At 46.5% G+C, this 105905-nt stretch overlaps 4 protein-coding genes, 1 long non-coding RNA gene and 1 other non-coding gene across 10 annotated transcripts; 3 read left to right on the top strand and 3 right to left on the bottom strand.

Annotated features, from left to right (window-relative positions):
- Nucleotides 16657–61844, top strand: RTF1 (RTF1 homolog, Paf1/RNA polymerase II complex component). Its single transcript, XM_018054426.1, has 18 exons — nt 16657–16881; nt 28859–28969; nt 38566–38713; nt 39111–39315; nt 46986–47100; nt 47775–47886; nt 52196–52331; nt 52827–53004; nt 53916–53998; nt 55145–55232; nt 55334–55441; nt 56028–56105; nt 56635–56756; nt 56931–56988; nt 57428–57505; nt 57973–58068; nt 58806–58917; nt 59152–61844. The coding sequence occupies exons 1-18, from the start codon at nt 16672–16674 to the stop codon at nt 59256–59258; spliced, it is 2145 nt and encodes a 714-aa protein (XP_017909915.1). The 5' UTR covers nt 16657–16671; the 3' UTR covers nt 59259–61844.
- TRNAW-CCA lies at nt 20372–20443 on the top strand. Its single transcript has one exon. It is a non-coding gene; the product is annotated as a tRNA-Trp (tRNA).
- On the bottom strand, nt 68213–70485 carry LOC108636994. Of its 2 annotated transcripts, none has more exons than XR_001918696.1 (3): nt 70397–70485; nt 68914–69028; nt 68213–68663 (listed from the first exon to the last, which is right to left on the bottom strand). It is a non-coding gene; the product is annotated as an uncharacterized LOC108636994 (long non-coding RNA). The 2 variants fall into 2 exon arrangements; XR_001918697.1 differs by lacking the exon at nt 70397–70485 and adding an exon at nt 69142–69293.
- ITPKA (inositol-trisphosphate 3-kinase A) lies at nt 69994–78343 on the top strand. Its single transcript, XM_018054425.1, has 7 exons — nt 69994–70546; nt 76208–76304; nt 76388–76604; nt 76728–76932; nt 77170–77271; nt 77565–77636; nt 77727–78343. The coding sequence occupies exons 1-7, from the start codon at nt 70058–70060 to the stop codon at nt 77928–77930; spliced, it is 1386 nt and encodes a 461-aa protein (XP_017909914.1). The 5' UTR covers nt 69994–70057; the 3' UTR covers nt 77931–78343.
- LTK (leukocyte receptor tyrosine kinase) lies at nt 79007–87377 on the bottom strand. The gene is given in 21 exon segments (XM_018053765.1): nt 79007–79180; nt 79183–79214; nt 79286–79394; nt 79688–79764; nt 79891–79980; nt 80072–80215; nt 80391–80456; nt 80789–81066; nt 81400–81781; nt 81784–82005; nt 82292–82556; nt 82953–83061; nt 83716–83722; nt 83895–84193; nt 84196–84338; nt 84559–84847; nt 84849–84875; nt 84877–85029; nt 85549–85601; nt 85708–85851; nt 87350–87377. Coding segments are annotated over 21 exon segments (3045 nt in total). The 3' UTR covers nt 79007–79052.
- Nucleotides 89021–105675, bottom strand: RPAP1 (RNA polymerase II associated protein 1). 4 transcript variants are annotated; one of them, XM_018054422.1, is made up of 25 exons: nt 105599–105675; nt 104582–104838; nt 104129–104292; nt 103772–103861; nt 103217–103337; nt 102174–102395; nt 101128–101307; nt 100019–100134; nt 99303–99401; nt 98019–98120; nt 97631–97798; nt 97316–97498; nt 97057–97191; nt 96791–96961; nt 96206–96363; nt 95583–95741; nt 95228–95429; nt 94696–94805; nt 94271–94466; nt 93947–94099; nt 93603–93748; nt 92277–93033; nt 89844–90020; nt 89643–89702; nt 89021–89539 (listed from the first exon to the last, which is right to left on the bottom strand). In XM_018054422.1, the coding sequence occupies exons 2-25, from the start codon at nt 104760–104762 to the stop codon at nt 89387–89389; spliced, it is 4203 nt and encodes a 1400-aa protein (XP_017909911.1). In that variant the 5' UTR covers nt 104763–104838; nt 105599–105675; the 3' UTR covers nt 89021–89386. The 4 variants fall into 4 exon arrangements, with proteins under 4 accessions (XP_017909911.1, XP_017909913.1, XP_013822442.2 ...); XM_018054424.1 differs by having other exon boundaries at nt 101152–101307; XM_013966988.2 differs by having other exon boundaries at nt 104144–104292.

Raw genomic sequence — 105905 nt, 5'->3', positions numbered from 1 at the left:
CCTTTTAAGGTTGAATAGTCCATTGTTTACGTAAAAGAATCAATTCACTGTATACCTGAATCATTACAAATCAACTATACTTTAATAAAAATTTTTTTTAAAATAGTCCATTGTATGTATCACATTTTGTTTATCCACTCATTATTTATGGATACTTGGGGTTATTTTCACCTTTTGACTACAATTCATAAATGCTGCTATTGACATGGATATTCAAATATCTGTTCAAGTCTCTGTTTTCACTTATTTGGATTAAAACCCCAAAGTAGACTGGCTAGGTCATATGGTACTTCCATGTTAATAGTTTGAGGAATCACCATTGTATCATCTATAGCGGCTGCACCATTTTACATTCCCACAAGCAATTCACAAGAGTTCCAATTTCTCCACATCTTTATTAACATTTGTTATTTTCGTGTTATTTTTTAAAAACACCCATCCTAATGCATGTTATTTTTTAAAAACACCCATCCTAGTGCATATAACACTGACATCTTGTGTTATATTTTGTTTTCTTTGAAGTATAATTGATTTACGTTGTTAGTTTCTGACATACAGCAAAAACACATATATATTTTTCTTGTACTCTTTTTCTGTTATGGTTTATTATAGGGCATTGAATATAGTTTCTTGTGTTAGGCTTCCCTGGTGGCTCAGAGGTTAAAGTGTCTGCCTCCAATGTGGGAGACTTGAGTTTGATCCCTGGGTCGGGAAGATCCCCTGGAGGAAAGAAATGGTAACCCACTCCAGTATTCTTGCCTGGGGAATCCCATGGACAGAGAAGCCTGGTAGGCTACAGTCCACAGGGTCGCAAAGAGTCGGACACGACCGAACGACTTCACTTTCACTTTTCTTATAGGGCACCGAGTATAGTTTCCTGTGTTATGCAGTAGGATATTGTTGTTTATCTACTTTATACATAGCAGCTTGTATCTGCTAATCCCAAACTCATAGTTTATCCCTCCCTTTCCATTTTGGTAACCATAAATTTGTTTTCTATATCTGTGAGTATATTTCTACTTGTAAATAAGTTCATTTTTGTCATATTGTTGGGGGGGGGGGTTGGCCACCCTGTACAGCATGCAGGATCTTAGTTCACTCTCCAGGGACTGAACCCACACCCCCTGCATTGGAAGCACAAAGTATTCACCACTGGGCCACCAGGAAAATCTGTGTAATAGTTTAGATTCCACATATAAATAATATCATATGGTATTTATCTTTCTATTTCTGTCTTAGTTCACTTAGTATGGTAATCTCTAGGTCCATCCATGTTACTGCAGATCTCATTATGGTTTTGATTTGTGTTTTCTTATATATTAGTTGTTTAATTTTTTTTAAGTATGAGAAACCCCAGGAGTTTCCTGATGGCCTAGTGGTTAGAATTTGGTGCTCTCACTGCTGTGGCTTGGGAACTGAGATCTTACAGGCTGCGTGATGCAGCAAAAATTAAAAAAAAAAGGAAAACCTATGTGTATTTATTAGCAGTGGAGAAAGGGAAGCTGAAAGGAGGGAAATAGTTTAAATCAAGAAGGAAGGGCATGAGGGACTTCCCTGGCCATCCAGTATTTAAAGACTCTGAGCCTTCAATGCAGGGAGCACAGGTTCCATCCCTGGTCAGGGAACTAAGATCTCATATGCTGTGTGGCATGGCTGAAAAGATATTTTTTTGAAAAGAAGGAAGGGCATGGAAAAGCAGGCAGAGGAGGGTGGGAGCAGTATTTGAGGGAAATAAAGACAAAGGGTCGGGGAAAAGGTTATTTAGGTTGATCCAGTTAGTTTTGTATCTTCTTCTCCCTTGGCCTCCCAGGAGTTCCCAGGTAATGGGCTTCACCACAGCTTAACTGTATCTTCCTTCATAACAAAACTGAAACCCATCCAAATTAGAAATGGAGACAGTATGTCCATTTGTGGATACTGGACAGCCAAATGTCCTGAAATGATAAAACATGAAAGGAACAAAATGAGATAGATCAAGAGCAGGCCACTGTAAAGAAATGCCCTGTTGCTCAAAATGAAATAAATACTAGAAGCATTATTTGGAAGCCTGAGACCAGAGGACATTAAAGCCACTGAGCATGGGACCTGAACCGGGCGATCCCTGCAGTCCCCTGTGATGAAGAGGGAAAAGAGGAAGAAGCATTGTCAAGTGCTGGCGAACCTTAGCAGGTAGCATGGCCTTTATGCAGTTTCCAATTAAGTGGATAATATATGCAAAGTGTTAGCATAATTTTTGGAATTTTTTGTGTTCACAAAAAGGTAGCTAGCTATTATTGTTGAACTCTGGGACAGTGCTCAACAAGTCCGCAGTCCAGTGCAGGACATGGCACCAAATAAAAAAAAATGCCAGCACAGGGTGAGAGGAATGAATAGAGGGCCACACAAGGTGCAGGGTGGCCCAAAGGTGTGATGGGCCAGGCCTTGAACGTAACACTTTTGCGGCATTTTCTCTTTTAATCTTTGCAACCTATGAAGTACTTATGCAGTAGGTACTAATATTATGCCTATGTCACAGGTAAGGAAACTGGATCTTCCAGATTTAAGTAACTTGCTAGTCACAGGCTTGTCACAGCTGGTAAAGCAGCGGATCTGGGATTCAAACTATGTCTGTTGCCTTTCTCCAGGCTACAAGCTCATAATCGACTACTCTGTATCTTATCTGCTCTCCTTCTTCAGGGAGTAGATGAGTACTAAAGGATAAAGCATTTAACACATGGGAGGGGAAGAGGCAATCCAGTGAGGCAGCATGCATGCCCCAAAGCGAAGAATTATGAAAGAGATCATGTATCTGAAGAAAAAGAGTTCTGCTTGGCCGAATGATGACGATTTCCATGGATTAAGTTCACAGCATTAAGCCTAGGGCCAACGTGTGTTGAGTTTTCTGTCACTGGCAGCCAAAGCATCCTAACTGATGAGGTTGTGAGGAAGAAATTAGAACACAACTATAGCAAGAGGAGACACAAGGTCAAAGACTTTTTACTTTTCAGACAAAAAGATGTGTTAAAAGGAAGGATCCAGCAGAAAAAGAGAGCTTGAAGACACAGAAAAGGTCAATAATCAATAGAATAATGGTTCAGAGAAACAGAAGTAGCAGCATGTATGGCATCGGAGGAGGGTTTTCGTTTGTTTTTTTTGGTGGTGGTGGTGGTTTTGGTTTTTTGCATTTTTTGTTTTTTACTTTTTGGCTATACCCCATGGCATGTGGGGTCTTGGTTCCCTGAGCAGGGTTCAAACCTGTGTCTCCTGCATTGGAAGGTGGAGTCTTAGCCATGGGATCGCTAGGGTAGTCCCCTTAAGAGGAGCTTTAGACAGAAGGGAATGCCCACCAGTCCCTGGAACAGAGTAGGCACTCAGTATTTATCAAGTGAGGGAGTTGATGATTTGGAATCTTCTGAAAACTCCTACATATTGACAGACAACTTGTTTAAAGAAGTCTGCATTCTTCTCCATTTCAGTCTTTCTGAGTCACTGTCTGAGGGTCAGTCTTAACTTTAGTACATGATAATATGCATGTGCTACTTATTTTAGGAAATATCAGGGATAGAAAAGAGTCCCTGATCTTGAACCTCTGATGTAATTTTGGGGCTTCTCTGTGTCAAGACCAGTGTTTTTCAAAATGAGACCATCCCATACTCGAGGAAATCACCCATGGGTGTGTTAAAAATGCAGATTCCTTGGTCTCACCTACTGAATCAGACTCTGCATTTTAATAAGCTCCTAGTTGGTTCTCAGTTAACTCAAGAACTGCTGTTCTAGATTGGAGCAGGGATGGTGTCTTGTTCACCTTTGTTTCCTCAGTACCTCGTTCATGTGCTCAGTTGAATATTTTTGTTGTTGATGTTGTTTTTGGAGGCTTGTGGGGTCTTAGTTCCCTGACCAGGGATTGAACCCCAGCCTTTGGCAGTGAAATCTCAGAGTCCTAATTACTGAAATGCCAGGGAATTCCCTCAATTGAAAGTTTGACATGTGAATGTGTAAATCTTGGAATCCTGTGCTACTAAATAAGCCACAGGTTTGACTTTAGATAAATATTTTAAGTTATAGGATTTACTTATATTAGTGGTTCCATTGTGTGTTATATCTATTGTCATAGGGGTCTCAAGTAACAAGTAGTTAATCATACTAAAAGTCAAAGTTGACAAATAAATCAAGTTATAAAAATAAATTATTTTCTGGCTGTGCCGCATGGGATTGAACCCACACCCCCTGTAGTGGAAGCTTGGAGTCCCAACCACTGAACCACCAAGGAAGCCCCTTCTAAAAATAATTTTAAAGACAAAAGTTATCCCAATGGTCACATTCTTTTCACTGCCTGGCATTTTGACATGTTTTTCATGAGTGCTTTTTTGAGTACAGAGGACACTTCAGGGTATGTATTTATCAAGTATAGATAGCATCTGTTATGTGTGTTGAGGTAGGAAAAAGTTATGAACCATGCAGCTATACCGAGCAAGGCCAGAGAGAGGGTTGATTTTCAGCATCCTAAGACCATTTCTCACTCACCAGAAAGGAACAATTAAATACAAGGAAGCCCAGGTTTCCCATTTAATAAGCATTCAAAATGTACAGCACGTACAGCTTAGTTACACCTATAGTCATTTAATCTCTGACAAAGGAGGCAAGAATCAACAATGAAGAAAAGAGTTTCTTCAGCAAGTGGTGTTGGGGAAGCTGGACAGCCACATGCAAATCAGTGAAGTTATAACACTCCCTCATACCATAAGCAAAAATTAACTCAAAATGGCTTAAAGACTTAAATATAAGACATGACACCATAACACTCCCAGAAGAGAACATAGGCAAAACATTCTCTGAAATAAATCTAACCAAAGTCTTCTTAGATCAGCCACCCAAGGCAACAGAAACAAAATAAAAAATAAACAGGACCCAAATTTACAATCTTTTGCAGAGCAAAGGAAACACACACAAAGTGAAAAACAACCTACAGACTGGGAGAAAATATTGGCAAATTATGCAACTGACAAGGACTTAATTTCCAAAATATATAAATAGCACATATAAACTTGATAACAAAACCCAAATGACCCAATCAAAAAATGGGCAGAAGACCTAAACAGACATTTTTCCAAAGAAGACATATAGATGGCCAATAGGCACATGAAAAGATGCTCACCACTGCTAATCATTACAGAAACGCAAATCAAGCTATCACCTCACACCAGTTAGAATCCTGTGTGCATACATGCTCACTCGCTCAGTCATGTCTGACTCTTTTGTGACTCCATGGACTGTAGCCTGCCAGGTTTCTCTGTCCATGGGATTCTCCAGGCAGGAATACTGGAATGCGTTGTCATTTCCTCCTCCAGGGGATCTTCCCAACGTAGAGATTGAACCCGTCTCCCCAGTATTAGCAGGCAGATTATCAATGAGACACCCAGAAAGCCCCACCATTTTAAATGGCCATCATTAAAAAGTCTACAAATGCCAGGGAATTCCCTGGCGATCCAGTGGTTGGGACTTGGCGCTCTCACTGCCAGGCCCCAGGTTTGATCCCTGGTCAGGGAACTAAGATCCCACAAGCCTCGTGATGCAACCAAAATAATAAAATAAAATAACAAATAACAAATGCTAGAGAGGGTGTGGAGAAAAGGGTACCCTTCTATACTGTTAGTGAGAATGTAAGTTGGTGCAATCACTATAGAGAACAGTACGGAGGTTTTTCACAAAATAAAAATATTGCCACATACTCTAGCAATCCTACTCCTAAGCACACTGCTGCTGCTGCTAAGTCGTTTCAGTTGTGTCTGACTCTGTGCGACCCCATAGATGGCAGCCCACCAGGCTCCCCCATCCCTGGGATTCTCCAGGCAAGAACACTGGAGTGGGTTGCCATTTCCTTCTCCAATGTATGAAAGTGAAAAGTGAAAGTGAAGTCACTCAGTCATGTCCAACTCTTCTCAACCCCATGGACTGCAGCCTACCAGGCTCTTCCATCCATGGGATTTTCCAGGCTAGAGTACTGGAGTGGGGTGCCATCGCCTTCTCGAACTCCTAAGCATACCTCCAGACAAAATTCTAATTTGAAAAGATACATGTACCCTTCTGTCACAGCAGCACTGTTCACAGTATCCAAGACATGGAAACAACCTAAATGTCCAACAAGAGATGAATGGATAATGAAAATGTGGTATATATATACAATGGAATATTACTCAGCCATAAAAAAGAAAGAAAGAACGTCATTTGCAGCAACATGGACGGATCCAGAGATTATCATACTAAGCAAAGTAAGTCAGGAAGAGAAAGACACATACCATATGATATTGCTTATATGTAGAATAAAAAAAATGACATAAATGAACTTACTTACAAAGTAGAAATAGACTCAGAGATATAGAAAACAAACAGGGTTACCAAAGAAGAAAGGAGACGAGTAAATTAGGAATTTGGGATTAAAACATACACAGTACTATATATAAAATAGATAACCAACAAGGACCTACTGCATAGCATAGGAAACTATACTCAATATCTTGTAACAACCTATAATGGAAGAGAATATGAAAAAAGAATATATATGTATAGATGAATCACTTTGCTATACATCTGAAAGTAATACAACATTGTAAACCAACTATATTTCAGTAAAAATTTTTAAAAAGATAAGACTTCCCTGGTGGTCCAGTGGTTAAGACTCTGTGCTCCCAGATCTGGGAACTAAGATCCTACATGCCTCATGGTACAACCAAAAATAAAATAAACATTTAAAAAAAGAAAAAAGATACATGCACCCCCAATGTTCATAGCAGCACTGTTTACAATAGCCAAGACATAGAAGCAACATCCACTGACAGATAAATAGATAAAGAACATGTATGTGTGTGTATATATATATATATACACACACACATATACACACAATGCAATACTACTCGGCCATGAAAAAAGAATGAAATAATGCCACAGCAACATGGATGGACCTCGAGATTATCACACTAAGTGAAGTAAGTCAGAAAGAGAAAGGCAAATACCATATGATATCACTTACATGTGCAATCTAAAATATGATACAATTGAGCTTATTCACAAAACAGAAAAAAACTCACAGGCATAGGAAACAAATTTATGGTTATCAAAGAGAAAAGGGGATGGGAGAAGGATAAATTAGGAGTTTACATTCTGTAGACAAATGTATAGTAGAGGGAACTATATTCAACGTCCTGTAATAAATAAATCATAATGGAAAGAATACCTCAATAACTTTGCTGTATATCAAAAACAGAACATTGTAAATCAATGATATTTCAAAAAATATATACTGGAGGCATAGTAACTACAAGGATAGTGAAATTGGGTTCTGTTACTGAAAGCTAAATGTGAAATCCAGTTGTTGCTTAGTCACTAAGTGCTGCCTGATTCTTTTGTGACCCCATGGACTATAGGCCACCAGGCTTTTCTGTCCATGGAATTTCCCAGGCAAGAATACTGGAGTGGGTTGCCACTTCCTTCTGCAGGGGCTCTTCCCAGCCCAGGAACTGAACCTGCATCTCCTCATTGCAGGTGTATTCTTAACCTGAGCCACCAGGGAAGCCTATGAAATCCAGGAGGCTTCCTTAACAGCACACAACAAGGGCTTAAACACCTGCAGTGAGTCAGCAGGGAAAGGTGAGGCCCAGGATTATCATCCGGAGAAGGCAATGGCACCCCACTCCAGTACTCTAGCCTGGAAAATCCCATGGACAGAGGAGCCTGGTAGGCTGCAGTCCATGGGGTCTCGAACAGTCGGACACAACTGAGCGACTTCACTTTCACTTTTCACTTTCATGCATTGGAGAAAGAAATGGCAACCCACTCCTGTACTCTTGCCTGGAAAATCCCAGGGATGGGGGAGCCTGGTTGGCTTCCATCTATGGGATCGTACAGAGTCAGACACGACTGAAACGACTTAGCAGCAGCAGGAGGATTATCACCAGGATAGTTTAAGCTTCAATAAAAGTTAAACTTCCAAGCAATGCAGGTGAGCTAAGGGTCCTGGTTAGGAAATAATGGGATCACAACACATGGAATGAGGATATCTGATTGATGCTCCTAAACATCTTGAATTTCCAGATTCTTCTGACACCCCTGAACCTACAGAAATGGCCCTCCATCCCTCACCTCTCGCTTGTAGACAGTGCAGAAGCCAGTACCCTGCAACACTGCATGTATCCTCCTCAAAATATGCCTGTATCTCCCTCCTGGATACTAGGCTGATAAATACAGTTGAAACACTATATATAATCCAGTACAGGACATATTGGGTCTGATAAAGAAGGGACTATACTCCAAAGGAGCTGCAAGAACTAGCCCAGTATGTAATGGCAGGAACTGGGAGAGAAGCAGCAGACTGGAGTCAAGGATGCTTGATCAGGGCACCAGATTTTAAAATTGGATCCAGTTCAGTTCAGTCGCTCAGTCGTGTCAGACTTTTTGCGACCCCATGGACTGCAGCACACCAGGCTTCCCTGTCCATTACCAACTCCTGGAGCTTGCTCAAACTCATGTCCATCGAGTCGGTGATGCCATCCAACTATCTCATCCTCTGTCGACCCCTTCTCCTCCTGCCTTCAATTCTTCCCAGCATCAGGGTCTTTTCCAATGAGTCAGTTCTTTGCATTAGGTGGCCAAAGTATCGGAGTTTCAGCATCAGTCCTTCCAATGAGTATTCAGGTCTGATTTCCTTTAGGATTGACTGGTTTGATCTCTTTGCAGTCCAAGGGACTCTCAAGAGTCTTCTCCAACACCACAGTTCAAAAAGTGTCAGTTCTTCGGCCCTTGGCTTTCTTTATAGTCCAACTCTCACATCCATACATGATGACTGGAAAAACCATAGTTTTGACTAGACAGACCTTTGTCAGCAAAGTAATGTCTAAGTTTGTCACAGCTTCTCTTCCAAGGAGCAAGTGTCCTTTTAATTTCATGGCTGCAGTCACCATCTTCAATGATTTTGGAGCCCAAGAAAATAAAGTCTGTCACTGTTTCCATTGTTTCCTCATCTATTTGCCATGAAGTGATGGACTGGATGCCACAATCTTGGTTTTTTTGAATGTTGAGTTTTAAGCCAGATATTGCACTCTCCTCTTTCACTTTCATCAAGAGACTCTTTAGTTTCTCTTCACTTTCTGCCATAAGGGTGGTGTCATCTGCATATCTGAGATTATTGATATTTCTCCCAGCAATCTTGATTCCAGCTTGTGTTTCATCCAGCCTGATTTTCTCATGATGTACTCTACATATAAGCTAAATAAGCACAGGGACAGTATACAGCCTTGATGTACTCCTTTCCCAATTTGGAACTAGTCTGCTGTTCCATTTCCAGTTCTAACTATTGCTTCTTGACCTATATACAGATTTCTCAGGTGGCAGGTAAGGTGGTCTGGTATTCCTATATCTTTAAGAATTTTCCACTGTTTGTTGTGATTCACACAGTTAAAGGCTTTGGCATAGTCAATAAAGCAGAAATAGGTGTTTTTCTGGAACTCTCTTGCTTTTTGATGATCCAAAGGATGTTGGTGATTTGATCTCTTGTTCCTCTGCCTTTTATAAATCCAGCTTGAACATGGAAGTTCATGGTTCACGTATTGTTGAAGCCTGACTTGGAGAATTTTGAGCATTATTTTGCTAGCATGTGAGATGAGTGCAATTGTGCAGTAATTTGAACATTCTTTGGCATTGCCTTTCTTTGGGATCGGAATGAAAACTGACCCTTCCCAGTCCTATGGCTGCTGCTGAGTTTTCTAAATTAGCTGGCATATTGACTGCAGCACTTTCACAGCATCATCTTTTAGGATTTGAAATAGCTCCACTGGAATTCCATCACCTCCACTATCTGTGCTTGCAGTGATACTTCATAAGGCCCACTTGACTTCACATTCCAGAATGTCTGACTCTAGGTGAATGATCACATCATTGTGCTTATCTGGGTCATGAAGATCCTTTTTGTATAGTTCTTCTGTGTATTCTTGCCACTTCTTCTTAATATCTTCTGCTTCTGTCAGGTCCATACTGTTTCTGTCCTTTGTTGTGCCCATCTTTACATGAAATGTTCCCTTGGTATCTCTAATTTTCTTGAAGAGATCTCTAGTCTTTCCTATTCGGTTGTTTTCCTCTATTTCTTTGTATTGATCACTGAGGAAGGCTTTCTTATCTCTCAGTGCTATTCTTTGGAACTCTGCACTCAGATGGGTATATCTTTCCCTTTCTCTTTTGACTTCTGCTTCTCTTCTTTTCTCAGCTATTTGTAAGTCATCCTCAGACAACCAATTTGCCTTTCTGCATTTCTTTTTCTTAGGGATGGTCTTGATCACCACCTCCTGTACAATGTCATGAACCTCCTTCCATAGTTCTTCAGGGACTCTCTTAGAAATAATCCCTTGAATCTATTTGTCACTTCCAGTATATAATCCCGAGGGATTTGATTTAGGTCATACCTGAATGGTCAGTGGTTTTCTCTACTTTTTTCAATTTAAGTCTGAATTTTTCAATAAGCAGACCTGGGACACATGGCATGTGGCATAAGCCCTCTTGGAGGAGGTTGCCATTAGCGCCATCATAGAGGTGCAGAGCAGAGGACCCACAAACTGCAGAACAATTATACCAAAGAAATTCTCACACTTTTAAGAAAGTTCTAGGGCAATGGCACCCCACTCCAGTACTCCTGCATGGAAAATCCCATGGATGGAGGAGCCTGGTAGGCTGCAGTCCATGGGGTCGCTGAGGGTCGGACACGACTGAGCAACTTCACTTTCACTTTTCACTTTCATGCATTGGAGAAGAAAATGGCAACCCACTCCACTGTCTTGCCTGGAGAATTCCAGGGATGGAGGAGCCTGGTGGGCTGCCGTCTATGGGATCACACAGAGTCGGACACGACTGAAGTGACTTAGCAGCAGCAGCAGGGCCCAAAACAGATTTCCCAACCTGAGAATCCAGCAAAGGGACTGAGAACCCCCAGGAAATTTGACTTTGAAAACCAGTGGGATTTCATTATAAAACTTCCACAGGACTGGGAAAAGAGACTCTTGGAGGACACAAACAAAACCTTGTGCACACTAGGACCCAGGAGAAAGGAGCAGTGACCACACAACAAACTGAGTCAGACTTGCCTGTGAGCAACCCGGGGTCTCCAGTGGAGGCGTGGGTCAACAGTGGACTGCCGTGGGGTCAGGGGCACTGAATACAACAGTACTGGCATAAGTACTTCAGAAAGAGGTCACTATTACAGCCATTACCCCTACCATAGTTTGGCTTCAGGCCAAACTACAGGGAGGAAACACAGCCCCACCTATCAAAAGAAAATTGGATTAAACATTTACTGAGCATGGCCCTGCCCAACAGAGTAAAACTCAGATTCCCCCACAGCCAGTCCCTCCCATCAGGAAGCTTCCACCAGTTCTTATCCTTCTCCATCAGAGGGCAGATAGAATGAAAACCACAATCACAGAAAACTAACCAATCTGATCACATAAATCACAGCCTTGTCTAACTCAATGAAACTATGAGCCAGGCCATGTATGGCCACCCAAGACAGACAGGTCATGGTGGAGAGTTCTGACAAAACCTGGAGAAGGGAATGGCAAACCACTTCAGTATTCTTGCCTTGAGAACCCCATGAACAGTATGAAAAGGCAAAAAGATACGACACTGAAAGATGAACTCCCCAGATCAGTAGGTGCCCAATATGCTACTGGAGAAGAGTGGAGAAATAACACCAGAAAGAATGAAGAGATGGAGCCAAAGTGAAAACACCACCCAGCTGTGGATGTGACTGGTGACAGAAGTAAAGTCCGATGCTGTAAAGAGCACTATTGCATAGGAACCTGGAATGTTAGGACCACGAATCAAGGAAAATTGGAAGTGGTCAAACAGGAGATGGCAAGAGTGAACATCAACATTTTGGGAATCAGCGAACTATAATGGACCGGAATAGGTGAATTTAATTCAGATGACCATTATATCTACTCCTGTGGGCAACAATCCCTTAGAAGAAATGGAGTAGCCCTCACAGTCAACAAAAGAGTCAGAAATGCAGAACTTAGGTGCAATCTCAAAAATGACAGAATGATCTGTTCGTTTCCAAGACAAACCATTCAATATCACAGTAATCCAAATCTATGTCCCAATGAGTAATGCTGAGGAAGCTGAAACTGAATGGTTCTATGATGACATACAAGACCTTCTAGAACTAACACCAGAAAAAAGATGTCCTTTTCATCATAGGGGACTGGAATGCAACAGTAGGAAGTCAAAAGATACCTGGAGTAACAGGAAGTTTGGCCTTGGGAGAACAAAATGAAGCAGGGAAAAGGCTAACAGATTTTTTGCCAAGAGAACACACTGGTCATAGCAAACACCCTCTTCCAACAACACAGCAAACGACTCTACACATGGACATCACCAGATGGTCAATACTGAAATCAGACTGATTATATTCTTTGCAGCAGAAAATGGAAAAGCTCTATACAGTCAGCCAAAACAAGACTGGGAGCTGACTGTGGCTCAGATCATGAACTCCTTAGTGCAAAATTGGATTAGGGAGAGTTTATTGATTTGGGAGTACTCTAAGTCACACAATTTATCACTCTGCCAAGGACCCAGGATATGGTACAAATTTGTTATAAAGATGGCTCTTAGAGGCATGGAAAACTTTATATACCACATGAGGTAAAAAATGCCAGAGTTGCCAAGACATATAGTGTAGGAAGAGATTAAAAAATTTAGAAAAGTCAGCAGGAGATGGATGTACTTAAGGTCAGAAATCCCACAGAATGATCATGTTCTGTGGGAAGACCAAGAGGAGACGTGTGAATTCATCAAGACTTTAAGGAATGTGATGGTAAAGGGGTGCACCAGCATCACCAAAAGTTCAGTTGTGGTTTTCCTTTATAGGCGAGGACTGAGGTTTTCCTTTATAGTAGGAGCAGCTGTTGGAAAACTGGGTTCTGAAAGGGGAGCAATAGGGTCTTGAAATAAGAAGTCAGGTAATATCACTTAATTGTGAGAAGCCAGGCAGATGCAATTATTATGAAGAGTGGAAAAGTCAGAATGACAGCTGCAGAATCCTGACCCTCAGAGAATCATGGAAATGGTTAACAGAATATAGCATCCCCAAAGACAAAATAGATAGCCAAACAAGTGTACTCAGTTTTTAATCAGAAGAAATTAAGGTTGGGTGACCAGGGGCTGAGGGCAGTTGCCCCAATGGATAGTGACCATCCTTTGCCCACTTTTAGATCTGGGTTAGTTTTCAGACCCTGAACTCATTAAGAGATGGTTAGGTCACCAAAAGGAGGACTCTACAACAGCATGGCAAATTACATAGTAATGATTTCCTAGTCCTTTTCTCAAAGTTCACATACCTACTTGTATGACTCTCAATATATTTTAGATACAGTTGTAAGGAACAGGATACAGATTAGTTTAAAATGTTTAATGGATTCATAGTATTTTTTCTTGCATTTAAACAGCAGGAATCTATTTTCCACAGTTCTGGAAGCTACGAGTCTAAGGCTGCCAGCGTGGTTGGGTTCTGGTGAGGACCCTCTGCAGGTACAGACTGCTATCTTTCTGCCGTGTCCTCACCTGGCAGAAGTGATGAGAAAGCTCTCTGGCGTCTCTTTGATAGGGCACTTAATCTTATTCATGAGAGTCCCACCCTTATAACCTAAAGAAAGAAAGTCGCTCAGTCCTGTCTGACTCTTTGCGACCCCATGGACTGTAGCCTACCAGGCTCTTCAGTCCATGGGATTTCCCAGGCAAGAATACTGGAGTGGGTTGCCATTTCCTTCTCCAGGAGATCTTCCTAGACCACATGCCAAGAGGCAGCTAAGCCCATGTGCCACAACTAGTGAAGCCTGCGCACCCTAGACCCCGTGCTCTGCAACAAGAGAAGCTACTGCAATGAAAAGCCTGCCCACCACAACTAGAGTTGCCCCTACTAGGGCAGCTAGAAAAACCCTGTGTGCAGCAATGAAGACCCAGCACAGTCAAAAATAAAAAATTAAAATTAAAAATAAATAATGATGAAAAATCCATATTCAGTGTAATAAGTTCACACAATACCATAGTATACAAAAAGCAAAAATTTCCCATTTCCAACACTATTCCTCCAGCCCCTACTCACTCTACTGTAATTCACCTCCCCAATTATACAATTATAGACATTTATTGAGTACTTACTCTTTACCAGGAAGTATTTAAAGCATTTTTTATATGTTAAGTAATTTATACCTTGTGTGTGCTATGCACTCAGTAGCTTCAGTCATGTCTGACTCTTTGTGACCCCATGAACTGTAGCCCACCAGGCTCCTCCATTCATGGGCTTCTCCAGACAAGAACTCTGGACTGAGTTGCCGTGCCCGCCTCCAGGGGATCTTCCTGATCCAAGGATTGAACCTGTGGTTTCCTGGGTCTTCTGCATTGCGGGCGGATTCTTTACCCACTAAGCCACCTGAAAAGCCCAGTTTATACCTCGCTGCTGCTGCTGCTGCTGCTGAGTCGCTTCAGTTGTATCCGACTCTGTGCAACCCCATAGACGGCAGCCTACCAGGCTCCTCTGTCCCTGGGATTCTCCAGGCAAGAATACTGGAGTGGGTTGCCATTTCCGTCTCCAATGCATTAAAGTGAAAAGTGAAAGTGAAGTCGCTCAGTCATGCCCGACTCTTACCAACCCCATGGACTGCAGCCTACCAGGCTTCTCTGTCCATGGGATTTTCCAGGCAAGAATACTGGAGTGGGTTGCCATTGCCTTCTCCGAATTTATACCTTAGCAAAACCCAAAGAAGCAGATATTATCATTATCTTCATTTTACAAAGGGGAAACTTTCACAGGTTGGGTTCCCTGAGAAGCCAACTCAAGAGGAAATTCAGAGTACAGAATGTTCACTCATTCATTTCAGACACAGTTTGGTCTCAACATGGACTAAGTCCAGTCCACAATGCTTTAGAAGGCCCCTTGCTGAAAAATCAATAGATTTCACTCAAATAAAGAACCCATCTTTCTTAATTGCAGTCAAGGGTCACTGACTATATTATAGCTTTCTTTTATTCACAGATTTAAAGACAGTCCTCAGAGAAGGGCACCAGCCTTTGAGGTAGCTAGAAACAAGGGAGGTGAGCTGGTCATTTTGGGTCGTCTTGGCCATGGGCTCAGTTCCAAGGATACGCTGGGGGAGAGAAGTCTAGGGGACTTCTCTTAGGACAAGGTTTTTCGAGTAGAGATAGTTGGGCCTTATTTGGGTTGTTTTCTCTACCTTAATTCTGAACACTTTTCAATAACACTTAGGGAAGCCTCAAGCCTAACTCTCAACTTCACAACCAGAATAAAAAATTAATGGCCTCCAAAAACTTTTGAGAACAGTTTCAAATTATTGTTTCTGATGCTCCCTACCTTATATTCCAAATCCCACAAAGAAATCACTGTGAAGTTGTTCTTATCAGCTGCCCTCAACAGGCATAAAACTGATCTCCTACACACCCAGTCTCCCAAACATCCTCTCCACTTGTACTCCTTATCTCCATGAAGGACCCACCAGCTTCCTAAACCAGAACCTGAGTATCATTTGTATTTGGGACGTCACCTTTTCCCTTTCCCAACTAGTTTTTAAGTCCTAGTCATTCTACCTTCCAAATTATCCAGAAGCTATCCATTGCTCCCCAATTTCACTGCTTCTTCCTTAGTTCTGGCTTCCCTGGTGGCTCAGGAGGTGAAGAATCTGCCTGCAATGCGGGAGACCTGCATTCAATCCCTGGGTTGGGAAGATCCCGCTGGAAAAGGAACCACTACCCACTACAGTACTCTGGTCCGGAGAATTTCGTATATGTACAGTCTACGGGGTCGCAAAGAGTAGGACACGATTCAGCGACTTTCACTTTCCTTAGTTCAGGGCATTATCTTTTGCCAAAACGCCTTCAACAGCCTACGTGGTTTTCCTTAGTCTCCTTCCTTCTTTATTCATTCGCTACACTGCAGCCAGAGTAATTTTTAAAAAACACAAATCTGATAATGTCGTTCTACAGTTTAGAATCTTTCAATACGAAAGATTTTAAAACTTCCTAATATAGTTTATTAGGATCTGAATGATTTGGCCGCTGCGTGCCTCCAACAGTCTCATCCCCACACACCATGCCCTCTGTTCGGCCATAATGAACTTTCAGTTCCCTGAATTCAACTTTTTCTATTATCGCTATGTCTTTGACCAAACAGTTCTCTGCTTGGAATACCCTTCCCTCTACTTTTTTTGGGGGTAAATCAGATGCATCCTTCAGGTCCCAGATCAGTTGTCACTCGCACAGCCCAGGTAGGCAGGCTTCGTTCCACAACAGGTGTCCTCAGCGTGGTCCAGACGATCTGTCTTTCAGGCGGACGGCCCTAACGGTGCCCTAGAGACTCCATCAGTGTCAGACAGTCGAAAGGCTCCTTAGAGCAGACCCAGATGCTTGCGGCTGCAGTCCAAAACAAGTAGGCAGTACATGAAGCTTCGGCCCCACAGCAGAGACACACCCAGAGCTTCCAGTTGCGGGCGCTGGGTACAGGACGGTCGTTCACCGCCCGGAACTCAGCCGGCTGTCCCCGCCTCCCACGCTGCGTCGGGGGGGAGGGGCGGGGCTTTGGGCGCCGGCGAACGGCGTGCGACGAGCGGGGGGCGGGGCCAGGGGCGGAGCGGAGCGCGCATGCGCGGTCGCCTTTGTGTGGGTCGAACAGCAGCAGCGGCGGCGGCGGCGACGGCGGCAGTGGCGGTCCCACTGGCAGGCGGGCAAGAGGGGAGTCCGGGCGGCGTCCGGCGTGGGAGCCGGGGGACCACGATGGTAAAGAAGCGGAAAGGCCGCGTCGTGATTGACTCAGACACGGAGGACAGCGGCAGCGACGAGAACCTGGATCAGGTTAGGACAGGCCGCGGAGGCGCGGGCCAGCGGAGCGGGAGGGCTGAGTCCCGGCCACGGGAGTCGGGAGCCTGTCGGGCCCCGGGCCTCCTGCCTGGAGCGCCCGGCCTGCCTCGTGTCCTGAACGCCGCTGCCGCCCCCTCAGTCCTCCCCGCAGTGCCCGCGGCCCTTGGAGTCTGGCCGGGGCCTGGAGACGGAGCCCGAAGGACTTGGCGCCTTGGGCGGGGAGGCGGGGCAGGGGCCAGGCTGGTGGGCCTCGGACTGGGGGAACTGGAGGAATCCTTGGTCTGCCACGGCCAGATCGGGGCGGCAGGCAGCAGGCCAGGCGATCCGGCCACGGAGAGATAGAAAGTATCGCTCGCCAACCCGGGCGTTTGGGAGGTTTTGGGGGCGGTGCGGGGGGTGGGGGTCGGGAGAGGGAGGCCGAGAAGGTGCAGGCTGTGGAAGATGAAGTTTTTCAGACGAGGGTGTGAACAGAGTGAAGGGCAACCTCTCCGTGCTTGGCGAAGAATACTTAGCTGTGGACACGAATCTACTTGGCAGCTAGGGTGTTTTGTGTGTGTTAAGGGTCCCCATTGAGATGTCAGACCCAGGAAAGCTCTTGGGAGGAGGAAAGTGGGCATAAGTGGAGAAATATCTAGGGCGGCATGGAGGCCCTTTTCATGCAGCATCCCAGAATTCTTTCTACTTGAAAGATGTTCAGGAGCCATTGAAACTAACTTTACGTCTCACTGTCTTGGGGTTGCTTGAACTGTTTATATACTCTGGGAGATACTATAGGGAGGAAGCTGTCCTTTGTAGCAGTGCTCCAGTGATAACAGAAGATTCAAAGAGAGTTTTCCCCCATGTTTAGTGAACAAATTATATACAGAAAGGATGTGCAAGAGCTAGTAGTTCTGTAAGTTGAGTAGAGGACTGAACTTAGAATCTGAAATTTTTGAGTTCTAGGCTGTGCTGTTTTCTAGCTATGTATCTTTGGCCATAACTGTAAAGTCTAGATAAAACATCAGCCTTGTGTATCTGATTGGGTTATTACAAAGGATTGAGTATTTGTAAGAATTAATTGATACAAGCACCTGAAAACTAAAGCTTTTCTACAAATGGCTTCTTGGGAGTCTTCTGTATTAGGTCAGAGGTCTCAGGACTTAAATATTAGGGCATGAAAGGGGAGGACTTTGAGAAAGAGGGACTGGAGAGGTGTTGAAGAAAAGAGGGCTCTTTTGAAAATGGTAGTATGGAGGTAGGAGATGAGGAAGTAGTGGGGCCTGTGGAAAAGTATCAGAGGGATAGAAACCTTGTTATGGGATAAAAAGTGAAAGGTAAGGTGAAAATGTTCACAGGAGAGACTCCTGAAATATGTAAAAATATATTCTTGACTGTAAAAGTTTGGCTGATAAGTTTAGACTGGCACTTAGGATTAGAACTTAAAAAACAACTATTTTCTAATTTTAAAATGTAGGTTTTTCTGATGATAACATCAGTTATCATTTACATAGGGCCTGGGGTGAACGTCCCTAGATCAGGAAGATCCCCTGGAAAAGAAAATGGCCACCCACTCCAATATTCTTGCTTGGAAAACCCCATGGACAGAGTCTGGAGGGTTCCAGTCCATAGGGTCGCGAAGAGTCAGACAAGGCTGAGTGACTAACGCTGGGGTGAACTAGTCACCTATGTGTTGTATGTGCTTAGTCGCTCAGTGATGTCCGGCTCTTTGAGACCTGCAGAAGGGTACTGTAGCCCTGGAGAAGGAAATGGCAACCCTCTCCAGTATTCTTGCCTGGAGAATCCCATGGACAGAGGAATTCAGCAGGCTGCAGTCCTTGGGGTCACAAAGAGTCGAACACAACTAAGCGACTGAGCACATACTGTAGTCCATTAACCTCCTCTGTTGGTGGAATTTTTCAGGCAAGAATCCTGGAATGGGTTTCCTCTTACTTCTCGGGGAGATCTTCCTGACCCAGGCATCAAACCCTCATGACTGTGTCTCCCGCATCGCAGGTGGTTTCTTTACCCGCTGAGCTGTCCAGTCACTTCAATTAAGTGCTTTATTTACATTGTCAGGTTTTCAAATTCTGATGAAGTAGGTACCATTTTCCCCATTTTAGATATAAGAAAAATGAAGCTTGAAGATATAACTTACCTAGATTCACACAACTTGGTAGTAGAATTTGAACCCAAATCTGTATGACTGCAAGGCCTATGCTCTTTCCATATACCAACTATTCCGTGTTTCATATTGCAAAATGATGTTTCATAGTCATTTTCTATGTTACTCGAATGCATGTTTGTAAAGTATATTGAATAGAGGAAATTGATACATCAATTTAAAAGATGATTTGGGGGGCTTCCTTGGTAAAGCACTCTTAAGACATCTGTTCTTTTTTTTTTTTTTTAAGACATCTGTTCTGATGATAAATGCACTAAGCTGTAAATTATTCTTTGATTTTTTTCCACAGAAGTCTGACAAATAAAATGAGTAGAGAGCTTCCTTTTGTAGCAGAAAGATTTTTCCTTATCCACAAAAAAGTTTTTTCAAAGTGGAAACTGAAGGGATTACAACTTTAAACCCAACTTTATCTATTTGTAAAAAGAAATTAGCATAAAATTTGTAAGTAATACCTAATACATTTTAATAGCAATTTCAGCTTTCTCCTTTTCAACTCATTGGCATTCTTTTTATCAGATGGAAACCAGATCAAAATCCCCATTTCCTGTGCATCCTAACAGGCATCAGTGCCTTCTTTCTATTCAGCCCTGTGCCAGGCTTTCAGAGGAATCAAAAAGTTCTATGCTCTCTAGAAGTTTTCCCAGAGATCTTGAGCAGAAGTTCAAAGTCAGCCTGGTTTTGCGGTCTTTAGGAATCCTCAGAACAAAGTTAATGCCTTCTGGGCCTTATCTCACCAAGATGCCTCGGTCTATTCCATCTATTTCTTGGTCTTCGTTGGTGGGGTATAGCATCGTATTTGCTGTGTAATGAGCAGGCCTTGTGGAAAGGAACAAACCATGACAAATCCCTGAGTGTCAAGTGTGAGAATGGAGCACAGTTAGTAAGGAGATCTTTTGTCTATGAGTTTTCCAAGTGGGAATCTAAGCCATTATATCAGAAATATTACCTCCAAATTAGTCTTTTCAGAAGGTGAGGCAGGTCAGCCTTCTACACTGGTTTTTCCTGGTGGTGAGAGAAAGAACATGTATGTATGAAACTGCTTGGGTTGCTTGTTTAAGATGTACTTTGCAGGGGCTCCCATCCCAGACCTACTGAATCAGAAGACTCTCAGGGGACTCTATCCTCTGAGGTAAAACACGGCATTTTACCAGTTATAGTCCAGGTACTTATTTGTGTTAAACACTGAGACCACTGTCTGTATGCAAGTTAATCATTTTCATAAGACACTGTAAGTAGTTTGGGAGAGAAATAGCTTCCTGTCTCAGCCATAGTGTGTGTGCACACATAACCAAAGGAATTTTAACAGAGATGTTTAAGGTGGCTTCCCTGGTGGCTCAGAGGTTAAAGCGTCTGCCTCCAATGCGGGAGACCCAGGTTCGATCCCTGGGTCGGGAAGATCCCCTGGAGAAGGAAATGGCAATCCACTCCAGTATTCTTGCCTGGAGAATCCGATGGACGGAGAAGCCTAGTAGGTTACAGTCCACGGGGTCGCAAAGAGTCAGACACGACTGAACGACTTCACCTCAAACCTTAAGGTGGCAAAGCAGCTGGTTTTTCTAATCCCTGAAGCCGTTTGAATTGTTGGGATGCTTTTTTTGAGGCCTGTTTGTTTTTTCCCTTTCTTCTTGGTGGAAAGAGGTATGTAGTAACTGAATTGGAGTTCTTTGAAATTTGTTTTAACTTTCAAAGGTTTTAAAAACTCAGACCTTTGAGGGATTCATTTTAACATCTGACCTGATAGTGACCTTATTTTTTATGTTGGCCACACCTTTTTTTCAACATCTTAGAATTGCAAATCATGGAGTTACTGCTTTTGGTGCTTCTTGGGAAAAAATAACACAATTTGAGCCAAATCTAGGCTTTTTTACCCCACCATGTACCTATATGAAGATAATATGCCACTCTTTTGGAATAATATTTATGTAGTGGGTCCTGTAATATGAAAAGCATCCAAGACAAGAAAGGAATCAGAAGTTGTCTATTCAAGTCAGTACAACTCAGTGTTTATAACAAGAACTTTACTCTGCCTTTTTCAAGGAAAAAAGAAAAGCTACCTGCAGTTATTTTGTAGTTTTCATCTTCATTTAAAATGATGGTAATTGTGTTATCCTGTCCTCTTTGCTCATGCTACTTGAAGTAGCCATAAATTAAAATTTTTTTTAAATAGGCCCCTAAGTATTTTGTAGGAATTATTTTTAGACATTATGTGTTTAAAATATCATTCTTATAAAGTATCCTTCCATAAATCTTTCACATAAAAGTTGAGAAATTTAGAAGTGCTTCTTATTAATATAGTCTTTTTTTTTTTTTTTTTTGGTCAGTGCCAGGTCTTAGTTGTAGCACATGGGATCTTCAGTCTTCATTAAGGCATGCAAACTCTTAGTTGCTGCATGTGAACTCTTAGTTACAGCATGTGGGATCCAGTTCTCTGACCAGGAATCCAACCTAGGCCCCCTGCATTGTGATCACGGAGTCTTAGCCACTGGACCACTAGGGAAGTCCCTAAGGTCTTTTTTCATGAGTCAGAGCAGTTTGAAGTCTAGGATGAAGTTGTGAGAAGTGTCAGTGTTAACTTCTGTAGTTTTTAAATTTGTGCCATGATGTTGTATCTTGCCTGATGTAACTCATCTGCCAGTTTCAGTTGACTTTCCTTCAGAAATAGTGCAGGGAAAGTTGAGTCCAGTGGGAGCCATAACAGGCTTTTAGGAAAAATTGAAAACCTGTCTTTCAACACCCCTTCTCTTGGTTTGTACTTATTTGCTCCCTTCCTAAGTTCCCCAAAAGGAAAGATTTTTTTTTTTTTTTTTTTTTTTTAATCTTTCAACAAATGTGTTAGGCAGTGCTAGACAATAAGGCTATTGGATGAACAAAATGGAAGCAATTCCCACCTTCCAGGAGCTGGGAGTAGGGGAGCACAGAGGGAGGGACAGGTGCTGAAATTGCTCAGAGAGTCATTTCCTTAGATTTTTGTTACATCTTAGGAAGGAAGAACAAAGATGCTGTGACAGTTTGACCTGGGACCCAGTGCTAGCCTGATGGGAGTGACATTTAAGCTGAGACATGGAATATGGATTAGGGACAAGGAGATAGGTGACTGAAGAGTACAGGGACATGTGAGTGTTCATGGTTGAGGGACCAAAATGTACAAAACTGTTGAGGCAGGAAGGGCCTAGCACCCTCATGAAACTGAAAGAAGCAGTGACTACGACATCACTAGTTGGAGAGAGAGTGGTCCAAGCGAAGCTGCAGAAGCAGTCTCTTTGGATTCTTTGAAAATGGAAAAACCAGTTTAGTGGATCACAACCAGTATTAAAAATAAAAACAAAATTGAATCAAATATAAAAAATAATTGTATGTCAGACTTAATAAAGATAAGTATGTTTCATAAAGATATTGTTTCATAGGTCTAATTTATCTCTCTGTGGGCTGAGGTTGAAAAGAAGTTTTAAGCCACTGGCAGGATCAGGTCAGCAATATTCAGGACTGTGAACTCTATTCTGAGGGTAATGAGAAACCAGTGGAGGATTTTAAGCTGGAAGAGGTGTTCCCCTTTGTCTTTTGAAAAGTTTTCCCAGACTGACATGTGAAGAGTAATCTAGAGAAGGGACACCAGTTAGGTGGCAGATAGAGGAGTCCAGGTGAGAGATGGTGGAGAGGGTAAGTTCCACTAGGATGGAAGCTCCGAGAGGGCAGTGGAGTGTCCCTGCATCTAGAATAGTGTCTGGCCTGCTGCATGTGCCTTGTCAATATTTGTTGAATGAATGCCTAACTTGGACCAGTGTAGTTATAGACACAGCAGAAAGTGGATTCAATAGGACATAATATTCATGCTATGAAACTGTGAGTTTGATGATTGATTGGATGCTGAGGGTAATGAAGAGGATGTTCTGGCATGAGATAGGGAACCCTGGAGGAAGATCAGGTTTAGAGGTGAAGAGTATATGTTCAGTCTTAGATGTGTAGAGATTAAAATTATCTTATGAGACTCAAGTGGAAGCATTGTAGGTAGTTGAAAATAATGCCTGCCTGACACAGAGGAGACAATTAATAAATCTTTGCTGAATAAGCAAATGCTACTTGTGGCATATCCATGGTAGAAAGTTAGATTCTAACTTTTCTGTATAGTAGGGTTGCTTAGAGATAAAAAGGACACTGTCAGATTGGGAGTTCTTACTCTAGCCTCTGCTGTAATACTGATATCTCTTCTATAAGGCCCAGTGTGCATTAGTTAGAAAGTATTCAAAGAGGGAACCAATTATAAATAAATAACAGTAATAGAATTTTTTAAAGATTTTTATGTACTTTTTATTTTGATTGTGTTGAAAGCTGACTTTATTTTATCAGTTCTGTGGCAGTGTGGGCATTTATAGAGCACAGTATTTTATCTGTAACTATAATCACTTTGCTGGTAATTGGCAGAAGTTGCCACAGTTAGCTCCAGTCATGCAATATGTAAAAGAATGTTATACTGTCACTTTGGAATTACTTATTCTGAAGGGTTTTTGTGTTTGTTCATTGGTTTGGTTTGTTTTCTTTTGTTTTTTAATTACAAAAATAGTGCATGCTTGTTGAAACAGTTCTAGCAAAACAGAATGGGACATACATGTATGTACAGATACATGTATGGCATACCTGTATCCCACAGACATGTGTGTACACAGTGGCTGTGTTCCTTATTCTTTAAAAATAACCAGTGTCCACTGTTGGAAGGATGTTCTTCTATCAACAATTTTGATATGAAAGAAAAAATAGGAATTAATCTCAGATTTACACTTCTGTGAATTATTACTCTTTACTCAGCATCTCTCAGGTCCTCCCACTTCCCTGTGTCCCTGTGGCTACTTAGGCTGTCCAGGCCACATCCACTCTGATTGCCCTGCTGTGGACCCCTCGGTACTTCTTCCCTGGCCTTCTAGTCTATTCCTGTTGGTCAGAGTGCTCTTCTAAAAGCCCTCTCAGGGGATGGTTACTTCCCTAGCTTAAAATCATTTGATGAAGGCTCCCCACTGCCTTCCAATAAAATTTGTTCTCCTGATCCTGCTTTATAAACCTGGGAATGATGTGGTTTTTTCTCGCCTCTAACCTGCCTCATTCCGTCATCCCCTACCCCTTGCCTAAGAAGCTCTCGTCACACTGGTTCCCTTTCAGTTCTTTGGTTAAGCCAAGCTGTTGCCAGTCTCAGGACCTTATCTATTCTCTCTGTAGACTTCTGTCCAGAAGACTGCTGCACCCCTGTCTCCTCTCGCCAGGTTTCTAGTCTCAGCCTAAATACCATTGCCTCAAAGAAGCAATCACCCTATTGCAGATAGGTGTTCCAGCCACTTGACAACCACCTTCTCAGCACTTATTACTAGATACAATTGTTTCTTTATCTATTTGTCTCTCTCCCTCACTTGATTTTATTTATTTATTTTAAAAATTTTACTGGAGTATAGTTGATTTATAATGTTTTATTAGTTTCAAGTGAACAGCAAAGTGGATCAGTTATTCATATACCCCCTCACTTGGTTTTCAGTTCTGTGAGATCAAAGGATTATGTATCTTCATGACTGTCTACTCAGGACTTGGTATATAGTAGGTGCTGATAGCAGGGGAACTATTAATATCTGTCCCAGCTTGCCAGGAACTGAGTTTCCCAGAATTCAGGACTTTCAGTGCTAAAACCAGGACAGTCCTGAGCAAACCAAGATGTCTGGTCACCCTAATTGGCAGTAATCACTTATATCAGTTGTATTTGTGGAATGAATAAGTGAAAAATAATGCTAATTAACTATTAGAAAAAAAAAAAACCTCTGAGGTTTATCCATATGGGCTTTTATTCTCCTTATCTGGGTACAGAATGTGTATCCCACTTTCATATGATTATGGGAGGTTTGATTAAAGAGATGAGACTTAATTTCCTTTGAGTAAGGGGAAGCTAAATTGCTTTATTACAAGTTGATCCCAACATGGCATCACAAAAAGCTCATTGTGAATGATGGGGTAGGGGAATTCAACCCTCAGGTTTATGAATCTTGACATATTGATGGATTAAAATTATAATTTTAACCAAAATAATACTATTTTAATAAATATTACCTTAGTGTAGTTAGGCTTGCTTTGTTAGGGTCTGAGTTTTGGCCACCTAGTTTAATGTTGAATATCAAGCAGTGTTAATGACACTCCTCTGGAAGCCAGATGTGGCATCCTACACAGCCTTACCTGCGGTGTGTTGGGCGTTGGCATTACTCTCAGCACATCTTTAGTTCAGCTTCAATTTGATAAACCATGCTGGCACCCTACACTGCCATGGCATCCTAGAGGAATCCCGAGAAAAGAGGTTTTCACTAGCTGTGATGAAATACAGAGAGGATGGTAAGAGAACCAGTGGACACACACCAGCATCATCTCAACCAGTGTGGCACAGTGAAGTGGGCCTGGCAAGAGAGAGCTGCAAGTGGATCTATCCCCATTCATGAATCAGTTTTAATCTGGCTTTTGTGAGTATTGGTGTTAGATAAATCCACCCCTATAGGTAACAAATCTGTCTGTGTGTGCGGTATTGGCAAGACCTTTCTGTTGCACATTAGTGTGTTCAGCTGATTTATGAGCCCTCAGAATATAAAGGACTTAACTGTGAAGAGTAGCCTTTCACACTTTTTAAGGTCTTTGCTGTCTCTCTGCTGTTGATAAGATGGTATTTAATGCTGTAGAAGAAGGACTGTGCCTGTCAGATGCAGTTGTCCACTAATGAAGAGCCATTTGCTAGGTTTTTATCTTTTATTTTATTTGCTTATTTATTGTTAAATTTTTATTGGGGTATATTTGATTTACAGTGTTGTGTTAATATCAGGTGTACGGCAAAGTGAATCAGTAATACATACGTTCACTCTTTTTTAGATTCTTTTCCCATATAGGTCAATTACAGAGTTTTGAGTAGAGTTCTCTGTGCTATACAGATAACTTACAACGGTTCTTATTAGTTGTCTTAGGTTTTTAATATTATGTGGAATCTCTTTAACAGGAAGACAATATTAACATCTTAACACTTTAGTTACAGTAACTGTTAATGCATATCTTCTGCTTGTAGTAGTCTGTGTTTCAGGGAAGAATTTGATTGCCAACATATCCAAATCCATGTTATAATGAGTTGGTATTATTATAAAACAGAATTCTGTTGCATTTGTGAACCTCAAAGGGTCAGAAAAAAATTATAAATAAGAAATCTTTCCTATTTTTATAAATTTGCATGAAGGTAATGTAGAAAAAAGATAATAGTAAAGGCCATACACAAATTACCATATAACTCGGCATTTATCCAGGTGAAATAAAAACTAGTATTTACATGAAAACCTGTACATGAACCAATAATTGCCCCAAGCTGTAAACAATCCAGATGTTTTTCAACTGGCAGCTGGGTAAAGTGTGGTGTATCCATACAATGGAATATTACTTAACAATAAAAAGAAACAAACTGCCTATTCCTGTCCCAGCAACATGGATGAATCTTAAATGCATTATTCTAAAAAAAACCGGATTCAAAAGACTACATGCTACATGATTACATTTATATGATATTTTATGATAGGCAGATGTATAGGGACAGAAAACAGGTCTGTGATTGCCAGGGGATGGAGGGAGGGAGATGAAGAGCACTAACTTCCTGAAAAGGCTGAAGGTCATACACACTCTACTTTTTCATATGAAAGTAATGACTCCTGTTGACCAGTGCAAATTACAGCAAAATTTGGAGGGCGTGATGGGACTGTCCTATATCTGGTTCACAGGAGTAGTTCAGCTATATTTGTCAAACTCATAGAACTGTCCATAAGAAAGGATAAAACACACTATATGTAAATTACATACTTGTTTTTACAAGACTATAAGCACACAAATATTGTTGCAGTTCGTATTTGGTCAGTAGGAGTTACCATTTTGGTATGAAAAAGGAGAGTGTTCTTATGATCTGAAGCCTTTTCAGGAAGTTAGTATGCCAGCTCTGTCTAAGGAAATGAGAAGAGTAACGTTTCATGACTGCTTATGAAGACGAGATCATGTCAGCTGTTAATCTGAGAAGGTCATTTTCTCATTCTGGCCAAGGAGGGTATACTCCTAAAATAGAAAGAGACTGGAAGAGGAAAACAGATATTTTATGGCAGTCTTTAAAAATTTTGTCTTGGCCGTTAATCTTTAGTTGTATAGCACCACCATCATCAAGGAATAATGCTACTAGTATTTATTAGTTGTATTTTTCTCTTTTTTTGGCGTAAGGGGAAAATGTAAACCATGATTGAAATAGGAACTAGGATTTTATCTGTCCTGGTTTGAATCCTGACTCTGTCATACACTGGCTGTATTATCTTGGGTAAATTACTTAACCTTTGCTACTACTTAGTTTTTTTTATCTTTAAATCAGGAGGGGTGATGATATTTACCTTAAGGTGTTGTGAAGATTACATGTTAGATACTTAGAAAAGTATCTGACATCTGGTAAGTGCAATATAATTTTGGTCTGGTATTAATATTATCCAAGAGCAAGAACCAGAGCAAGTATCCTTTTGTTGTGTTTTTGAGTGGACTGAGTTGGGGAGAACTAACAGGAGAGGGGAACCATGTGAAAGAGCAAATCCTGGTTGTAGCCACAACTTACTAAATGGCATATCTCTTCCCCTTTAATCTCTTAAATCACCAGGACAAGGCAGAGATGGTGAATGGAAATATTTGGGTTATCAAATTAGGATTCTGATGTAGTGGTCAGCATACTTCCTGCTTGGCCCTGGGTTAAGCACCAGAAATATACTTTTCCCCACCCTGGTTTAAGCATTCAGAAAACTACCTCAGAAACTTATTGGGCTTCCCTGGTGGCTCAAACGGTAAAGAATCTGCCTGCAATGCAGGCATCCTGGGTTCGGTCCTTGGGTTGGGAAGATCTCCAGCATTCTGGCCTGGAGAATTCCATAGACAGAAGAGCCTGGCAGGCTATAGACCATGGGGTCACAAAGAGTCGGATACGACTGAGCAACTTTCACTTTCAGAAACTTAACAGTTTGTCAGCTTATTCTGAACAGCACCACAGATGCCAGTTTTACCGTGAATTTTATATATATAGTAAGAAGATGCTCAGAGTATTGGCTATACCACTAAGGACAGGGAGCAGATTGCCTTTGTAGTCATGGTTCTGAGAATCAATACTTCTGTAACTTATAGAGGAAATTTGGGGGTAGCCTGGGGCTTCCCTGGTGGCTCAGATAGTAAAGAATCTGCTTGCAATGGCGGAGACCCGGGTTTGATCCCTGGGTTGGGAAGATCCCCTGGAGAAGTAAATGGCAACCCCCTCCAGTATTCTTGCCTGGAGAATCCCATGGACAGAGGAGCCTGGCAGGCTACAGTCCATGGGGTTGCAAAGAACTGGACACGACTAAGCGAGTAACACATATGGGGGTAGGCTACAGTTAAGTTTTCTAATCACTTTTCCATTTCAGACATACACCTCCCATTGAGGGGACAGATTTTTTAATTTTTTTTTTCCTGTGCTTTATGGCTTGTGGGATCTTAGTTCCTCCACCAGTGGTTGAACCCAGGCCCTTGGCAGTAAAAGTACAGTCTTAACCACTGGACCACCCGGGAATTCCCAGGACAGATTTTGAAAACATTTCTTTACCACTTAGAAGTGTGGCAGTCCGACTGTTCATGTGATGAAAGTTCCCATGACGGTATTTTTTGATTGCAACCACAAAGAGGTAGAAGAGATTTAAGGAAAGTGGGCATTGTAGTATTTTTGGATGTATTTTCTCTGTAAACAAAACTCATGCGGCTACTTTGCCCTCTCAGGAACTCTTGTCCCTGGCAAAGCGGAAGCGAAGTGACTCTGAAGAGAAGGAGCCACCTGTGAGTCAGCCTGCTGCCTCCTCAGACTCGGAGACATCTAACAGTGATGACGAGGTGGGTGTGGAGGGGTGGGCCTCTGACGGGCATCTGAGAGTCCCGACAGCCTCTTTTCCTTAACCTGAGACCTTCCTGCCTAAGATCTGTAAGAACTTCTTAGGGAAAGAAAATTGTGTCTGGAAAGCTCTCACATTGTGATGTTCTCTGTACTGCTAGTTACCCAGCAGGCACCTCTGCAGTGCATCCGTGACCATTTTTTAGTTTTTTATTTTTAGCACTCTTACAGAAGGGGCACAACTTGTTAGTCATCATCTCTTTTTTTTTTTTCTTTGTCAACTTTTTAATCCCATTTCTATGTCAGAAAAGAAATTCTATCAAGAATGCCAAATTTTGGTGGAAAATACTTTAGAAAGACAAGAAGCTTTCTTTGAGTAGACATAATCAACATTCCCCAAAGTGGTGTCTAGGTATTACAGAGAAATATCCAGCTGTTCATTGTTTAAGCCAAGGTGACTTTCCCAATCTGCTGCCCACCACCAAACAAGGCCCTAAAAGATCCAGAACTTTAATGGAAGAGAGAGATTAGGGGAAAGGTCTTTGAAACACTCCTACGTGTTCCTCATTTGATTTAAAGTACTTTTCTTCCCCTTAGTAATTTCCTGGAGGTAGACTGGGTATCACCTTTGTGTTTAATCTCTTACCCTGCAGTCTAGGAAAAAATTTTTGTTTAAAAATTTTTTAATTTTTGTATTTATTTATTTTATTGTTTGGCTGTGTTGGGTCTTCATTGCTTTGTGCAGCCTTTCTCTAGTTGCAGTAAGCAGAGGCTGCCCTTCATTGTGCTGTGTGGGGTTCTCATTACGGTGGCTTCTCTTGTTGCTAAGCACAGTGTACAGGCTTCAGTGGTTGTAGCACTCCGGCTTAGTTGCTCTGAGGTGTGTAGGATCCTCCTGGACCAGAGATCAAACCTGTGTCCTCTGCATTGCAAGGCAGATTCTTAACCACTGGACCACCAGGGAAGCTCCTTAGGAAAATATTTTTAACAGTGTACTAACAGTATCTTGTTTTAAAGTTCCACTGAAGTAAAAAAAAAAAAATTTTCTAGTATAATAAAATTTAGTTAACAGCCAGAACAGCATTCACCAGTGCCCTGCATATGCAGATTAGGAAAGATTGCATTCTGATTGACTGTAGTGATATTCTCTTAATCGTAAATAATTTAACAGACCTAAAATTGTTTTGACTATAAGAGGTAGTAAATGTGTGAATTTTATTTTTTGTTTCATTTATTTTTCATGGAGGAACTGTAATTCCTCTAAAATTGATAAAGTAATCTAATCTGATAGAAAAGCAGTAGGCTTTATGAAATAATTTGCTTTGTTTTTTCTATTAAAAAAGAAGCAAGAATAGAACAGAAAAATCTTGAAATAATTCCCTTCCCCACTATTCCTACATTAACTATTTTCATTTTCCATGTTTTAGAAGTCAGCTGCTACAGTGTAATCCCAAATCTGTGTTGTGTTTGGAATACCCTGTAGCATGTTTATGATCTTTGTACTTCCTTAAGGAAAAAATCAGTAGCTATCCTTTGAAGCTCCATAGTACTATCATTAGATCACTCTTGAGTATGCAGTTACTACAAGGATTCCCTTCATCCTTTTGAACTGCTTCTATCAAGCGGTCAGAGTATGTATCAACTCCACAGCATTAGAGGAGCCCAAATATGTGCTAGGGTAGATCGAGCATCATAAACATGTCTCCAGCTTTGTCACTCTCAGCTACTTACCAACTCTTGAGTCTTCATCCTTAGAATGCTACCAGCTACTCCTGTACTTATTAGAGAAAAAGCTGACAGACAGGCTGTACCCTGTCTAGTAGGGAGTTAAAGTTTGATTAAGTTTCCCCCCGCAAAGTTCTTAGCTCTTGTAGCTGCCTCCACGTCCCATCCCCCAGGCTCACTGGCTTCTTGCAGCTCTGCTCCAATCTGCTCACCCTTCACTGGAAATAGCAGTCTCTGTTTCATGGCCATTCTGAAAGGTGCCTCTTTTTTGGTCTGCGTTATCAGTTTCTGGCCCAGGCTACTAGCTTAAGCACAAAGCACTACAAAGTTAGGGTGAATATTTCATTATTTTCGACAATTAAGAAAGTCTTTTTTAAAAAATCCTACCAACCACTAGAGAACTCAGTAGTATGGTAAACTCAGATTTACGGCTGCCATGTACACCTCCCAACACTTTTCCCCTCCCATGTGACTCTTTTATGGTTTATTGTCATTAGCAATGATAAATACAGATAGAAAGAATTATATTGTTCCCCTCAGATTTGCTGGAACAGAAAATTTGTCAGGAACAACTGAGTTAGGTTAATGGGTGGTTTGTCTTAAGGAGAGACACGCACTGACTTTAGAATAAGAAGGTATCTAGCTAACTGGTAGGGGTGGGGAGGGAGATGCAAAGAAGTTATGAAAGTTTCCTATCTAGAAAAAGTGGGTACAGTGGATATTAAGGTTCAATTACGAGGACTTCCCTGGTGGTCCAGAGGTAGGACTCAGTGCTTCTGCTCCCTGGGGCATGGGTTTGATCCCTAGTCAGGGAACTAAGATCCCACAAGCTGTGTGGTATAGTCAAAAAAAAAAAAAAGAAAGAAAACGTTCATTTCAGGAGGGAATAGTAGAGATTTCATTTATATTCTCTGTCGGGGGGAGGGAATACCTAACTTTAATGGAAGAAAATATGCTTTGGTATTATTTTTGGTGAGTGAATTATTCTCAATTATACCTTGGGCACATGAGAAAATAAGAAGTAGAACTCTTCCTGTAACCTTTCATTGGCCGTGCCTGGGACATGGGGAAACACACCGCAATGGTAGTTTATAATGTTGTGTTGTGGCGTTTTGGTACCGTCACTTCTTGTCCCTTCTTGAGCGCATTTGATAAGAGAAGCACCACCAAGGGTGCAGACAGGAGTGGCGGGGAAGAAAAATAACAAGCTTAGAAGGAAGAGAATTAGTGCTCATTCATGAGATGAAGTTTAAAACCAAAAAAGTGGCTGAAACAAAAGTCTACTAGGAGGAAGAGAGTTCTAAATCGGGTAGTTCAGAGTCCCTTTTAGAAACATGGTGGGTCTCGTGGAAACAGATGGCTGCATCTAGGTAAGACATAAGAAGAAAGCCTAGATTTTCACTTGGTACCAGTAAAAATCATGTTAGATACCAAGAAAACCTTTTTTGTTGTTGTTCAAAGCAGAATATAACTACATTAGACAAAGTAAGGGGACATCAGACTTATGTTCTAATACCCTCAGCCTGACTGATTATTTTATAAAGCTTCATGTATAGCCCTGTTTTCTACACTTTTGAGAAATAAAAGCGTCGGGCCCAGCCCTGTTATTCACTGCTTGTCACACCAGGTTTTTCTTCCCTAGAACTTGTGTCAGCCCTCCTGGACGAACTTCATGCTCCAGCTTACCACCTCTTCAAAACTCTGGTCTCTTCTTGCTTTCCCCCATTCCATTGTCTTCTACTTTCTTTCTTTCTGAAGCTTCTTCTCTTTCCCTTTTATCCCATTAATCTTTTGGGCGCTCGCAGGTTGATCTAGTTGCACTCCTATTCCACTACTTTATTTATTGCTTGCTGGCTCCAATATTTTTAATAGGACATTTTGAAAAGGATACTACTTTTACTTAAAATTCATTTAGTAATAACTTTTCCACGAAGTTGGCTGAGATACCCAAGAGCAAAGTTGTGTTACTGCCTTACCATGCAAATAATAATCAGCACGTACTTCCGATAAAGGCCTTCACCGCCAAACTAATGTTTTTCAGTGTGTATATTCATTTAGTAAGGTTTTCATACACACAATACTTGTAGAAAAAGATGTTCCATGGAGATGAATTATCCCAATACTAAAACTAAACTCTTGAAAGTTTATTATATTTGAAACTTTCGGATAAGTTTTGTCAAATATAGTTTTTTAAGCTGATTATGAATGGTTATGAATGGCAGTTCTTGTCCTGTGAAATAATGACTTCCAGAATACCAGTGCAGGTTGGGGTGCCTTTCCTTTTCCCCCCACTATTGTAGGTAAGCAGTGGCCATTGTCTCATCTCCTAGTGATGGCTCTGCTTCCGGCTTCCTGTATCTGATCTGCTCTGAGGTCAGGAAGCCAGGACCCCATAGAGTTTGTGTGAATATTCTGCTTGAATTTAACAGAGTAGCTGTTTGAATTACTCATAAGCTTTTTTTTTTTAACATACTTAAGCTTTTTTTTTTTAACATACTTCTTGGTTCTTGGCTATGTAGATTACCATACTGTAGCACCTCATTTTCTAGAGACCAAAAAAATCTCATCATAAGAAAAATAAAGTGATTTTCATGGACCACTTGCTTAAACTGTGTACAGCAAATTCTGACACCTCTTACCACACAGTGCAATGGAATACTGATTGTATTTTACTTTGTTTTTTGGTATCTTTTCTGTTTCACTTTTTATCTCAACAACCACATTGTAAGTTTTTGTGATTGAGTGTAGGGATTCTTGTGATTGTGATTTTTGTGATTGAGTGTGTTTTCCAGTTAAATATGCATGATTGCTTGATTATAAGGTATAGTAGTGTTCTTTGTACTGTGATTAATTACAAAGTAATTAATTTCTTTTAAGGAAAAAGAAAACTTGCTATTCCTCATGTCCTTCAGGCTGACATTTGCATTTACTCTTTAGCTTGGCTGATCCTTTTCTATCTTCAAGGGGAGAAAGAAAACCACCTAAATCAGGAACCATGCCCTCTCCACACAGCTCTCTATCGGCCACTGTTTAGATCTAGAATAATGACTATTGAACCCTTTTGACAAATGCTTCCATTTAGTATAATACTCAGTTCATATAGAATCCTACTCCAAGGGGTCATAGAGATCATTTGGATTCCCTTATTACAGATTAGAGAACAGAGGCTCACAGAGGATCTGGTTTCCTTTTCCCATCATAAAATAGTGCCCTCCATTTATATAGAGCTTCATGGTTTCTGATGTGCTCTAAACATCTTTCATTCAGTCTCCTTTGGGTCTCACACTACCCTGATATGTGGTCAAGTATTATTCCTTCTTTACAGATAAGAAAACAGTCTCAAGTTGAGGGCTTGGGCCTTATTCCAATTCTTTGAACCTCTATTCCTGTAGTTTATTGCTAGCCCAGCTATTCTTAAACCCTACTTACCTCAAAGTATGTCATTTCACTCTAAATTCATTTCAGGAATAACTGCACTGCAGTGGTTTCTACTCTGGGTCCTGAGACCTAGAATATGATCTTCCTTGCCCATTAGAGATAACCTCTCTGAAATGCTGAAGAAATTGCTTTTCTGTCTCCAGGATACTCAATATGCAGCATGTCAATGCCACCCAAGTCCAAAGCAGCCACGCCCCACCCCATGTTCCTTCCTGTCTTTCAGCTGAGTGCCAGGAAGGTCAGCTGCTTCCCAGAGTAGGGACCTGCCTATAATACACCCTACACACTCAGTCTGGCACAGGGTGATGTAGTAGTTCCCAACCCTCTTTGTATTATTAGATAATTGCCATCTATTAGAGTATCTGTTACAGGAGTGAGAGTCAAAGTGCTAATTTCTTTTAATTTATTACTTAAGAAAACATCTTCCTTCTAGTCGCTGTTTTAGGTTTCCATCGCTGCATATGTACATAATGCTTCCCTGGTGTTTTGTGTGGGCCTGCTTGCATGTGAGTGCAGGGGAGAGCAGGATGTCAGTGTGTATGAGTCCTGACTGATCCACTGATCCTTTCCCTTTTCCAGATTGTTTTTCAGCAGCTATCCTCAGGGGATTCTCTGGCTCTGTGAAAGTGAAAGTGAAGTTGCTCAGTCGTGTTTGACTCTTTGCGACCCTATGGACTGTAGCCTACCAGGCTACTCCATCCGTGGGATTCTCCAGGCAAGCGTACTGGAGTGGGTTGCCCTTTCCTTCTCCAGGAGATCTTCCCAACCCAGGGATCGAACCCCGGTCTCCCACATTGCAGGCACACGCTTTACCATCTGAGCCACCAGGGAAGACTGGTTCTGTAATCGGATGCAAATCGGCAGGCACTCGCTTTCTCATTCTTGTCTTCTTTGTGGTGCATTTTAGAGCACTTTTAAGGTCACCACAGAGCTTGCCATTCATTATAGCCATAGTTCCCAAAGCAAATTAAGAAAAGCCAGGTCATTTCTTCTGCTCTCTCCTGGATGGAGAGAGCCCAAGAGTAGCTCTTTAATCCTATCCTGTACTCTTTAGACTCCCTTTACTACCACCCTCTGGCAATGAAAGAATTAGTTTTCCTTCTTAGAGTCAACAGAATGAGTCAATCTCTGGGCCAATGGCTGCTGTTGCTGATGTTAAGTCGCTTCAGTGTCCGACTCTGTGTGACCCCATAGATGGCAGCCTACCAGGCTCCCCCACCCCTGGGATTCTCCAGGCAAGAACACTGGGAGTAGGTTGCCATTTCCTTCTCCAATGCATGAAAGTGAAAAATGAAAGTGAAGTCGCTCAGTCGTGTCCAACTCTTCACGACCCCATGGACTGCAGCCTACCAGACTCCTCCATCCATGGGATTTCCCAGGCAAGAGTACTGGAGTGGGTTGCCATTGTCTTCACCGGGGCTAATGGCTGGGTTAAGATTATTTCTACATTGATTTTGCCTGCCACAATTCTTGACCATCTCCTTTATGGTTTATTAGGTTCTGTGATCCAGAGAGGAGAGGTTCTGGGCAAATATTTAAAATATGTACTTTAGATGTATTTAGACCAAGAAAACACTCAGAAACCTCTGGATTATAGGAATAAGTGTAAAATATTACAAATATGACCTGTTCTCCAGGGGAAAAAAATCTTTTGGGAGACCAATCAGAACCAATTTGAGTCTCTTTCTCTATATTAAATAGGAATAATGAGACTGGGCCCCATATTTTAAGTGATTATTTACCTTTAGGTGGTAGAAATACAGATTTTTTTTTTCTTAGCTTTAAAAATACTATTTTTTCCCCAAAGCTTCATATAATGAACACATATTATTATTAAAGATGTATTCGTAAGAAGTTTTATTTTTTAAACTAAAGTTACCTGCTGCTGCTGCTAAGTCACTTCAGTCATGTCCAACTCTGTGTGACCCCATAGACGGCAGCCCACCAGGCTCCCCCATCCCTGGGATTCTCCAGGCAAGAACACTGGAGTGGGTTGCCATTTCCTTCTCCAATGCATGAAAGTGAAAAGTCAAAGTGAAGTCACTCAGTCGTGTCCGACTCTTAGCGACCCCATGGACTGCAGCCTACCAGGCTCCTCCATCCATGGGATTTTCCAGGCAAGAGTACTGGAGTGGGGTGCCATTGCCTTCTTCACACATAGCTTTCTAGCACTTCCTGAATTGAGTTCACCTGTGTGGCCTTGTATTTAAGCCCTTTTTGCTCTTACATGCTCCCCCCTTGCCCTCACCCAGGATTTCAGAATTTGACTCTGTTGCAGATGAGTAATACTAATCTGTGGGCAGAAGTAGACCCTAGCCCATCTTGATACATGTGACCTCGGTGAGCTCAGCCTTTATGTTCTGAGCCTTTCCGTATTACCTTCAGGTAGAAATACAAAGGGACCGGACCTCTTTATACAAAGAAGGGATTTCTGTACAGTCTGAAAAGACACCCTGCTTAGAAGAGATGGGTTATGCTCATTTTCATGATCAATATTTATTGACTATCATGTGCATAGTTGGGATATTTCTTGAAACAAGTGTAATATCTCTATTATTAGCATAGGAAGTGAATATATTTTAGCTCAGTTAACTAAGAAACTGATCACTTTGGCCTCTTGGATTCTTTCAAAATGACCTAGAAAGTATCATCCTGGAATGATTAAAATTTGAAATGGTTGAAACATAGCCATTAAAAGCATTGGAATTTGTTTCTAAAATGGTAACTAAGTGTTGAAATATTAAAAGTTTGAGAAGTAAATTCACTTATAGAGTTGCCTTAACTATATATCACTTAATATATAAATGGTGTATTACTTAATATGTCATTTATTCACTTAAGGTATCATCTAGAACATGTAGCTGTTTTCTTTTCACTTGTCCCTTCTTCCTAGCTCCTGAGTACAAAAATAAAGTAGCAGTTAAAATAACTGAGTAAATTAAAATGAAAAATTAGAAGATTAAAGTAGCACTCTTTCACAGTATTTTATCAAGGTAAATTAACAGACTGTGGTTCTTAAAAATAGCTCATCTGGAGCATTTCTAAGATGGAAACCTCATCAGAACTATCCCGCCACCCACACCCCCTAAAAAACTCCAAAATAAATTTAATTCTGATCTTGGCTATTGTTAGATAGGTTCTATAATGATCATATTATAGAAGGAACAAAGACTTGGTGCTTTTAAAAAATATTAGATATAGAAATTTTATGTCAATGCCAGATTTATAATTCAATCTATGATATTGGAAAGATGAATGTTATTTTTTATCCTCCCCCTCCATGGTTGTTCGTTGGTTTATTTAGTATTGTCTGAGTTTGCTTTACTGAGTTTTTAAAATTTTTTATTGAAGTATAGTTGATTCACAGTGTTGCATTACTTTAAGGTGTACAACAAGGTGATTCAGATATATCTATATCTATATACATATATATTCTTTTTTAGATTCTTTTCCAGTATAGATTATTATAAGATATTGAATATAGTTCTCTGTGCTATACAGTAGGTCCATGATGGTTATAAATATTATTTTCAGAGTACATAAGATGAAGTTTTTCCAAGTAAAGTACTTTTCACCTGAAATCATTCTCCTAAACTGATGTTACAGTATCAAAGGAGGTATGGTTTAATGTAACTAAATAGTCTCTGTGAATTTTAATAATGATTTTATGGTCTTTCAGTCTTATAATTAAAGTGCTTGATGAAGGTGATTTTTTTGGCCTTGGAGTGATTATGTATCGCCAGCCTGTTACTTTGATAATACAAATCGCAGGTTCCTTGTATTTAGATGTATGGGATCTCCTATTTATGATCCAATTTAAGCACTGTGTTGTAGTGTAATATTTGCAGATTTTTTTAAAAAGATACACACACGTATATTTTTCATTGATCTATTATATGCTTTCTGCCTTCTTGGAGTTGGTACCAGTGCTACCGTCCATGCCAAACAGTGGCCTTCATCCTTTTCTCCCTGTGTGTTCTGAAGTTCTCTCTTGCTAACATGCTTTATTCCCTTGCCTTCCTGGGACCCACTCCAGAACTAAACTATGCACTGTGTACTGAAACCCAAACATACCAACCTCTAGCAATTACTGACCTCTCTGCCACAGGAAACATTAGAAGCTGTTTTCTGTACTGAGTTTTAGTTAACTCAGTTGACTTGCCATTAAGATGACATACTTGCTTTTCTATTGATAAAAAGTTATTAATTTTTATTCATTGTATAAATTATCTACTGTCTTTAAGAAAGTATAAACCAAAAGTTACGAAGTTTTAAGTAAAATTTCAAAAATCATTATCTTTCTTCCTATAAAAGTGTATTTATGGATCCAAAGCAATAGAGACTCTTGAAATTATTTCAATGAATATCGGAAATTCTTAACTCTCGAATCTTACAACTTTTCTCAATAAAATTCCTGTTTCAATTTTCCTTGTAGTGGACTTTTGGGAGCAATAAAAATAAGAAGAAAGGAAAAGCCAGAAAAATAGAGAAGAAAGGAACCATGAAGAAACAAGCGAATAAAACTGCTTCCTCAGGCAGTTCGGACAAAGACAGTTCAGCGGAGAGCTCAGCTCCTGAGGAAGGTGAGTCAAGTCAGACCTGGGAGTGAACTCTTACGTGGTAAAAGCTGCAGAATCAGAAATCAGGGGGAAAGGTACCTGATTTACAGTATGGTCTCTGCCTTTATTGTAAGGCTCTCTAATCTTTTCAGTATCTGTTTAGAATCTGAATGAAGCAAGAAAAATACATGCAATTCCAAAGCATTAGTTAGGTCCTTGAAACCCACAGGAAACCCACCAGGAGTCCCTGCATTAGAATCTCTGTAACCTGTGTTTGCGTTTGCCAAAGGCAGACCAAGAATTTTCACCAGGGAAGTGAAATGAACATGTTCCACTTCACCTAGGAGAGCTGAGGAGGAATGATTATTAACACGTGTCTTCTGCAGCATCACCTAATCTTGTGTTTGGGCCTGTGCTGCAGGTGAAGTGTCAGATTCTGACAGCAACAGCTCCTCCTCCAGTTCAGATTCAGACTCTTCCTCAGAAGATGAGGAATTCCATGATGGCTACGGAGAAGACCTCATGGGAGATGAGGAAGACAGGGCCCGTCTGGAACAGATGACAGAAAAGGAGAGAGAACAAGAACTGTTCAACCGCATAGAGAAGAGGGAGGTGTTGAAAAAAAGGTAAAGTAGTAGTTCCTTAATGATACATTAATAGAGTAATTTTCCAAAGTTCACATTTGGAGCCCTGTCTTCCTAGGGTTTAAGACTTAAAATTTTGGGAATTTCCCCACAGTTCAGGGATTAGGACTCCACCCTTTCACTGCTAAGGGCACAGGTTCAATATCTGGTTGTGCAAGCAAGCCATGCAGCACAGCACCCCCCATCCAAAAAAAATGACTTGAAATTCTCATTGTTTATGAGTTAGAAATCTGACTATCCTTCTAGCATGGTTTTTGTTTTTTTCCAAACTCTAATGTTAAATTGCTTTTTGGTATACAAAGGTGTTTCAGTATTTAGGATTACATGTGTAAATGACAAAAGTCTTTCCTTACCTCCTAAAAGCATTTCAAGGTGAAAATAAACTTGGCTTTCATCTCAGGAAATAGTCCTCAGAACTAGGATTATTCTGTCCCTACCTGATCATGTGAAAGAAACATAGAAGCATTTTCTTTGGCAGCAAGTAGTCCCATTTCATCTGGGACCCTGGTTGTCCCTTCTGGAGACCATGTTAAGTCTGGTGAGTTATCTGAGACAAGAATGTTTGGCTTTCAGTCAGCAGCAAGTCATAGACATTTGTTTTGAGTGTGGATGCTTCCACAATTACCTATATTGGAACAAACAGGACTTAAGAAGCAGTACCAGAGTTGCCAGATGGTTAAGAATGACTTCGAAAATTTGTATTTCTGAACTGTGGAGAGCATAGCAAAAGGTTCCCGACCAAGGCCAGTAGGGCCCTATGCTAAAATCACCAAGTAGCTCTAGAGAAGTGGGTGGCTTATCTCAAGGTTGGTTTTTATGTTTTTCACCTTGTATGAATGAGGCAATTAAAGAATGTTTGCAGTGAGGAGAATTAAGACAGAAGTTCAGAGCCATTCTCAGAAATTTAGGGGGTTGTAGCTCATTTGTTTAGCTGCAGGGCAGTACATGGTTATTCAGAAACTTTTGTGAAAACATCACTAGCATCCTAATGTGAGATAGTGGCAGCACCAGTAATGAGGCATCCTTTTTGGTGGTGGTTTGTTTTTTTCTGGGGGGGGGGGGGTTGCTTTGTTTGTTTTGGAGTTTTTTGTCTTTGTTTTGACTGCTTTGCGCAGCATGCTATTGCTGCTGCTGCTAAGTCGCTTCAGTCGTGTCTGACTCTGTGTGATCCCATAGATGGAAGCCAGTCAGGCTCCCCCATCCCTGGGATTCTCCAGGCAAGAGTACTGGAGTGGGTTGCCATTTCCTTCTCCAATGCCTGAAAGTGAAGTCGCATGCGGGATCTTAATTCCCTGACCAGGGATCCAAACCCTGCCCACCGCAGTGGAGGCTCAGTCCTAACCACTGGACCGCTGGGGAATGTGTTGGTTTTGGTTGTTAAGTTCTTCCCCTATTCTAGAGCTTTCCCTTTTTTATTATTTATTTACTTACTTATTCAAGCTTACTGCATAAAGGTAACTTGGTTGTGTAAAGAGCGCTGATATTTTCTGTCAGAAAGTCTAGGCTCAAGTCCAACTCACTAGCCAGGTGATCTGACCCTCCTTCCGCCTCAGCCTCCCCTTGAGGGATTGTTGTTAAGTTCAGAGTGAGATGATACATGTAAGAACATAATATAAATATAAACATTTTAAATCAAGGTATAGTTGATATACAGTATTATATAAGTAACATGTATAGTGATTCACAGTTTTTAAAGGTTATATTCCATTTATATTGTTTGTTGTTGTTCAGTTGCCAAGTTGTGTCTGAGTCTTTGTGACACCATGGACTACAGTACACCAGGCTGCTCTGTCCTCCACTATCTCCCAGAGTTTGCTCAAATTCATGTCTATTGAATCAGTGATGCTATCTAACCATCTCATCTTCTGCCACCCTCTTCCCCTTCTGCCTTCAGTTTTTCTCAGCATCAGGGTCTTTTCCAGTGAGTCGGCTATTCATGTTAAATAGACATAGTATTGGAGCTTTAGCTTTAGCATCAGTCCTTCCTATGAATATTCAGGGTTCATTTCTTTTAGGGTTGACTGCTTTGATCTCTTTGAAGTCCCAGGGACTCTCAAGAGTCTCCTTCAGCACCACAATTCAAACGCATTTATTCTTTAGCACTCAGTCTTCTTTATGGTCCAACTCTTAAATCTGTACATGAATACTGGAAAAATCATAGCTTTGACTATATACAGACCTTTGTCAGCAAAGTGATGTATCTGCTTTTTAATATGCTGCCTAGCTTTGTTATAGCTTTCCTTCCCAGGAGCAAGCATCTTTTAATTTCATGGCTGCAGTCACCATCTGCAGTGATTTTGGAGCCCAAGAAAATAAATCTGTCATTGCTTCCACTTTTTCCCTCCTGTTTGGCATGAAGTGATGGGACTGAATGCTATGATCTTAGTTTTTTGAATGTTGCATTTTAAGCCAGCGTTTTCAATCTCTTCTTTCTCCCTCATCAAGAGGCTCTTGAGTTCCTCTTCACTTTCTGCCATTAGAGTGGTATCATCTGCATATCAGAGGTTGCTGATATTTCTCCTTGCAATCTTGATTCCAGCTTGTGATTCATCCAGCATTTCATACAATGCACTGTGTATAGAAGTTAAGTAAGCAGGGTGACAGTGTACAGCCTTGTTATACTCTTCCCAGTTTGTATTGTTAGTTATTGTAAAATATTGGCTATATTCCATGCTGTACAATATATCCTTGTAGCTTATTTTATACACAGCAGTTTGTACCTCTTAATTCCCTACCCCTATAGTGCCCCTCCCCACTTTCCTCTCCCCACTGGTAACCACTAGTTTGTTCTCTGTGTCTTTGGATCTGTTTTTTTGTTTCTGTTGTTATATTCATTAGTTTGTTGTATTTTTTAGATTTCACATATAAGTGATATCATACAGTATTTGTTCTTCTGTGTCTGACTTATTTCACTTAGCATGTGCTATGTTGTCAGTCGTGTCCGACTCTTTGCGACTCAGTGAACTGCAGCCCTCCAGGCTCCTCTGTCCATGGGATTCTCTAGGCAAGAATACTGGAGTGCCATTTCCTTCTCCAAAGGATCTTCCCCACCCTGGGATTGAACCTGCATCTCTTAGGTCTCCTTCATTGGCAGGCAGGTTCTTTACCACTAGTGCTACATGGGAATCCCCTTTCTTAGCATAATCCCCTGCAAATTCATCCATGTTGTTGCAGATGGCAAAGTTTCATTCTTTTTTATGGCTGAATAGTGTTCTGTTGTGTGTGTGTGTGTGTGTGTGTGTGTGTGTGTGTGTGTGTGTGTGTATACACACCACATCTTTATCCATTCATTGCATATCTTGGTAATTGTAAATAATGCTGCTATGAACATGGGAGTGTGTGTATCTTGTTGAATTAGTTTTTTGTTGTTTTTGTTAAATATTTACCCAGGAGTGGAATTGCTGGGTCATATGGTGATTCTGGTTTTAGTTTTTTGAGAAATCTCTATACTGTTTTCCACACTGGCTGTGCCAGTTAATTTTCCTCCATTTGTTCTTTGTGTTCTCTTTGATGATAGCTATTCTGTGAGGTAATAATACCTCATTGTGGTTTTGATTTGCATTTCCATAATGATTAGTAATATTGAGCATCTTTTCATGTGCCTATAGGTCATCTGCATTTCCTCTTTGGAAAAATGTCTTTCCAGGTCTTCAGCCCATTTTTAAATCAGGTTTTGTTTTTGTGATAGTGAGTTGTATGAGCTGTTTATATATTTTTTATATTAACCCCTTATAAGTTTTATCATTTGCAAATATTTTCTCCCATTCAGTAGGTTGTCTTTTTGTTTTGTCAATGGTTTCCTTTACTCTTTAAAAGCTTTTAAGTTTAATTGGGTCCCATTTGTTTATTTTTGCTTTCATTTCCTTTGCTTTAGGAGACAGATCCAAATAAATATTGCTATAATTTATCTCAAAGAGTATTCTGCTTATGTTTTCCTCTAGGAGTTTTATGGTTTCTGGTCTTACATTTATGTCTTTAATCCGTTTTGAGTTTTGTTTGTTTGTTTGTTTGTTTTTTTAAGAAAACGTTCTAATTTTTTTCTTCTGCGTGTAACTGTCCAGTTTTCCAGCACCTCAGATATTAACTTTTAAAAATAACTTTATTCAAAAAAAATAACTTTATTCAGATATATTTTTACACACCATAGAATCCACCCATTGAAAGTGGTTGAAAGTGATTCAGTGATTTTTTTTTTTTAATATATTGATAAAGAAAGCTGAGCACCGAAGAATTGATGCTTTTAAACTGTGGTGTTGGAGAAGACTCTTGAGTCCCTTGGACTGCAAGGAGATCCAACCAGTCCATCCTAAAGGAGATCAGTCCTGAGTGTTCATTGGAAGGACTGATGTTGAAGCTGAAACTCCAATATTTTGGCCACCTGATGCGAAGAGCTGACTCATTTGAAAAGACCCTGATGCTGGGAAAGATTGAGGGCAGGAGGAGAAGGGGATGACAGAGGATGAGATGGTTAGATGGCATCACCAACTCAATGGACATGAGTTTGGGTGGACTCCGGGAGTTGGTGATGCCTGACATGCTGCAGTTCATGGGGTCGCAAAGAGTCGGACATGACTGAGCTACTGAACTGAACTGAACTGAAAGTTGTATAGCCATTGCCACAGTTAATTTCAGAACATTTTCATCACCCCAGGAAAAAACCCTGTACTTACTGATACTCAGTTCTCTCGATTGCCTCCTAGCCTTAGGAAACCACTAACTTATTTAGTGTCTTTGTAGATTTGCCTAATTGTGGGCATTATATATAAATGGAATCATAAACATATAGTCTTCTGTGCCTGACTTCTTTCACTTAGCATATTTTTGAAGTTCATTCATGTATCATGTGTCAATACTTCATTCCTTTTTATGGCTGAATAATATTCCATTAAGTGTATACGTCACATTTTGTTTACCTATTAATCTGTTTTGACATCTGTTTGCTGTTATGAATAATACTACTATGAACATTCATGTACAAATATTTAAGTATCTATTTTCAGTTCTTTTGGATACGTACCTAGGAGTGGAATTGCTGAGTCATATGGTAATTTTATGTTTAACTTTTTGAGAAACAACCAAACTGTTTTCCAGAGCAGCTGCATCGTTTTACTTTCCCCCAAGCAATGTATGAGAGTTCCAGTTTCTCCATATCCTTGCCAACACTTATTATTTTTCCATAATAACTATCCTGGTGGCTGTGAAGTATCTCATTGTGGTTTTGATTAGCATTTTCCTGTTGACTAATAATGTTTAAAATCTTTTCAAATCCTTGCTGGAGAAATTTTTGTTCAAATGCTTTGCCTATTTTCTAAATTGAGTTATTTGTCTTTTTGTTAAGTTTTAAGAGTTCTTTATGTATTCTGGTTACTAGGCCCTTATCGTAGAAGGAAATGGCAACCCACTCCAGTTTTCTTGCCTAGAGAATCCCGTGGACAGAGGAGCCTAGTGGGCTGCTGTCCATAGGGTCCACAGAGTTGGACACGACTGAAGTGACTTAGCATGCATGCATGCGTTGGAGAAGGAAATGGCAACCCACTCCAGTATTCTTGCCTGGAGAATCCCAGGGATAGAGGAGCCTGGTGGGCTGCTGTCTATGGGGGTCGCACAGAGTTGGACATGACTGAAGTGACTTAGCAGCAGCAGCAGCAGCAGCAGCAGTAGCAGCAGCAGCAGGCCCTTATCAGATACATAATTTGCAAGTATCTTTTCCCATTCTGTAGGTTGTATTTTTTCACTGTCAAGTATTGCTTAATGCACAAAATTTAAAAATTTGTGTGTACAATAAATGTTTTTTTTGCTTGCTCAAGCTTTTGGTATCATAGCTAAGAATTTATTGCCAAATCCAGTCGTGAACTTTTACCGCTGTGTTTTCTTATAAGTTTTATAGATTTAGTTCTTATATTTAGATCATTGATTTTTTTAAATTTTACATTGGAGTATAGTTGATTTACAGTGTTGTGTTAGTTTCAGGTATACAGCAGAGCAATTCAATTATACATATATCTATTATTTTTAAGAATCTTCTCCCATATAGACTATTATAGTGTATTGAGTAGAATTCCCTGTGGTCTACAGTAGGTCTTTGTTGGTTATCTATTTTACATGTAGTATTGTGTATATATCAATCCCAACCTCCTGATTTACCCCTCTGCCCCTCATTGATCCATTTTCAGATCTCTCTCTCTTTTTTTTTTATGGTGTGAGGTATGAATTCAGCTTTATCATTTGGTGTAGTTGTTCAGTATCACTTGTTGAAAAGACTGTTCTTTCCTCAGTCTTGGCCCCATTGTTGAAAATCAGTTGTCTGTGGATGTATGGATTTATTTGTTGAATCTCTTCTGTTCTACTGTTCATTGTTTATTGTTAGGCCAATATCATACAGTTTTGATTACTGTAGCTGTATAGTCGGTTTTTAACTTGTGAAGTGTTAAGTTATCCAACTTTGTTCTTTTTCAAAATTGTTTTGACTATCTGAGGCCCTCTGCATTCCCATAGGAATTTTAGTATTGGCTTATCAGTTTTTACAGCAGTGAAAAGAAACAGCTGGGATTTTTTTGTTTGTTTCATTCACTTTATTATTCCCTTTATAAAAAAATATATGGAACGCTTCACGAATTTGCGTGTCATCCTTGCGCAGAGCCATACTAATCTTTTCTGTATCGTTCCAATTTTAGTATATGTGCTGCCGAAGTGAGCACACAGCTGGGATTTTTATAGGAATTGTGTTGAATCTGTTTATCAAATTTGCAAGTGTTGCCATCTTAAGTCTTTCAATCTGTGAATATGGTATCTTTCTACTTACTTAGATATTGTTTAATTTCTTCCAACAGTTCTTTAGTTTTTGGCATAAAAGACTAGCACTTGTTTTGTTAAATTTATTCCTAAATATTGTATTTATTTTTTTGGATGCTACTGTAAGTGGAATTGTTTTCTTTATTTCATTTTTGGATTACACACTGCAAGTATATTGAAATACAATTAATTTTTGTATATTGACCCTATTAAGAGCTAAGTAAAAAAAATTTTATAATTGAAAAAGAGTTTAATATTCTTATATTCTTATTGTTTATCCCTTCCATAAAATTCCTTAAATTCACACAAAACAATAGTTTTGTTTCATAAAAGCCTAATTTTTGTTACAGGGAGAGAGCCTCAATTGCATTTGTTTAAGAGATAGCATATTTATTCACATGTTTGCGGTGGTAGAGCTGAGGGAGTTATTTTTCCTAAAGAAGAAAGATGTCGAGTGGTATTTTTAAAATATAGCCTGTGTCTTGACCACCTTCAAAATGTGACAGTGATTCTCTGTGGCTCCATTATGTTTCTAATGAGACACCATTGGAGTTAATCCAATAATTAACTCTTTTCTTCCGTTTTGTGAAGTTGAGGAAGAGCTGTGTATTACCAACAAGATACAGGAGGATCCTAAATATCTTCTCGTTTTTAAGTCTATTTCAGCTGAATGCTGTCCAGTACTTTTGGTGTGCTTATATTCAGTATTTCTAACATACTTAATATATTGGAGTTTCTTGTAGGAAACTAAAACATTAACTCCTTCCCCCCTACTTATTTTCTTTCTCCTATCTAATAGAAGTCAGTCCTTACAAATATTTCATTGCCACTTAAAAACCAAACAAATATCTTTTAAACAGATTTGAAATCAGGAAAAAACTGAAAACAGCCAAAAAGAAAGAAAAGAAAGAAAAAAAGAAAAAGCAAGAAGAGGAGCAGGAAAAGAAAAAACTGACACAGATTCAAGAATCTCAGGTAGGAGATACAGTAGTCCTTGTTATCCAAAGAGTAATACCTCTCTTTTGAGTGTGTATGTATGTTTATGTAAAAGATGGGTTTATATTATAATCAGCTTAGGTCAGTTAGTGCAAGACTGTTTATGTGGTGTCTTCATCTTGTAGGTTTCATTAATCTCTGGACATATCATTTCACCATTAGCTGTGCTGTTTAACTCCTTGGGAATTCTACTGATGTCTGCATGTAAAAAAGCAGCTCAGTTGGTGTGTGAGCATTCCTTAAGGGAAAGTTGGTAAACTTCCTGTCCCAGGTAGCTAAATTGGTTATGATGTTTACTCAGGTGTATGTCATCCTGGACTTGGTAATAAATGTAGCTTGGAAAGTTAGTCATCTCTGCGTTTATCACAAAAAGCTTTGTTGACAATATTAAAAAAAATTAGCTACGATCTAGGGAGTCCTTCCAGAAAGTGTTTACTCTGATATTTCTTTGGCTTTCTCGTTATTAGCCAGATAAGACAGGACTGACTATACTGCTGAGTCCTCTTTGTCCACAAGAGGATGCTGTCTCCCCTTAAGCAAATTTCAGTTTCTGCAGCCAATATAGATTCACATTGGAGAACTGAATTATTGTTACAGAGAATGTTATCAGCTATTGGTGAAGAGAACCATCCTACATACCTTTCCCTTCGCAGGTAACATCCCACAACAAGGAACGACGTTCCAAACGGGATGAGAAACTAGATAAGAAATCTCAAGCCATGGAGGAACTAAAAGCAGAGCGAGAAAAACGGAAGAACAGAACAGGTAAGTGGAGAAAATGTAATGGCTACTTTGTGTCTTTGATCATATGATTTGACTTCCCGATGCCATTTTTATCTCCCCGCTCACCCTTTTAGCTCTCAAGTGTAGAGAATAGTATAATAAACTCATGAACCCATCCTCCAACTTCAGCAGTCAGCTCATAGCCAATCTTATTAAATCTGTACTGCCTTTTCCTTTGGGTTATTTTAAATATTTACTTTTATTTATTTGGCTGCACCAGGTCTTAGCTGCAGCATGTGAACTCTGGAGTCTCAATATGTGGAATCTAGTTTCCTGACCAGGGATTGAACCCAGGCCACCTGCATTGGGAGTGCAAAGTCTAAGCCACTGAACCACCAGGGACGTTCCTCTTTGGGTTATTTTAAAGTAAATCTCAGCATCATCACATTTCAACCATAAATACTTTAATATGTATTTCTAAAAGATTAGGACTCTTAAATATAACTACAGTACCATTACCACAGCTAAAAAAAGTGACAAATATTTTCTTCCAGTCTGTAGGTTGTCTTTTTGTTTTATTTATGGTTTCCTTTGCTACGCAAAAGCTTGTAAGTTTGAGTTGGTCCATTTGTTTATTTTGCTTTTATTTCTATTGCCTTGGGAGACAGAGAAAACATTGGTGTGATTTATATCAGAAAATGTTTTGCCTGTGTTCTCTTCTAGGAGTTTTATGGTGTCATGTCTCATATTTAAGTCTTTAAGCCACAAAATGGTGATATCATTCTTTCATCTAGTATCTGATATACTTATGTAAAGAGAAGCTTACCAGCTATTCAGTTAACACCAGGGATATTTTGTATTTACTAGTTCTCAAAAGAATGAGATAGTTCCTTAGCAAACTCCAACTGTAACCAGTGAGATTTGTTCGTTTGTTTTGAATATCTTTGGGAACTCATGGATTTTTAACATACTTTATGTTTTTATTCCATTCAGTTATTATTGTTGAGACTCAAATTGTCTTATCTTCAACCAGTTGTAGCCTGAATTCTTTTGACAGGAAACAAAGGCCTTAGTCTTTAATAATCCAGTGGTCTTTCGTAGCTTTCTTGCTTTCTGGATTTAGAGTCAGCCATTTCTCTAAGGAGCCCAATTCATCTTTGCGCTTTGGGGTGGGTTTTTCCCTCCCTCATAAGAAATTGTATTTTAACCATAGTCTAGACACAAGGAACACTGCTGGATTGGTTATTACTTCTAAAGTCTTTTCGATATCCAGAGCTAGGATTTTTTTTTTTTTTTTTTTTAGGATACATTCATTTTGAGCCTCATACTGATGTATCTGTTTTAAAACTAGGATGCCAAGTTTTGTTTTGTTTTGTTTTGTTTATGCTTTATAACAACTTTCTTGAGGTATAATTAAGGTACCATGCTGTTTATTCGTTTAAAGCATACAGGGCCTTTAATATATTCACAGCTGTGTAATAAAACTCAATGAGTTTTCAAATGTTTCATTACTCTAAAAAGAAACCTCATATCCCTTAGCTGTCACCCCCTCAGTCCTGTTATTTCCCAGCCCTAGCCTAGTCCTCTTATTTCCCAACCACTGGCCTACTTTCTGTCACTATGGACTTGCCTGTTCTGGGCATTTCATATAAATGGAATCATACACTATATGGTCTCTTGTGTCTGACTTCTTTTACTTAGCATGCTTTTAGATTCACCCATGTTGTAGCATGTATCATACTTCTTCCTTTTATGTCTGAATAATGTTCCATTATATGTCTGTACACGTTTTATTTGTCCCTTCACCTCTTGAGCGACACTGGATTGTTTTCACTTTTTGACTGTGGCAAATAATGCTGCTCTGAGTATTTATGTGTAAGTTATTGGGTAGACAGATTTTCACTTCTCTTGCCTATACACTTAGGAGTGGAATTGTTGAAGCATATGGTAACTTTGGTGTTGGAGAAGATTCTTGAGAGTCCCTTGGACTGCAAGGAGATCTAACCAGTCCATTCTGAAGGAGATCAGCCCTAGGATTTCTTTGGAGGGAATGATGCTGAAGCTGAAACTCCAGTACTTTGGCCACCTCATGCAAAGAGTTGACTCATTGGAAAAGACTCTGATGCCGGGAGGGACTGGGGGCAGGAGGAGAAGGGGACGACAGAGGATGAGATGGCTGGATGGCATCACCGACTCGATGGAGATGAGTTTGACTAAACTCCGGGGGTTGGTGATGCACAGGGGGCCTGGCGTGCTGAGATTCATGGGGTCGCAAAGAGTCGGACACGACTGAGCGACTGAACTGACTGACTGATGGTAACTTTGTGTTTGACCTTCTGAGAAACTGCCAGGCAGTTTTCCAAGAGACTTAACCATTTTGCGTTTTCACCAGCAATGTATGAGCGTTCGCCTCTGTTTTCACATCCTCACTAACACTTGTCATCGTCTTTTTTATTATAACCATTTTAGTGGGTATGAAGTGGTATCTTATTGTGGTTTTGATTTGCCTTTTTCTAATGACTAGTGATACTGAGCATTTTTTTTTGTATGCTTATTGGCCATTTGGGTATCTTCTTTGATGAAATGTCTAGTCAAGTCCTTCGCCCGTTTTTTAATCAAGTTCTCTGTTTTTCGTTGTTATTGAGTAGAAGGACTTCTTTAATTATTTTCAATTTTAGTCCATTATCTGATATATGATTTACAACGGGTTTCTCCTGATCTATAGGTTGTCTGTTTCCTCTTGATAGTGTTGTTTGATGCATAAAAGTTAATTTTGATGAAGTACTATTTATCTTCTGCTGTTTATCTACTTTTTCTTTAGTTGCCTGTGCTTTGGATATCATATCCAAGAAATCATTGCCAAATGCAGTGTCATAAACTTTTCCCCCTACTTCCTTTGAAAATTTTGATAATTTTAACTGTTACATGTAGATCTTTGATTCATTTTCATCTTTTTGTATGGTGGGAAGTAAGAGTCCACTTTTTTTTGTCATGTGGGATATCCAGTTTTCCCAGGACAAGGTTTTGAGATGACTGTCATTTCGCTATTGATTGGTCTTGACATCCTTGTCAGAAATCATCTAACCGTAGATACAAGGGTTTATTTCTAGACTCTCCATTTCATTGGTCTGTATATCTTTCAGATGACTTTTTCAAAGTCACTTGTTGGGAGTTCCTTGGTGGTCTAGTGGTTAGAATTTGATGCTTTCACTGCCTTGGCCTATGTTCAATCCCTGGTCAGGGTCCTGAGATCTCACAAGCCAGGTGGCGTGGCCCAAAAAAAGTCACTTATTAAGAGTTCTTTTTGTGTGGTTGTGCCATCAAGTGAATACTTTGTTTCATTTTATTTCTGATCTGTAGAGATGATATTATTTTTTTTCTTTTATGATTATATAAAATACAAGGTTCCAAAGTCAAACTTTCTAAATAAGGTATGTTCAAAGAAATATAGAACCTATACCCTGCTGTTTCACTCCTTGCCTCCCTCCCATTGTAGGCAGCCTTCCTTTTTAGTTTTTTAAACAAAAGGAGCAGATTCACCTTCCGTCTTGAATTAATGGCAGCACATTATACACACTTTTCTCTACCTTGCTTTTTTCACTTACTCATACATTCTAGAGATAACTCCTTAGGTCGAGCAGTGGTTGGTAGACTACCTGTTTTGTAATGATTTGATTGGAATACAGCGATGCCCATTTTTCATAATTGTCTGTGGCTGCTTCCTGTCTACAGTAGCGAAGTAGTGTAGTTGATACAGTAACCATATGAAGCCCATCCTAAGATATTTACTATCTGTTCATTTAAAAAGATTTTCTGACTCAGGATGCAATGTAATGGCTCAACTTGGCTCATTCCTTGTTTCCCAGCTGCAGGGTGGCTCACTGGGTCAGTGTGCTAGAGGTGATTCAGCCACTCCCCTTTGCAGACATTTGGGTTGTTTTCAGTCTTGTGCTATTACATGTAGTGCTGTAAATTCAAAATAAGGTTTCCCTGAAAGACTCTGAAGACATCTTTAGTTTTTCCTCATTTTTCCTGCCCATCTCCAGGTGTCTTGAGAACAATAAAAGACTAGTGTCAGCAGAGTTGGTATCCCTTTTTGCCCACTTAGTGACTATCTTCCAACACCCTCCCTCACCCCCTTTATTTTTGTCTGCTGGGGCTTGACATTTGGTATGATTTTAAACTTTCTGGGTAACTCACTTGTATAGATAGCCCAAGTAATCGCAATCCAGGCCAGAGATGGTGGAGCTATCTAGTAAATCTTTTTCTACATTCCAGTCCTTTTTTTCAGAGTTGAAAGATGTTTCTTATTGAGAAAACCTTAGTAAACATTTCCTTTTTTTTTTTTAAGCTGAGCTCCTTGCCAAGAAACAGCCATTAAAAACTAGTGAGGTGTACTCTGACGACGAAGAGGAGGAGGAGGATGACAAGTCCAGTGAAAAGTCAGACCGCTCATCCCGAACAACGTCATCCGATGAGGAAGAGGAGTAAGCTGTGCACGTTTTGGTCTAGTAGTCAGGATGGGTGGGTTCTACGGGGAAAGGTTTAGTGTAGTTTCCAAATATCTCCTCCTGTTTGGCGACAAACTGTGGTTTGGTCCAGTACCCTGAATTGCCGAGCTGAGTTTGTGAGCACATCTGTCAAACAGGCTTCTGCCTTTGGCTCATAGGCTGCGCCCCTGAACATTTCATCAGGATTTGGCAGGTAGGAATTGCCTTCATGTCACCCTCAGATTGGCCAAGAGCTTCCATTAGTTTTCTTTCTCTGATAATGGGTTATCTGGGATAGCAACCTCATTCAAGACAGTTCACAGTCCTGGTCAGAAACAGGATTGTAGTCCCACTTTCCTGTTGCTTCGTGTATTTCTCCTGCTGTGTGAAATCACATATACTTTGGTTAAGTTTTAAGAAGTTGGTATTTTTTATTTACCTTGATCTGTTAGTACAATGAACAGTTTTCCCAGCGTCCTTTGTTCCTCACAGGAAAGAAGAGATCCCTCCAAAATCACAACCGGTCTCCTTACCAGAGGAATTGAATCGGGTTCGATTATCACGGCATAAGCTGGAACGTTGGTGTCATATGCCCTTCTTCGCTAAAACAGTCACAGGATGTTTTGTACGGATTGGCATTGGAAACCACAACAGCAAACCAGTTTACCGGGTTAGTATTTCTTTGCTTGGACAGTTGTAGGATGTTTTAAATATAATGATTCTTGGCTAAGAGTATGAACTGCTGAACAGACCTGTCACTTTTCTGCCACCATTTGATGGGAAAATAGATTCCAGTAGAGATGTCATTAGATTAGCCACAATCTGAGGCAACCAGGGATCAAGCTGACCTACTGCCAGAAGAGTGCTTGGAGCCCAAAAGTTTAGATTTAGAATAATTTTTTCTATCCTTCCATATAAAAGCAAGATGGGAGACATTTATGAAGTCTTTGTCAGGAGTTATGTAATCTGGAAGATTTATTCATTTGAAAAATGATGAAAAATTTCCACATTACATACTAAGTGGCTTCTGGAACAGGGAGTTATATTGAGGTTTAAAAAATAAACAGAACCTTCCAACCTATTGAGATTATTTTGTGAGTTCCAGCTCTGCTTCTGTGGTCTGGATGACTAGAGCATAGCTGGTTGGTTTGTTTTTTCTTTTCTTTTCTTGTTTGTTTTATTCTGAGTTGTTTGATTTTAACCTGTGTTTACCCCCTTGTGTGAGGACCAGTGGCCATGCCATGTCCCAGAAACCTTGGGAGCAGAAACAGACATCATGGTCTTCACATTTGATTGATAAAACTGACCTCTGAAAGCCAAGTGCACCCCCAATAAGGCAGAATTAAGTTAGAGGGGAATTTGCCAACGGGTCCCACCAGGCTAACTGCGTCATCACTTACTCTGGGCACAGGTGCTTGGCTGTCTACTCCTAAGCCTGAGAACGGTGCCCAGAACACCTTGAAGCTATGGGGCTCCTCTCAGTTGAGGGTCACTCGTTTGCACTCAGGCACATGAAGCCAGAGGGTGGGGTGGAGGACTTCGAACGAGTGTGTTGTAACTGGTGTCTCTGTCCTCACTTAGGTTGCTGAGATCACGGGTGTTGTGGAAACCGCCAAAGTTTACCAGCTTGGTGGCACCAGAACAAACAAAGGGCTACAGCTACGGTAGGAGAGGTGCTTCCGTGGCCGATTCTGTTCCCACTGCAAACAGGCATGGCCTGTTGGGGCTGTTGCTTGCTCCCAGTGTTCTTTCTTATAATACTGTTTGTGTTGTCCCCACCAGGGGCTTGGAGGGAAACTTGTGTTCTGCCCTTGCCCATAGGGAAGGTAGGGTGTAGCTGTCTCATAGGGGACATTGAATGGTGGAACACACAGAAGGAAGACAATTGCAAGATCCGCTCCTCCCAGAGTCTTGCAGGCATTCCTCAGCGAGTGTGGGCAGGAGGCTTGCTTCTGGTCCTGGCTCCATCACCAACTAACCTGATCTCTCACAAGCCAGGTCACCTTTTTGGATTTAGTTTGTGCCTCAATAACTTGATGTTGACTGAGTGCTGGCTACATGCCACAGTTGTAGGCATCAGGATAGAGGTGAGAACAAAATACACAAGTCCCTACCTTCTTGGAGCCTGAAAATTCTAAAGGCCCCGTGTGGGAAGGAATAGAAGTAACTTGCCAGGTCACTGTAGATAGTGGGTCACAGACACACCTCTGCCATGGCCTTATTTGGCCTCCGTGGTCTTTCTGTTCTCTTCTCCCATTCCCATCATTTCTCCTGGACTGTTGAAAAGAGCCAGTTGGGTTAGGCGGTAGCCATCACATGCTAAGAGTGACTGTCCCTGTGAGGCAGGCACTGACTCACGTGGCCGGCACAGGGATCAGCAGAAAGGCAGTGTTCTTTCTCTCTAGGGATAGAGCCTCCTTGTCATTCATACCTCCGTAACATTTCACATTCTTGATGCCAGTTGACTGCGACCGATTTCACTATAGACGGACTTTAGAAGCACTGGCTAAGTCTACTCGCTTCCAGTGCTCACGCTGATGCTTAATCATGGCTGCTCTTTAGAACAACCTGGAAGGTTTTTTGTTGTTCGTGTTATTTCAGTGGTTGGTTCCTACTCCCAGAGATTGTAATTCAGTTGATCTAGAGTTGTGCCTTGCCACTGGAAGTTTTGTGAATCTTCGTAGATGATTCTAAAGGGTGGCCAAGATGGAGGCCCTCACAAATAGGTAGTGTGGAGTCTGGTGGGATTGATTTGCTGGCGCTGCAGTCAACATGGCCATTCCTGAAGCTGCTGTCTCTTTCTCATGTAGGCACGGCAGTGACCAGCGAGTGTTCCGCCTAGAGTTTGTCTCAAACCAAGAGTTCACTGAGAGCGAATTCATGAAGTGGAAAGAAGCGGTGAGTGAGTAGACAGCACCTCCCTAGCAGTTGTTCATGAAAATACTGACAGAGCCTCTTTCCAAAATTCTTAACAACCCTTTTATTGCATTTTGGTCCAGATGTTCTCTGCTGGCATGCAGTTGCCCACTCTAGATGAAATCAATAAGAAGGAATTATCTATTAAAGAAGCTCTTAATTATAAATTCAATGACCAGGACATTGAAGAGGTAAGAAACCTGGTATCCCAGAGTCTGGAGACTCATCCAGAGCCAAGTGTTAGAGAAGATCATGCCTGTCTTTTCTTTGCTGGATTTTGACATTTTTGGCTCTACCACTATTGCATGAGGAAGAAGGAATTCTGTTATTACTACCTTAGAATTTATAGTTCATCAGGATTTTCTTGTACACTGTCACCTGAAGTCATAGCCTAACAAAGTAGATTCAGGGCTCAGGGATCTCTGTTCTTCTGCTAGGCTTGGTCCTTCAGGAGTTTCCTTTCTCCGAGACATTTTGGTAAAGTTGTGTGATCTCTGTTCTCTTGGACAGTGGCTAGCCTTACAGTACAAGGTCCTTGGGCTGCTGCTGTCTATTGGTGCATGTTCCTTCACGCTAGCCTGGAAGAATCTCTGTGACCCCGGAAGCAGCATAGTACCCCTTGGAATGAACTCGCTCTGTATGTGGGGCATGGCACTGCCATAGGAAGAGCAGCCCTCTTTTAACTATCTGCTTACCTCCACAATGGGCTCACCTGTCCTGCCTAGAAAAGTAGTTTAGGATTACCTCACTGCTGGTGTCTTCTCCTCTCTGGTACAGATTGTAAAAGAGAAAGAAAGATTCAGGAAAGCTCCACCCAACTATGCTATGAAGAAAACGCAGCTTCTGAAGGAAAAGGTGAGGCCTTGTGTTGGAACTTCTTTCCCTGTCCTGCAAGGAGATACGGAAACCAGACTTGTTCATCCTCTGCCAAGTCAGTAGTGGCAGGATTGGGAGAAAATGCAGGGCTTGACTGTAAGCAGCATAGATTTTCTTAGCATCTGGGCAGCATCCCTTGGCTGTTTTCCTTTCTCTAAATGGAAGCTGATCTTGCCTGTTCCATTTTCCTCCCCTTCTAATCGCTTTAGTTTCACGTGTAATAAGATAGACCCCAGGGTAGTATCAGCACTGGGTCCGAACAGACGATTGATATTGCCCAGCCCCACTGTGGCAGGTGGCTTTCTGTTCTTCATGTCAGGGTGGGGTGAGCCTTGTTAGGGTGAGTTAGCCAGGCGGGGCCTGGGTTCTGAGGTGTTTGGTTTTGCTATTCCTTCACACCTCCTGTCATTTGTTCATCATGTGAGATATCTTGCCTGTGTTGGAAGGAAGGGGACACTTGATACAGAGCCGGTCATGGCCAAAATCTCATGCACCTCTCTGTGTACAGGCCATGGCTGAGGACCTGGGAGATCAGGACAAGGCCAAACAAATCCAAGACCAGCTGAACGAGCTAGAGGAGCGAGCAGAGGCCTTGGACCGCCAGCGGACCAAGAACATATCTGCTATCAGGTGTGCTTCAGGGCCTGTTTGGATTGGGCTCCTATCCTTGGTCCACAGTCTATCAGGCGAGCTGTGGCCTTGGATGTGCTATGCTCCAGTGGCTCCACATATCTGGAATCAGGCACCATGGTTCCCACCCTCCTTTCACAGCCCACTGACTCATCCCTCTTCCTCACCCCACAGTTACATCAACCAGCGGAACCGGGAGTGGAACATTGTGGAGTCTGAGAAGGCCCTTGTGGTGAGTGAGACAGCTTGATCTGGATCACTAAGTATAGTTTTAATTAATAAAACAACATGTAATATTTTCTGTATCTCACCTGAGTATGTTTTCTTTTAATTATTAAAGTAGCATGTACACTTAACACACACATAGTCTCTCTGTCTGTACACATACAACTGTATAAGGTATCACAATAGAAAGCAGCAGTCTTCTGTGCTAACCCCTCCCCATCTTTAGATTCTATTCCACGCATATTTATTTTTATCAGTTTCCAGTTTTTTTCTTTTTGTTATTGTTCCCATAATCTGTTCTGGTGTTCTTGAAGGGAAAAGGCTAATAGACAGCCTTTGACTTTTTCAGGCCCTTGCAAAGACTGTTACTTATACATATGCTTATGATAAATGAGAGGCGTGGCGGGCAGGAGATAGAGCTCTGTAATACATGCTCTCTGTTTCAGGCTGAAAGTCACAACATGAAAAACCAACAGATGGATCCCTTTACCAGGCGACAGTGTAAACCTACCATCGTTTCTAATGTGAGTGCCTAAAGAGGACATATTTAGTCAGGACCTAGATTCTAGGACATAAATGAATTCCATTAGGAGATTAATAAGCAAGTTAAAAATAATGTTGTCTTAGTGGGATTTGCTTGCCTCAAACACTCGGGTCTGGATACTTCCTTTTTTATCTTACTGTAGGACATACAGGTAGTAAAAACCTGGCATGGATTTTAGAAACCTATGGACTAACGTGCGATGCCAGGGCAGGTTTACCAGTGCAGCAGACATGAGGAATGTGTAGGCTAGGTCACCTAGCAAGGGCCTGGATGGGCTGGACTTTAAAGCTTTTAACTGTCCCTTTTTGTAGCCTGGAGGAAAACCCCACTGAACTGCTGATGGGCCTACTGTGGTGCTTGTGTTAGTGGTGGTAGGTGGGACAGAAACTGGTGGTGGGACTGTGTGAGTGTTGAAGAGTCTCTAAAATAACTTCCTTTTTCTCTCAGTCCAGAGACCCAGCTGTTCAAGCTGCCATATTGGCCCAGCTGAACGCAAAATACGGTTCTGGAGTGTTACCAGATGCTCCAAAGGAAATGAGCAAGGCAAGTATAACACTGAAGCTCGGCCACTGGCCTGGACACCAGAGCAGGCGCTTCCTGGTTTGGGCTTGATTGTCCCCACCTGGAGGAACTTGGCGTCCCACTTGTAGTCCTTTCTTCATCCTCATTATTTACAAATGTAATAAACAGCTACTGAATTTTGGTCAGATGACGTAAGTTGTGAACCCAACACCACTACGTCTAATGAAGGTCTAATGAAACCCCTGACTGTGGCTTTAGGCGGCTGACCTCTAGCCTTCTAATCCACATTTTCTTCTGTGTAAAGTGGGGTAATATTATATGCCCTGCCTAACTCATAGGACAATCAGGAGTAGATGATATGTAAGGATGAGACAGTTGTAAAAGTGAAAGCTCCTTGTAAACTGAAATGTTAAACCGAGAGAAACTGCCCGTTTAGAAGCCATTTTCTGTCTTTTCCTAAGGAGCCCAAACTCCCAGAAATTCCAGAGATCTTGAGTCAGGGGTGATTTGTTGTCTTAAACCTACCCTTTCTACCCTCACCCACAGACATGAACCTTCCCTTCCCTCTCCTCCTAGGCTCAGAAATGAAACCTCTTTGTGGACTCTTCCTGTCCTCCCTCTGAGAGAAGAAATCAGAAAAGTCTTTAACAGGAAGAGCTAATGAACTTGAGCAGCAGTTTTCACCGTTAGTGGTTGCTGCTGCTGGAAGTCCAGTCGCATTTACCCCTTTGTAATTAGTTTTTCTCTTCCCGTTGCAGGGTCAGGGAAAGGATAAAGATTTGAATTCTAAATCAGCCAGTGATCTCTCAGAAGATTTGTTCAAAGTACATGACTTCGACGTGAAGATTGATTTACAAGTCCCCAGCTCAGGTAGGTGAAGGTAGAGATTGGCCATGGCCAAGGACCAGGGTGGCTCCATGACTCTCAGCCAGCAAGGAGGCCTGCTTTTGGGGAAGAAATGGGGATGTCTAGTCACCTGTATTTATGGAGGCCAGAGTAATAGAGGCTGCAGGTCCGTCTTGAGAGGGAACAGGGACACTACCTGGAGGAGTGAAGCCCAAGACCGGGGGACCTCAGATGCCGGTTTGCTCTTCTTTCCTGTAGAATCAAAGGCCTTGGCCATCACGTCCAAGGCTCCGCCGGCCAAGGATGGAGCTCCGAGGAGATCTCTGAACTTGGAGGACTACAAAAAACGACGAGGGCTTATCTGAGCGCGCCCAGCCTGCTGCGTCTGACCCCGCATGCCCATCACAGTGTCCCACTTTTCCTCCTTTCCTCTGATTTGCCCTCACTGGGCTGGAGCAGCAGGAGAACTGGGAAGAGACTCTAAACTGCCAGTCGTCTGTAATATAAACCATTTGCTGTATAGACTTCCCTGGTCTGCAACATCTCCACCGACCCCCAGGACCCCCCCAATGTGAACCTGGGCTCTCTTGGGCTTTATCCATGTCTTTAGATTTGTGTTTGCCTTTTTCTTTTTTTTTTTAAACCACAGTTCATTGGCCACTCTGCACGCATTCAGTATTACCGTGGAGCTGGGGTTCTTGCTGGAGCCCCCAGCAGCAGCACTGGGCAGCATCCTGTGCTGGATGGCCCTGGACCCAACCATTGAACATTTGGCCCCCGGCCCTGGTGGGAGTGGGGGCTGGGCACCTGCAGACCCCTCTCCTCTCTCTCATCTTTCTCTTCTTCCCATCTTGCGGAAGAAGGGTTTTCAAAACCCAATTTAATTTCCAAAAAGTGTACATTTGTGGGGAGGGAGGGGGTTCTATTTGAGAGAGAGTGTGTATGTGTGTATGTGTCTGTAAGTGTGTGGATTTTTTTATCATTTTTTTAAAATGCAGTACTCTTTGTATCTGTCTGTCATGGGGCTATAGCTGTTTCAGATTTTTTTCAGCTGTACTTGAGCATCTGAAACTGCAAGAAAGAAACTCATTAAATGTGATTCTTCTTACTAAACGGGCCTGACTGCTGTAGCTGTGTAACTTCTCCCCCACCTCCTTTTTCCCATCACCCTCCCACCCCGGAGAAATCTCCCCAGTTTGGCCCCTGCCCTGTCAGCTGTTGTCCTGGCAGGTGGGAGGGAAGCCCATGGCTAGGTACTAGGGAGGTACAGGTGTCTTGCTCAGCCCATGTGTTCAGCCCACAGCTTCTTGGCTGAATGTAGTGTGTCTTTTCCCCGCTCCATGTACTTGTCTCTTCCTAGTGATTCTGTTTTGCCGTTTCAGCAAGAATAATATTGTGTTCTGTTTTTTAAGAGAAAGTATTCAACATGAATGTGGAGAGAACGAACACAAAGATATAGGTTGCAGATGTTACAAGCATGTGCAGTTCTGTGTGTGTGTATACATATATATGGTAAGCATATATATTGTTGTGCAGCTAGGGTGAAGCCAGCAAAGAAGTATGTATGTCTTTATAAAATGTTTGCAAAGAGATAAGCTGACTGCTTGATAATCATTCTCAGGTGTAAAGCTCCAAGTGTAAATAAAAGTGGCATTTAACAAATCTTTTCAGAACAAAGTACAGCTGACTATATAAAACAAGAACTAAGCTAAAGGAACAGCTGAGAGCTGCTGATTCCCACAAGAGGGAGAGGAATCTCAAAGCCCTGCTTTGTATCTCTTCACCCCACTTTCTATAAGAAAGTAGGATGATGGGAAATCACGGATTAAGTTGTATTTAAACAAAAAGGAACTTGGTAACTCTTCTGGGTTTAGTAGAGCCTCAGTGTTGCTTTAACTTAGTTTACACTTTTTTTATTTAAAAAAAAAAGCAGCAATCAATGTTTTTTTAAAAAGAATTGTGACTGTAAAATTGATAAATATGACTGTAACACAGCTTATATGGTGGCTGTGACAGTTCAGTTGGGCAAAGGAGTGGTGGTGGACTCATTAAAATCATATATACTTGAATAGTCCATTGACCAAAACTCTTTATAGACTGTTGTGTAAATGTGGAATCACAGACTGTTAAACATTGCCTGGACTCCAGAAGAGTCCTGGAGGCTGCTGGGACCTCTCGTATCATGACAAACTTGGACTTTTTCTTTCTTGTTTTAAAAGACACGAAATGATAGAATCCATATAATTTGCTGGAGACATTCTGATCCACCATGTAGATCTGTATTTAGTATCATTTGGATTTGGAGAAGTGTCGGTTACATTATGGCTGTGTAATAAAGTTTTTATTAAAACTGCATCACACTGTAGCCACTGTGCCACTACCTACCCACACGCAGCTGCTGAAACTTTCGTTCTGAGACGCCAGAAACAGCAGGGAGCAGAGCCAACCAAAGAAGACCGCCAGTTAACTTCTCACCTGAGTAGCCTATTTTGGTGATTGGAATCAAGACTGAGGACTTGTCTGCAGTCTCAACTGAGGCAGGGCCTCTGAACTGAGATCTTGACCAGGCATGATACATTGGCTTTATCCCACCAGCGGAGCTTCTTGGAGGTTCGAGGTACCTCTTGTGCTGGGGAATGGCAGCAGTGGCCCACTGCTGCACCCCCACCCCACCCCCCAGGTGGTTTCAGTGTTGAAGGGTGTGGCACCTAAAGCTGCTTTATACATTTTTCACTTCCTTCCAAGAAGCAAAAAGGCCAATGTCCGTATGCCGAGCTCATGATGTATAGAGGTCTGTTTGTCTGTCTTGCTTCTGACAGGTGCAGGGAAAGTCTTCCTGCCTACAGCTTTCCTTCAAAGAAAATGCTTTTGTTTTCTTTGTTTCTGTGAAGTCCTGACCTGTCACTCAAACTGTACAGATATTTGTAAATAAACTTTATGCCCTGTTTTAACAAGGGAGTCAGATTTAGTCCAAAGACTGCATCCTGAGTGGCAACTCTCAAAGTTACATTTTAAAAGTCCAGGAGAGCCTCTCGCTTGGCTTCCCTCCCTCCCCCTACTCTTAGCCCTGAACCACCACCACCCTCAAGTGAAAGTGGCTGTTGTTAACTCTTTAGCTACCCAGTTCCCCAGAAGCCTCTCTGAGACAATGGTTGCCTAGAGCCAAGGCAACCTCCAACTGGCCTAGTTTACTTCCTACGTTGGAAGATACCAACAAGCTCTAACAGAACTAGGTAGGCCCCTGATACACTGCCTAACCCTAGTGAGAGTGTCGTCCTTCTATAGCTTTCAGCTGGCTGAGGTATAATTTTTTTGTTAACCTGTTTTCTGCCTGTCGTGAGTATGAAGGGGGACCCAGGGCTTGTGAGTATGGCTCTGGGGGTAATACTGATATACTTCCCTTAGGGCCCCAGCTGGGGACATCTGTAAGGCTCCCTGCCCTCACATGAGGCTGTGTCTCAAACCTTTCTAGACCTGGGAAGGTAGGGGGTGGCAACGCAATGATACAAGCCTCGTCCAGGCCTGCCTTTGATGGGAGAGGTGGGTCCCTGGGGCTTACCTAGCAACTGCATCTAATGAGGTTTTCTTAAACTCCCTATCACACCAGCCACCTGATTGTTGGAAGCAGTGGGCTCCTGGGCCCTAGAGAGCAGAGATTATAGTCCAGCCTAGAGGACAGCCTTGTCTCGTTATTTCCCAGGGTTCTCTGCTGTGAGGCAGCCACTGGCTGTGGGTGGAGGAATGCAAAGGGGAGAGGGGTGCAGGGTCTATTGGCTATCTCATGGCAGTGACGTTCTGGAATGGGGAAGTCACAGGCCTCCAGCTCAGATACTTTCATGTGACTTTCCTGACTAAAGTGGGCAGCTGAACTGCTTTGGGGAGGAGAGGTTTGGAGGGAGCAGCAGCACTAGGGGGTGAGGACAGGGGGGCAGTCTGCCTTCTCTGGAGGGTTCCCCAGGCTGGCCCCCCAGGGCCAGTTTCTTGGCCCAGAATAGGGGCTTAGCCAGTGCAGCACAGGCGTATTGAGGGCTTCCAGATTGTGCTCTGGACCTGAGGGAGAGCCTAAAAGCCACAAGGTAAGCGGGCTCAGTGCAGCATCATGCCCCAGCTCCACCACTTAACTACCTAGGGCTGAAGCTGGTTAACTCTTCTGAGCCCATTCCCCATCTTTAACATAAAATCTATCTGGAGCCTGTTCAAGATGAAGTGTTCCTTTTCCCAGTAAAGGTTTGGTAGGTGCTGTTGTCAGACTAGAGGCCATTAGGCCTCACAGGAGAGACGGAGCAGAGTGGAGGGGTGAGGGTGGAAGGGGCAGTGTGATGGAATGGGTCAGAAACCACAGAATAGCCCCAGTGCCAGCAGAGGGCATGAAGCTCCAGAAGCTGGGCCTCAGCTGGCTCCCACCTAGGAGTGTGTGTGTGTGTGTGTCCCAGAGACTCAGCTGGCGCGCGTGTGTGTGTGTGTGTGTGTGTGTCCCAGAGACTCAGCTGGCTCCCACCTAGGAGTGTGTGTGTGTGTGTCCCAGAGACTCAGCTGGCGTGTGTGTGTGTCCCAGAGACTCAGCTGGCGTGTGTGTGTGTCCCAGAGACTCAGCTGGCGTGTGTGTGTGTCCCAGAGACTCAGCTGGCGTGTGTGTGTGTCCCAGAGACTCAGCTGGCGTGTATATGTGTCCCAGAGACTTAGCTGGCGTGTGTGTGTGTGTGTGTGTGTGTGGCCCAGAGACTCAGCTGGCTCCCACCTAGGAGTGTGTGTGTTGAAGGGTGGGAGGAAGGTCAAGAAACTCTGTCTCCCTATGGAGGTTCTGATGATCACTGGGGCTGGCCAGGAGAACTGTCCAGAGAACTGTCCAGAGAAGGACAGCTGCCTTTTGGTCCCACTTGCTGCTGCTATTTATCCTCTGCAGCCCCAACACACACCCTCTTTACTGATGGTGGTTCTGAAAGCATCCTCCTGCTCTCAGCCCTCACTGGCTCTGGAGGCCTCCACCTCACCACTGCCCCAGGGGACTCAGAAAGACTGTGAGGCCTCAACTCCCCAACACCACAGGGAGTAATTAAAACATAAAAACCGTGTCAAACTGGAAAATGAGTGTAAAGAAGTTCAACCAAGTTCTGATCTCTTTCATGATGACTTAATAGTATCTTCAGAATATCACTTTTCGTCTCTTTTAGCTGTCCATGACCCTGCATTTTCCCCAGTGGTTCAACGGTCTGCCTGCAATGCAGTACATGCGGGTTCAGTTTCTGGGACGGGAAGGTCCCCTGGAGGAAATGGCAACCCACTCCAGTATTCTTGCCTGGAGAATCTCATGAACAGAGAAGCCTGGTGGGTTACAGTCCATGAGGTCACAAAGAGTCAGAAACGACTGAATGGACTTAGCAGGCGCAAACGTACGACACTGTGTCGATAAATTCATGCGGAGAACACATCTTGCTCAGCCATAAACACATCCACCTCTCCTGAAACGCACAGGTCTATCCCCATCGATTTTTCCCTGGAGAACTACTCTTCACCCTTCAGCGCTCAAAGGTCACCTCCTCCAGGAAACCTCTGATTGCCCCTTCCCGCTCCGGTTTGGGAGCGCCTAGGCTTCTCTAGGGCGGCAGACACCACGCTGTAGTACTGTTACCTGTGAGTCTCCACCTCCACCCTGGGAGCTAGTTAACGCCCAATAAACGCAGTGGAGGAAAGGGGGGGCGAGACCAGCTGACTGCGTTCTAGGATTTCTGACCCCACCACTCCCCTCTATCGTGTCCCCAGACCGCAGCGCACGCGGGAATGAGATGGCGGTGCTACGCCGCCTGCAGTAGAAGCCCAGGCTGTCCGCGTCGTATGGGTTCAACCTGAGTCCGCGAGTAAAAGGGCTGTGGCAGATGGGAGCTATCCCCTCACGCCCCGACGAGTCAACAGCCTCGGCCTCTGTTCGCCCACTCGCGACCTCACAGACCTTGGAGTCCAGGTCCGAGTGCCCCACGGGGCGGTGACCACACCGCCTGCACGTGCATGCCCTCGCCATGCACGTCTCCAACCGTGGACCCCGGCCGGGCGCGCCCCGGCGGCCTCCCCACACCCGCCCCCCACCCGCCGTTGAGAGCTGGGGCCTGATTACTCGGTGCTTCTGGCGGGTTGAGTGAGGCGCCCGGCGACAGCATCAGCTCCATCAGCTCCACGGACCTAGGGCCTGCGCGCCGCTTCCCAGCTTCCCAGTGGCTCCTGTTTCCACCTGGCCACTGGAGGCTCTCTGCGCACCCCGGGTGGAGGTCACGCTGGCAGGCAGAGATCACAAATATAATTAGGGGATGTGCCCACCTGGGGCGGGGAGACATCTGGAGGTACCCTGGTAGGGATGTGGGGGACAGAGAAAGACTTCATCGCTGACCTCAGACACTACCAGTCCCCTCTGGCTCCCCTTGGCCACTGGCAGAGATTCTGAGGGTTCCGAGTTTTAGAGAGAGGGAGGAGGGGAAATACAGGCTCCTGGGAGGGATGGGAAACCTTGTTTCTGAAGTGTGTCAGGAGAGAAAATGTTCTTACTGAGCATACACAGGTGTGGTGACACATTTTGACTGTTTTGGAGGAGGGTGATTCAGAGGGTGGCGGGTCAGTGAATGCTGCTAGGTCCCAAGTTTTATCAGAAGATATTCCCAGGATATTTCCACAAATTGTATCAATTATGGGGTCAGAGATTGCATGGGGAGGAGGAGAAACCCAAAGGCAAGGAAAAGGGTCTGGGGTTGTCAAGTGAAGATGGCTGTTCACTCCTCTTTCCAGGAGGAAGGAGAACACCAATTCTTCCCCATTTGCAATAACCCTGGCTCTGGCAAACACTTTAGCACTGTCTCTACCATGCTCTGGGCAGAAAAGGGCTTCAGACTGACCAGGGTTGGAGAATGAATGGTTTGCAGCAAGCAGCTGAAAACCAAGGTCTCACTGAAAGTTCCTTGGAAACAGTAAATATAGCTTTTTAGCAACCTAGGGCCTGTTTTCTTTCTTTTCTTTTTTAAAACTGCACCGTGTGGCATGTGGGGATCGTAGTTCCCCAACCACAGATGGAATCCATGCCCCCTGCATTGGAAGCACAGAATCTCCTGGGGCTGTTTTCTGTTGTGTCCTTTCTCATTCCCTTCCTTCAAAAGACAATGTAAAATGATGCGCCACCACCCCTAGTAAGGGATCATTCTTGCATCCCTTTCACCTACCACAATGCCTTGTTCATAGCAGCTGCTTGCTGCTGCTGCTGCTAAGTCACTTCAGTGGTGTCCGACTCTGTGTGACCCCGTAGACGGCAGCCGACCAGCCTCCGCCATCTCTGGGATTCTCCAGGCAAGAACACTGGAGTGGGTTGCCAATGCATGAAAGTGAAAAGTGAAAGAGAAGTCGCTCAGTCGTGTCCAACTCTTGGCAACCCCATGAACTGCAGCCTACCAGTCTCCTCCATCCATGGGATTTTCCAGGCAAGAGTACTGGGGTGGGGTGCCATTGCAATGAAAGTTAATTTGCTCTATAAATGACAAATGAGTCATAGGTCACAGAATATTGGAATCTTGGGGTCAGAAACTCCCTTGGAGGACACTAAGCCTCACAGAGCATGTCTGGGAGTTGTTGACTTGAATGAGAACCTATACCACCTGGCCTAAAGGAAACTATGCCACCACCACCTTCCCAACATATACACACACGCTCTCACACACTCACACACATCTCATGGAAGCTCAGCTCTCACTGGAAAGGCTTTCAGAACAACAGGTGGGGGCTTCCCTGATGGCTCAGTCCTGAAGAATCTGCCTGCCAGTGCAGGGGACATGAGTTCAATCCCTGGTCTGGGATGACCCCACATGCCAAGTGGCAATTGAGCCTGTGTGCCACCACTACTGAACCTGTGCTCTGGAGCCCAGGGGCTGTAACTACTGAGCCCAAGTGCTACAAGCACTGAAGCCCTGTGCCCTAGAACCCATGTTCCACAAGAGAAGTCACTGCAATGAGAAGCCTGCACACCACAACAAAGAGTAGCCCCTGCTTGTTGCAAATAGAAAAAGCCTGTGTGCAGCAAATACAAATAAAGTTACTAAAAAAAAACCAAACAGATGGCCCACTCATCCTCTCTCTCCAAGGTGAGAGGCCCTGCCCAGGGGTCTTGGGAACCAGAAACTGGCATAGAAATGGTGAGTAGTGACCTTGCTCCTGCCACTGGGGCCAATGGTCCTGTACTGTGAGTTGCATAAGAGGCACAGAGCTAAGTGAGGCAGGCTAAGGAATAAACTAGTAACCTCTCACTCAATCTCACGCACCCCTTCCACAGCTTTTGTGCCCCAGGGTAGTTAACCCCAGGAGGGATGTAGCCCCCATGCCTGAAAAGTCCTGAAGGACACAGAGAGGGATGAAGACTCAGATACCCCAGGATGCAGGCATCTAGGGTATAGGAGGATCCCTGAACAAAGAAGCCACAAGAAGAAGGATCAGTTCTCTTCTCAGACATATAGCTGACCTTGTGGATAAAGCAGAGGGATTCTCATGGCCAATCTCAGATCAGCCACCTAATGACCATCAAAACCTTGAAACAATCTTCTTGGCCCCCACACATCTATTTTTTGCATCATACAAGAGGCCATTCCTATGCCTATATTGTAGTCAGACTGACCTTCTCCACACCCCTCTAACTCACATCCATCTACTCAACTTCAAGGACTGGGAAAACTGAGGCAAAAAACAGAATTCCAGCATTTGAAAGGTCATTCCTGGCTCAACTAGGAGGACATGCGGCCCCTTTGACCTTGTCCCACAGCTTTATTGGGACCCCTCCGCCCTGCCCCAGGATTGTGCCTATGTTTTCTGCCTATGATAGGTGGAGGCAGACTCTGCCTTCACTGGATAAGGATCTAGAGACTGAACTGCAAGATGTTAAGAAACTGAGCATAGCACAAGAATAGAAGTTAGGGCACACTCCCCCACCTAACCGTGTGGCCTTGCACAAGCGCCTTAACCTCCTTGGTTGAGTCATTTAACCTCTTTGTTACTTCTGCTGTATTGTGAGGATGGTAGAGGCATATAAATGTACTTCCCACTTGAAAATCTATGAAATTAACTCATTTCAATACCCATTCCAAGGTTTGTCCTTACCTTTCCAGGGAGGAAGGCCTGAGCAGGTATAGCAAAGAGCTCTTTTTTGGTTGCCTGCCTTGGGCAAGTTCCTGATATAAGAAAAAGAAATTGCCCTGAGTTTCCTCATGGCAGTCAGGATGACACCAGCTCCCAGCCTGCTTGTGCCTCCAACATTGCCCATCCATTGACTGCCACACAGCTGTGAGCTGCATATTCCCTCTTCTCACTTCCCTTCCCGCCTTTCCAGTTCTAACAGGTCCTTGTTGCCTCTCTCCACTCTGGTTTTGCCCCTAGGCCCCTCTCTGAGGATACTACCTTCCCAGCTCCCCCGCTAACCAGGGGAGCTCTGAAGGAGGGATAGAAATGAGTGCAGGTGTCTCTGGTCCTTCAAGCCCTCAAGTACACCCCTTACACAAACACTGAGGCTCCTCCAAACCTCTGTGCCCCAGAGAAGGTAGCCATGTGTCTTCCCAGGTTCTCCAGAGGACTTGAGTATTCAGACTCCTCTATTTCCTTCTTTCTCTTACTCCTTCATGTCTTCCGTTTTTCTTCCCTCCTCCCACTCTTTCTTCCACTCAATCTTTCTTCCCTAGGGGTTTTCCCTTTTCTTCTTTGCTGAAGGCGCCCACTGTCTCTCCTCCTTTTCTCTCCTCCTAGGCCATTCTCAAATTCTGGATGAAGGGAGATAAGGAAAGGAGATGAGAGTTCCTTTCTGTCTTCATCAGCTCAGAGGCCATCCTTCTGAGGGCTGTATCCCCACAGGTCCCCCAGTAATCTCTAGGCATCAGAATCCCCAGTGAGGGATTCTCTCTCATGGCATTTGGAGAAAAAACAGGAAATGTTGTGAAATGCTGAGTTCTACACAAAGCAGCCTTTGCAGCTCAGTTGACCACTAACACGCAAAGTGGCCAAAAGACCTACCACAACGATGCTACCGATGAGCACGCTGTGGTGTATGAGGTCCTTCTCCAACATCAGCGCTGTCTTCCCAGTTTCACAGCCACAACTCTGTGGGTCAGGTGAGGTTTACCTACATCTACAAGTAAGAAAATGGACTTAGAACAGTGACTAGACTGCCTAAAATCACATCTGGAGTGTGGTGAATCTGAGGCTGGCTCTTTCTCCCACCCACACTAAAATCATTCTTACCATTTCGAGATATCACATCTTTCATTTTATTCTCACAGCAATCCTGTGAGGCGGACAACAACCCTGTCAAGAAAAATCACTTCAAGGAAGAGGAATGACTTACTTCCAGCCCCACAGTAACTCTAAGCCCTGAACTCCAAAAGGAAAGGAGGAAGAAGGGCTCGCCGCCCCCACCCCAGCCTCCGCCAGCCAGCAGCCTGGGATGCTGCCCGGTTCTCCGCCAGGAAAACGTGGAGAGATCCAGGCTCCGCCCCCTGACCTTGTACTCTGCCAGCCTCGAGGAAAGGGAGTGGGGAAAGCCTCAGCTGGTTCCCAAGACACAGTCCCCACTTGGGCACACGCCCTGGGGTGAGGCTTCCTAGGGAAGCCGAAGGCCTCGAACTCCGCGCCGAAGAAGGGGGAAAAGCCCCCAAGACCAGGACGCCTTAGCCCAGAATGGGTGGAACGAGGAAAGGAGCCCGAGGGGACCGGGTGCGAGAGCCAAAGCTGGACCAGCTCCACCCCCGCGGGGTCAGGGCCCTTGGAATTGCCCTGGAGGAATTCCTGGAGGAATCCCTGTGGAGTTGGGGTGCCGAGCGCGGCGTGGGGCTGAGCAATCCTTCCGGCCTTCCCCAGCGAAGGTGGGCACTGAGAGGCCGCGAGGGCCAGTCCCGGGTTTTCTGTATATCCAGGAGGCCTGGGCTTCCCGGCCACCCCCGGAGCCACAGGGAGCCTTCCCGGCTGGGCAGGAGCCCAGGAAGGCCCGCGCTTTCTCTGAAAGTGAAAGGAGTGGGCGGGGGGCGCGGCCGAGGCGGGGCCCAGGCGGGCTGCGACGCAGGCTCCGCCTCGGGGCAGTCTCGAGCCGGGGGCGCCGAGCGTCTCCAGTGCCCGCCGCGCCGCGGGCTGGTGGGCTCCGCCGCGGCTCTGTTACCGGGAAATGACCCTGCCCGGGGGCCCGACGGGCATGGCGCGGCCGGCAGGCGCGGGGTCCTGCAGCCCTGGGCTGGAGCGGGCTCCGCGCCGGAGCGTCGGGGAGCTGCGCCTGCTTTTCGAGGCGCGCTGCGCTGCGGTCGCTGCCGCCGCCGCCGCCGGGCAGCCCCGGGCTCGCGGGGCCAAGCGGCGCGGGGGACAGGTCCCCAACGGGCTTCCGCGGGCTCCCCCTGCCCCAGTGATCCCGCAGCTGACTGTGACGGCCGAGGAGCCGGACGTGCCCCCGGCCAGCCCCGGGCCGCCCGAGCCGGAGGGTAGCTGGCTCCCGGCTGTGGGTTCGTCGCACCTGCAGCAGCCGCGCCGCCTCTCCACCTCGTCGCTTTCCTCCACTGGCTCCTCGTCGCTGCCCGAGGATTCGGAGGACGATCTTCTGAGCGACAGCGAGAGCCGGAGCCGCGGCAACGTGCAGCTGGAAGCGGGCGAGGACATGGGTCAGGTACGGGCCGCGGGGCGGGGCCGGAGCGAGGACCTGCTTGGAGCTCGCTGCGGACCAACTCCCGCCCTAAGCTCCCTCCCCCGAGAGTCCCCTTCTCCCTCTTTAGGCAGTGGGGTCGGTGGGAGGCGCCGGGACAGTTTTTACTCCAGTTCTACAGGCGAGTAGGGGCCCTGGGGGCGTCTAAGAGAGTGAGAAATCCCCGAGACCGGCCATGGGGACCGGTGGGGCGGTAGGGCAGCGTGACTTGCCGGCCGTGAGATGGCTGGAGGGATCGGAGGGGCTTAGCGTTGCCCGGCGAACTCTCGCTGAGACGGGAGGACGAGCCTCCCTCTCTGCCGCCCCCTCTCCCTCGCCGCCGCCCCACCCCCGCCGTTGCCACGGTTTCCCTCTCCTGAGTGGGAGTGGAGCCGAGCTCCAGGCTCCGCTCGCGAACTGCCGCCGTCTGCTCCGGCACCAGGCTTGGACGCGGGCAAGGGAGGGGCGCGGGACAGCGAGCTTAGGCAGGGGGCGGAACGCTGCCCCCCTCCGCTTTGCTGCTCCTAATTCTGGCCGGGGAGGGTGGGGGAGGTAAACTGAGGCTGAGAGGGTGGGACCAGTCTGCCAATCTCCGCCCCCGGTAGCCTGGCTGTTCTGGGGCCAGGTTTGACCCTTTGATAACCCAGGCTAGGGTGCGGTGCAGTCATTCCCCGTGCCTGCCCCTCCGGGTCGTGCCGCGCCCAGGATAGCCGTCCTGTCCCCCTTGTTTTAATCAAGGCCAAATACTTTAAATAACTATCCGCGGTCAACGAGAAGGAGTTGCTCTAGATCCACGTTATGCAAGTGTCCCTGGAGTGGAGGGAGAGGCGAAGGGCGCCCTCCGGCTCTGGTGGCTCGGGGCTTGCCCAGAAGGGCGGTGAGAGCCGCGGACGTGCGCCGGGGCGGCCGGGCCTGCGGGACCTAGGCTCCCCCCCGCGCTCGGATTGGACGAGGCGCGAGAGTCACTGTAATGGCTTGCAGTGGCTCCGTGATTCAGTTACCCCTGAGACTTGCATTATCCTCAGGGGGACGTGGTTTGTGACACAGAAGGGAAAAGGAAAAAGTCTCATAGAGCAGGAACCCATCCCGACACCAGGCAGAGGGCGCGGGGAGTCCCTCTCTCCTCCCTAGGGGCAAGGGTACCCCTGACCCCTGACATTTCTGGTGTAACCCTGTTCCCTGAAAGGAGGCGGTTCCGCCCGAGGGTTTCATGAGGCGGTGATGAGGGGCAGTGAGAGGACTCCTCCCTCCCCACCCCCGAAAATCCGGAGCAGTAACTGTGGGCCCAACGCTCCCCCCGTTCAAATCTTTGAGAGCTGAGAGGCGGGCGCTGGAGGCAGGGAGCCACGAGGGCAGCCCCCGGCTTCGCTCGTCCCTAAAGGCGGAGGAGGACCTGCGGCTCAGGACTGCTTACACGTAGGCAGGCCAGCTGGGGTCAAGATTGCGGGGACCAGTCGCAGCTGTGCCCTGGGCGTCTTCGGCCGGCCTCTCCCACTCTGGGCCTCCCCGTCACCCGGCGCGGCAGGAGCTGGAGCAGATGGCCGTGGAGGGCCCTTCCAGCTCCAAGGCTGCGAGTACCAGGCCTTCCCAACCCCCAGCCCGCCGGGACCTCCCCGAAGGCAAACAGCCACGGCGGTGGCAGATAAGCCAGGGGCTGTTGACAGAGGCCGCCTGCGTCCGCGTGGAAGGGCCCGGCTCGGACTTTGCCTCGCGAAGCGGCACAGCGCGCCCGCCTAGGCTGGCTTTAGGGCTTCCCCAGGCAGGAAGCAGAGCCCATGGGCTGGCTGGCCGTGAAGGATGCACCTGGGAGAAGGGTACTGCGGCAGCACTCCTCAACTCTCAGCTCTCCAGCCCCTTACAACTCCCGCCTGGGTGGATAATGTGAATAGCGGGAAGCCTTTGCGAGGCTTGCATACATCCTTCATCTTTTCTTTCTAGAAGCCGCACACTGTGCGCCCAGAGTCTGGAGCTGGGCTCCCCCTCAAGGTAGTTGGGACTGGGCAGCCTGCCTCCTTCCTGCCTCCTTTCCTACGGTAGAGGGAAGAGTCATGGGGAAGAAAAACCATTCAGGCCAAGAGAGGAGTTGGGGGGCCTGTCCCCAAGGGCAGCTGGCATGACATTCTTAGGCCTTGTCTGCCTCTTAAAACAATTTTGGGGGTGTTGCTCTAGCAGAAGAGAGGTTGTTTGACTCTTGTTCATTTGGTTCTCTTCTCTCAGTGCTCCAGGATGGGTAAGGAGACCTGGATGCCATCCTGTCCTGGGCCCAGAACTCCCACACTTCACTTTTCACTAATTATAGAGCAGAATTTAGGTTAACAGACTTCCTTTTTAAAAAGCAAATGCCCCTGGGAGGGTGAAGTCATGGGTCACTTATACCTTGGTGCAAATCATTTTATAAATTTAAACTGATTGTTCTCACCACCATCACCAGGAGTGCTTATTTGATAAAGTATTGGGAACATGGAAAGGAGGTTGGGCTGGTAGAGAGCTTTAGCCAGAGTCTGGATGGCTGTAGGTAGGGCATGGAAGTCAGGAAGAGGGGAGATGAATACCAAAGACAAAGAAAGTAAAGGGCTTCTGGCAGAAGATACACAGAGTGTCTGGTGTGATACAAGAAGCCGGAGTCCTCAGGGCTTCTAAATAGAGCTCAGACAAAGGAGGGTCTCAGGCTAGTATTCAGCTAAGCTCTGCCCAGAGAGAGATGCTTCCTGTCCAGCCTCATGGGTGAAGAATTATCAGAGGGTCCTCTTGTGACTTCATCAAAGACTCTCACATGGTCAGCTCTCCTGAGCTTTTTGTCCCAAGGTGTCTGGGTAGCCTCTTGCTGTGAGATGCTTTCTCAGTCTTCTATTTGCCTGGGCCAGGCAATGGGGTTTTAACCCTTTTTTCAGCCAGGTTTCACTCTGTAACATAATAAATCTGCTTTCTGATATTCACACAATAAAAGCTTTACCTGCTCAAAAATATCTTCCCTGCTGTTGTTCATGTGCCAAAATCCCCACCCACTCGCCAAAGAATGATTCCCCAAGAACCATTCTGGATATATGCATCTTTTATGCATTATGTTCCCTGGGGGAGGTAGCTCCCTCGATGAAGATGGCAGAATTCCATGATGCTTGCATCAACTCCTTCCATATCCGACCCTATCCATTACTGGCAGAGGAACTAAATCCTGTCATTACCAACGAACCTCAAAAGGTAGCTGGGAGGGCTCAAATGGCATAACAGGTTTGAAAGCCTTCTGTAACCCACATGGCTGGAAACAACCTTAGTCTTTGCTGCTCTTTGCTGATATGATCTCACAAAACTGGGGTGGGGAGAGTGGAGAGATAACCAGATGTTATCTCAGTCTGGGAGCAAGTCAATGCTATATTATCACACATCACTCAAGAGATAGTAGCTCAGGCCTGCAGGTACTAAATCCTCTTCTACCAGGTCCACCTTTCACCTTCCAGCCTCACTCACTGCTCCTACATGATTGCAGAAGCAAGGATGATGCAGTTCTCCCATCTCACCTAACCCAAGGCTGATTCCATCTTCTACTGGGGTGGCTATGGAACTAGATGAACCCTATAATGAAGTCCTTCCTGGCCCGACTGTCCCCCCAAATTCTGCCAGTAAGTCCCTAAAGCTTCCTGAAGCCCCACCGCTAAACCCATCCCTTTGGATAAACTAAAGGTGTCCAGCCAACAAAGAGGGGTCCCTAGGCAGATCTCAGTGTTTCCCCAGAGATCAAAACACACCACCTTGTGGCTGCAAATTGCTTCATCTTATACAAAACTCTTTTTCATGCAGGGTCCATTTGACCTCTGGAACCTGCTGGGACAATTGGACCATGGGGGTGGGTTTTGAACTTGAGCTTAGGGCAGAGACTGGGAGGCCAGCTGGAAGCAGGGATAGCAGGAATGTTACTCTTTGAACTTTGATTGCCTTCTGTAAAATGGCAATAGTTACCATCTCAGGCAGCATCATGAATTTCAAACTGAGTGTGGGGGAAGAGGGTATAGGATGTGCCACTCAATGTACCTGGCACATACATCCTCCTGGAATTTTATTTGAGGATTTGGAGGTGGGAGAGTTTTATAATAAAACTTGGATTTATTATGCAGCATAATGCAAACCTTGTATGTATTTAAAGAGTGAAAAAGGGAGTTTCGAAAGAGATGTCATGCTTCTAGTGGGCTGCTTCTGGCTACACCCCCAGATCCCTGGGGATTGGACACGTGATCACACCCTACTGTGCTATGTAAGGACTTCGGGAAGAAAGCAGGAGCAATGCTGTCTGTTGGAGATGAGAAGCCTGGCGTGCAGTGGGCGGTCAGTAAATGGTGGCTCGTGTTATGGCAACAGCTAGGTCCAGAGGAAACAGGCTCACACAGATGAAATTCTCACTTGAGTTCACTCAGCTAAAAAGTGACAGAGCCAAGACTGGAAGCAACTTCGGACTCCTCCCTCCAGTACTCTGTCACTGACTCTCATCTCCTCCCCATGAAAAGTGGTTTTATAGTCAGCAGCCTCCTCTGCTTAAGCCTCCACCCTAGTTCTCCCTCTCACTCTGGTGGATTGAGTGAGAACTGGATTCTTGGGTTCCAGCCCTGTGGAGGCACACATGTCATTCCTCTAAAAGACAGGCACCCTGGGAGGAGGCAGCAGACACACTCTTTAGATGAGCAAACCTGTGCGCTCCAGTGGGTAGACACAGGAGTGATGAGCTTGGCGTGGGAAGAGGAAAGGTTCAGAGTATCAGATGATCTCAGACTAGACGCAACGGTCAAAAGGCAAAAGGTACACCAAAATCTCAATTTCCCTCTCAGTTTCATCTAAGATGACAGACCCTCCTCTCTGTACTCCATTTTCAAAACCCAGGTTTCTGGGTCCAGGTTGGGGCACCCTGGCCTTGTCAACTGGTAGGGAGTGAGATGGCATCCAAGGATAGGAAGAGGGCCTTCGGGAGCACCAGGCCATTCTTTCTTCAGGCTCTACGAGGTTGGCCTCCCTGCCCTGGGCCTGTGTAATGATTTGTTTCCATGTTTGTCTTTCTCCCTAAATGAGAGGAACCAATGGTCCCAAGTATTAAATGATAATCCAGATTTGTGCAGGTAGTGGTCCATGCCAAGGGGTGGTGGGGGGTGTCACACTCAAGTCTCATTTACTACTACTCACAACAACCTGGTGGGAGTGGTTATTTCCCCATTTACAGATTAAGAAACTGAACTCAGAGGCTTCTCAGGCCCCAGAATATCCCGAGGCACTGATAAAAGTGCAATGCTCAGAGTTTCCCTGTGGTAGACCTGAAAATCTGCATTTTTTTTTTAACATCACGAGACTGTCTTCCTTACAAAAGTCCTAAAACCTCTACAGAGCAGTTCAGTAACCTGTCCATGCAGCTGTGGAGCAGCAGAACTGAGCTTTCTGACGCTAAGGCTGAGGCTCTTTTCAGCACACTGGATATCTGTCATCTCCAGGCGCTTGTCTCAGGGTCCGCCACACAGGCTCACGATAAACTTCCCCTGAGTGAATCAGCCGTTGAAGCTCCACGCATGAGCTGCTTAGGGTAGGGTGGGACGGGGCGAGACCATGTTCCAGAGGAAGGATGGCTTTACTGCTGAGACACTGACTGGCAGACCCGGGTCGTGTCGCTTTCAGAAAAGCCACTGGCAGAAGATCCGGACCATGGTGAACCTGCCGGTCATGAGCCCTTTCAAGAAGCGCTACGCCTGGGTGCAGCTGGCGGGGCACACGGGTGAGCACAGGGCAGTGGCGGGTGCCGGGGGAGGAGGCCGGGAGGAAGGGACTTAGGCGGCGCTAACCAGGGTCTGCTCTCAGGGAGTTTCAAGGCAGCGGGCACCAGCGGACTGATCCTCAAGCGCAGCTCGGAGCCGGAGCGCTACTGCCTGGCGCGGCTCATGGCGGATGCGCTACGAGGCTGCGTGCCCGCCTTCCACGGCGTGGTGGAGCGCGACGGCGAGAGCTACCTGCAGTTGCAGGACTTGCTCGACGGCTTCGATGGGCCTTGCGTACTGGACTGCAAGATGGGCGTCAGGTATGCGTGCCCTGCGGGGCGGCTGGAAACCAGTAAAGGGCCCAGGGCGGGAACCCAAGGCAGTGCTCGACTAGGTCCGGGTGTGCGCCCGCTCACGCCGCGCGGCTGCCTGCGCCTCTGTAGGACTTACCTGGAAGAGGAGCTGACCAAAGCCCGCGAGCGGCCCAAGCTGCGGAAGGACATGTACAAGAAGATGCTGGCGGTAGACCCTGAGGCACCTACCGAGGAAGAGCACGCGCAGCGCGCGGTCACCAAGCCGCGCTACATGCAGTGGCGAGAAGGCATCAGCTCCAGCACCACTCTCGGCTTCCGCATCGAGGGCATCAAGGTGGGCCAGGACCGCGTCGCTTTGTACTTCCCGGGCCCTTCCTCCGCCCCAGCCCCACTGTGCGGTGTCTGTCCTCCGTGTTGACCTCCCACCCCGACTGCCCCCGGAAGAGGCACCTTCTGGCGGCCGTCTCGCTGTCCCTGGCATTCAACGTCCCGGGAGGTATCCCTGCGCTAGCCAGATCCTCTCCCTTTGGGCGCACACGTGGCCCCTGACGATTTCTGCCACCTTCTACAGAAAGCCGACGGCTCCTGCAGTACCGACTTCAAGACCACACGAAGCCGGGAGCAGGTGATCCGCGTCTTTGAGGAATTTGTGCAAGGGGATGCGGAAGTGCTGGTGAGCGTGCGATCCCAAAACCCTGAGATGCTGGGGAGCCTGATACCGAGGGGTGCCCCCAGGTCAGGTCATCTGACGCAACAGCCTTCCCTACGTGACCCCCATCCCAGTGTTTATCGCACTGCGCTGTTATTGCTTACAACAATTCTGGGCTGCGTGCCACGTGGGGGCCTGCGCCTTCCTCACCATGGTGTTTGCCAAGCCAAGCATGCATCGCAGAGTTCTTCATAATCTCACAATCGCAGAGGTTCAGTTGGTATTTAATTTGTCCTCCTCTTCTCCACCCTCTCCAGAGGAGGTATCTGAACCGCCTGCAGCAGATCCGGGACACTCTGGAGGTCTCTGAGTTCTTTAGGAGGCACGAGGTAAGAGGGGCAGGCTCACATGTCTGTGGTCTGTGAGGGACGAGGGTGGAGGGCTCCTCCACCGTGGCCTGACGGTGGGGGACTCGACAGGTGATCGGCAGCTCGCTCCTCTTCGTGCATGATCACTGCCATCGCGCCGGTGTGTGGCTCATCGATTTTGGCAAGACCACGCCCCTCCCTGACGGCCAGACCCTGGACCACCGGCGGCCCTGGGAAGAGGGCAACCGAGAGGACGGCTACTTGCTGGGGCTGGACAATCTCATTGGCATCCTGGCCAGCCTAGCCGAGAGATGAGGCTGGGCCCCTGTCCCTGCTGACCTGAGGGTCTAACAGATGGAGCTGCGCCTGCGTCCCCACCATGCATGCAGGCAAGAGAGACTGAAACCTCACGATGCAGAGCAGTGTATACCGCCATGTAGGGACAAGTGCCAACCACTGTGGGACACACTGCACGCGCAGGGCCTGGCCCCCTACAAGCCCCAGTGTTCCTAGAGCTGGCGACAGGAATTAAGCAGGGGAGGGAGGAGGAGAGCTGGGTAAGTGGCTTCTTCATCCCAGCTCTTCTGAGGGGGCTCCATACCTCTCCAGAGAATCCAGATAAAGAACTTTGTTTCACAGGCACTAGATCTACTGGTCTGAATTCCCACACTACAATGGACTCCCCTTCCCAATAAAACTCAAAGACACCAGCTTTGCCTCTGGTCTTATCCCCTCCTTCCCTCTGGTCCCTTCTTTCTTGGTTCCCTAGCATCTCTCAGATCACTGTGGTCTATGAGAAGAGCTCTTTTTTAGAGGCATGTGTAGCGTTGGGGGCTGCCCAGGTGGAGTATGCTAATGGGGTAAGGGCAATCCAGGGAAGGCTTCCTGCAAGAGGCAATTTCAATTCCCCACCTACACCTGTGGGTGGGGGTGGCCTCTAGCCCCACATATCAAAGGCTGGGAGTGGCCAGGCTCTTGCCCAGGAGGCCTGAGACTGGTTTCCAGGATGGAGAGTTCAGTGGTGCCAGGCCAGCCCTGAGACAGGCCCAGACATGCAGCACAGACTGCGGGAGACAGAGGCTACGTGGGACACAAGCCGCCTGGAAGCCTGGGGAGGAGTGCAGGGAGGAACTGTCACCATCAGTGCCAGAGTCCTCACCGTTAGGACCCTGTGGCACCCAGGAGCCACAGGTGAGATTCCAAGGTTGGTTACTCCTGGATTCGGGGGGCTTGAGGCCAAAAGGCATCTGGGGACCAAGGAGGCTCCCTCCCCAGTTCTTCAAGCTCCCTAGACTCAGTTCCTGGGCCTGTGGAGATCTTAGGCCCACCAAAGACAGGCTCCCCAGCCCCTTCCTGCTCCATGATGGGTTAATTCAATTGAAAGGGGTGAATTCAGCACAACAGGGTTCTTTAATAGGAAGGTCGGGGAGTAGGAGCTCACAGTGTTGTTTTATGGTTTCCCTCCTGGTCCCCAAGTCCAGGATGGTTGGGACAGGTCAGATGGCACACCTGAGTGCTGTACTGAAGATGCTCCAAGATGCTGGCAAAACGAGGGCAAAGTTCAGCTGATGCTGTCAACACTGAGTCATGATACAGTACCTGGGGAGAGGAGTTCATTGCCAACCCTGGCAGTGAAAAACCTCCCCCTCAAGACAACACTCCACACTCACACTGAGTCATTCACCCCCACTCCCCTGCCCCATGACACAGTCGGCACCTCCTGACTGGTGCACCCAGGGCAGGGCATATAGCCCAGTGAGATCTCCCAGAGCAGCATTTAAAGACCTGCATCACACATGGTGGGAACTGAGTGCAGGGGAACCCATCAGGAACAGTTTCCTTTTCCCTTACATGAGGTGACCCAAGGTAGTGGAGTGCATGTTATCACCAGGAGTCTGTCTTGGATGTAAAGATGCCCTCCAGGGAGGCTTCTGGGGGCCCCCTGCAGAGCCTGGGCCCCTCTTGTGGTAATAACTGGCCCTACAGGAGGGAGGAAGGGAGCGATGAGCTGTTCAAATGGTCCAAAGGCGCTGGTAAACTCCCTTGGAGGACCACATGCCCAGGTCCTACACCTGTAAATATTGCTTGCATCCAGAAGTCTCCAATCTTGGCCACTTGGCTGGATCCAGTGCAGCTCAGCAGGCAGTTCCTGGTGGCCCAGCAGAGTCAAGCGAAAATCACTGCCAGAACTCCAGCCTTGATCTTTTCTTTAAAAGTTATGTAAAAGGGCTGTTCCTTGGGGAGGGAGCAGGATGGGAGGTCCCCAGGGCTAGATCACTCCGACCTGTGGATGAAGTGATTTTCTTCCAGGTAGTAGCAAACCTCAGCTATGTCCTGAGCCAGCTGGAGGAGGTCCTGCATGGGCCTGGGTCAGGCAGAACACACATCAGACCATACAGGTTTGGGGACCCGTGAACAGGTCTTTAGGTGAGCCTAGAGGGCTGGAAAACGGTCACACCAGCTGCAGCTGGCTCTGACTCAGGAAACCCTTCATGTCCCCTCCAGACACCAACTCCAGCAGAATTAGGCCAGAGGTAGCCCTGATGCACTCACAGTATTCTGATGTTCTGATGGCCGAACTCACTGAGCCAGTGGTGCATATACCCCATCACCAGCAGGAAGAGAAACCATGCTCTAGGCTCCACAAGGCTGGAGAGGAGCTCTAGGTCCCTAGAGCTGCTACCTCTCAGCCCCAGGGTGAAGAAAAGCTATTTCTGCAGGTGGGTCAGGGTGCCTCCCTCCCACTTGCACCTCTGCCCCTGGCCCTAGGTGCACCCCATGATGAGCGCCTCAGTGAGGAAATCCAGCCCATCCTGTGGACAGCAGAATTCTGGCAGAGTCCAGGGAGGGAGAAGGGCTTCCCTGGTAGCTCAGCTGGTAAAGAATCTGTCCGCAATGCGGTAGACCTGGGTTCGATCCCTGGGTTGGGAAGATCCCCTGGAGAAGGAAAAGGCTACCCACTCCAGTATTCTGGCCTGAAGAATTCCACAGACTATCCATGGGGTCACAAAAAGTCAGACGTGACTGAACAACTTTCACTAGGGAGGAAGACAACAGAGCTCCTGAGAACCCCGGACACTTCTAGAGGGCGAGTTGACCCTATCTCCAGCCATGACTCCTTTCTCAGAGAACCTTCTCTTCCGCTCTCAGTCAGAAGCCCCACCCCTCTCACCTTGACAGTCACCTGCAGAAGGCTGCGGTCCCCAGGAAGGCCAATTACCAGTCCCTCATAGGTTTCTCCAAAGACACCACGGGCCAGGGCTCTGCAGAAAGGCAGATTGGAAGGGAGTGGGTGGTTGGGTCTGGGGAAGCGTCCTTGAGGATCTAGAGCCTCCTTAACCTCCCCTGTCCCCTGCTCACTCTCCATATGCTCAACTGGCCCTCTCTGAAGGTCTGAGCTCTCTGCATCATGGCATGTCCCCAAGGACAAGCTCTGCAGGGGTGATGGTGACTAGGGCACAGTCAGGGCAGAAGAAAGGGCAGGTGTGGGGTAAGGTGGTGGGGTGGGATTCTGTGCTAAGTCTTCCCTTGGGTCCCTTCAGACGCTCTGGGGTAAAGACAATCCTTATGCCAAAGGAATCATATTTAGGGTCCCTACCATCCCAGAACTGGGGATGACAGCTGACTTTGCCAGGTTACTTCCCCTTTCAGGGCTTCTCTGACTTCCATCTCCTCTATACAAGGGGTTTGGATGAGATGCTCACTGGGATCCATAATTCACCACAGCAGGGAGCAGGATGGAGGCTGGGGATTCAGAGTGCATAGGCTCTCAGAAGGAGGGAGAGGATTCAGCTGAGCAGAATTGGCTGAGGAAACCTCCATAAGCCCTGGGGGGCAGCATACAGGACTGGCCTGGGCCAAGCCTCACCTGGAAGTAGTAGGGGTTGGGGATTGTCCTCATGGTGGAGATGTGAAGCTTGATGATCTGGAGCTCAAGGCCTGGCAGCTTCATCCACCAAGGGTCCTGCCACTTCTTATGGTTCACCAAGGATGGGAGGAACACTGGCATATTCTCTACCTGCCCATCAGGCCCACCCTGACCTGCCCCCCTGCCCAGGACATCTCTCCAGATGCCCATTAAGATAAATGTTGTACTCAGGCCTCCCCAGGTGCTTCTACTCTTTAGAACCCTAGGGGAGTTTTCCACTTCTCTCCTGGGAGTAGAGGTTTGAAATCAACTATGTCTGCCCCTGGAACCCCACAGAAGCCTGTTGGCTCAGTGAAGAAATCAGCCTTGCCTGCTGGGTGCTCTGCACACAGAATCAGGACCCCACACACTGTAGGAAGGCTCAGTGTCAAGAGCACCACCACAGCCATCATCAGAATCAAAAGGCCTGAGGGGGTGGGCAGGTCCTCCAGTGGGAAACTCCTCTCTGTCCCTCTATGCCAACTTTTAGTGATGCCTCAAGACTCAGCTTGAGTGTTCACTTTTCCATGATGCTTTCCTCACTTATTAAATGAATGCAACTACTCCCTCCTCATCACCCCTAAGACACTTTACACCTCCCATGGCAACCGTCACTACAAGATATATGTAGATATCTAGATATAAATGTAGACATATATAGAGACAGTGATCAGTATCTCCCCTACCACACTAGACCACTAGACTACATGCTCCCTGAAGGTAGCGCATGCACTGATACACCTCTAATCCCCTGCCCAATACTCAGCACAGTGCCTGGCGCACAGCAGATATCCTTCCCAGTGCCCTACTGCTCACCCCCTCCCATAGTCCCACAAGTCCAGACCTCAGACACAGGCAGGACATACCCATGCAGGTGACGTCATCCGCAGCCAGCTCCATGCCCTCTGGGCACATGCAGTTGGCCAACTGGAGCTCGGCCTGGCATTGGCAGATCTTCAAAAGGCAAAGGCAGCAATTGAGGTCTAGTCGAATCTCCACCTCTCCGTGACTCTCCATGACAATGAGTAAAAGAACTGATATTGCTGGGTGAGGGTGGGGGCGTATGTACTTTTTCCAGTCTCATGGTTAATTTTAGCCCTGAACTTTGGAATGAGGAGCAATGCCAGGCATTTAGGGAGGGTGGGAGAGTTTGGGGGACTTCTGTCAATCTTGTATGCTTCCTTTTCTGGGATCCTTGAGCTTGCAGGTTGTTGAAGAGAATTCAGAGCAAGAGATATTTTGACAAGCAGACCAAAATGCCCCATTCTGGCATCACAAGTGACAGCCCAGCTCCCAAGTATTCCTGAGTTGTGCAAGACCAGGTAGTTCACAGGGCAGAACTGGTGGTCAGATGGGAGGGACTGAGGAAAAGGGCTAGACTAGGCTAAAAGGTGGGGGATAGGGGCCAATATCTGCCAGAAGCTGCAGGCAGAGCTCACTGTTGGGGTGTATGACAAATACTGCACCCTTCTCATCAGTCCAGGGGATGTCAGTCTTTGAGGCATCACTCCCTGCCAGAAACTGAGATAGAGGGTTTGGCTATGAAATGGGAGAAGGAAGAGGAGCACACAGCTCCTCACAGACAGGAAGCTGGCTTATACAGCAGGGAAGCCGGAGTCTCCCTGTGGAAACCCCAGTATAGCCTTGTCTACACTCACATCACACTAGTGCTGCCGGATGGCAGGTGGGAGCTGAGGGGCCAGAGAGGTGGGAAGAAATAATAGCTGGAATCTGCAAGCCTGGCTCAGGTTGGCTGTTCCTTGTCTGACTGAACCTCTCTAATCCCATGTTCTCAACTATAAAATGGAAGAGGCCCAACCCACACACTCCACTTCTACAACAATGGAGATAATGTGTATAAAGTACTTAGGAACAGTACTGCCCAGACAGGAAGGCTCCGTTTCTTTATAGCAGTGGTTTCCAAACTCTGGAGTACATGAGAATCACCTAGAGACTTGACTAAAACACAGATAATGGGGCCCTCCCCTAAACTTCTGATTCAGGAGGTTGGAGGGAGGCTGAGAATTTGTGTATCTGGCAACTTAGGTGGTGCTAATGGCTCAGCCACCACACTCTGAGAACTGCTGACTTAAACTACCCCTGCCTTTCTGCCTCCCAGCTCAGCTTGCTAATGCAGCCAGCTCTAAGTTCCTGGGACTACTACAGATGAAGGATGCGACATGTTGTGCTGACAAAGATCCTGGATGTAAAAGAAAATCGAGGGAGTCCAGTCTGCACGTGTGCTTTGCAACTTACCCGACCTCTTTTACTGATATTTATTACTCTACCTGCTCTGGCCTGGAAGACGGGCTCAACACATTTCCCAACTGTCTTCCAAGGGACTAGGTCTGTCCTTAAGGGTGTAACCTCACTTCACTCTCGGGTCTGCCTCGCTGCCCTCCCCAAGGGTGCACCTAACTGCTGCCGCCGTCCCCCTCGCAGTCCTGGCCCCGCGGCCTCCGGCGAAGCCGCCGGCTGCCACCCAGCCAAGCTTAGCCCAGACCTCCGCGTTGCCCTGGCTGCCCCGACCCCTTCGCTGACTCGCCGGTGGGGAGTGTAGGGAGCCTGCGAGGTCCAGCCGCTCCCTGCACCTGCAGAGAGACAAGGGGTGGCTGGCCGCGGGGACGGGAAGCACGCCCTCCAGCCCTCGCAGCCCGCTCCCTCACCTGCCGCCCCGCCTCTTCAGCTGCTCCTGGGCGCCACCGAGCGGCTCTCTAGTTTCCGGGCGGTGATCTGGGTACCCCCTCGGTCCTGCCGCTTCAAGTACGCCCGACCGCCTCCTGCGGCCGCCACCAGCAGCGGCTTCGGCTCACCCGTGTGTAGTTACACAGCAGCGACATACAGGGGCTCGCCCTCCAGCCGTCGAATGAGAAGCCGGGCGCTGGGCAAGGGCTCGCGCCCCAGGGACTAAAGATGGGGGCTTGCAGTCAGGTCCCCAGCTTTGGGGACGCCAAAGAGATCCTGTGAGTGCGCGCTTGGTGGGAAGGACCCCAACACCTAGCTCTGGAGGACCGGGGCAGCCTGCGCGGAGGGAAGCACGAACCCGAAAGACGTAGGTGGCGCTCCCACCACCTCCGCCGCCTCCTGCCCAGCGCCACGAGCCTGGGACTCCTTAGATCCCATTCTTCGCCGCCCTCTCCTCAGCGGCACGGAAACTCCCGCGGGGAGTCCGGTGCCGGTGCTGCAATCGGTGGAAGCCCGGGCCCTCCCCTCCCAGTGCTGAGGTCTGAACCCCGAGAAACGCCCCTCCTTCCACCCAGCCCCTGCTCTGGGGCGCTTGAGCCGCTCCGCTTCCTTCCAGACAGGCGTCCTCTCCCAGCTGCCCCCACGAGGATGTAAGGCGGCTCTCCTACAACCAAGGGAGCAGATGGCAGAGACGAAGATTCCACGTGCCAGTGATAGGTGTCTATTGGCACCTTTGCTGCCCGAGGCGCTATGGGCTGAGATCCTGCGGAAAAGCGGGCTCTGAGTCCCTGGCCCTTGACCATTGGTCCTCAGCCTGCCCGCCTAAGGTAGAGATTAGTGATGGAGGAGGTTCCAGAAGTTCTTATCTGAGGGACCTAGGGGATGTAGTGTATTTTGAAGGAATGGGGAGATTAGGTATGCACACCATAAAATTAGATTTTGCACTTATTTCAAGAGGCTTAAAGGAGATGGTGAGGGAGGCTCAAGCCACCTCTTGCAGCAGCCACTGGTTATGAACACACCAATTGGCAGGAACAGGTGCCTGGGTATAGCTAACTTGGTGGCAACTATTGCCACCCCTTCCAGGGTTTGGCTGGAAGAAGGGACAAAGCTGCTTGTCACTGAGGGATACACCAAGACTCAAAATGGAGCACAGGTACCCTTAGTTCCCCAGACCACAGAACCTCAGATTTGCAGCTGCTGCCCACATCTACTCCTGTTTCTGCCAGTATCTGTTCTTTATAGATACTGGCTAGCACCCCATGCCTACCACAACTGCTCAGAGTCCCAGGGGCCCCCACTGTTAGCACCACACTGCTGCTAGTGTGGTCCCCGGCCCACTGTGTGTGCGGGCCCAAGCCAGCTCCTGGCCCTGCAGATGGAGAAGAGCCAACCTGGAAGCAGGGAGGGAGGAAAGCGTCAGGAGCATCTGCCCTAGCCTGAGGGACCCCGCACAGAGTGGAGAGCGGAGGAGAAGGGAGGAAGGAGCTCAGAGCTCACCTGAGGGAATTAGGGGAGAGGCTGGCTCAAAGCTGTTAGGCAGGGTGGTGATGTCCGTGTCCCAGGAGCTTGGAGCCGGTGGCAGCAAGGACGAGGATGGGGGAAATGGTGCCTGGGACCCCAAGCTGGAGCAGAGAATTGCACCTGAAAGGTGACGAGGCAACGGCAGGGTTGGGAGAGGGCACATGTGTTAACAGGATGGCAGATGGAGAGCCTCTCACAGCCACACCTCTACCCCCACCTAACTGGAACATACTAGCACCTGGAAGCTGCCCAAACCAACTCTGGTTGTCAAAGGCCCACTGGGGTGGGGTAGGGGTGATGTGTGCTCACTTTTCCCCAGAGAGCTTTTCCCAGTGGATGACTTGGGCACAGCACCGAGGTCCATCCTGCAGGGCCCCCATTTTTCTCTCCACTTCGTTTGGTGGTTCTGCCCCCATGCCATGCTGAGACCCAGGGCCTGTCCCTCCTTCCCCAGCAGAGATCTGGATCCTGGGATCAGGCACCCACCAATTTCTTTACCTGCACTCCCCCTGCTTTGGCTGCAAGGGTTCAAGCGCTCAAGACCTCTGCAGGAGCCCCTTGGAACCCCGCTTGTCTCAACAGCCACCCCCAAGTCTAGGAAGTTGCCTGTAACATTACAGTCCTCTGACTGCCAGAAGGCACTTACTTAAGACACAGCAGCAGCCGAAGGAAGAGGACTGGCCCACCCACCACAGCCAGAGTTGCAGGCTCAGACTGATGCTTTTAGGAATGTCCTGCCTCTTACTGGAGACCGCTGGGTCCTAAAGCCGACCTGACTGCCCCCCAGCTCAGACCCTGGGATATCAAGCGATCACTTGTACAGTTTTGTTGCCTATGTCAACTCTGTGCACAACTTCCATGATTTGGTGAAAAGCCTGGGCCTGATATCAAAAGACCAGAGTGCCAGAAATTCCCTGGTGACCCGGTGGTTAGGACTTCGTGCTTCCACTGCAGGGGCACGGGCTCAATCCCTGGTCGGGACATTAAGACCTTACATGCTGTGCTGCAGGGGAAAAAAGGCTAGCATCTGTAGTGAACTGGGTTTGGTGAAGAGATCATAACTCAAGGAGTTTCTCTACCACCTGCAAAATATAGGAAGGGAAGTTGTTTTGTAACCACAGGGCACACAATAAGTGAGAGGGCCACGCACCATCAGGTGGTTTTGTGTCTTCTTCATTTTTTTTTTTTGCTCAAAACACCAAGTTTGAAGGCTGAGACCTAATTAAAACATACTGAAAAAAAGAAGTTATAGTAGTTAGCTACTTGGTAATCTCTGAGTGTATAGTGCTGGTTGTAGACACTACAGTGATTAAAAAAAAAAAAATGCCTGGCACCCATGTCTTTTTTTAACTCTTACTATGAGGTCATAGAATTTACTTTACAAGGTCCCTGTAAGCCGATGGTTCTCAAAGTGTGGTTGGTTCTGGACAGCAGCAGCAGATGGGAGTTTGTTAGAAATGCAAATTCTTGGGTTTCACCCTAGACCTACTTTATCAGAAACACTGGCAGTAGGGCCCAGTGATCTGTTTCAACACCACGTCCAAGTGATTTTTTTTTTCACATAAGTTTGAGAACTACTGATGTTTCATAAATATGGGAGTTGCTCAGTAAAACATACCGTTTAATTCTGTGTTCAGCAGGTCCATTTATAGGGGATGGGTTCTTTACCTACTGATGGGACATAGCTCTCACTCTGACCTGTAAACACAATGATTATAATTTCACACAGCAAATGACACTAAGAAAGCTTAGTGTTAGAATTCAGACAAAAGAACCTAGAGGTGCCAAAAGGAAGAGATAAACTGATGAACCAGAGTTTACTTTTTGATCCAATCCTCCCCAGTCTTTGCCTACCACCACTGAAGTCCACAGCAGAAGGGGTGTTGTAGAACCTCACTATATAGAACTCCCCTACCCATATCCTGCCCCAGATCCACCATCAATCAAATTCATATGTTGAAACTGAATCTCCATATTCAGCATATTTGAAGGTGGGGCCACTGGGAAGTGATTAAGTCATGAGGTTTTTACCTTCATGAGTGGAATGGGATTAGTACCCTTATAAAAAGATGCCCCAGGGGAGTTCCCTGGTGGCCTAGTGGTTAGGACACAGCATTTTTCACTGCCATTGCCTGGGTTCAATCCCTGGTCAGGGAACTGAGATCCCACAAGCTGTGTGGCCAAAAATAAGAGGCTGCTGAGAGTTTCCTTGTCTCTTCTGCCATGGGGGAGCTGTCTATGAACCAGGAAGCAGGTCTTCACCAGATACTAAATCGTCCAGCACCTTGATATTAGACTTCCCAGTCTCTGAAAGTGAAAGTTGCTCAGTCGTGTCCAACTCTGTGCGACCGCATGGAATACGCAGGCCATGGAATTCCCCAGGCCAGAATACTGTAAGTGGGCAGCCGTTCCCTTCTCCAGGAGATCTTCCCAACCTAGGTCTCCCACATTCCAGGCATTTTCTTTACCAGCTGAGCCTCAAGGAAAACCCAAGAATACTGGAGTGGGTAGCTTATCTCTTCTCCAGTGATCTTCCCGACCCAGGAATTGAACTGGGGTCTCCTGCATTGCAGGTGGATTCTTTACCAACTGAGCTATCAGGGAAGAGCTCCCAGTCTCTAGAACTCTAGAATAAATATCTGTTCATAAGCCACCCAGCCTGTGGTATTCTAATATATCAGCCCAAACAGATCCAAGACAGACAGCTACCACACCAGTCTGATTTTTGGATTCTTCTTGTCTCAGGATAGCAACTGACGGAAATAAGAGGCCATAGGAGACAAGCTGCAGTCGTCCCAGGTGGCGCTAGTGGTAAAGAACCCACCTACCACTGCAGGAGGCTTGGGTTTGATCCCTGGGTTGGGAAGATCCCTATGGAGGAGGGCATGACAACCCACTCCAGTATTCTGGCCTGGAGAATCCCATGGACAGAGAAGCCTGGGGGGCTACAGTCCATGGGGGTGCAAAGAGAGAGACATGGCTGAAACCACTTACACACATGCATGCAGAGACAGGATAATGACCTCATTAAGGATACCTACACTTCAAGTGGACAGCTGACAGAGTCCTTCTAGAAGTGCCCCATTCCCAAGAGCATTGCCCCGGCCTGGCTTCACTCCAGAACTGGGACCCATGTTTTTGTCGTCCCAGATGTGGACTTAGTTTTTGCCTCCCATTCATGATTTCTCCCGTTTCTCTCACAGCAGTCTTGCTTCCCTCAGGGATAACCCATCCCTTGATACCAATCCTGAACTAGTATTATCTGAAACCAGTCCAAATCACATTCCCAGAAGATTAAAAAAAAATTTATTTCAATGCCCAGCTCCAGTATTCATACACACTGATGCCAGGGTGTGGGCAGAGGAAGAGAGGTATAGTTGGTCTGTCTTGTCCCCAAGGGGACATAGCTAAGTCACCCTTCACTCCCAGTACAGACCCTCAGAAGTCCCAGATCCTGGGCTCCAATTATCAAGATATACAGGTAGGTTCACCAAGCTCTAAAAAAGCTCAAAGAGCTTGCTTCCTCCCAAGAAGGCAGGCCTTCCACTCTTTTTGTTTCCTGCCCACTCTGAGGACACAAAGCCCTTCTCTCTGGCCAGGTATCTGTTGGTAACTCCAGGAGAGTGTATCTATCTCTTCATCTGAAGCAGCTATACTAGGTATCTGACACCCCATTTGGGAGTACCCCTGAGATCCTGAGTTTCTGGAGGTACTGCTGACGCAGAGGGGGCAACTGGGGATACAGCTCAAAACCCTCGGGAAGGGCAGAATTGGGAAGCTTATAGTGGAGAAGGTGCTGCCGAAGGCCCTGCAGAGAAGAAGAAAACTTTATGCAGCAGGTAGTGAGATCCTGTTGAGATCTCTGTTCCCCAATACCCTCCATTCTCCCACCTCCAAGATGTGACCCCCACCTCATCTGTCAGCAGCCAAGTCTTCTGCAGCATGCTTCTACAGGCAGTCTTGATCTCATCCTAGAAGCAGAATAAGAGGAGGTGGCACCAGGCCAAGAGAAGGTACCTATCGCTGGCCTGGCTGGGCCCTCACCTCCTCCCCAGCTGGCCCAGTGCAACTGCAGGCTCCTTCCTCCCTTTGGAGATGGGGATGTAACTTACTGAGTTATTTGGGTCCTGGGAGAAGATGAAGCTGTTGACATGAGCCACAGCCACAGCATAGAGCACAGGGCACCAGTGTGGACGGAGTGCACCAGTAACCAGAGCCCGGAAGTAGAGCTGAAGGAGGGCCAAGTTGTCTTCAGGAGGCGCCGTGTAGCACTCCAGGGACACAGGCAGCTGGGACAGGGGATATAAGACATGCTGAGGCATGATGTGTATCAGCGGACAATGGGGTGGAGGGTTGATGGTCACATGAACCAAATCCTGAGGGCAGAGATCTGTCCCTCTCTATCCCAAGGGCCAAGGTTAAAGACTAAAGAGCTAGAAAGGAACTTATTTAGAAAACAGAAGCAAACTCTCAAATGTAGAAAACAATCTCGTGGTTACCAGGGGATGGGGGCAGGGATAAATTGGGAGATGGGGACATATACATACAACTATATATAAAATAAATAACTAATAAGAAACTGCTGCTGTATAGCACAGGGCATTCTGTAACAACCTATACAGAAAAATAATCTAAAACAAAAGAGTATATATATATACATGTATATATATAACTGATTTACTTTGCTGTATACCTGAAACAATATTGTAAATCAACTACATATCAATAAATTAAAAAAAAAAAAGACTAAAGAGCTGGAAAGCAGTGGAAATTGGGAAACTGAGAAGCAGCTGTGAATTTCTACTGCCACCACTGCCTGTTTAATCTACCTGAAACTTTCAAAATGTCACATGCAGCTGCTCAATTCTATTACCAAACCTTTCAAAAGTTCATGTTCTTTGGAATAGTAATTATTTTTCAAAAAAGTATTCTTTCTTAATTCCATGCAGAATGATTATGTGTTTATGTCCAATGGTGTTTATCAGAGTGTTACTTAAAATAGCAAAAAATCAGAAACAAACTTTGATGCCCACTAAGGGGTTCTAATAAACTGTGACATATTTGCATAATGGATTATTATATAATAAAAATATTGATTTCTTAGGCTATCTAATAATGTGAGAAATGCTTATTATATAACATTAAATTAAGAAAACATTATGCAGTGATCCCAATTTTATAAAAATATGTGTACGCATAAGAACTTCCCTGGTGGTACAGTGGATAAAAATCAGCCTGCCAATGCAGGGGACAAAGGTTTGATCACTATTCCAGGAAGATTCCACATTGCTGTGGAACAACTGAGTGCCTGTGCCACAACTACCGAGCCAGTGCTTCAGAGCCCTCCAGCCACAATTACGGAAGCCCACATGCCTAGAGCCTGTGCTCTGCCTCGAGAAGCCACCACAGTGAGAAGCCTGAAGAGTAGCCCCCACTCATCGGCAACTAGAGAAAGCTCCCACAGAGCAGTGCTGCCAGCATATATATATATCTCCATGAAAAAGCGGAGAGGGAGTTCCCTGGTTAGGACTCTGTGCTTCCACTGCAAGGGGCACAGGTTTGATCCCTGGTTGGGGAAGTAAGATCCTGCATGCTGTGCCATGTGGAAAAAAATAAAAAGACTAGAAAAAGATAAATCAAAGTCAAAATGGTCACCACTGGGCAGCAGGATTATGGATAATGGTAACACTATTTTTATTACTGATCTATTTTTTTTTTTTTCCTGTTTTGGCCGCAGCCTGCACAGCTTGTAAAGTTTAGTTCCCTGCCTAGAGAGCAAACCCAGGCCTTTTACAGTGAGAGTCCTAACCACTGGACCACCAGGGAATTCCCTGTAATGTTCTCTTTAATTCTTAAAAATATTTCTTTTTAGTTTTTTATCTAAACTATACATTTATACTTTACATACATATACTAAAATCTTTATATTTCAAGCTTACCAAAATAAGTTGTAATGGAAATAAAAAAACAAATCTTAAGAGAGCCTGGAACTCTTTACAGCTTACAAGTTTAACTCCTAAGCCTGATATCCAACAAGTTCCCAGGCTGGTATCTGTGTGACTCCTTCCTCCTCCTATCCTATCCTATTTCTTTCTGCCCTTTGCTTATGCTGTTCCACTAGGTACACTAGGTACACTCTGTCCTTCCTCAACAATCCAAATTCTACCCAACCTTTTGTATCCAGATCAATTCCCACTTCCTCCACAAAACCTTCTCCTCATGGAAAATCCACTTTGATCTTTGCCTTCTCTGAATCCTGACTTAACACCTAGAATCTGAATAACTGAGAACTGTATTGGTTTCAGTACATCTCTTGTCTACACTGTAGCACCTCCTGAGCAAGGAACAGTGCCACTAATAATAATGAACACCTATGGCATGCCAGTTACCATGATAAACCCTTTTCATGTATTTTCTCATCTCCTCAAAGCCCCCAAGAAGTAAGATAAAGAACCTCAGGCCACCAAAGCACCCCGCTGCTCAGGAGTGCTTCCAAGGCCCAGGACAGGATGACCATGGTGGGCCCTGCTGGGCTGAGAAAGTACCTGGGTCAGTGGCAGGCCCAGAGCTCGCAAGGCACCCACGTGCTCCCCAAAGAGGGCGAGGCGCAAGGTGACACTGAATCGACGCTGTAGGGGAAGGAGAATCAGAGCCCCAAAGAGGTGGTCCCCAAAAGAGACAGCCTCAAAATGCTCCAGGAAGTTGGCATAGAGGTCCGGGAAAGATGTCAGGCCAGGAAGTGGGCAATCCAGGTTGAGATTTGGTAGGACTTCAGGCTGGCAGAGCCGGGCCAGGAGGGCTGCCACCAGGCGTTGTATTGGGGTCTCCCGGAACAACTCACTGTCCACCAGGAACACACACATGAGCCGCGCCAGGCGGGCAGCAGGAGACACAGCCCAGAGCGCCCGGGGGCGCCAGCTCTCCAGGACGAGCACCCACTGCAGGGCCCGCAGGGCTGTGCCCACAGTGTCAGCAGGAGGGAGCCCCGAGGGGGTGTCTGAGGCCCGGTGGTAGAGCTGAATCAATGGCAGGAAAGGCCAGTCAGTGGGCAGCAGCGGCTCCTTAGGCACAGGGAGCAGCAAGGCTGGGACTCGCCGGAGCTCCCCTCTGTACAAGGCTTGGGAGGCAAGCAGACTAGCCCGGGCCAGTGAGCAGTGGGTCAGGTAGCAGCTGCGGATGCTGGGGAGGTCCTGGCAGGCCTGAGCTAGGAGAGTCCCTCGCCCACATCCAAGGTCTCCGCCGCTTCCTAAGGAGAGCCGGTCAGAGAAGTCAGCTGCCTCCGGACCCCCTGATGCTCCTTCTCTGTAACAGAACCCGAAAACAAAAATGAGGGCAAGAACCCACAAGGCCACCAGCTCTCCAGGGCCTCCCAGAGGCTCCCAGGTCCAATCCTGCTGCTTCCTGTCCCCCTAATAACCAGCCACATGGCAGTTAAGAGGACAGACACTGGAGAGAGTTACCTTGGTGCTCATTTACAGAACTCTGCCTCGGTTCCCACATAGTAAAATGGGGATGATAATAATGACGATAATACCCATCTCATAGTAAGGGTTAAATAATTACAGACATATAGTTAAGGGGGATGAGACAAAGAGTAAGCACTGAGTAACTGTTAGCTTTACAAGTGTACAGCTAGTTTATAACCATTTTCCAGCCATACAGTCACAGAAGTCTCATAATAATACCCTAGTGTGTTATCCTCATTCTCACTTAACTAATAAGGAAACGGAAACTCAAGACAGGCTAAGTGTAATCCATGGAAGAAAGAAAATTAAGCCCAGGTCTTCCGGTTCCCAATTCAGAGCTGCTCTGGCAACCACCACAGCAGCTTTTTGAAAGGGCTGAGTTGATGCTACCAAGCCTGGACTTACGGGAGGAACTCCAGCCGGAACACACAGCTCAGCATCAGCTCATGGGCGAGGTGCTCACTCCCAGGCAGCAGCCGGCCCAGCAGGGCCAAGGCCATGCTGTGACAGAGGACCGCGTCGGTGCCTGACACTGGTGGCTGCAGTGTTGCCTGTGGACAGAAAAGGGGGAAGGAGGAAGAGGAGGCAGAGGGGGTGAGGGGGCACAGGGAACAGAAGTGAGGAAGAGAATACGTGCCAACAGGCACAGATTCTGGGCATGTCTTCAGGGAAGTAGGAGCTGCATGGCCTGTTAGCAGCAGCATGTGTTCCAGGGAGGCAGGATGGGGTGGGGGGTTAGGGGCACCCACCGCTCTCTGGGCCAGGGTGAGTGCCAGGTATTGCAGGTGGTACTCGTGGCGCAGGGCCCACGCAGAGAAGGGGGTGAGGTGCGGAGCAGCCACGGGAGACACACATCGCAGGAAATAGTTCTGGAGTCCCGGGGCAGCCAGTACGGTGGCCAGCTGAGGAAGAGCACGTGTGTTCAGATTTGGAAGGTGACTTCGATGCCTTCTGGGGCTCCCAGTCCACCCGTTCCCTGTCAAACTCGGAAGTGAGGGTTTGACAAAACAGGCCTCCTTTCCCCAAGGGGTGCCCTCCCTGACAGTCCTGCAATCTTGGCCCCCAGCACTCACCTGGCCACACAGTCCTTTGTGGATCCGCCCCAGGGTGTTAAGAAGAGACAGGAGGGCCGTGAGGAATGGGAAGGGGGAAGCTGAGCCAGCCAGACTGAGAGAGGGGCAGCCCCCTGCACAGCCCAGTGACACGAGGCTGGAGACAGTTTCGGGGGTCACAGCACAGGACTGTGGGTTGCACAGAGGGGAGCAGCACCTGGAGGCAGAGTGGAGAAGCCGAGGGGGCTCTGGTCTGAGGTGTGCTGGAGTGTCTGTGACCAAGGCCAGTGTCAAGGTGGCCATGCAGACAGGGCCCATGTTCCCTGGAGCCCCCAGCTGCTGCCTACTAGGGATTCAGGTCTCCCTCAAGCTGAATGGACTCAGGAACCCCACAAGGAGCCAAACTGCCTCCCTTCACCAACCTCCACCGCACACATAGTACATACCCCAGGGAATCCCACAGGCTGCCCAGAGAAGGGTGTTTCAGCAGGGGCAGCAGCAGCCCCTCTGACAGGCGCTCCATGTCCTGCAGCCAATCCTCTGGGCACAGGCCTGGCTGGAAGACCATGAAACTCAGAGCTGATGGCCCAGGAGCCCCCATCCTCCTATCCTGTGCACTCAGGCTGAGCCTATGATTCCAAGATCCCCAGAGTCAGTGTTTAGAGGCTTCTGCCTTTTGACCCTTCTGGAGGGAGAGAAGACTCTGAGGTTGTGCTGGCAGGGTCATGAGAGGGTATAACGGCCGCAGGGAGGCTAAGCTGCTATTTGGGGTTCTCTGGCCTCTACCAACATGGCTCCTTGGAAGCTCTACTGGATGTGAAGGTGGAAAGAGGAAAAATGGTAGGAGGGAAAAGGTGGAGGTCAGGAAAGGTGGCAAGAGGGAGGTATGGACAGGTGGAGACATGAGAAAGAGGGCAGAATGCGAAGACACAGACGGGGCACCTAGGGCAGGCGGGAAGGCGAGCAGGCAACACGTACCTGCTGGCTCCAGGCCTGGTAGTAGGCATCCAGGAAGAGCAGGCAGGCAGTGGGCACCGGGCCCAGGGCACTCCACATCTCAGGTCTGGGCAGCAACTTCAAGGTCTGTTTGAGACATGGCTCCACGAGAGGCTGGAGCCCAGACACCTGTGTCCAAGTGATTGAGGAAGGGCTGGCCAACAGACTGGCCTCAGCAGAGTAACTACAGGAGAGCCAAAAGGGGCCGGGTGAGGATCTGGCTGCCCGGACTGCCCTCTAGGCTCCGGCCACCCTCTTTCTGTGGAGGAGCCCTCCCACCAATCCCAGAGCTCCCGGCAGGACGACTCTCCACCGGCAGCTCAGGGCTAGGGCCTACCTATTGGGTTCAGGGGCGATGCGGCCGGCTGCCAAGGTCAGCTGGGTGAGGAGGGTGAGCAGCGAGGCGATCCTCTGCAGAGCGAGGGGCCGAGGCGGGGGGCTACTGAGCTCCTTCGGCACAGCCTGCAGGGCTCGCATCAGCACAGGGTATAGCTCCCTGGTGGTGGTGGTGAAGGGGAGACAAAGAACGCCCTTCAGTGTGAGGAGGGAGACAGAGACAGAAGACACGGAGCGAGGCCTGCCCTGGGGCCTCTGCAGGCTGGCGGAGGAGGAGCAGGAGGGAGGCCTGGGCCGGGCACTCTGTGAGGCTTCAAGGGAGGCTGGGGGCTGGGGGGAGGGAGGCAGCCCCTCAAGGCTTCCACACTACACGCTACAGGGAATTTCAACATGATTTCACCCAGATATCAATGCCGTGATGCACAGAATGTGGTTAACCCAGCCTTGCTCCACTGCCCCCTGGCTAGCCCTGATGCCCCAGCTGTCTTCATTCCTCCCAGAATCACCTCTTCCTCATGCTCAGCCTCCCTCCGAGCCTGGACCTTAAGCAAGGCTGAATCGTCAGTTCAGGCCAGAGTGCAGGGCCGGAGGGGTCTTGAGGGGCCTCCCATCATCTCTTCTCACCTGTAAACGTCGCTGCCTAGGCCGTAGGAGGCCGCCACTGCCCACAGGCGGAAGGCCTCAGTGCTCAGTGCCTCGGCTTCTTCCAGGGGCAAGGCCAGATCCTGGGGGTCTTCAGCTATAAAGCGGCTCAGGCGGCTCCAGAGATCAAAGCCGCTCAGCTGGGGGTGGGCACAGAGTCCAGGGATCAGGATCGCTGGGAGTCCTGTTCCAGGACCCTCTGGTGCCACAGAGTCATAGTTCAGGGCTCGGGTGAAACTACCTCCTCCATCCCTTCCTTCCGCCCTCTTGCCTGCCTTCTTGTTAGCAGGCACTTGCTGGGCACCTTTGCCAAGGCTGCTTGGTGCCTATTTGTATGTGGCCCCCCTGGCCTGGGTGCAGGGAACAGGGAGCCTTTCTAATGAGTGCAGAGCAAGCCTACAGGATACACTAGGCCCCTTTCTGGGGGTTTCTGTTGCACTTTTAAGCAACTGAAACAGTTAGGAAGAGAAAGATGGCATGACTGGGCTACCTAAAAGTACAAGAGCTATGCTTAGCCCCCAACCCAGCTCTGTCTCAAGCCCCCATCCCCTGCCGTGTCCTGCTCACCAGCCGGGCAGCAATATTTCTACTGGCCGAGGCCAGGACACGAAGCAGCTTCATGGCAGGAGCACAGGGCACCTGGTGTAGACTGGAGGTAGGCCCTGACCCCACAGGGGACCAGCTGGTGGGCAAAAATTCTCGGACCACAGTCTCTACCAGCCGAGGGCACTCCAGCACCTGTGAGGTCCAGGAAGAAAAGGGATGTGGGCGGCTGAGGGGCAAGGCCAGGCCCAGCGAGGCTCTTTGCCCAGTCCCTGCCTCCTGTCTCTCACCCTTGTGGCTGACTCCAGGGAATGCCGGGCCAGGCGGATGAGCACAGTCAGGATATCAAGGACCACAGAAGGTCCTGGGCAGGTCACCTCCAGTACGTAGCGCAGCCGAGGCAGCAGGTTGGTAGCCAGAAGCCCCTGAGGTTCAGACACAAGCCCGTTAACAAATGTAGCTGGGCCCCAGGCCTTGATGACCCCTCCTGCCCAACACGCGCTTGCCCTGGAGGTCACGGGACTGGTACAGCTGCCTGCACGCTTGTACCTTGATGACGTCATGTCGGGCCAGGTCAGATGGAGGCCGGTTTCCTTCTTCAGAACTCTTGGTTTTTGCCTTTTCTGCTGGGGGTTCTTCGTCCTCGTCCTCGTCCTCCTTGTCCTCCTGGCTGGGCATCAGAGCGAATACCAGTGCTCCGTGGTACCAAGAGAAGGCGCTGTCAAGGAGCTCCTGAGAGAGGAGAGTGGGGGTGGAAAGAGGAAGAAGGGATCGGGTCAGGAAACAGGTTGTCGGTGAGGGCAGGCCCAGCAGGGGGAGTAGGGACCATGAGGCCGCGAAGCTTCATTCCTCGGCATGTTGTACCTCATCTCCAGGGGCCACCAGCAGGGCCCGAAGAGCCCGGACAGCAGCTGCGATGACCCCATCCACCCTGTCATCCAGGGAGAAGCGCAGCAGGAAGAGGAAACCAGCATCCAGAAGGAGGCGCAAGACGCTGCCCACCAGCCGGTCCCCAAACTCCCCAGCCTGGGCCTTGAGGGCAGGAGGAGAAAACCTTGCTGAATCTGCGAAAGGTACCAAGTCTGTGTCCTAGGGCCTTCACTTGCCCACCTAGGACCCTGGGTTTGACCTCTTCCCAGTGTGACCCACAGACAGCTGGGGTATGGACCAGTGAGTCAGAAAGAAATGGGCAAGGGGTGGGAGAGTCTAAGGGGTAGAGGGGTGGACAGGACCAGGCCAGCGGTCCACTCACCCTGCCGATGACCTGGGCCAACACGTGCAGCGCTAGGGCTCTCTGCTGGGACACCTGGCTGCGCGTCAGGTGGAAGAGCTCCTGAAGGGAGTACCCTGCTCTCTGGAACAGGGACAAGAAGTCAGAGGAGTCAAGACGCAGGGCAGCACCCATTAACAAATATGCGGCAATCCCCATCTGCCATACATGGAGTTGGGTGTCACGGCAAAGACAAAGAAAAGTAAGTGATGTTTCTTGCCTCTGCTTTCCATGAATCCTCAGACTGGTAAAGAAAATAAGACTTGCACACAAGTAACCACAGCTTAAGGCAGATGGGGGGAAATGTAGTCATCGGCGTTTAATTTGCAACTAAAGAACAGGAGAAAGAAGCAGTCCTGGAAAACTGATGTGGTCTCAGTGAGCAGATAGAGCCCCTGATGGCAGGGCATGGCTGCTGCTGCTGCTGCTAAGTCGCTTCAGTCGTGTCCGACTCTGTGCGACCCCATAGACGGCAGCCCACCAGGTTCCCTGTCCCTGGGATTCTCCAGGCAAGAACACTGGAGTGGGTTGCCATTTCCTTCTCCAATGCATGAAAGTGAAAAGTGAAAGTAAAGTCGCTCAGTCGTGTCCGACTCTTCGCGATCCCATGGACTCCAGCCTACCAGGCTCCTCCATCCATGGGATTTTCCAGGCAAGAGTACTGGAGTGGGGTACCATTGCCTTCTCTGGCAGGGCATGGAGTGAAGGGTAAAGGCTTCCCTGGAGCAGGCTTCAGGAATCGCGTGCTGGAGGTCCAGGAGCAGAGGGGGTATGTGTGGGGGAAGGTGGCCGAATGTGCAGCAGGAGGGAGGGAGGCAGAGCTGTGGGGTCAGCAGGGACAGATGGCGGAAGGGCTGTTCGGCAGGGTTGAAGAGCCAGGGCCTTATTCTGGGAGCATTTCCGGAAAAGGAAACTTTCTGAGGCAAGAGACAGCCTGAACGGGGTCAGAGGAAACCAGTACAGCAACCCCATGGGGGGAGCGAACCGCAGGACAGAGTGAGTAAAAGACATGTTGGCTGAACAGACAAGAGGAAACAAGGCTCAGACGGAGGAAGCAACGTGGAAAGCTGACAAACAGAATTGGCAAGTTCTGGCGACTGACTGGAGTGCGAGAGAACATGGAGAAAGATTTCAAGCCTTAGAACCAGCAGGGTCAAGAACTGGAATGGGCGCACTGGAGGGTTGAGGCAGCTGAGCAGCTGCCCTTCTCCATATGGTTGTTAAAAGCTCTTGCTGACCCAATACTCCTTGGAGCCCACGCCTCACCTCCGCCTCCTCTCCATGGTGGTGCAGGCCCAGATGGGTGGGAAGGTCCATGTCAGGGGCCAGCAGCTCTCCCTGAAGGCTGAATCGGGCCTGCATCCTCTAATGGGTAGAGAAAGAGGACTATGCACTGGGGCAGCAGTGAATACCTCACGTCCTTGCTCACTGTAACCCCAGGCCTCTCAGGACTTACGTCCTGCCTGGACCTCTGACCCGAAGTGGGGCTCCTCTGGCCTGAGGGGCCAGGCAGGAAGAGAGGAGTGAGCACAGAGAAGTTTCTTCAGCTCGAGGGATGAGGAGGGCCTGAGTTCTGGGTGCAAGAGCAATAGCTCCACTCACTCCCACCCCGCTGCACCCTTGTCAGCCAGTGGGCCCATCTCACCTTCTATCCCACTGCACCCGTCGGCCAGCGGGCCCTCCACACCTCCCACCCCACTGCACCTGTTGGCCAGCGGGCCCTCCACGCGTCCCACCCTGCACCAGTCGGGCAGCGAGCCCTCCACGCCTCCCACACCACTGCACCCATCGGCCAGCAGGCCCTCCAAGCCTCCCACCCCACTGCACCCTTGTCGGCCAGTGGGCCCATTTCACCTTCTACCCCACTGCACCCGTTGGCCAGCGGGCCCTCCACGCCTCCCACCCCGCTGCACCAGTCGGCCAGCGGGCCCTCCACGCCTCCCACTCCACTGCATCCCTGTCGGCCAGCAGACCCTCTTCACCTCCTGTGTCTGCTGCCGCCGGAGTGGAGGGAGGTCCTGGGTCCAATGGAGCTTCTCCAGCTCCACAGTGTCCATGTGCAGCCATTCTTTCTGGGGAGTCACGGGCAAGGCCAGTGCTGGGGAGATGGGAGCAGAGTAGTTTCCCTAAGGTGCTCAGCTTGCTGATCCATTGGGGTCCCAGGTGTCCAGCAGCTGCCACATCTACCTCTGCCCAAGGGTCTGGCAGCCTCTGCCCTCAGCTGTGGCTAACGGCACAGCCCACGGCGCGGAATGACTACTATGGCAGACATCCTGTCCTGGGCTCTAGCTCCTTGCTGACCCCAAAGATTTGCTGAGAGGGCAAAGAGGAAGAGGAGGAGATAAGGAAGAAAGGAGAGAGAAGCAAACGAGGAAAGGAGGACCACAGACATCAGGGAAACCCAGTTCTCCAGTCTAGCACTGACGTTCCAAAGGAGCAGGGGAGTGGAGACAGTGAGGAGCGGGCAGCCACACTTCAGCAGAGCAAGACACCGAGACACACACCTGCCGCCACCTCCTCCTCACCCCACCCAAGCCCCACCCAACTTGCTCAGCTGTTCCGGAGCACATCCTGGAGCAGGAGCTTCCTAGGGCTCTCCAAATTCAATTCTTCTTTTGTTAATCACTAATAAAATAATCCAGTTCCTGGAAGATGAGTGCTCCCACTGGCCTTTCTGCTTCAGGCCTGGCCTGTTCACAAGACCTGCATCAGACCCTTCCTCTCCCACCATCCTGCCATCAGAGAAGCAGAGGCAGAGAGAACTGTGGGATGGATGGAGCCAGAGCTGAGGCAGCTATTGCAAAGGCAAGGGGCAGATGGTCTGTGGAGGAGGGGGCCATTCAGCCCCATCCTACTGTGCTGTCTCCTACCGGGGAAGGGGCAGAAGGAGCAGTTAACAGGCCGGGAACACAGGAAGCATGTGCGGGAAGAATATATGCATAAGCAAATGAAGACTGATTTCAAGCCAAGCATGAGGATTAGCATTACATGTTCAAGGACATAGAAGGTTCTCTCTTCCTATCTGCCAGACCCGGGAGAAGGAATACTTTCCTCTGCTTTCATTCCTCCAAAGTCCCCCCCTCCTCCAAACCTGGGGTTTCTGGCTCCAGCTCACTTTCCTGCCTGGGCACACTGGCAGAAGTTGGTGCGATGGCCTCCTTTCCAGTGACCTCAGCAGAGGGTCTTCCTGGTCTCTGCTCCCTTGTGGCCTTCTCTTCTGCTTGCTCACGGGTACGGCTGTGAGATTTCAAGAAGGCAACCAAGCTGGGATCTAGAACAGAGCATGGAGAGGGGAGTGGTTGGAGGCATACCCTTCCCAGCCTCCAACAGACCCAAACCTGCTGAATGTGGCCTGTCAGTGGGTGCCAAGGCACTTCCCAGCCAGGGTATGCGCCCCCTGGGCTCTCTTGCAGCCTCAGTGACCCATATCTGTCACTGGAACCTGCCTACCCACCTCCATTTTTCACAGTCCTCTGGTCCAGGCCTCTCTGCCCATCCCTGTGCTTGGCCTCAGGTCAAGGCCCAAAGTAAGGGGCTAAGGAATAAATGAACCAATTTGACTAGGGCCAAAAAGAAGGCATTTAGGGGAATAGTTTCTCATTTTCAGTTATTTTATTTATTTACTTATGCACAAATATACACTAAAAACCTAATATATGCTATGCTCTATGTAAGTGCTAGATACATAGTTTGGAATAAGATTGACTTGACACTACTGTTTTGGTGTCCAAAAACTAGGAGGGAGGTGTAATACAGCACAGCATATAATTCACATAAAACAGAGTGCCCTGCAGCTGTACTAGAGTACAGCCGGAATACAGTGTATACTATACTACACCTGTACAGTATACATGATCTACTGGTTAAAAGCACAACCCATGAGACCAGGTAGACCTGGATTTACATCACATTCATGTTCCTTAACAGGATGTGGTACCAGGCAGCGTGACCTGGGGGAGAATTTCTTAAAGTTTTGAGCCTCAGTTTTATTTGTTTTTCATTAAATAAATCGGTTACCACCACCTGCCTCACAGGTACAGTTTGAGAACAGAATGAAAAGCACTCACAGTAAGCCTTCCTCAATAAATGGCAATCCCTTCCTCGCCCGATCTTGGCAGGAAAGGCCAGTACCCGTACCAAGCTGAGCCAGCAACCGCTGCTGTTCCTGCAGGATCTCCTCCGGAGCCAGGGCTTGCAGTCTCGCTACATTTTCTTCATGGATGGTCTGGGCTTCCTGCTCAGCCTCCTGGCTCTTGAGCCCCTTCCCTGTCACCAGATGGGGTCCCTGGAAGCTGTAGCTGTTCCATGGAGGCTGGCTGCCCCACTCCCTAGGTGTGAGTGCCTCACAGGTCATAGTACCTGCAAGAAGAATATGATCAATTCATTGCCTCACTCCAGCTGGAATTCCTGGGCCTCTTCTCTAATCCCATTAGCTCTGGAGACAGAGAGAGGTCCCAGAGTCTACCCAGGCACAGAGTAGAGACCCCCCTGGATATGACACATGACTCTAGGCACTCTGGGCCTGGCTTGGGGTGACGTATTCATTTTCCCCCTTTCCCTCAGAAACATCCCACTGACTCTTCTCTTGGATGTCCAGGCAGACGTCTGCCTCTAGAGGTCTGCCCCCAGTTCTTCTTCTAGTAATTTGCATCCCTAAAGAATTTTGCCCTACATCTTTATTTTACAGCCTCTAACAGACACTTCAGGCTTCCCCAATGGCTCAGCAGTAAAGAATCCGCCTGCGATACAGAAGATGCAGGAGGCCTTGGGTTCAATCCCTCGGTTGAGAAGATCCCCTGGAGGAGGGCATGGCAATCCACTCCAATATTCTTGCCTGGAGAATCCCACGAATAGAGAAGCCTGGCGGGCTACAGTCCACAGGGTCACAAAGAGCCAGACACAACTAAAGCAACTGAACACGCACTCACACACACACCGACATTTCTATCCCCTTTTTTCTCCTATAGTCAAGTAATGACCTGTCCTCTGCCTGCACCTAAGACCCAGATACAGACCCAAGCTGCCCACACTCAATACTCTCAGTAGGGTATGGGACAGCTCCTCTTTAGATGGCTCAAATGCACTTCAGGTTTGAAGCAGGAAAGATGAATATCCAGAGATGACTTGATGATTGTGTATTACAAAAAAGCTTAGACCAAGCCTCTTCAATCCCCACTCACTCTCTGGTGGGTCCAAGACAGATTCAACTTCTCTAACTGGTGAGACTTTGGCTCCAGATGCTCTCCTTGCTGCAATTTCCTGGGCGAAGATGCTTCTCTTACCAGCTGCCGCTTGCTTCCCCTAAAGGGCAAAAAGAAAACCCAGGTGACAGATGCTCATTACCCTATTCTCTTCTCAACCTATTGATGTTGCTGGAACAAAGAGGTACAAGAGACTTACTTAATCTCCAAGGGTCGCAACCCTAGTCCTCAGAAAAATTAAGGCTCCATAGAAACACAAGTTTTGAAGTCTGACAGACTTGGGGTGGACTTCTGGCTCTTCTGTTAGATGTGTGGTGTAGGACAAGCTATCAGTTTTATTTGAAAAATGGAGATAATGATGCCTACATTATATGGCTGTTATGAGGACTAAATGAAGTAATGCATATAACGTGCTTAGTGCTGTGCTGTTTTAACAATGGAATTGTTTATCATTATTAACAGTATCTACCTGGGATGAACTATGATGCTCACATGACTGTCTCCTAAACACCATCTAAGGTGACCTTCGCCTACCTGTCTCCCCTGTGAGCGATGGAATACAGGAGGGAAAGCAACGCCACTGGACACAGGCAGATTCACAGGCACTGAACTTGTATCTCGTTCCTGCGGCAAAAAAGTACAAAGCAGTAAAGATACAGACAAATCCCCAAGCTCAATGCTATCCCATTAACCTTAGTACTCTATTACTAGAACCTCACCCTAACGAGTCATGAACCCACCTTTCTTCTTAAGGCACAGTGATTCTAAACCAGCCCCCACCCTGACTGCAGACGGATGGAGTCTCATCTTTCTGAATCACTCTCTACTCAGTAAGGCTCACCACCCACACCAAACATCCCTGCTGCCCTAGGACGCTTTGCTCCACTTAACCAGGGTGAGACGCACAATAATCTTAGTCAAGACAGCAGTGATGTGCTGATCATGCCTGTTCAGCCTCTCTTCAGGGTCCTCATGTTCAGGCAGGAGATGGCCAGGGCTGGGCCTGGCTCTCTTTGGGGGAGCAGGAACCAAAGCTGGGGGCAAATCTGGGAGACCTAAGAAAGGAAAAAACCTCAGATGTGAGACTACTCATATCTTCCCAGGAAAAGATTGAGGCCTAGAGCGAAGCCAAAGAAAGAAAGGCAGCTGCTGTGGGGCCCTGGCTCAAGCTGTGTCACCTTGGGTAAGGTATTTAATCTCTCTGGACTCAGTTTCTTCATATGTAAAATGGGGCTGCAGCAATAAGAGTTCCGCAGTTCTGGGCAATCCAGCCACATTAGGAAAAGGAGAAGACCCTGAGGTTGTACCTCTCTCCTTTTCAACCGCATATCCACAGCCACTCACTGTCTAGCATCACCACATCCCGATGATCCTGCAGTGGAGGCTGCTCCAGGTTGGCATCCCCAGCTCTCCTGCTTCCTTTCTTCACCAGCTGTACTGCTGGGGTTGCACCAGCTGCAAGAAACTGACTCTGGAAGCGCAGCAGGTCCACCTCCGACTCCCCTGGCTTTGGTCTCGACAGCATCTTGACACTCCAGCTGCCTCCCTAGTTCAACTCTTTCCAGCACTGCTTCAGCATAGGGAATTCACTCTCATTCACCCTAGAAGCAATAAAGATAATGGGCCCTCTGCAACTGAACCTCAGTTCTTTTTTGTGCATCAGAGAAGGCTCCTTTTCCCTGGGTTCATGTGGACTCATTCCTCCTCATTCATACCTTATTGCCATTCTCTTTATTTAGCCTTCCCTGATGTCAATAGTCCAGCAACAGCATTTACTGCCAACTTAGGTTGTTTACAATCTGTGGATGATAAAAACTCAGGAACAACCACAGAGGACCTAAGAAAAATGCCTTCAAGAGCCAGGCCGTGGTGATTCAGTATCAGACTGGTGGGAACATGCCTGGTTTAAAAGTATTCCAATTATTAAAAACCTTGGGCTATAAAAGGTATATAAAAATCACTTGTATTTCTACACACTATCAAAGAACAATCAGAAAACAAAATTAAGAAAACAACTGTATTTACAATAGCATTGAAAACAATAAAATACTTAGTAATAAATTTCACCAAAGCAGTCCATGACTTGTACTCTGTCAGGCCCCACAATTGCCCTAAAGAGCTGGGCTCTACGGTCGCAAGTGCTCCAGGATCACCCGTGTCAGCAAAGAGAAACCACGGAGTCTCAGACTACTCTGCCTGCAGATGGAGGGCCGTGCCTAGGGTCTCCGCATCGGAGAGGCCGCGGCCGCCCCTGGCCAGACCAAAGACACTGGGGCAGGCTCCGACCAAGAACTAAATACCCTGTATCAGAGACCGCTGCCGGGATCTCCTGCAGTCCGTCCCGCCAGCCAAACCACCTACTTGATCTAGAATCACCTGGGTGCCGCCATCTTGTCCCGTTGGGGCCAGGCTTCCGCCGCTGCCGGTTTTGAGCTTCCGCCCCGCATCCCGGCTCCGCCCACTCTTGGGAGGGGATTGCCGTTTTGGTCTTCAGGACGCTGGAACAGGAAAGTACTCCCGCAAGCAAGCTTTACGCAGGCTGACTCTACACGAACAATACCAGTGACAGAGGCAAAGAGTTACTCAGACGCCCTCCCGCACTCACCAGCCGGGATGACTGTATGCTGCCCTCTAGCACCCAAGCTCAGGAGCAGTGCATAGAAACCTG

This window comes from Capra hircus, chromosome 10 (assembly GCF_001704415.2).
Source record: "Capra hircus breed San Clemente chromosome 10, ASM170441v1, whole genome shotgun sequence".
Taxonomy (NCBI): domain Eukaryota; kingdom Metazoa; phylum Chordata; class Mammalia; order Artiodactyla; family Bovidae; genus Capra; species Capra hircus.
This window is presented reverse-complemented; position numbering and strand designations above follow the sequence as displayed.

What these genes read in the sequence shown, in the direction of transcription:
- RTF1 (XM_018054426.1), top strand. Translation starts at nt 16,672, where the DNA reads ATGCGCGGTCGCCTTTGTGTGGGTCGAACAGCAGCAGCGGCGGCGGCG. An exon ending in TCATGAAGTGGAAAGAAGCG is followed by an intron (nt 55,233 to 55,333) that starts GTGAGTGAGTAG and finishes ATTTTGGTCCAG; the next exon opens with ATGTTCTCTGCTGGCATGCA. An exon ending in TTTACAAGTCCCCAGCTCAG is followed by an intron (nt 58,918 to 59,151) that starts GTAGGTGAAGGT and finishes TCTTTCCTGTAG; the next exon opens with AATCAAAGGCCTTGGCCATC.
- RPAP1 (XM_018054422.1), bottom strand. Translation starts at nt 104,762, where the DNA reads ATGCTGTCGAGACCAAAGCCAGGGGAGTCGGAGGTGGACCTGCTGCGC. An exon ending in TTATTGTGCGTCTCACCCTG is followed by an intron (nt 103,862 to 104,128) that starts GTTAAGTGGAGC and finishes TTTTTGCCGCAG; the next exon opens with GAACGAGATACAAGTTCAGT. An exon ending in GCGGTTGCTGGCTCAGCTTG is followed by an intron (nt 101,308 to 102,173) that starts GTACGGGTACTG and finishes GCTCTGTTCTAG; the next exon opens with ATCCCAGCTTGGTTGCCTTC.
- ITPKA (XM_018054425.1), top strand. Translation starts at nt 70,058, where the DNA reads ATGACCCTGCCCGGGGGCCCGACGGGCATGGCGCGGCCGGCAGGCGCG. An exon ending in GACTGCAAGATGGGCGTCAG is followed by an intron (nt 76,605 to 76,727) that starts GTATGCGTGCCC and finishes GCGCCTCTGTAG; the next exon opens with GACTTACCTGGAAGAGGAGC. An exon ending in AAGGGGATGCGGAAGTGCTG is followed by an intron (nt 77,272 to 77,564) that starts GTGAGCGTGCGA and finishes CACCCTCTCCAG; the next exon opens with AGGAGGTATCTGAACCGCCT.